This window comes from Stylophora pistillata, chromosome 13 (genome assembly GCF_964205215.1).
Source record: "Stylophora pistillata chromosome 13, jaStyPist1.2, whole genome shotgun sequence".
Lineage (NCBI taxonomy): Eukaryota > Metazoa > Cnidaria > Anthozoa > Scleractinia > Pocilloporidae > Stylophora > Stylophora pistillata.
The window spans coordinates 7,439,877-7,582,524 of record NC_142531.1 but is presented as its reverse complement, the minus strand read 5'-3'; the positions used below and the strand labels follow the sequence as shown (position 1 = coordinate 7,582,524).

Sequence of the window (142,648 nt, the reverse complement as noted above, 5' to 3'; positions counted from 1 at the left end):
CAGTCTTAACTGGATAGAAACTAAAGAAATCTGTGGAAATTGACCGCGTGACTGTGGGGACTCCCCCTATGTCAATTTGCATGTTAAACTTCCTCAAATGTTCGTATATAAGAAGAACTTATGCTGCAATTCGCTATTGGCGGCGAAAGAACCCAAGATTATCAGAGCAAGTCTAGAAGGAAAGCTTTAAAACGCAAACATGGTTCAGGTACGATAAGATTGTTGTAAATTTAATTGTACATCTTCCAAACAGTTCTCATCCTGCGCAGATTGCGTCAAGTAACGTACTGTTTTGTTTAGGTTAAAAAAAAAGCTTAATCAACAATCCTGATCTATGATTTTCTCTCGACAGGTAACTGAGATTCAGTCGTGCTATCGTATGATCAAACAGGAACACAATCCTGACAGAGGGGGAAACCTCATGATGGCAGTTTTGCCTCAGACCGAAACTCAACATGGTCTTCAAATCGCAATAAAGTTTATTGGAAGCCACAGGAGTGCTCAAACAGGTAAAAAAAAAAAGCGTTCGTACGGTCTGATCCCCACACAAGGCTCTCAGGAAGCTTTCTTTCATGTAAAAATGTGATGTAATTTATACAAAAATTCGAGACTAATTCGAGGTGTATATTGCAACACTAACGGAGCGGCGTTCATAAACTGACACGTGGAAGTTAATGCATTGCAAAATTAGCTTAAAATTGCAAATCATGGACGTAATCTATTTAAAAACCCACAACGGGGATTTTTTATGCTTTTTAATTCAATCGAGATTTAATTGTAAATAGGTAGTTACGAAAACGAAGACCCCGAAAACGAAGACCTAAGACCCTCTATGGAAACGATTAGACCCATTACGAAAACGAAGATCCAATTATGAAAACGAATACCCCCTACGAAAACGAAGACCCATCACGAACACGAAGACACATTACTAAAACACCATTACTTCCTGTGGTTTTCGCCGGCAAAGAATTCAGGTGTCTTGTTTCTGTATTGCTTTATTGTTTTTATTGTTTTTATTTTTTCCGTAATGGGTCTTCGTTTTCGTAGAGGGTCTTAGGTCTTCGTTTTCGGGGTCTTCGTTTTCGTAACTACCTTGCAAATAGGCCATTTTACAGTTGTGTACTTGGTTGCTAAACCTTTGATTTGGAGTGAGGCTGAAGGTGACGTTGTTATGATAGAGACGAGTATCTTAAGTTAGCATGATAACAAAGTAATTCACATTTGTAATGCACCAACATCAGTGTAACATATCCTTAGCCTCACTCCTATTCAAAGGCTTGGCAACCAACGAAGCAAATGTAAAATGGACTATAATCACTAGTCACTGATACTCGAGGTTTCATGACCATACACCAAAACCTTCTAGGTCACATTAATCTAACTACAATAACCACTGCTGAGGTAATAAAACTTTTCCTTTCTTCAATTGGTTCTTACTTATGGTCTATTGGAGGGCAGATACATAGATGACATCACCATCAGGAATTTTATGCTTCTTTACTATATGAAACAAATAGCTTCCATGTTGCCATGGGTCTGTACAGTAAGAGATCATAGGGGAAGTCAAAATGTGGTAACATCACCACTGCCACACTCAGCTGCCCCTCATGTGTCACTTTGTTGTTCTTACCAAATTTTGATGTCATCTGTGATCTGTTACTGAATAGACACAAATCTTTAGGAAATCTGCTTATTAAAGCAATTATGACCTGTTTAAAGCTTGAGAATGTTTCTTTGAGCATTTGTGCCAGATAGACTAGCACAAAGAAACTCTGTGTACCCTTGTTTATGTTATAGGCCTAGCTGACTTTAAAATCTTGCCTAGCCTAGACCATATTATTCAAACAAAATAATGATTTCCAGTCTATAAATATATTTTACTAAATTGTAGTGAGCTAATTACTAATTACTTACATATAATTTGACTTTCTATGTCTAGTAAATTGAGTTTTTTGTTTTTGTTTCTAGATTTTAAAATTGACCGGCCTAAACCTGGAGCAAATACCTTTAGTATTGAGTTACATGACAACCTTTATTACTTGTGTGCAGAAAGGGACAAAGTGTTTCTACAGGTAAGTTAAAACATGCTATATAATGTACTTGCAATGTACCTAGCTCTAACCTCCTGGGTTGAAGCTCACAAGTGGAAAGAACTTCCCTGCTAAAATGGCTGGGATACCATTGTTGGAAATTTTGAATTTTCAAAAACGACTTTTTTTAAGGCAGATCTGGGGCTTTTTTACACTTGTGTACTCCCATCCTGACTAATATTTTAATTCTGGAAAATTACTAGATTTGTGTACTTTTGCACTTCTGTACTCCCATCCTGACTAATATTTTAATTCTGGAAAATTACTAGATTTGTAGCTTTAAACCAGCGTTCAGATTAGTTTTTCAACTTTTTCCATTTTTCCCAAATATTTTGTTTCTAGAAACTGGTCGCCCAGCAACCCAATGATGAAAAGTACTTGTTTGAAGTTAAATATGTAAATGAAAGTAGTGGTTACATGTCTATTAAATCAAAAAATACTGGGAAGTACCTTGCTAGTGATGACAGAGGAAATGCATTTATGGAGGAAGTCAAGCATTCTTCACTGTTTGATGGCCAGCCAACAGACAGAAGAACATGGTTTAATCTGCTCTTTGTGGAAACAGTGAAAAGAGAAAGAGAAAGTACATTACATAGTTGTAACTTCGATGACACAAGTCTTGATTATTCAGTCAGGTATCAAACTCAAGTAGAAGCCTGTTAGGTATTACTAAGTAGCAATGTGAAAATTATTTACAAGAATAAGCTAGGAGAATTTTAAAATTTTTTCAATCTTGGAACGTTTTTGTACCAGGAGTTCAAAGATACTGATTTAGTTTTTTGAGCAGTGTATATTTGCTTATTTTGTGGTTTACACTTTTGATAAGTTTTTTACATTTAAGATGTAATGAAGAAAAAATTAGCTCAAGCTTTTTTTACTGTTAAAACAGTCCAGAATAACTGTTAAGACTAATTACAATAAAATAATACAGTATATTTCATAAAGTTTAATAGTTAAGAGGCCTATTCATACTTAAAAGTATTACATAATGTTTGCTAACAAATACAACTTAAAATGTTGTAACAAATTGTAACTGGTACTTTACCCAGAATATACGTTTTACTCTATGAGTATATTAATTTATATCAAAATCATTTTTGTACACCAAAATTTGTTGTGTACTCATTTAAATACACTCACTAGTGTGTATGTTGTTATTTACAATGATTTCAGAATAAAATAATTCCAAGCTGGGTTTTTTTAATAATTTGTTAAAAGACTTGAATGTATTTCAAACTTCACTTTGAACTGTAGAATCTTTACAAGCCCAAGTAGCATAGAATGCAGTCTTGGATGTTGTTTAATCAAAACAAAAGCATTGACCAGGCCATTAGACAGACAGTAATTCTGAATAAAAAAGGTAAAAGTTGTAAGGAGTCATTGGGAACTCAGAGTAAAGACTTGAAACTGGTTGCAAGTCAGGGAAACATAAGCAACCACGTGAGCTAAGTGTGTGCTAATCAATTTGAAGCTTCAACATCCTCCTCCCCCACAGGTATTCAACCATTGTCTGCACCTGGGGGTTGGGGAATTTTTTAACCTTGCTTGGGTGGGGTGAGGCATTTGAACTTGAAGTGTCAAGTCTTTCCTCCTGTGTAATACAAAGGTATTAATGGAGGAATTTAATGAGAAAGAGCGTTAACTTTCATAGATGGCTTAGAAAGACAATTTTCACATTGTAGAATGATGCTTACAAGTGAAAAACCCAACAGCTCTACCAAGAACTAATATGTGAGTTTCCTAAGTTCTACAGCATTCACACAAAGAATTGTTCAATATTGGGTGAGGTCTTTGAAAGCAATTTTGGCCGGGGGTGAGAGGGAGGTGGAAAATTGAAGGTGCCAATTTTCAAAAGCTCAAATGCCAATGGGGGTTGCTAGGTGGGGGAGGTGGATGTTGAAGCTTCAGACTGAATGCTGCATTACCAGCCACTCAAACAAGTAGCAGAAATCAGGGCTAATGATCAAATCAATATTGGCTTTAGTTCAATTTGAAGACTGATTGGTTAAGAGGAGAGGGTATTCTCTTCATGATCACTATGTATTGTAAAGCTAAACAAAATGAATGCAATGCCAAGTTAGTTTTGACATGTCGCTGAAAAATTGCTTCATAGTGAGACATCAAGGTCTGTTTTAAGCATTGCTTACAACCAAGCAAACATTTAAAACAGAAACCTCACAGAGGCTGATAAAACTTTTGCAAATGGCAACTGTGTGACCAACATAATTTCGAACTGGTGATTCGCTCAAGATGTTGACGTTGATTTCTGGTCATGTCCCAAGAATTACTTTTCAGGGAGGAGAGTGCCAAGGAGGAACATCTGGACAATCATGCTAAAGGGTTTGATTTCATCTTGTGTTGTATGAAATTCATGTTCATTCATACGTTGAAAGAATTTAAAAAAAAGTGAAGGAATCGATAGTACGGACCATTCGTTGTTGATATTAGGGGGGTGGGCAGGTTAATAATTAAGCAGTTCCAACTGATTTTGTAAGTGATTGGCAAAAAGATGTTCATAAAAAATGTAATCTGTATTTTTCTTTTTGTCATGTGGGGTTCGTGGGGGTTTGATTTCCGCACAACATGCGGTGAAGTCACAGACTTCCTTCGCTTTTCCTGCAAGGGGGTTTAAAAATTTTCGTTTCGCTTTGCAACAGTTTTCCAAGCTCCTCCCCCTGCCAGAAATAATGAGTAGTACCTTGGATGCACAGCCAAAACTTCATGTAGTAAAGTAAAACCAACAGCGCCCCCTTCTTCCTACCAAAACACCCTTCCGTCATCTTCATAAGTAAATGAATACAATTGAACGCTTGCTAAAAAAAGGGACACGAATGACAAGAAATTTCCAGGGTTGTGGCATATTGCACGACTGCACCTCGGACAAGGAAACCTTGTAACGAAAGAAAAAAAAGTGAAGAAAGTACCATATAAATGTTACAACAAACCTGTTAACCGGGTTGAGTATTAGATCTGCTAAGAAAATCATTAAACAGCCGTCAAAGACAGCCTCCCGAGCTAATCTTAAAAATTCTACACATGACTTCTGGCTATATCATATTATTCTCCTTCAAGTTTCAAAGTCTTCTTCCACTTCAGGTAGATTATCCTTCACTTGAGTTCTTTTTTCGCCGTCGCAAGATTTCATATCGGTCGAATATTTCTTTTAAATGTGAAGTGAAGCAACCTTTACTTCTCCGAAAATCGTCTTCGTTATCTTAGTTTCTATCTCCTGCATTCTCAGTGGCCGCTCAACACATCAAATACAAGCTCTTAGGTAAACTTCTCACAAAAGTAGAAAAAATTCCACGCGCCGCCATCTTTGTTTTGAATTTTCATCTTTTGATCTCGCGCTTCTTTCGCACGTTTCTCTCACGCGCGTCACGCAATAGTGACCTGTTCCCCGCGCGAGCAAACTGGTACGAGCCACCTAGAGGTAACTAAGATAACGAAGACGATTTTCGGAGAAGTAAAGGTTGCTTCACTTCACATTTAAAGGAAGGAAATTTGCGATGTGTGAAAATTGCCCTTTTTGTAGATTTTCTGAAATTCCGCTCCGTAGATTTTTTTAAAAATCTTTGTGCATTTTCCTTTTCAAGTGCCAAAAGCAATCACTGAAAAAAATCAGGGGGTCACCGGGTTAGTTTTTGAATTATTTAAGCCACAAGCTAAAAAATGCGTCTGAATAAGCCTATGAAAGCGTTGCCATGGAAACTGCTAGTAACGAAATGACACTTATTTTTGGATAACCAATGATTATGTAATTCAACCCCGTAAAAGTGTTCAACTGGCCTTGGTCAGTCTTTTTGTTGTATTCTTTCAAAATTACAAACCATCAAAACGATGAAAACCGGTACGAGCCACCTTAAGTAAGCATCGCGAGGTACGCCGCATGAATTTCCCGCGCGATCATCGAAATTAGTCTTTATGTAAAGCAAACTGAATTGTCTCGCTCAACTCAAAGAGCGAACTATATCCTGGTTCCTAGTTTTTACATAAATACAAGCATTTCTAAGCCCAAATCTCACTCTAATCTTGAAAATTGTAATATAAAACGAGGTAAAAAAAAGCCATGCATTAGCAAAGAACGGAATACCGATGTGAGGGAAAACGTACAGAAAACGGAAAAAGATGATGATGATGATGATGATGATGATGATGAAAATCTTGATGAAAATCTTTATCGATTAATCAGTTAAACCAAACACTTGCAGACAAACGTGTAAGTTTAGGCATAGGGTAAAATATCGACTGGACTGGACTATTTTTTGGACCATGTTTTGGACCATTTTTAGGACCCTTTTTTGGACCAATTTTTTGGACCATTTTATAAGGGGGTAAGCACACCATTAGTATTCAGAGAGGGGTGAATGCAGTCTATAAGTACAGAGGGAGGGGTGGGAGGCAGAGTGTTATTACTCGGGGAGGGTGGGAGGTGGTCGTAATTGTAAGTACTACTGGTTAATGGAGCTTTTACTCGTTCGCGCAAATAATTTTATTGGGTTTTTCGACTTTTTGTACATCCAAATTTTTGCGCTGGACCGCGGCGTTTCTTTACTTTTTTTGTCATGCGAAAGCGAAAATGCCACGTAAACACTGGACTTCAATTTTTATTGAAAATATTGCGTGTATGATCCTCTACTATTGAGTTGCCAGTATGGCATAGGTTAGACGTGTGCCTTTTGAGGCGACTTGTGCACTATCAGTTTTCCTTTGTGTATACAGTATGTAATTACCAGATTTATCTATCTTCCTTTGTCACTGCTGTTATCAGACGAGATCACGGAATTTCGGGTCCTTAGCCCTTGACTTATCCGCATATAGAAATCACAAGCGCTATCGCAACTTTAACGTTTATACGGTTACTATATAAAATAATTGTTGGTACAGTCGTACTGAGCAACCTTCTCTCGGGTGTCTCTAAAACACAGACCTCGAAAACGCATACCGCAATCCGCAGACCGCAAACATCGAAAACGCAGACTTCGAAAACGCAGACCTCAAAAACGCAGACCTCGAAAACGCAAACCTCGAAAACGCAAACCTCGAGAAATTTGTTTTCGAGATTTCGAAGAGAACATTGGTTCATGTGCAGACGTCCAACGTTGAGCGCGGGACAAACCATATGTGGCTACCGAAATAGACATTCCCTACTTTCAAGTCGCGGTGTACCACAGTCCTTGAATGCAAAAATTCAAGTCCCTCGGTGATATCAACCACTGCCTTGAGAAAAAGCGGTAAAAAATACTGAAAGGCTTCGTCTGCTTGTATTCTATCGAGGCAAAGCAATAATTCGAGGAGATCTAAACCTGAACATTAAGACCGAATGGCAGGAAATCAAAACACATCATTATGGCAACCGGTTTAAGACCGATTAAAATAATTTGTACGATCGAGTTAAAGCTCCATTAACCAGTAGTGTTTACAATTACAACCACCTCTCGCCCCTCCCTGAATGATAACAGTCTGTCTCCCAGCCCTCCCTCAGTACTTATAGACTGCGCCCACCCCTCCCTGAGTACTAATGGTGTGCTTCCCCCTTATAAAATGGTCCAAAAAATGGTCCAAAAATGGTCCAAAAAATGGTCCAAACAATGGTCCAAAAATGGTCCAAAAAATGGTCAAAAAATAGTCCAGTCTAGTCCATATTTTACCCCATGCCGTAAGTTTACAAAGCAGCGCTCAAAGCGCTCCGATGCAATACGTGGTACTATAGTCATGGCCACGTTCACGTCAAGATTGATATGTACGTTAGTTTGGTAGAAGATCTGTTAAACAATGTGTTTGAACTACATCACTGATGAATATGCGCCCCTTGGTGTAGGGGTGTCTACAAAACGAAGACCGAAGACCGAAGACCCGGAAATCAATTAAATAAAATATCTAAAGACCGAAATTCCTTTGTTTCGTCAGCCCGTGAAGATTCAAATGACGGCCAGGGCAGATCTTTCTGTTTGAAGACGTCATTTACCGAAAGCTTCTGAGTGCCGAGGACGTAATCTTTCCTCATCTCGGGTGTCCATTCAAACCACACGTAAGCTGGCACTTGTAGATATCTGGCGTGATCTGCAAGGGTGTACTCATCACTGACCCCTGCGATGGCAGAGTGCATCTCATCAATTTGCTTTGCATGAACAACCTCAAACACGTTTTGCGTAAACTGAATCTTGTTCAGCTGCAAGACACAAGAGTTTTGTTTCGAGAAAGTTTCTTTAGCAGATTTCATGACGTTGTTCATGGACTCTGAATTGTTAGTATACCTGACAACGTAGAAGCTTACCATCATCCCCAACCCCCATTCCCGCCTCCTTTCGAACTTTCTCTACCATGTGCCTCGCCATCATATCTGAACGTTCTTTCAGATAGGGCCAGAACTTAGGAGTATACGTCTCATCGAGTCTCTTCAACAACTCCCTCTCCCTATCTTCCATCTCACTCTTTGATGACTCCAAACGATCACGTAAATCATCCTGATCAATAGCATCCAGTATACCTTGCTGCCGTTCTTGGAATTTCAAACACTTGATGCAAGAAGAAACGCTGTTTCTTTTTATGCCGAATTCCGATTTTCTGGAGCTTTTCCTTGCAATTGTTTTCGAAATGCTTAAAGCAGCGTAAGCTCCTGGCGTTCTTTAGCTCGTCTTCAAAGGCCCATTGAAGGTTTTCTTCCCCATTAGTGATGAACCTTTCGCCTTTGACAACCCCTTGTATTTGGAGGCACATGCCGCGACAAGGGCTCTATAGGCATCATAGGTCTTCTTATGGTGAATCATAGTAGGGCCTAAAAACAAAGAGGGCTTTCGTTCCTCCTTCTGGACTTCAACAAAAGATGCTTGAAAACAACTGGAGTAACCTCAAATTTTCCCATTTGGAACGTTGGATCAACACTGAAAAGATGAGAAATTATGTCTGATGAGGTGAACTTTGCCAGGGCAGAGCACATGCTGTTTGTACCAAGCACCCACCGATCTTCAGAGAAGTCTGAGTGGTGAAGGATGAGATCTTCCTTATCTCAAGCATACCTTAAAAGGTATTCAACGTCATCTTTTGCAACAGAACTGCTTAACCTAGACTTGGCGTTGTATATCTGCTGCTTTCCACGTGGTAGGTCAGACACGGAAGAAGTCCCAAAAACACCACCTGCCTTCTTCCCGTCAGATTACTGTAAACTCCTTGGGATCCTTTCTTCTCTATGTTGCCTTTCATTGCTGTGAGCATGCTTTTCTTTAGAGGGTGGAATGGCTTGGGATTTGTGGACCATGAGTTACCGTGCTTCTGCACCTCTACATCATCAACTTGTCCCTCTTCGCTGCTGACGTGGTATTGCAAAAGAGAAACGTTCTTTTGTATAATTTGGATATATCAACAAAGTTGAAATGGTAAATTGGCCACCGTAATGATTACAAAAGCTGACGTTTCGAGCGTTAGCCCTTCGTCGGAGCGAATAGAGGAATTGTGGGTTGTGTGTGCTTTTAAAGGCAGAAAATGGAGCTACGTTATTGGTGGGTGCATGGCAACGAGAAAAACATGAATAAATTAGTGGAAGGAAAAGCGTTCATTGATCTCTGTGGGATTGAGACTGCCGGTTTGAAAGATGAGCTTTTGTTCAAGATTTTTCCGGCTTTCCGTGCCACCTAAGTGCAAGGAAAGACCGCAGATTGCGATATGTTGCTTAGAATGATTAGGTAAATTAAAATGTCTAGCGACTGGTTTAGATGTGTCCTTGTCATTCTTTTCCACGTCTCGAAGGTGTTCTCGGAATCGGTCACCTAGTCTTCTGCCTGTTTCGCCGATGTATATCTTTTTGCAATAAGTGCAAGTTATGCAATAGATTACATTAGCGGAGGTGTATGTGAAGTGATCGGTGATCTTAATGGATCGTTTAGGTCCCGATATTTTATCAGTGTTGTGAATGAAAGGACACGTTTTGCATCGTGCACGAGCGCATTTAAAAGTGCCTGGTTGCTCATTAGTCTGAAAAGAACTTCTGACCAGAAAATTGCCTAAGTTTTTGTCGCGTTTGAATGAAATGAGCGGAGGCTGCGAAAAGATAGTGCTTGTCTCTGGATCGTTTTGAAGTAATTTGAAGTTTTTAAGAATGATGGATTTAACTGAGTGGTTGTGAGGGTGAAACGTGAGAGTGAATGGAATGCGGTCGGAATCTTCCTTATGCGACGTTTGTAGTGCTGAATGTCGATCAATAAGTTGAGCGCGGTGGTAACCCGCTTGAACGACGGAAACAGGGTAACCACGTTTATCGAAGAACTGGCACATTGACTCTGATTTGTGGTGAAAATCAGAGTCATTACTACATAAACGACGAAGTCTTAGAAACTGAGAAAAAAGAATGGAATTCTTAACGTGAGATGGATGAGAAGACGAATATAACAAGTAATTATGCGAGTCTGTAGGTTTGTAATACACACTTGTGCATAAACCGTTACCTTCAATTGAAACTTTGACGTCTAAAAAGGATAAAGAATTGTCAGAAATTTCCCTACAGACTCGCATAATTACTTCATGAGTTTCCATCACTTCTCAACAATTCCTTTGAATATTTGCCTGTGGTCGTATTTGCTGTTAGATGGTGATAGTAACTGTTCAAGTCGCCCAAGAGTCATCTCGCCCGAAACCTGAGTCATGTTACCCGAAGTTTTAGCCATGTCACTCGAAGGGACAAACACCTAAAAGATCAGACTTACAGTCTGTACTTAGGCAATAAAGTCGAGAAATCTTTATCGCTAAAGGACTCTTTGTTTTCGACACCATCATAAAGATTCAAAAAGCGTTGTTCGTTTCTTATAACAACAAAATGAAGCGTTATTCGTTACCCGTTTCGTACTCACGTCACACGCTTAAAAACTTTATGTTGGCCTCTAATAATACCATGAAGACTTCGACCACGCGGTAATTGATCTTATTATCAAAATTGAAATATGTTTGAGCAACATGCTAAAAGTGTTGTTCGTTTCCAACAACAAAGGGAAGCCGGTTTTTTGCTTCTAACAGCAAAATGGACGTTGTTCGTTTGGTATGTACTCGTTTCCTTCTCAGGTATATAACTAAATTTATTTGAAGGTGTTAGTTTCATTCGTTTTTTCTTCTCCTCAAGGTACATTAGCACAGCAAGTCAATAAGAAGAGGTTGAGTAGCTTTCAACCTGTTACTCTCTCTCTCCTTCTGTCCTCTGCAATTGTTTCTCTTTCAATCAGTTGGAAACGAAAAATTCTAAAAACAACAGCAACAACAACAGAAGTCTTTACCGATAACATTTTTAATATAAAAATACTTGGTACTCATAGAGTAAGCGACATATACTGGTTACAGTTACAGTAACTTATATTACCTAGAACATCTTAAGTAAACTATCCTCACTTCAAGCCATGTTATTAAAACAACAACTTAACGTCAAATACCAATTAATTTACTAAGGAAGTTTCATTAACTGTAAAGCTACATGAAATATCTTGTATACATTTCAATGTCTACATTTCATTGTCACCTACATTTCAATGTATCACAAAGCAATTGAAAAATAATCATTTGAAAAGAAGTAAGTATACACCGTGCAAGAAATAAATCCAAACTCTTTACAAAATATGATATAGAACAAAACCGTACCATGAAAAAAACAATAGTTAAGTATCTCATACTTATTCCTGTACATTCTATTTTCACAGTGAAACATATTTACACCTAACAGGCTTCCACTTGAGCTTGACATGCGATTGAATAGTCAATACTTGTGTTATCAAAGTTACAACTGTATAATGTACTTTCTCTTTCTATTTTCACTGTTTCCACAAAGTGTAAAAGGAACCACGTTTGTCTGTTAGTTGGCTGGTCATCTTTCATTGAGGAAGGCTTGACTTCCTCCATAAATGCCTTGCCATCTTCGTCACTAGCAAGGAAGTTCCCAGTCTTTTTAGACTTAATAGACATGAAATCACTCTGGTTGTTGACATGTTTAACTTCAAACAGGTATTTCATCTCAATAGGCTGATGGGCGACCAACTGCAAATAAAAATATAGACTTAAATTAGCAACCTTAACTAGAAAGTAGTAACTTTACTGCTAGTAACACAAAAATTAAATGATTGGTCAGGGTGGAGAATGCTTTACTACAGAATAGTTCAGGGTTATTCCACAAATTATCATTTCCCATTTAGAAGGACTAGGTATGTACACCCAGGAAGGAGTTACAATCATTATTTTTTATTGCTCCCTGTGTTTGTTTAATTTCTACCAGAGTAATTTGTTTCTGGGAAGTTGCAGTTTGAAGACAACAGACTGAGATAATTATTTCAGAGCCATAACTCACCTGCAAAAACACCCTGTTTCCTTCTGCACACAGGTAGTAATGGCTGCCATCCAAGTTATACCTGATGGTATTTGCTCCATAATGATAGGCTTTTTCTATGTAAAATTCTAGAGACATGAATAAAAAAAAGAAAACAATCAAATTTACTATTTGAAGAAAGTCAGATTTTAGATGTGAACATAGCTTTATTTATTGCGATAAAATGAACTTTTCTCATTCAATTTACCTCTAGTGAAAATTAGATATTGATGTGATCAATCCAGTTGCAAGCTGAATAATGTTCTGAAGCTGGGTTTAAAACACAGGGAAGCTATGAGCCTCTTGCTTTTTTTTTTCCTGTTCTACATCTAACAGACACCCAACGAAAAACTATTTCTCGAACTTTTACGTAATCAAAATTTGCTTAAGTGAAAATGTTTTGCATTATTGTCTAAGATAATTTTATCACAAAAACTGGCAGTGTGGCTAGATTAATGAGGCCTTGTGAATGTTCATGGACACTTGAGCGTCATCTATAGAAGGTTTGCAATTAAACTCGCAGTCAGAATTGAAAATGATTGAAAAAATCCGCAAGTGTCTTTCCGTGTAGATTACATTCACGATAGAGCCAATCTGGAAACTCGTTTAAATCTACTTACACTCAAATGGGCACTAAGTCTGTTATATTTCTGCGGAAATCTCTCCTCTTTCGAAATATACTCGATTATTTTAGACTACTCTACCATTTTACATGCACAAAATCTTTATAATAGCTTTTTGTGAGGGTCCAGCCTAACCATACGCTTCTATTTACCTGTTGTATTGCCCCGATGGCTCCCGGTAAACTTTACAGGGATTTGAGGACCAGGTTCGCCTTCCGGCAAATCTGCTATGAGTAGATTTCCACTTCTGTCAAGTCTGTGGTCGGAGATGTCCATTCGATAGCACGCGCTAATTTTAATTAACTGTTCGATAAATTGAAAAAAAAACTTTTTTTAGGATTTAAATCCAACTAAACAACACGCGACTGGAAATGAACTTCGCGGACTTAATTCGAATTGAAAATTCAAGTACACCCTTTTTTAAACGAACGTCTACTCAGCCTGAACGTTCTTACAAAAAGGGTCTTATATATAACAATTGGATGGTTGCAATGTTAAATTTATAGTAAGTCTACCGTACCTTCTCCATATTTTTTTTATGGCGGGTTTTTCTCCAAGCTTGATCTGTAGTCTCTAGTTTCTCCTGATCTTGATCGTTGCTAGTTGCAAATGGTATGGAAACCTTTGGATTCCACGATCTATTTATACGGAAAGTTGAGGATGTCGAATATGTTAATTGACACCAGGGAGGTTCCCAAAGTCACGCGGTCTTGTCAGAAATTGAAAGCATCGAATATCTCAATCATTCGTACGAATTTCGAAATGAGCTGAGTAACACTAGTTTCTACGGTTGCCAATGGAGCATGCAGTTGGCAATGCTCGCTATTCCGTTGGAAGGAGAAGTGTATCTTTCAAATAATTAGAAAGAACAAGTCACGCAAATCAGGAATCCAAAAGGTTTCCAAAATAGATTCTTAAAAGATATTCTAAATTGGCTAGGAGATATATCTTTAAGAAACTGAAAAACTGAAGTTTCCTTTTAGTCAGTGATGTTAAAAATTAGCCGATATAATTGATTCTTGTTTAATAGATAATGTATTTTGGGATCGTCACGCAATGCAACTGGCTGCATAACATTCAGGCCCCCACGAAAGAGAGGAATGTTGTACAGGTGAAAAACAGAAACAAATAAATATTTAATTTTATTTGCTCTGAATAAAAAAAATAGAGATTAATGTTATATTTTAGCAGTAAATCCAGCCACAGAAGATGTGAAATAGAGGAAACTATGTAAGGAAGATTTCAAACACCTGAAAGATGCAAGTGTGAGTTCTGTTTGAAAATGAAAAGTATTCATTAATGTTTTTTATTTGCGGAAAGAAGTTGCATGATACGCCAATTTCGTTATCTTACGATTAATATTCTGTGATCCATAAGGTTATATGAGTTTAAAGAATTCTCGAATTGTAGTGAAAATGAAAAATAAATAAATAAAAGAAATTAAATTAAATAGAGAAGCCCATTAATTGGTCTTAACTTAGCAAACTTGTCAATTAGGAGTCTGTCACCATAAACTATCTTGATATTGATTATTTTCCATCCCCTTTTTTCTCTTGTTTCTCTTCTTTTCAAATATTTGTGAACAATTTCTTCTGGATTTTCGTAAACACTTAAAACGGGAATGCAAGGCTCTTGATTTATTGCTTGATTTTCATAATCAGTGAATTTCTTAAAGGAGATAATGCATTCACATTCCCTGACAATGACTGAGTTAAAAGAAATAATCATGTTATTGTTAAGTTTTGGACACTTAGCTTTAAGAGTTTTATTTGAGCCTGCGGGATTTCTTTTCAATTCGTGATTAATTGAGAGATTTTATGAACACGTTTAACCGAATGGCGAAAACTTACACTTTTTCTGCCAGAACTGGCTTACAAGCGTTCATGCACCATGAAGCATGATATATAAAACTATTCGACCTATGTGGGGATTTAAATCACAGAAGGCTGATTAAGAGGTGAACTTCGTCGTTCACCTTGTGAGCAAACCAGGATCTAAACTGCTTGATTTTAATTCGAGAACTGCGCATTTGATTGATGGAAAGCTGAGTGATGGTTTTGATTGTTGCCTTATCAGTCTCTGCGCTGAACATTCGTTGGAATCACGCGCGAAACAAATAACCTAAAGTTGGACCCATTTTTAACAATTGTTGTGAATTGGGACATAAACACCACAAGAGGACTGAGTGAGGGGTTTAAAACGTTTTTATAGAAAAAATCAAATAAAAATAAAGTATGATAGCAGAAGTTCAAGGTGCCATTTATTGTTTGCCCATTTTCACATTGAGAACCATAAGGCCAAACCCAAGGTAATCACAACTGCTAATCAGGAACAAAAGGGAAAACAGAAGAGCGTAAACCTCCATAAGAACTCAAAGTTAACCCGTGAAAAAAACTGTGTCAAATTTCAAATGGATTTGGTATTGCATTTGATTGGATAACAACATAGCTGAAGATTTCTAGACCTATTTCAGAGAGTAATTGAGCAAAACCAGTGAGAGTAATCTAATGTAATTTTCAATATTCAAAGAGATGTTGCTCTATTTATAAGGATTTGAACCTCTGGCTCAGTATAGACCTGGAGTTTGAACAAAGTCTTATGAAACTGATCACTTTTTTTGGCTGGCTGGTTTTGCGGTAGTGTTGTATTTGTTTTCTGTTGAAGAAAATAGAACAATGACAAATATGTACAGTACATTGAAAGGTTTACTGATGTAAAAAAGTGTCAGACTACAGCGTGTGTAGCAAAGGAATTATTACTGAATAATATCCTTATTTTCCGCCAGATTCTCATAACTGACATAACTGACATAAAAGCGAAATGAACAGCAGTGAATGGTGATAATGTATTCTCTTTGCTCTTTTCTCTCTGTATGTTTTCTTACTCGAAGAATTGAAACTAATGATCGCTTGGGTTTTAAAAGTCGAAAGTCTTTATCCAGAATGGCGATTAGTTTTCTTCTGGTTCGATGCGGAGAAAGGACCATCATATCTGACGTGTAAACAAAAGCCTGGTGTTCCGAGTAGAAAATAATGCCGACGAACTGATCGACCACAAATCGTATAATTTGATTGTTGTTTATTTAGACGATATTGCAATTATTCGATCTGGCAAAAGGACGATACAAAATCGTTTGTATCTATGTATAACTAATTTCTCATACAATTATTTCACTCCAAAATAGCTCAAGGTTAGCTTAAAGGCTTGTTTCGGGTTAGCAACTTACACTAGACCTTTCCTTTTGAATTGATTTACCAACTGAAATGTGATGTAACAAAGCTTAAATGTCAATCAATGTTCTAAATCACGTGATTCTCATTCATTTTTAACGAAACATTGGTGAATGGCTATGTGGTTCGCTCTGCAAAAATGAATTGGAAGCTTCACTTTTGAAGCTTTTCCCTCGGCTATTTCAGTGCACCTGTACCAGCATTTAACTTCGTTGCGAGTGATACCCCACTCCGGGGCAAGAAAATGTGGCTAACTCGTTGATGCTGTCGTATACGTCTACGAGCAAGTGATCTGTGTATAGATTTTCTACAAAAATACATGTTGTTAGCCTAAATCTAAATGTTAGCTGTTGGTGGCAAGCTAATTAAGGCGCAACGTTCGCTCGCTGTCGATGTCTTTGGGTGGCAGTCTTAGGGGTATCGAACGGTCCCATTCAATTTTACAAGTGCTCGCAAAATTTGGCCTTTGCTCGAATTGCACGCAAAAATTACACGGGTGCTCGCTTGGTCATGCTCGCAAAATTCTTGCAACTGTTCGCATGCTCGCATTCTCGTTAACATGTGCTCGAAATTTCGTTAATCCTGCTGTGTAGTTATTTTCTATTCATCTATAAACGATAAATCAGTTATGATATGGTTAAAACAAAAAACTGAGTTGAAACATCCCTACCTCCGGCTTCAGTCTTTCTTCAACAGTTCAGCCTTTAAATGTTTTGGAGGCGCTCTATGTATTAACGGAAAAACGCAAGAAGCTCCACGGCAAAAATTTTGTTCATTGATTTATTCTTTATCGTATTTCATTGTCGCAGGCTTTCTGCTTGAGAGGGGTACAGTTTTGCAGTTCAAATATGTGATCGTTCATCTATTCATAGTTAGTAACTATGATCTATTCACTTGTTTCTTAGGTTATTAACAAGTACCCAAAAGATTTCATTCTGTTAATAATGGTTTTGCTTTTTCTCTAGCCTTGCGAACCTTTGTTGATCTCAATTCCCATTTATTTGAGCAAATTATCAGGGTTTGTAGACATGACGGATTTTCCACTGTGCAATGGGAAATAAAATGGACGGAGTCATAATATTTTGAAACAGTGTACTCAGATCGCATTTTGTAGCGGTTTTTTTCAACCTTGGAAGCTTTCTGGCCACTAGTAATAATAACTATTAAAATCTGATGCCAAACGGTGGCATATGAAACGCGATTAAACAAAACAACATTAATAACAACCCTCGCTCGTTTGGGCTTTACCGGAAATTCTTTAATGAAATGTTGCTTTAATCATTTTGATTAAAAACTAAAGGCCTAGCCAAACGAGGAGACATGTCTACAAACTTAATGTCTCCATGTCGCGCGGAAACACGAAATATAAGAATTTTTCTCGAAAGGCACCCGCGAAGGTAGAAAGTAATCTAGAGAAATACTACTATTACCAGTACTATCTGACCTTGAGAGCAACCACTACAACTTGTAAGATCTGTTCGGCTCTAATTGGTTAGATTCTAGGAGCCTCCAAATAGATCAAACTTCATTGCATTGAATCTTTTTCAGTCGATCAGCGGGAAACCAGTTTGCCGATCATCGAAACCGAGGCCCAAAATGCTTGTTAGACCGAATATCACTTTATCTACACTTCATAAGAACTATATAACCAAAAAAAACATACCATCTATTTTAGCGTCGGGTTAAAAAGAGATGGAAAACTTTAGATCACTGGCTTTAGATCTAGTACGTCTCCTTGAGAGCTCTTGAAGTTCTTGAGCGTCCACCCTGACTGACTCACGTGAAGCTACGTGGCGTAATTTGGCATCAAGTAGGGCACAGTTGGCTGTAAGATGCTGGGACTGGTTGAACCGCCGTGTTTTTACAGGTGAGTTGTGACATACCGTGCTTCTGACTTTATTACCTCTGTTGTATTCCAAGTGCAAATTCCCAAAAACAAATTACTCTGGTAAACATCATTTAACAGAAACAGAGGGCAAAAATTATCCATTACAATCCCTTCCCTGGTGTACATTCCTAGTTCTTCTATTTGGGAAATGATAATTTGTGGAATAACCCTGAACCATTCTGTAGCAAAACATCCCCCACCCTGACCAATCATTTCATACTTGTGTTACTAGCAGTAAAGTTACTACTGTTAGGTTTAGGTCGTTAATTCAAACCTACATTTGTATTTGCAGTCGCTTGCCAATCAGCCCATTGAAATGAAATACCTATTTGAGGTTCAACATGTCAACAACCAGAGTGATTACATGTCTACTCAGTCTAAAAAGACTGGGAACTAGTGATGAAGATGGCAAGGCATGTATGGAGAAGTCAAGCACTCCTCCATGAAAGATGACCAGCCAACTGACAGACAAACATGGTTCCTTATACACTATGTCGTGGAAACAGTGAAAAGAGAAAGAGAAAGCACGTTACACGGTTGTAACTTTGATAGCACAAGTATTGACTGTTCAGTCACATGTCAGGCTCAAGTGGAAGCCTGTTAGGTGTAAATATGTTCCAATGTGAAAATACATGTACAGGAATAGAGTAGAAGAATTTTAAAATGCTTTTTTTTTCATGGTACTGTCTTGTTTCATATCTTTTTTTTTAAGAGTTTGGATTTATTTCTTGCACAGTGTATACTTACTTCCTTTCAGATTAATACGATTTTTTATTGGTTTGTGATACACTACATTGTACTTAATGTCTAAAAGATATTTCACGTAGCTTTGCAGTTAAAATACATCGTTAGTATATCATCAAGTATTACTAAGTATTTCACATTAATTTTTTGTTGTAATAAGAAGACTTCAAGTATGGAAATCTTACTTAAAATGTTCTAGGTGATATATGTTGTGTCTTACTGCAGAAAAGTGACGCCAATCCTTGGTTAAAACGGCCGACCGAACTTTAATAATCACTACCTAAACTACAGTTACACAATATATCACCACCTCAATATGCATGCAACTTAGCTATATATGTTTACTCTCTGGGAACTCTCATGTCATGTATCTTACACGTAGTGATGGTTCCTATTATTTAAATCCTAATTCATTAACACTATAACATTAATTAAACCCTAGTTCATTAACACTATAACATCTCCTCCCGCTTAAACTACAAATTAAATTAACAGAAAAATAAGCAAAGCGAAAGAAAACGAAGCGAAAACTATTCCGAAACGTATAATTGCCGTAATTGAGAGTGTTCTACTGAGAGTTCAATGTTCAACTACATCTCTTCAATTAAACGTTTAGGTTTCGTTCGAATTCTAGTTGAACGACGTCTGGGCTCTTCAGGAACAGTATTATCCGTAACATCTTCTTCTAGTGTAATACTCTGTCCAGGTGGTGCGACTTCAACCCAGGGCTTGGTAGACTTCTCATTCGGCATAGACTGTTGTTCGGGCGATAGGTCTTCATTTGTAACAGACACACTTGCATCTACTTTCTCAGGCAAATCGATCTCTGGTAATTCACAGCTATTCGGCTGAACATCGGCTATCTTTGAGCCAGCTAGTTCTCGCAACTGATCGACATGTCTTTTCCAGAGCAACTTTTCAACTTGCACTCGGTATGTGACCGGACCCAGTCGATCTTGAACAACCCCCATAGTCCAAGCGGATCCACGATTAGGATAATCCTTCACCATGACAGGTTCACCAATCTCAAAACCGCGTCGAACCATGGGATTTATCCTCCTCGACTTTTTTTCCATCCGTGCAGACAAGTCGGTTCTAAGCAACTCAAGCGTTGTTCTCAATCTGCGACCCATCAAGATTTCTGCTGGTGGACACCCAGTGGCAGTATGAGGCGTGGTTCGGTAGCTCAAAAGGAATCGAGCCAATTTCTGCGTTTGGGTACCCGGTTCATTCTTCATAACTCTCATGGCTTCCTTAAATGTCCGAACTGCACATTCAGCTTCACCATTGGATGCAGGATGATATGGTGACGACAAACACAGGCGAACACCATTGGAAGTTAAGAAATCTTTCATTTCCCCTGCGACAAACTGCGGACCATTGTCGGCCACTATCTCCTCCGGCAAGCCATGCGTAGCAAACAAGCCGCGTAGAGCTCCAATTGTGGCGCAGGCACTGGTGGAAGACATTTGACTCACTTCCATCCACTTAGACTTGGCATCAACCACTATAAGAAACATTCCTCCATTGAATGGTCCAGCGAAATCCACATGTAAACGCTGCCACGGGCGAGTAGGTCAGTTCCATGGGTTGACCACCTTAAAAGGCGCCCTACAACGGTTGGCTTGACAATCAATGCAATCTCTTACGGTCTGTTCGATGTCACTGTCCAGGTTTGGCCACCAGACATGCAATCGTGCCAAAGACTTCATTCGCACCATTCCTGGGTGGTTAAGATGTAATTCAGACAGCACCTCCTGTCGATATCTAGAGGGTATCACTACTCTTGTACCACGCAACAAACAACCATCCTCAACTGTAAACTTTTCACGTTTGGCGCGATAAAATCTGGGTTCATCTGGCGTATTCTCTTCTGCTGGCCAACCATGCAATACGTAATGTAAGACACGTGACATAACAGGATCACTTCTTGTAGCCTCTCTGATTCTGGTTGCTGTAGTGGGTGTACCTTCAATTCGAACTTTGTTGACTTGATCTCCCTCTATCGACCAGTCGTCAGCTTCTTCAATGGTTTTCCTAGGCAAGCGAGACAATGCGTCTGCATTTCCATGGTTCTTAGACGCACGATATTCAATGTCATAAGTGTAAGCTGCCAGTTGAATGGACCATCGCTGTAGGCGAGATGCGGCAAGGACTGAAATCCCACGTTTCGGACCAAGGATGTAGGTTAGGGGTTTGTGATCTGTCAGCAGAGTAAATCGTCGACCAAACAGGTACTGATGAAACTTTTTTACACCAAAGATAATTGCCAAAGCCTCCTTTTCAATCATTGAATAGTTCTGTTCACTCGAGGAAAGAGTACGGGAGGCAAAAGCTATCGGCTTCTCTTCGCCATCCTCAGAAATGTGTGACAACACAGCTCCTAATCCAAAAAACGACGAATCAACTGCCAGTCGCACCGGCTTCTTTGGATCGTAATGTGCCAGCAAAGGTGCAGATTGCAAAAAGCCTTTCAGCTTCTCAAATGCTTCTTTTGTATTGTATTGTATTGTAATCTTTATTTAGACACGATCAATTCATCAGCCTATAAAAATACATATCACATACGCTAAGATATTTAAAATTAAAACTACATACTATAACACTAAAGCTGTTTTCCGTGAATGCCGTGCGTTAGACTTAAAAAATGTCATTGATCTTACGTTTAAATAACCCCAGAGACTCTGTGTTCCTTATATCGCGTGGTAAACTGTTCCATAATGTGGCGCCATTGTAGCTAAAGCTTTTTCTGTAATAATTAGTGCGCGGTAGTGGAACATTAAGCTTATTTTCAGAGTCCCTGAGGTCATAAGCAGAGTCACGCCACGTAAACTTTGAATATAGATACCTTGGAGCTAGCCCGTGCAGACATCTAAACATCATGGTGGCTTTATGGATTTCCTGCTGGCGTGCAAGATTTTTCCACCCTAAAAACTCGAGTAGCTCAGTTGCATCAGCATCATAGTTAGAGAATGTCAACACACGGGCTGCTCTATTCTGCAATTTCTGCAGTTTATCTCGTAGCGTTTTCCCACAGCTACCCCAAACAATGTCACAGTAATCAAAGTGAGGTTTTACTAAAGCTTGGTAGATGAGATGTAAGGTTGATGCTGGGATCAGGTGCCTAATTCGCTTTAGGGCCCCGATACCAGAGGCGATCTTTTTCGTTAGTTTTTCGATGTGACTATGCCAATCGAGTTTATCGTCTATTATTACACCAAGCGATTTTGTAGCTGAAACCTGGCTCACTTGAGTATTGTTCATTCTAATTGTTGGTGAAGCTGTGAGAGTATTCAGTCTCTGCCTCGACCCTATTAGCATGAATTCGGTTTTAGTCATGTTCAACGTGAGTTTGTTCGCTTGTAGCCAGTTGAAGACGTTTTCTAGGTCTTCATTTAGACAAAACTGAACGTTCTCAAGATTGCTTCCCGCATATGTGAGGTGCGTGTCATCGGCATACATTCTCGGTTTACAATTTGATAAGCAATTTGGAAGATCGTTGATATATAATAAGAACAATAATGGACCGAGAATGGTCCCTTGAGGGACGCCGCAAGTCAACGAGTAGCTACTGGATAGCGACCCGTTGACAGAGCATTTTTTTGTTCGGTTTTCCAAATATGACTGAAACCATCTGAAAGATTTTCCATGTATACCATAATAGTTTAGTTTCGATAGAAGGATCTGATGATCAACAGTGTCAAAAGCTTTTTTCAAATCTAGAAAAATGACTCCATTGATTTTCTCGTTATCAATATTATATGCCCAAGAATCTGTCGCTTCCAACAAAGCTGTTACAGTTGAATGATTAGCACGAAACCCTGATTGGTTTTGACATAAAATATCGTGCTCTTCCAAATAGGCATATAACTGTTCATAAACTATCCTTTCAAACACCTTCGCCATTATTGGAATCACCGATATTGGGCGGTAATTGTTAGCATCACCGCGTTCACCTTGTTTATAAAGAGGGGTAATCCTTGCATATTTCCAGTCGTCTGGGAACGTCCCTTGGCTAATAGATTGATTGAAAATATCACATATCGGCACACAAATGAGATCAGCACATTCCCTGATAAGCCTAGCAGATATTTTGTCAAGGCCTGTTGCCTTTGACTTGTCTAGTTTATTTAAAAGTGAAAATACTTTAGTTGGATTGGTGGGTTGGAGCTTAAACCGTTTATCTGTTGCGGTAAGATATCTTTGATAGCTACCACTATCACAATTTATCTCACTGGCAAGTTTTGGACCAATATTAGCAAAGTGGTTATTGAATTCGTTTGATAGCTCCAACGGATTAGTTATCGTTAATCCGTTCACTTTTAGTGACGCCACTGGCGTTTTCCCAGATTTTCGAGAAGTTAGCTCGTTTATAGTCTGCCAGGTCTTTTGGGAGTCGCTGGTTTGCTTATTAAAACTATTTTGGTAATAAGCTTGCTTAGCTGAGCGTATTTGCTTATTGACTATATTTCTTTGTTTCTTAAATAATACCCAATCGTTAGGATCATTTGTCTTGCCAGCTTTGATTTTTAATATGTCTCTATTATGCATAAGGTCTTTCAATTCAGAGGTAATCCACGGAGAACTCCGTGAACGAACGCGCATCGTTTTCAATGGGGCATGTTTGTCAGCGATAGCCAGAAATGTACATTTCCATTGCTGCCACATCACGTTTGGGTTGGAAGACTCGTATACATTATCCCAACATTGAGATAGAATATCATAACGAAACTTTTGGCGATCGAAATTTCGGAAATTTCTGTATGTAATAGAATTATGTCCGTATATGAGAACGATCCTTCGCAGTAAAGCACTATTTGACCAATAGTGAAAATCAGACCTGAAAAAAATTTATGGGCTGTACGGGATTCGAACCACTGACCTCTGCGATACTAGTGCAGCGCTCTACCAATTGAGCTAACAAGCCAACTGGGAGCAGGCCATCAAATTAATTCGATATAAACCCGTAGATGATAAATCAAACAACAACAAACATATGAAACATATGTGTGAACTGCGGTTATTTGATGGCCTGCTCCCAGTTGGCTTGTTAGCTCAATTGGTAGAGCGCTGCACTAGTATCGCAGAGGTCAGTGGTTCGAATCCCGTACAGGCCTGAAATTTTTTTCAGGTCTGATTTTCACTATTGCTCAAATAGTGCTTTACTGCGAAGGATCGTTCTCATATACGTCTCATAACCGCAGTTCACACATATGTTTCATATGTTTGTTGTTGTTAGAATTATGTCCGTTAGACATCCCATTCAGGGAAAGTTTTCTATATACATACACCATGCTATGATCACTTATTCCGATATGACAAACTCCCGAACAAGCAATCTTATCCGAGCAGTTGGTATAGATTAAATCAATTAGAGTTGATGAGGTGGGTGTTATCCTCGTCGGTTCAGAGATAAGCTGCTCGAGTCCGTAGACATCAGCAATACTCCTTAATTTGGATGTGTTATTGTCATATCGAGTCGTGATCATGTCACAGTTCATGTCTCCCAGTACAAAAAATTCTACATTTTCACTATCCAATCTCCCAATTAGGGATTCAAAAGGTGAAAAAATGCCAATAGGAGAGTCAGGTGGTCTGTACCAAGTAACAATCACAAAAGATTTTGAATTTGGCTTATGGATTTCCAAGCAAAGATTTTCTAGTGTATCCATGTGTAGGTCATTTCGTACTGTAAAGTTGATTGAAGTTTTTACATAGAAGCATACCCCTCCGCCGCATTTTGTTAGTCTATCGCGGCGAACTATTTCGTATCCCGGAATATGAACTTCTTGATCTCGAATACTCTCGTTCAGTATCGTTTCATTTATGGAAACAATATCGATATCATTATTTGCTAATATGATTCTTAATTCGTCTATATGAGTAATTAATTGATTAATATTGAGTGATGCCATTCTAAAACCGCGCAAAGGAGGCAATATTGAGACAGATTTTTCGGCCTTTTGGTTGTTTAATTGATCCTGCACGGCATTGACGGACAGCACATTATCTCATTCTAGGTGCGATTTAAAATTATTATAAAACTGCTCATTACCTTTAAAATTTAAGTGCAGTCCACCTTTGCTGAGTCCACTATGAGATATGTTCTCATGATGGATTAATTTCCATCCATTTTGATGGCAGAACTTCTTTAGATGCTTGTTGGCTGTTTTCACTGCCTGGTCCAGCTTATCTTTTCTGCATACAAGCTCCGACAGCGTAACTGTAGTATCGCAGGTGCTCTCGATCTGTCTCGCGAGATCCACAATCGATTCCGCAACAGCCTTTGGTTCCCTGGTTTTAAGATCATTAGTCCCAATGTGTAAAATCACTTCATTGGGCGAAGATTCCAGATTTGGCTTGAGATAGTGATTCATGGCCATTGTCGTAGCGCCCGAGAAAGGCTTGACTATAACCCTGTGGCCAACTGCTTTTCCCAGATCTTTTCCAGGTATTCTTGAGATCATCGAATCTCCTATGAGCAGGGTTGTGCGCTCTTTTGGTTGTTTTTCGGGTTCGGATTCTTTTCCTGTCAGGGTGTTATTAGGACCTCCTTTACCTTTCGATTTCTTTCTTTTGTTCTTTGATTTCACAATGAAGCCTTGTTCTTTGTTGGCGCAAGGTGTTGACTCATCCATATTTTGGACAATGGTATGTTCATTAGAGGTGTTACTCATTGAACGGCATTGAGTAGCTGCTTCTCTCGATACGATTTGCAATGCAAAACTTAAAGAATCGCGTTCTTGGACTAACTTTTTATTCTCTTCCTTCAAAGACAGAATTATCTCCCTAAGTCGAGAATTTTCGGATCTCAGGTCTTCCTCATTAGGTTTCTCTTTTATATGAGCCCATATGTTCAGCACTTCAGATTTCAGACAGTCCAACTCCTCTTGTACTGATTTGGCATTCTTGTTAAACGCCGGAGTAGAAGCTTCTTCATTCACGAGAATAACTGAGTCGCCATCAGCCGGTATCTGGAGTAGCTTCTTCAGTTTGGCTTTCATTGCTTTTGTATCCGGACCTTGGACTTGAAGGGTACCGGTACTGTTAAATAAAACCAGCGTGATTGTCTTCGACTTCAAAGAATTAGACCTTTCAGAGGGACTCGCGGTTGCAGAAACTTCCAAATTTAGGACTTTCGAACAAAATTCCTGAAGTTGTGTTAGGCTCCCTTTCCACTTGAATAGACTTTGTTTGTCGTCCCAATGTAGATATTGGTTTAAGGGAGATGAAGAAGGTTCAGTGGCAACAAATTCGGCGGAATTCGTGGAGCCTTCAGATACACGTCCGCACATTGTTTTGACCATTTCCACGGAATGTTCTCCACTAATAAACGATTCAAGGGCTGAGCCAGGGTAGCCATGTCAGGAATAAATCTGCGATAGTAATTAATCAATCCCAGAAAGGATTTCAGTTCCGTTGGGTTCCCCGGTACTGGCACCTCTTGAATAGCTTGAACCTTACGAGGAGATGGGTGAATACCATCACGATCCACCACGAAAACGAAGTATTCTACTGATGGCTCCATAAACACACACTTTTCTTTCTTCAACTTTATTCCCATGCAGCTCATTCGCTCCAAAGCGCCTTCTAGATTGCGAAAATGTGCTTCATCATTTGAGCCAGTGATAATGAGATCATCGAGAATACCACCAACACCCTGAAGACCAGTGATGACTGAATCCATTATCTTCTGAAAAATTACAGGACTAGACGCTACACCAAAGGGGAGACGGGTGTATCGCAATAGGCCAAGGTGAGTATTGATTGTTACTTACTGTCTCGATTCCTCATCCAAAAGCACTTGCTGGTACGCTGAAGACAAGTCCAGCTTGGTAAACTTTTCCCCTCCATTTAACTGGGTTAACAGGTCATCAGCCGTAGGCATTGGGTGTTCTGGTACATCCAAAACAGGGTTAATCGTTACCTTGTAATCACCACAGATTCGAACACTGCCGTCAGGTTTCAGCACGGGGACGATGGGCGTGGCCCAATCCGAAAAATCCACTTTTTCCAGCACACCGATCTTTTCCAGTCTTTGAAGTTCGTCAGCAATCTTCTCTTTTCACGCGAACGGTACTGGTCTGGGTTTAAAGAACTGCGGCACTGCGTTTTCTTTAAGCTTCAAATGTGCAGTAACTCCTTTAATGGTTCCCAGATTACCATCAAATAACGATGAATACTTCGTTCGAAGCGAGTCCGACTTGTTAACCGATTCTAGGGAAATCTGCTTGATCTGTCCCCAGTCCAACTTCAACACGGACAGCCAATCGCGACCCATTAACACTGGACCATCATTTCCTGTGATAACAACCGGTAATACTGCTTCTTGATCGCGGTATGCTACTTGAACTCTAGCTTCTCCAATAACAGGAATTTCGTGACCAGAATAACTTCGTAGTTTCACGTCTGTGCGTTCCACAGGTTTTGACGCGAGAACATCAGTCCAAATACTCTTGGGAATAATAGTTACAGAAGCTCCAGTGTCAAGTTCCATGTCCACAGTTTTCCCATTGATTGCTACTGGTACAATAAACTCTTTACGTGTTCCACGGGAGTCTGAGACTGTAAAAATGGGCCAATCACTTCTTCCACTCACTGATTGCCTGACTGCCACATCTTCTTCGACGAAACGAACCTTCTGCTGCTTCTTCTTTTTTTTCCCAAATTTCGACTTTGCGTTCCACTTTTTCCTCCTATTTTCAGGTTTTTGCTCCCTCTCAGGACATTTCTTCACAATGTGACCCACCTTTTGACAACCATGACACTTGGAATTGCGAAAGAAACACATGTCCGACGAGTGATTGACTTTTCCACAACGAAAGCACTCAGGAAATGTAGCTGCCACTTTTTTTACTTCTTCCACACTTCCTCCATGCAATGCAGTGGTTTCTTTCTCGGTCAGTTCCGCAGCACACGCCCTCTCAACAGCCGTTTGTAAAGTTAAGTCCGCTACCACGAGTAACTTGCGTTGAATCGTTCACTCCTTTAAACCACATACGAATCGATCCCGAATCGCCTCTTCGCGATAACCGCCAAAGTCACAAGTCTCAGCCAACTTTTTCAATCTAGCAACGAAATCTCTTATTGCTTCCGACTCTTGCTGTTCCGCCTTGTGGAACTTGAAACGCTCGGCTATGACTATCGGCTTCGGATCCAGGTGCTTGGCCAAATTATCAAAAATTTCCGCAGAAGACAAATCTTTCGGCCTTCTTGGAGATACAATGCTTCTAAGTAACGCATACATCTTATTACCCATTAAGGTAAGTATTGTTGGTACCTTTTTTGCTTCCAACACATTGTTGACCTCGAAGAACATTTCCATTCGCTCGACATAATGCTTCCAGTCTGAGCCCGGTACAAACTCCCCAACTCGACCGATGAGCGAATTCACTACCACTGTATGTTGTGCCGTCGGATTCGTCGGTTCTTCTCCTTCAGCCATCCTCGTCGCCAGTTGTTGTGTCTTACTGCAGAAAAGTGACGCCAATCCTTGGTTAAAACGGCCGACCGAACTTTAATAATCACTACCTAAACTACAGTTACACAATATATCACCACCTCAATATGCATGCAACTTAGCTATATATGTTTACTCTCTGGGACCTCTCATGTCATGTATCTTACACCTAGTGATAGTTCCTATTGTTTAAATCCTAATTCATTAACACTATAACATTAATTAAACCCTAGTTCATTAACACTATAACAATATAAGTTGTAACTGGTACTGTAACCAGAATATGTCGCTTACCTATGAGTACCGGTGTATCTCTATTAAAAGGATTATCGGTAAAGACTTCTGTTGTTGTTGCTGCCGTTTTAAGACTTTTTTTGTTTCCGACTCATTGAAAGAGAAACAGAGGATAGACCGGAAGAGACGTGGAAAAAGGTTGAAAGCTACTCAATTTCTTACTCTGACTTGCTGTGGTAATGTACCTTGAGGAGAGGAAAAAACAAATGAAACGAACACCTTCAAATCAACTCAATTATAGCTTTGGTTAGGTTCAAATACAATAAAAGCCTAGAAGCGCAGTATGCATGTGTGACCAAGACTAAACCCATGACAATATTAATAATAATAATAATAAGAATGCTTTTATTGGATCACACAATCAGCGGTAAAACCAGTAGTTCTCATTGTGGTCCTCTAAAACTACAAATTCAAAGAGTAAAAATGCAAAGAAAAATACAATTATAAATTAATTGCAAATTTCTGCTTATGGAATTCCAATCACCATCTAACATCAATTAAGACCACAAGCAGATATTGGAAAGAGTTGTTGAGTAGAAAGGGAAACTCATTTCCCTCACTTGTTTCCAAGGCGACGAAAGATCACGGTCAATCAACAACAACAATTTAACAACAACAATTTATTTTTACGTAAAATAACAGTGGGATAGTTTGCCCCGAAAATAGCTAAAAAGCTAATCGTGGCGGGGCAAGACAAGTACCTGAATAACATAAATCGTCTCATGATGTCTTAGGACAAGGAGTCGTTATTTACAGTCCCACAGTCACAGAGTCATACAGAAAAAGATAAGAAGACATTTAAACTTAGAAGGTGTATCTATGTACCTACTTTTTTAATGATCATGGGGATTTGAATATAGTTATCTTCTTTTTCTAAGATATCAAATAGCAATTTGCGAAGGAATTTTTTAAAAGTTTTCTTTGGGAGATCCGTTATACAGCTTGGTATCTTATTCCACAGCTTTACTCCGATCCGAGAGAAGGGACTGTTTTGTATTTCTAGTCTCGAACTTTTGATATAAAACTTTCCAGACGTAAAAGATCGTGTACTGTATGAATGAATATTAGACGCTTTCTGAAATAGATTTAGTATGTTTGCTGGGGCTTTATCATTATTGTTGTAGAGCGTTTTCAAGGATTGATATTTCCAGTATTTTTAGGTTTGCCTTTTGTTTTATTAAGTCTACGTGCTATTTTGATGAATCTATAGTTTTGATCATTTATTTTTAGTGTGTGCTTGAACTTGGCTCAGCACTTACCGTGCTAGACATTTTAATCTCTTGTTATGGTTGAGGATAACTAGTTTGCTAGGTGGTCATGTTTGAGTTGGTAAAACTGACCTTGAGTCTTACCCACACTGAACATCCTGTTTTGGAAATTCCCACGGTTAGCTGACCCAAACATGTCTGTGATTTTTGTATTTAATACTGGAGCACTCCTTGCTGAAAGTAGTGAAAATAAGCAGTGGAACAAGAGAGAGAAAATAAGCTGTAGTAGAAGCAGCAGTATAGGAGAATAAAGAAGAAAATTACAGAGTCTCAGTACCTCTTGTTAATTCGCCAAGCGAGTGGTAAAACCCCCACAACAAATTTAAAGACTTCTGTTGTTGTTGCTGTCGTTTTAAGACTTTTTTGTTGCCGACTGATTGAAAGAGAAACAGAGGATAGACCGGAAGAGATATGGAAATAGGTTGAAAGCTACTCAATTTCTTCTTACTCCGCTGACTTGCTATGATAATGTACCTTGAGGAGAGGAAAAAACAAATGAAACAAACATCTTCAAATCAACTCAATTATATTTTTGTTTAGATTAAAACACAATAAAAGCCTAAATGCGTAGTACACATGTGTGGCCGGATAATGTAAAACCAACGCTAAACCAATCACCATCCAATATCAGTGAAGACCACAAGCAGATATTGGAAGGAGTTGTTGAGAAGCGAGGGAAACTCATGAAGTGAGCATGCGCGCTGAATGACCAGCCTCTCATTGTTCCATAGGGATGAAGCTTCAGAAAGTTCTGTTATCCTAGGCTGATTTTCACCCTTTTGTGCTGGATATGAAGTCTAAACTTTGCTTACAACCAAGTGAAAAACTAAAAGTAAAAGAAAGCTTCACCTGATGGAGGGTACCAGAGGTACAAGGTTTTGTTCCGACTGACTGAAAGAGAAACAGAAGATAGAAAGAAGAATTCAAGTATTTTAAATAATCGCAGCCTAGACATTTTTTTCCAAGCCGACGAAAGATCATGATGAATCACCTTCAAGTTGATCGTTGAATGCACACATTTGAGTATTTTATGAGAGACGCAACCTCTTTTGATACATTACGGGATCACCAAGTCCACAGTAAACAAAGAGCAACAGATAAAAAGGGACAAACCAGTTAGACAACGCCTCGGTAACGTTCCCTGGTTTTGCACCATGGACGGCGCCTTGTTGTAAGAAACTCCCATGCACTTCATCAACACATTTATCAGCTCATGTAACACATAATGAATTGTCCTTCTTTTTCAGTTGGGTTTTTCGTAATTGACGCCTTTTTCTTGGTTTTTCGCGTAGAGTGCGAGCAATTGAACGGTTTTATGTTACCTTAATCTTATAAGTTAGATAGGAAATGAAGTACGGAGGGGTGTTTTGATAAAATTTACTGTTCACTACGATATTTGAACAAGGAAGAATGGCACCCAAAGACATCGACAGAAAGCGAGCGCTGCGCCTTAGCTTGCCGCGAACGGCTAAAATTAAGATTTAGTGGAGCGACATTTGTTTTTGTACAAAAACTATACACAGAGCACTCGCTCGTAAAGTATAGGACAGCATCACTGAGTTAGCCAATTTTCTCGCCAGGAGTGAGGAATCACTAGCAACGAATTTTTTATGCACCGAAATAGCAGGGAAAGTTCCAAATTGAAGTGAAGCATCTACTTCATTTTTGCAGAACGAACCAAAGAGGCATTCACCAGGTTTTTGTTTACATGTCAGATATGATGGTCATTTCTCTGCACCAAACCGGAAGAAAACTAATAGCCATTCTGGATATAGACATTCGACCTTCAAAACCCAAGTGCTCATTGGTTATTGTGACGATAGATTTTCGCGCCCAAACTGGACTCTCGCGGAAGTTACGAGAATAAACTCAGCTGCCAACTACCATGAGAACCAATTTTGCCAGAAAGATCATTAACGCTTGTATTTACTAAAAGTTTCACCAGTAATGAACAGGAAAACTACCGACGGGCAGCTTCACAACAAAAAATACCGCGGCTTTTCTATACTTTTTAAAATATCACAATGAAAGAGTCTCGCATGAATTGAGAACAGCCAGAATACCGATAAAAACATATGCTCAACAACCACACCGAAACAGCATTAAATTTTCCCGGCCGTAGCATTTTCAATTCCTTGAGTAAAATGCTATACAAAGAGAAAAGAGCAAAAGATATTTCATTATCCTCATTCACTGCTGTTTATTTCCCTGTAATCTGTAATCTTTATTTATTTAAACACGATCAATTCATCAGCCCATAAAAATACACATCACATACGCTACGATATTTAAAATTAAAACTACATACTATAACACTAAAGCTGTTTTCCGTGAATGCCGTGCGTTAGACTTAAAGAATGTCATTGATCTTACGTTTAAATACCCCCAGAGACTCTGTGTTCCTTATATTGCGTGATAGACTGTTCCATAATGTGGCGCCATTGTAGCTAAAGCTTTTTCTGTAATAATTAGTGCGCGATAGTGGAACATTGAGCTTATTTTCAGAGTCCCTGAGGTCATAAGCAGAGTCACGCCACGTAAACTTTGAATATCACGATTGAAGGATCTGATGATCAACAGTGTCAAAAGCTTTTTTCAAATCTAAAAAAATGACTCCATTGATTTTCTCGTTATCAATATTATATGCCCAAGAATCTGTCGCTTCCAACAAACTGTTACAGTTGAATGATTAGCACGAAACCCTGATTGGTTTTGACATAGAATATCGTGCTCTTCCAAATAGGCATATAACTGTTCATGAACTATCCTTTCAAACACCTTCGCCACTATTGGAATCACCAATATAGGTCGTTTCGTACTGTAAAGTTGATTGAAGTTCTTACATAGAAGCATACCCTCCACCACATTTTGTTAGTCTATCGCGGCGAACTATTTCGTATCCCGGAATATGAACTTCATGCTCTCGAATACTCTCGTTCAGTTTCGTTTCATTTATGCAAACAATATCGATATCATTGTTTGCTAATAGGATTCTTAATTCGTCTATGTGAGTAGTTAATTGATTAATATTGAGTGATGCCATTCTAAAACCGCGCAAAGGAGGCAATATTGAGACAGATTTTTCGGCCCTTTGGTTGCTTAATTGATCCCCCTACGGCATTGACGGACAGCACATTATGTCATTCTAGGTGCGATTTAAAATTATTATAAAACTGCTTATTACCTTTAAAATTTAAGTGCAGTCCACCTTTGTTGAGTCCACTATGAGACATGTTCTCATGATGAATTAATTTCCATCCATTTTGATGGCAGAACTTCTTTAGATGTTTGTTGGCTGTTTTCACTGCCTGGTCCAGCTTATCTTTTCTGCCGGCATACAAGCTCCGACAGCGTAACTAGAGTATCGCAGGTGCCCTCGATCTGCCTCGCGAGATCCACAATCGATTCTTCAACAGCCTTTGGTTCCCTGGTTTTAAGATCATTAGTCCCAATGTGTAAAATCACTTCATTGGGCGAAGATTCCAGATTTGGCTTGAGATAGTGATTCATGGCCATTGTCGTAGCGCCCGAGAAAGGCTTGACTATAACCCTGTGGCCAACTGCTTTTCCCAGATCTTTTCCAGGTATTCTTGAGATCATCGAATCTCCTATGAGCAGGGTTGTGCGCTCTTTTGGTTAATTTTCGTGTTCGGATTCTTTTCCTGTCAGGGTGTTATTAGGACCTCCTTTGCCTTTCGATTTCTTTCTTTTGTTCTTTGATTTCACAATGAAGCTTTGTTCTTTGTTGGCGCGAAGTGTTTACTTACCCATATTTTGGACAATGGTATGTTCGTTAGAGGTGTTACTCATTGAACGGCATTGAGTAGCTGCTTCTCTTGATACGATTTGCAATGCAAAACTTAAAGAATCGCGTTCGTGGACTAACTTTTTATTTTCTTCCTTCAAACACAGAATTATCTCCCTAAGTCGAGAATTTTCAGATCTCAGGTCTTCCTCATTAGGTTTGTCTTTTATATGAGCCCATACGTTCAGCACTTCAGATTTCAGACAGTCCAACTCCTCTTGTACTGATTTGGCATTCTTGTTAAATGCCGGAGTAGAAGCTTCTTCTTCATTCACGAGAATAACCAAGTCGTCATCAACCGGTAACTGGAGTAGCTTCTTCAGTTTGGCTTTCATTACTTTTGCATCCGGACCTTGGACTTGAAGGGTGCCGGTACTGAAATAAAACCAACGTGATTGTCTTCAACTTCAAAGAGCTAGACCTTTCAGAGGGACTCGCGGTTGCAGAAACTTCCAAATTCAGGACTTTCGAACAAAATTCCTGAAGTTGTGTTACGCTCCTTTTCCACTTGAATAGCGGACTTTTTTTGTCGTCCCAATGTAGATATTGGTTCAAGAGAGACGAAGAAGGTTCAGTGGCAACAAATTCAGTGGAATTCGTGGAGCCTTCAGATACACGTCCGCACGCCATCATGCATCAGATCTTGGAGATCTCAGTTATGAGAATCTGGCGGGAAATGAAGACATCATTGATAATTCCTTTGCTACACACGCTGTAGTCTGACAGTTTTTACATCAGTAAACCTTTCAATGCGCTGTACATATTTGTCATTGTTTTTTTTTCCTTCGGCAGCAAACAAATAAACACTGCTGCAAAACCACCCAGCCAAAAACAAATCATCATTTTCATAAGATTTTGATCTCTCCAGGACTATACTCCTTATAAATCAGGGCAACATCTCTTTGAATGTTGAAAATTACATTAGATTACTCTCACCGGTTTTGCTCAATAACTCTCTGAAATAGGTCTAGAAATCTTCTGCTATGTTGTTATCCAATCAAATGCAATACCAAAACCATTTAAAACTTGACGCAGGTTGTTTTTGTAGGTTAGCTTTGTTAGCTATTCATATGGAGGTTTGTGTTCTTCTGTTTTCCCCTTTGTTCTGATTCAGTTAGTAGTTGCTATTACTTTGGGTTTTGCCTTACGGTTCTCAATGTGAAAATGGGCAAACAATAAATGACACATTAAACTTTTGCGGTCATATAAGAAAAAAAATGGGGATGGAAAATAATCAATATCGAGTGTGCGGCGACAGACTCCTGATTGACAAGTTTGCTAAGTTAATGGCTTGTCTATTTCATCTTTTTTAGACATACTTTCTTTTAATACCATCATCATTCGAGAATTCTTTTCGCTCACATAACGTTTTGCATCACAGAGTCTTAATCGTAATATGGCGCATATCATGTAACTTGTTTCCGCAAATAAAAAAGATTAATGAAATATTTTCATTTTCAAACAGAATTCACACTTGCATCTTTCAGTTGTTTGAAATCTCCTATAAATAGATTCCAATATTTCACATCTTCTGTGGCTGGAGTTACTGCCAAATTATAACATTCATCTCCATTTTTTTATTCAGAGAAAATAAAATTGAATATATGTTTCCGTTTTTGATCTGTGCAACAATGACGATCCCAAAATACATTATCTATTAAACAAGAATCAATTATATCAGCTAATTTCTAACATCTGTGACAAAAAAGAAATTTTAGTTTTTCACTTTCTTAAAGATAAAGCTCTTAACCAATTTAGAATATCTTTTAAGAGTCTATTTTGGAAACCTTTTGGATTCCTGATTTGCGTGACTTGTTCTTTCTAATTATTTGAAAAATACACTTCTCCTTTGAACAGAATCGCGAGCATTTCCAACTGCATGCTCCATCGGCACCCATAGAAACTAGTGTTACTCAGCTTATTTCGAAATCCCGCGTACGAATGACTGAGATATCCGATGCTTTCAATTTCTGACAAGACCGCGTGACTTTGGGGACCTCACTGGTGTCAATTAGCATATGAGTCTTCCTCAACTTTCCGTATAAATAGATCGTCGAATCCAAAGGTTTCCATACCATTTGCAACTAGCAACGATCAAGATCAGGAGAAACTAGAGACTACAGATCAAGCTTGGAGAAAAACTCGCTATAAAGAAAATATGGAGAAGGTACGGTAAACTTGCTATAAATTTAACATTGCAACCATCCAATCCTGGATTTATGTACACTCTTTTCTTTTATATATAAGACCCTATGTTATAAGAGCGTTCAGGCTCAGATAAATAAGACGTTTATATATATATATATATATAAAAGGGATGTGCTTAAATTTTTAAATTAGAGAATTAAGTCCCCGAAGTTCATTTCCAGTCGCGTGGTGTTTAGTTGGAGTTAAATCCTAAAAAAAGTTTTTTTTCCTATTTTATCTGACAGTTAATTAAAATTAGCGCGTGCTATCGTATGGACATCCCCGAGCGCAGACTTGACAAAAGTGGAAACCTACTCATAACAGATTTGCCGGAAAGCGAACCTGGTCCTCAAATCCCCGTTAAGTTTACCGGGAGCCATCGGGGCAATACAACAGGTAAATATAAGCGTGTGGTAGGGCGTGACCCTCACAAAAAGCTAATACTGTATATAGATTAGCCAAGCCTAAAAGCGGAGCTCCCAAGTTCGTAATATTAATGATAACATAAAAGATGTGCATTTGCCAAGACTCGCCTGAGTCCCCCCCTTCGTTTTGATAGTCTCCTCTACCCTACCTGTGCAATCTAAAGGCACGTACGTACGCTCGGTCAGTCACGTGACAACCAAACGAAAAGAGCTTGACCATATTCCATGGCTATGGGGCTCTGCCCCACGCGCATGGGAGCCCCGCTATTATGAAGATTTTGTGCATGTAAAATGATGGAATGGTCTAAAATAATCGAGGATGATTAATAAGAAAGAGGAGAGATTCCTGCGGAAATGTAACGGACTCAGCGCCCATTTGTATGCAAGTAGATTTAAACGAGTTTCCAGATTGAATGTAATCTCCACGGAAGTACACTTGCGGATTTTCTTCATTCATTTTCAATTCTGACGGCGAGTTTAATTGCAAACCTTGTATAGATGACACTCAAGTATCCGTGAGCATTCACGAGGCCTCATTAATCTTTAAAGATTAACCACATTGCCAGTTTTTGTGGTAAAATTATCTTCTACAGTAATGGAAAACTTTTTCACCTAAACAATTATTGATTACGTAATAATTCGAGGAATAGTTTTTCGTTAGCTTTGAGGTTATAGTTTTCCGTTGTTTTAAACCCAGCTTCAGAACATTATTCAGCATGCAACTGGATTGATCACATCAATATCTAATTTTCATTAGAAGTAAATTGAATGAGAAAAGTTTACCTTATCGCACTGCATAAAGCTATATTTACATCTCATATTTGACTTTCCGGACCCTCAGATAATAAACTTGATTGTTTTCTTTTTGTATTCATGTCTCTAGAATTTTACATAGAAAAAGGTTATGATTATGGAGCAAATACCATTAGGTATGACTTGGATGGCAGCCATTACTACATGTGTGCAGAAGGAAACAGGGTGTTTTTACAGGTGAGTTGTGGTTATCAAATTATCTCTGTTGTCTTCAAACTGCAACTTAATAATAACAATAATTACGTTGTATAGCCCTCATATCCTGAGCTCATGGCGCTTTACAACACTGTGCGCGGGACTTTACCAGACTGCTAGGCAGTTTACAATCAATTAAAGGCGAATCTAACAGATGCCCCCTCCCCCCAATTCCCAGTAAACAGGTCAGACCACATCATAGTAATCTCGTGAGTGGGTTCTTTAACGTCCCCTGCCTAACGAAATATATAATTAATAGATGCAGGAGACGGGACCTACAGTTTATTCGTCCTTATCCGAGAAGACTAGAATGTCTATCCATTTCTTGATTTTATAGAAAGGTAGCACATTCTCCCCAGTTATTTTAAGACCTTGAGTGTTGGTCCGGCTGGGGCTTGAACCCCCGACCTCCCGTACAACAGTCCGGCGCTCAACCAATTCAGCTAACCGGGGGACGGTTCCCGAAAAACTTCCCAAAAACAAATTACTAAATAAAGGTAGAAATTAAAAAAAAAAAAAAAAAAAACAGGGAGTAAAAAAATAACCATTATAATTCCTTCCCAGCTAAGTGTACATACTTAGTTCTTCTAAGTGGGAAATGATAATTTGTGGATTAACCCTGAGTCATTCTGTACTTAAACACCTCACACCCTGGCCAATAATTTAATTCTTGTGTTACTAGCAGTAGGGTTAAAACTGTCTAGTTAAGGTTGTTAATTTAAGTCTATATTTTTATTTGCAGCTGGTAGCCCATCAACCCGATGAGATAAAATACCTGTTTGAAGTTAAACATGTCAACAACCAGAGTGATTACATGTCTATTAAGTCTAAAAAGACTGGAAACTTCCTTGCTAGTGATGAAGATGGCAGGGCATTTATGGAGGAAGTCGAGCCTTCTTCAATGAAAGATGACCGGCCAACTGATAGACAAACATGGTTCCTTCTACACTTTATGGAAACAGTGAAAATGGAAAGAGAAAGTACATTACACAGTTGTAACTTTGATAGCACAAATATTGACTGTTCAGTCACATGTCAGGCTCAAGTGGAAGCCTGTTAGGTGTAAATATGTTCCATAGTGAAAATACATGTACAGTAATAGAGTAGAAGAATTTTAAAATGCTTTTATTTTCATGGTACTGTTACCCTTTTCTTTTGTAAAGAGTTTGGATTTATTTTATGCACAGTGTATATGTTGTAGTTCAATTTTATTCTTGGTTCAAATTTTATTTTCCTTTGTTCTCGGTCATGTTAATGATATGTATGATAATGATTCGTACAAAGGAAAATAAAATTTGAACCAAGGATAAAATTGAACTACAACATATACACTGACTTCTTTTCAGATTGATTTTTTTTTTTGGTTTGTGATACATTGAAATGTGGGTAGGATTGAAATGTATGCATTGAAATGTATACAAGATATTTCATGTAGCTTTACAGTTAAGGAAACTTCCGTAGTAAGTTATCGGGTATTGCCAAGTATTTGATTTTAATTCGTTGTTGTAATAACGTGACTTTAAGTAAGGAAATATTACTCAATATGTTCCAGGTAATGTAAATTGTAACGGGTAGCTAGAGTAACCAGAATATGTCGTTTACTCTATGTGTACCATTGTATTACTATTAAAAGCATTATCAGTAAAAACTTCTTTTGTCAGTTTTTGCTGGGGAAGAAAGGATTTTCCTTGCCATAAAAGGGTCAGGGAACCATTTCCCGCCAAATTCGGAGTGCGGTACTTCGTAAGTTTTTTCGGTTGAATTTGATTTTGAAAGGCCGACTTTAACTACGAATTGAAGTAAAATTACTCATGATGTGAACCATACTAGTTCATTATAAACCACGCGTCCTCTGAGTTTGAAACTTTTTATAAAGATCCTGATGTCTTAAGTTGTCGACGAAGTATACAGGTCTCGAGGGTATTACATCACACCATCACGCCTCGCATTACATCGCGCATATTTCATGCTCGTTGGCATCCTATACACTACATTCCCTCCTTTCCTAAATGTTCAACATACAAATCGAAGCCTTTAAATTAAACCAGTCGCTCGATAAAAGGACAAGAAGTTGAAGATATTCAGTTCATATCATATTCAGTTCATATGGCTTTATAACGATCGGGCGGTCTTACAGTCCGGGTCGACCTCCGAACAGGCCTTCCCACACCGGTATTTTCATTGTCTGGAAAATGCCTAGGTTGTTCTTGAGAATCTTCAGACGTTCCAGGAATCTCTTTTGGCATCGGTACGACTGTCGTCTCTGAAATTTTGCTTGCCCCTGGGTCATCCACTCGTACTGCAGAACCTGCCTGTACCACTTGATCTTCGTTGCCATTGGATACATCTCCGTGCTCGTTATACTTCTTTACAAACACAGTGTTTCTTTTCAGTTCGATGCCAGTCTCGTTCCTGAGCATTACCTCTGACCCCGTCTTATGAACAACCTTAAAGGGATCAGGGTTAAAGTTGGTAGACAGCTTGTTGGTTTTCTCTGCTTTCACAAGAACCGTGTCGCCAACACTTATGCTTTTGGGCGTGGCACCCCTCTTAAGGTCAGCGTAAGCTTTTCCCTTTAATTTACATGACCAATCTCGCTCTTGCACTTCCTCGCCTGGCACACCAACTGTCTCTCTCTTTAGCTCTGGCAGCTTGGATCTCATTTCGCGACCAAACATCATATAACAGGGTGTAGTCCCTGTCGTCGTTTGCGGAGTGGATCTGTACGCCGTCAACCATACCAGAAACTCAGTTCTCCAGTTCCTTCCTTCCAAATGTGCGATCTGTATGCATTTCAGTAACGAGCGATTCTGGCGTTCCACCTCTCCATTGGCTTGTGGCCACAATGAAGTCGTTTTCCGGTGTTCGATACCATTCGTACGTAAAAAGGTTTCAAACTCTTCAGACACGAATTGGTGGCCATTATCTGTCCTTAGCGAGAATGGAAAACCGAATCTTGCAAACATGGGTGCAAGTGCTTCGATGACCTTGGAACTTGTCGTAGACTTCATTATAGCAACCTCTAGGAATCGACTATAGTAATCGACCACCACCAAAATACTCTCTCCTGTGGGTAGGGGTCCTAGTAGATCTGCTCCACAGTCCTGCCAAGGGGCACTTGGAGGAAAAACGCGAGATATCGGCTCTGGGGGGTCAAATCCAGAAGTGACCTGTCAGCCATGACAAATTCTACAAAACTTCTCAACGTCTTTGTCCATTCTTGGCCACCAAACTTTACTGCGGAGACGATACTTCGTTTTGACTAAACCCTGGTGCCCTTCGTGTGCTAACCGCACCATCCTGTCGCGCAAGAGCCTGGGAACCACAATCCTTGTACCTCGAAGCAAGAGTTCACCATACAGACATAATTCGTCCTTGACCTGTGCATACGAGGGAAGTATACACTGGTCCCAGTTCCCTGTCTTAACACATTTCTTCACCTGGGTCAATTTCTCGTCATCATAGGAAGCTTCCTCAATCTCTCTAGGTGATAGAGCAACGGGTACACAGTCCTCAACAATTGCTCTAACATAGTCATACTCCTCTCCATGGTCCACGTGATCCGAATTCAAGCGGGACAACGCGTCTGCTATATTAGTCTTTCCTGGGCGGTACACTACTTTAAAATCGTACCCTTGTAGCCTTAAGACCCATCTCTCTATCCTGGCGCAAGGTCTCGAAGTACTGGAGTAGATACGCTCCAGAGGCTTGTGGTCGGTCTCCAACTCGAAGTCCTGTCCAGAAACATACATGTTAAACCGTTCACATGCCCAAACCAAGGCCAGCGCTTCCTTCTCCGTTTGGCTGTAGCGCCGTTCGACGTCAGTTAAACTCCTTGATGCGTACGAGACAACTCTCCACATGCCTCTCTGCTGCTGGGTGAGAACTGCCCCTAAGCCAACTGGGGATGCATCAGCAATGATTCGCGTTCTGCAGCCAACCTTAAAATAAGCCAGTGTCTCCGCCTGGGTGATTAGACGCTTTAGTTCCTCAAAAGCTGCTTGTTGCTCATTTCCCCAGTGAAACACTACGCCCTTCCTGGTCAACTCTTGAATAGGTTTCGCTACGGACGCTACGTCTGGCATGAACTTCGAAGAATACTGGACAATACCCATAAACGATCGTACTTCGCTTGCGTCTTTGGGAGGTCTTGCATCTCTAATAGCGGCTATTTTCTCTTCGCATGGATTTATACCGTCACTAGTCAACTCATGGCCAAAGAACGTAAGCTTCGACAACCTAAACTGGCACTTGTCTCCGTTCACCGTCAACCCCACTTCACTCAGCCTATCCAACACAGCAAAAAGACGCTTGTCGTGTTCCTCCACGTCACCTCCATGAACAATAAGATCGTCTGCAATGTTGGCAACCCCAGCACAACCCCTTAACACGTCTCTGATGATTTGCTGATACTTTTCTGGTGCCGATGTCACCCCAAACATCAACCGCTTGTACCGATACAGCCCTCGGTGCGTGACGAAAGTAGTAATGTGACGACTTTCCTCGCTGAGCAGGATCTGGTGAAAACCCCACTTGAGATCAATGTTGCTAAACATAGTACTTCCATTCAAGTCATGTAACAGCTCCTCGACGGTTGGAATTGGATGCCGCTCCCTGACGATTGCTTCATTCGCTCGGCGCATGTCAACACAGACCCTCACGTCACCGTCACCTTTGGGAACAACCACCAATGGCGATATCCATCCTGACGGCCCTTCCGGCACTTCCTCTATGATATCCAGCCTCAAAAGTTCATCAAGCTTTGCATCAACCTTCTCTCGCAACCCAAAAGGAATCCTACGTACATGCTGCGCTACAGGCTTCACTGACTCATCAACATGCAGTTTTAATTCGTAACCCTTCAAAAGACCAACACCACTAAATAACTCCTTGTGTTTTCCTCTAACGCTGCCGTCTGGTCGTCCTCCGTCAACGCTGTTTGCCTGAAAGGACCAACACGTAGCAGGTTTAGCACCTCGGCAGTTTCGCGCCCCAACAGCGTACGACCATCGCCTTCAACCACTATAAATTCAGCCTTACTTCCGTCTTTAAACTCACACCCAGCGTGCGTGACATCTGCTGTAAAAGTTCCTATGGTCGATAAAGGTTCTACGCCACCATAAGCAAAAATTTCTTTCGCAGACTTCCGAGATTCACACTTGATCCCCTTCTGCTTTAGTAATTCCCAGGTCCGCTGTCCCGTAACATTACATGAAGCTCCCGAATCAATAAGAACATCTGGTACGTACACACCACCGATGATCAGCGTTACCAACGCACTTCTTTCTTCCCTGTGGTCATCCAACTGTTCCACTGAAAAGGCATAATCGGGTCTTGACTGACGAGCTGGTGTTGCAAAATCTTTTTTGTCTTCTTCTCGGGAGGCAGGTCCGCGAGTCACTAGATTTGCCTCTAGCCCCAGTTTTCCGCGTCCACGTCCACCCCGACCAAATCCACCTCTGCTATTCCTCGTTCCTTTGGATCCCGACTGGGCGCCGCCTCGCTGATGAAATTGGGGGCATTTGACTTTGAAATGGCCTATCGTACCGCACTTCCCGCAAGTCTGACCTCGCGCCGGGCACCTCCAATCCTGACTAAAGTGTCCTTCCCGTCCGCAACTAAAGCACGTCTTCAATTTTCTGGGATTCTTGTTTCCATCCACTTTTCCTCTCACTGCATTGACCCGGTCTACCTGGTCCGTGTTGTATTGTTTCAGTTGTCTATCAACTGCTTCTTGGGATCTCGCAACCCGCAACAAATCACCCAAAGTAACAGTCCCTTCCTTTTCCAGGAACTTCCGGCGCAAGTGGCTGGAGTAACACTTGTCTATGAGTTGATCCCGAATGTAGTCGTCCTCGTTGACGCCAAACTCACAAGTCGCTGCTCGCTGACGCAATCTGCACACAAACTGGTCCACAGTTTCTCCACTCTCCTGCGAAATTTGTCTAAACAAATGTCTCTCAAAAGGAACGTTTGACTTGGGAACAAATAATTGTCAAGTACCTGAAGTGTTGCCTGAAAACTCACATCCTCGCCATCACCGGCTAATGTGAAATATATTTCTTGAACGTCCATACCAGCAACGTGCAACAGAAGAGCTCGTTTTTTAGCGTCGTTCGAAACACCTTTTCCCGTCACGTACAACTCAAACGCTCGCTCCATCTCTTCCACCGCTGACTTAAATTGTGTGCCTCTCCCTTCGGATTAAATGGTTCCAATCCACTGACATCTAAAGCAACTGTAGCCATTCCAGAACCATTAACAGAACTGCCAACAGCACCGCTTGTCGTTTCGTCTGATCCACCGTGTCCCGGCATCTCTGAAATAAATCCCTGCCGAAATCACTTACGAATTCCCGGACGAAACTCCTGAAACCTTGGACAAAACCTCGAAATCCTTGAAGTCCTCTAAATCTTCACCATTCTCGAAATCCTCGTCGCCAATGTAGTACACAGCGGTTAAAATGAAATCGGTTTCATTCACGTACCTAAGAGAACTAACTAAATAATTAAACACATGCTGTATATATGCAGGTCTCGAGGGTATTACATCACACCATCACGCCTCGCATTACATCGCGCATATTTCATGCTCGTTGGCATCCTATACACTACAGTAATCGATCTTATTATCAAAATTGAAATATGTTTGAGCAACATGCTAAAAGTGTTGTTCGTTTCCAACAACAAAGGGAAGCCGGTTGTTTGCTTCTAACAGCAAAATGAACGTTGTTCGTTTGGTATGTACTCGTTTCCTTCTCAGGTATATAATTGAATTTATTTGAAGGTGTTAGTTTCATTGGTTTTTTCTTCTCCTCAAGGTACATTAGCACAGCAAGTCAATAAGAAGAAGTCGAGTAGCTTTCAACCTGTTACTCTCTCTCTCTCCTTCTGTCCTCTGCAATTGTTTCTCTTTCAATCAGTTGGAAACGAAAAATTCTAAAAACAACAGCAACAACAACAGAAGTCTTTACCGATAACATTTTTAATATAAAAATACTTGGTACTCATAGAGTAAGCGACATATTCTGGTTACAGTTACAGTAACCTATATTACCTAGAACATCTTAAGTAATCTATCCTCACTTCAAGCCATGTTATTAAAAGAACAACTTAACGTCAAATACTAATTAATTTACTGAGGAAATTTCATTAACTGTAAAGCTACATGAAATATCTTGTATACATTTCAATGTACATTTCATTGTCACCTACATTTCAATGTATCACAAAGCAATTGAAAAATAATAATTTGAAAAGAAGTAAGTATACACTGTGCAAGAAATAAATCCAAACTCTTTACAAAAAAAATAGAACAAAACAGTACCATGAAAAAAACAATAGTTAAGTATCTCATACTTATTCCTGTACATTCTATTTTCACAGTGAAACATATTTACACCTAACAGGCTTCCACTTGAGCTTGACATGCGATTGAATAGTCAATACTTGTGTTATCAAAGTTACAACTGTATAATGTACTTTCTCTTTCTATTTTCACTGTTTCCACAAAGTGTAAAAGGAACCACGTTTGTCTGTTAGTTGGCTGGTCATCTTTCATTGAGGAAGGCTTGACTTCCTCCATAAATGCCTTGCCATCTTCATCACTAGCAAGGAAGTTCCCAGTCTTTTTAGACTTAATAGACATGTAATCACTCTGGTTGTTGACATGTTTAACTTCAAACAGGTATTTCATCTCAATAGGCTGATGGGCGACCAACTGCAAATAAAAATATAGACTTAAATTAGCAACCTTAACTAGACAGTAGTAACTTTACTGGTAGTAACACAAAAATTAAATGATTGGTCAGGGTGGAGAATGTTTTACTACAGAATAGTTCAGGATTATTCCACAAATTATCATTTCCCATTTAGAAGGACTAGGTATGTACACCCAGGAAGGAGTTACAATCATTATTTTTTATTGCTCCCTGTGTTTGTTTAATTTCTATCAGAGTAATTTGTTTCTGGGAAGTTGCAGTTTGAAGACAACAGACTGAGATAATTATTTCAGAGCCATAACTCACCTGCAAAAACACCCTGTTTCCTTCTGCACACAGGTAGTAATGGCTGCCATCCAAGTTATACCTGATGGTATTTGCTCCATAATGATAGGCTTTTTCTATGTAAAATTCTAGAGACATGAATAAAAAAAAAGAAAACAATCAAATTTACTATTTGAACAAAGTCAGATTTTAGACGTGAATATAGCTTTATTTATTGCGATAAAGTGAACTTTTCTCATTCAATTTACCTGTAGTGAAAATTACATATTGATGTGATCAATCCAGTTGCAAGCTGAATAATGTTCTGAAGCTGGGTTTGAAACACAGGGAAGCTATGAGCCTCTTGGTTTTTTGTTTCTGTTCTACATCTAACAGACACCCAACGAAAAACCATTTCTCGAATTTTTACGCAATCAAAAACTGCTTAAGCGAAAAAGTTTTGCATTATTGTCTAAGTTAATTTTATCACAAAAACTGGCAGTGCGGCTAGATTAATGAGGCCTTGTGAATGTTCATGCATACTTGAGCGTCATCTATAGAAGGTTTGCATTTAAACTCGCAGTCAGAATTGAAAATGGTTGAAAAAATCCGCAAGTGACTTTCCGTGTAGATTACATTCACGATAGAGCCAATCTGGAAACTCGTTTAAATCTACTTACACTCAAATGGGCACTAAGTCTGTTATATTTCTGCGGAAATCTCTCCACTTTCGAATTATACTCGATTATTTTAGACTACTCTACCATTTTACATGCACAAAATCTTTACAATAGCTTTTTGTGAGGGTCCAGCCTAACCATACGCTTATATTTACCTGTTGTATTGCCCCGATGGCTCCCGGTAAACTTTACAGGGATTTGAGGACCAGGTTCGCCTTCCGGCAAATCTGCTATGAGTAGATTTCCACTTCTGTCAAGTCTGTGGTCGGAGATGTCCATTCGATAGCACGCGCTAATTTTAATTAACTGTTCGATAAATTGAAAAAAAAAACTTTTTTTCAGGATTTAAATCCAACTAAACAACACGCGACTGGAAATGAACTTCGCGGACTTAATTCGAATTGAAAATTCAAGTACACCCTTTTTTATACGAACGTCTACTCAGCCTGAACGTTCTTACAAAAGGGTCTTATATATAACAATTGGATGGTTGTAATGTTAAATTTATAGTAAGTCTACCGTACCTTCTCCATATTTTTTTTATAGCGGCTTTTTCTCCAAGCTTGATCTGTAGTCTCTGGTTTCTCGTGATCTTGATCGTTGCTAGTTGCAAATGGTATGGAAACCTTTGGATTCCACGATCTATTTATACGGAAAGTTGAGGATGTCGAATATGTTAATTGACACCAGGGAGGTTCCCAAAGTCACGCGGTCTTGTCAGAAATTGAAAGCATCGAATATCTCAATCATTCGTACGAATTTCGAAATAAGCTGAGTAACACTAGTTTCTACGGTTGCCAATGGAGCATGCAGTTGGCAATGCTCGCTATTCCGTTGGAAGGAGAAGTGTATCTTTCAAATAATTAGAAGGAACAAGTCACGCAAATCAGGAATCCAAAAGGTTTCCAAAAGAGATTCTTAAAAGATATTCTAAATTGGTTAGGAGATATATCTTTAAGAAACTGAAAAACTGAAGTTTCCTTTTAGTCAGTGATGTTAAAAATTAGCCGATAAAATTGATTCTTGTTTAATTGATAATGTATTTTGGGATCGTCACGCAATGCAACTGGCTGCATAACATTCAGGCCCCCACGAAAGAGAGGAATGTTGTACAGGTCAAAAACAGAAACAAATTAATATTTAATTTTATTTTGCTCTGAAAAAAAAAATAGAGATTAATGTTATATTTTAGCAGTAAATCCAGCCACAGAAGATGTGAAATAGAGGAAACTATGTATGGGAGATTTCAAACACCTGAAAGATGCAAGTGTGAGTTCTGTTTGAAAATGAAAATTATTCATTAATGTTTTTTATTTGCGGAAAGAAGTTGCATGATTCGCCAATTTCGTTATCTTACGATTAATATTCTGTGATCCATAAGGTTATATGAGTTTAAAGAATTCTCGAATTGTAGTGAAAATGAAAAATAAATAAATAAAAGAAATTAAATTAAATAGAGAAGCCCATTAATTGGTCTTAACTTAGCAAACTTGTCAATTAGGAGTCTGTCACCGTAAACTATCTCGATATTGATTATTTTCCATCCCCTTTTTTCTCTTGTTTCTCTTCTTTTCAAATAATTGTGAACAATTTCTTCTGGATTTTCGTAAACACTTAAAACGGGAATGCAAGGCTCTTGATTTATTGCTTGATTTTCAAAATCAGTAAATTTCTTAAAGGAGATAATGCATTCACATTCCCTGACAATTACTGAGTTAAAAGAAATAATCATGTTATTGTTAAGTTTTGGACACTTAGCTTTAGGAGTTTTATTGGAGCCTGCGGGATTTCTTTTCAATTCGTGATTAATTGAGAGATTTTATGAACACGTTTAACCGAATGGCGAAAACTTACACTTTTTCTGCCAGAACTGGCCTACAAGCGTTCATACACCATGAAGCATGATATATAAAACTATTCGACCTACGTGGGGATTTAAATCACAGAGGGCTGATTAAGAGGTGAACTTCGTCGTTCACCTTGTGAGCAAACCAGGATCTAAACTGCTTGATTTTAATTCGAGAACTGCGCATTTCATTGATGGAAAGCTGAGTGATGGTTTTGATTGTTGCCTTATCAGTCTCTGCGCTGAACATTCGTTGGAATCACGCGCCAAACAAATAACCTAAAGTTGGACCCATTTTTAACAATTGTTGTGAATTGGGACATAAACACCACAAGAGGACTGAGTGAGGGGTTTAAAACGTTTTTATAGAAAAAATCAAATAAAAATAAAGTATGATAGCAGAAGTTCAAGGTGCCATTTATTGTTTGCCCATTTTCACATTGAGAACCGTAAGGCCAAACCCAAGGTAATCACAACTGCTAATCAGGAACAAAAGGGAAAACAGAAGAGCGTAAACCTCCATAAGTGAGAGTAATCTAATGTAATTTTCAATATTCAAAGAGATGTTGCTCTATTTATAAGGATTTGAACCTCTGGCTCAGTATAGACCTGGAGTTTGAACAAAGTCTTATGAAACTGATCACTTTTTTCGGCTGGCTGGTTTTGCGGTAGTGTTGTATTTGTTTTCTGTTGAAGAAAATAGAACAATGACAAATATGTACAGTGCATTGAAAGGTTTACTGATGTAAAAAAGTGTCAGACTACAGCTTGTGTAGCAAAGGAATTATTACTGAATAATATCCTTATTTTCCGCCAGATTCTCATAACTGACATAACTGACATAAAAGCGAAATGAACAGCAGTGAATGGTGATAATGTATTCTCTTTTGCTCTTTTCTCTCTGTATGTCCTTTTACTCGAAGAATTGAAACTAATGATCGCTTGGGTTTTAAAAGTCGAAAGTCTTTATCCAGAATGGCGATTAGTTTTCTTCTGGTTCGATGCGGAGAAAGGAACATCATATCTGACATGTAAACAAAAGCCTGGTGTTCCGAGTAGAAAATAATGCCGACGAACTGATCGACCACAAATCGTATAATTTGATTGTTGTTTATTTAGACGATATTGCAATTATTCGATTTGGCAAAAGGACGATACAAAATCGTTTGTATCTATGTATAACTAATTTCTCATACAATGATTTCACTCCAAAATAGCTCAAGGTTAGCTTAAAGGCTTGTTTCGGGTTAGCAACTTACACTAGACCTTTCCTTTTGAATTGATTTACCAACTGAAATGTGATGTAACAAAGCTTAAATTTCAATCAATGTTCTAAATCACGTGATTCTCATTCATTTTTAACGAAACATTGGTGAATGGCTATGTGGTTCGCTCTGCAAAAATGAATTGGAAGCTTCACTTTTGAAGCTTTCCCCTCGGCTATTTCAGTGCACCTGTACCAGCATTTAACTTCGTTGCGAGTGATACCCCACTCCGGGGCAAGAAAATGTGGCTAACTCGTTGATGCTGTCGTATACGTCTACGAGCAAGTGATCTGTGTATAGATTTTCTACAAAAATACATGTTGTTAGCCTAAATCTAAATGTTAGCTTTTGGTGGCAAGCTAATTAAGGCGCAACGTTCGCTCGCTGTCGATGTCTTTGGGTGGCAGTCTTAGGGGTATCGAATGGTCCTATTCAATTTTACAAGTGCTCGCAAAATTTGGCCTTTGCTCGAATTGCTCGCAAAAATTACACGGGTGCTCGCTTGCTCGTGCTCGCAAAATTTTTGCAACTGTTCGCATGCTCGCATTCTCGTTAACATGTGCTCGATTGATCGAAATTTCATTAATCCTGCTGTGTAGTTATTTTCTATTCATCTATAAACGATAAATCAGTTATGATATGGTTAAAACAAAAAACTGAGTTGAAACATCCCTACCTCCGGCTTCAGTCTTTCTTCAAAAGTTCAGCCTTTAAATGTTTTGGAGGCGCTGCATGTATTAACGGAAAAACGCAAGAAGCTCCATGGCAAAAATTGTGTTTATTGATTTATTCTTTATCGTATTTCATTGTCGCAGGCTTTCTGCTTGAGAGGGGTACAGTTTCGCAGTTCAAATATGTGATCGTTCATCTATTCATAGTTAGTAACTATGATCTGTTCACTTGTTTCTTAGGTTATTAACAAGTACCCGAAAGATTTCATTCTGTTAATACTGGTTTTGCTTTTTCTCTAGCTTTGCGAACCTTTGTTGATCTCAATTCCCATTTATTTGAGCAAATTATCAGGGTTTGTAGACATGACGGATTTCCCACTGTGCAATGGGAAATAAAATGGACGGAGTCATAATAATTTGAAACAGTGTACTCGGATCGCATTTTATAGCGGTTTTTTCAACCTTGGAAGCTTTCTGGCCACTAGTAATAAATATATCTTATTAACCAAGCGCGAGGGCCATACTGGGAGAATATCGGCCCGAGGTCTTGACAGCATGGACCGTGCGCAGCGAGGTCCGTACAAAAAAGACCGAGGGCCGATATTCCTCCAGTACGGTCCCGAGCAAGCTTGGTTAATAAGAGATTTATTATACGACTGAAGTTCATAGGGACACAAGTGCGGTATCATCCCGGACCATTCGGGATAGTGCCCGGTCAATTACTTAGAGAATATTGGACCGGTAATAGAGCATTTTGATTGGTTGATTTTAGTTATTGGCCCTCTGACTGCTCGAGTCGTGTAATAATAACTATTAAAATCTGATGCCAAACGGTGGCATATGAAACGCGATTAAACAAAACAACATCAATAACAACCCTCGCTCGTTTGGGCTTTACCGGAAATTCTTTAATGAAATGTTGCTTTAATCATTTTGATTTAAAAACTAAAGGCCTAGCCAAACGAGGAGACATGTCTACAAACTTAATGTCTCCATGTCGCGTGGAAACACGAAATATAAGAATTTTTCTCGAAAGGCACCCGCGTAGGTAGAAAGTAATCTAGAGAAATACTACTATTACCAGTACTATCTGACCTTGAGAGCAACCGCTACAGCTTGTAAGATCTGTTCGGCTCTAATTGGTTAGATTCTAGGAGCCTCCAAATAGATCAAAATTCATTGCATTGAATCTTTCTCAGTCGATCAGCGGGAAACCAGTTTGCCGATCATCGAAACCGAGGCCCAAAATGCTCGTTAGACCGAATATCACGTTATTTACACTTCATAAAAAACATACCATCTATTTTAGCGTCGGGTTAAAAAGAGATGGAAAACTTTAGATCACTGGCTTTAGATCTAGTACGTCTCCTTGAGAGCTCTTGAAGTTCTAGAGACGTGGAAAAAGGTTGAAAGCTACTCAATTTCTTCTTACTCTCAGGACTTGCTATGGTAATGTACCTTGAGGAGAGGAATACGCAAATGAAACAAACACCTTCAAATAGCTTTGATAGGACAAGTACTGACAGTTCAGTCACATGTCAGGCTCAAGTGGAAGCCTGTTAGGTGCAAATATGTTCCAAAGTGAAAATACATGTACAGGAATAGAGTAGGATAATTTTGAAATACTTTTATTTCATGGTACTGTTTTGTTCCACTTTTTTCTTTTTTTTTTTTTTTTTTGCAAAAGAGTTTGGATTTATTTCTTCCACAGTGTATACTTACTTATTTTCAGATAAATATTTTTTATTGGTTTGTAATACACTGAAATGTAGATAAGATTGAAATGTAGACATTGCCAAGACTTTTTTTTCCGACTGATTGGAAGAGAAACAGAGGATAGACCGGAAGAGACCTGGAAACAGGTTGAAAGCTACTCAATTTCTTCTTACTCCGCTGACTTGCTATGATAATGTACCTTGAGGAGAGGAAAAAACAAATGAAACAAACATCTTCAAATCAACTCAATTATATCTTTGTTTAGATTAAAACACAATAAAAGCCTAAATGCGTAGTACGCATGTGTGGCCGGATAATGTAAAACCAACGCTAGACCAATCACCATCCAATATCAGTGAAGACCACAAGCAGATATTGGAAGGAGTTGTTGAGAAGCGAAGGAAACTCATGAAGTGAGCATGCGCGCTGAATGACCAGCCTCTCATTGTTCCATAGGGATGAAGCTTCAGAAAGTCCTGTTATCCTAGGCTGATTTTCACCCTTTTGTGCTGGATATGAAGTCTAAACTTTGCTTACAACCAAGTGAAAAACTAAAAGTAAAAGAAAGCTTCACCTGATGGAGGGTACCAGAGGTACAAGGTTTTGTTCCGACTGACTGAAAGAGAAACAGAAGATAGAAAGAAGAATTAAAGTATTTTAAATAATCGCAGCCTAGACATTTTTTTCCAAGCCGACGAAAGATCATGATGAATCACCTTCAAGTTGATCGTTGAATGCACACATTTGAGTATTTTATGAGAGACGCAACCTCTTTTGATACATTACGGGATCACCAAGTCCACAGTAAACAAAGAGCAACAGATAAAAAGGGACAAACCAGTTAGACAACGCCTCGGTAACGTTCCCTGGTTTTGCACCATGGACGGCGCCTTGTTGTAAGAAACTCCCATGCACTTCATCAACACATTTATCAGCTCATGTAACACATAATGAATTGTCCTTCTTTTTCAGTTGGGTTTTTCGTAATTGATGCCTTTTTCTTGGTTTTTCGCGTAGAGTGCGAGCAATTGAACGGTTTTATGTTACCTTAATCTTATAAGTTAGATAGGAAATGAAGTACGGAGGGGTGTTTTGATAAAATTTACTGTTCACTACGATATTTGAACAAGGAAGAATGGCACCCAAAGACATCGACAGAAAGCGAGCGCTGCGCCTTAGCTTGCCGCGAACGGCTAAAATTAAGATTTAGTGGAGCGACATTTGTTTTTGTACAAAAACTATACACAGAGCACTCGCTCGTAAAGTATAGGACAGCATCACTGAGTTAGCCAATTTTCTCGCCAGGAGTGAGGAATCACTAGCAACGAATTTTTTATGCACCGAAATAGCAGGGAAAGTTCCAAATTGAAGTGAAGCATCTACTTCATTTTTGCAGAACGAACCAAAGAGGCATTCACCAGGTTTTTGTTTACATGTCAGATATGATGGTCATTTCTCTGCACCAAACCGGAAGAAAACTAATAGCCATTCTGGATATAGACATTCGACCTTCAAAACCCAAGTGCTCATTGGTTATTGTGACGATAGATTTTCGCGCCCAAACTGGACTCTCGCGGAAGTTACGAGAATAAACTCAGCTGCCAACTACCATGAGAACCAATTTTGCCAGAAAGATCATTAACGCTTGTATTTACTAAAAGTTTCACCAGTAATGAACAGGAAAACTACCGACGGGCAGCTTCACAACAAAAAATACCGCGGCTTTTCTATACTTTTTAAAATATCACAATGAAAGAGTCTCGCATGAATTGAGAACAGCCAGAATACCGATAAAAACATATGCTCAACAACCACACCGAAACAGCATTAAATTTTCCCGGCCGTAACATTTTCAATTACTTGAGTAAAATGCTATACAAAGAGAAAAGAGCAAAAGATATTTCATTATCCTCATTCACTGCTGTTTATTTCCCTGTAATCTGTAATCTTTATTTATTTAAACACGATCAATTCATCAGCCCATAAAAATACACATCACATACGCTACGATATTTAAAATTAAAACTACATACTATAACACTAAAGCTGTTTTCCGTGAATGCCGTGCGTTAGACTTAAAGAATGTCATTGATCTTACGTTTAAATATCCCCAGAGACTCTGTGTTCCTTATATTGCGTGATAGACTGTTCCATAATGTGGCGCCATTGTAGCTAAAGCTTTTTCTGTAATAATTAGTGCGCGATAGTGGAACATTGAGCTTATTTTCAGAGTCCCTGAGGTCATAAGCAGAGTCACGCCACGTAAACTTTGAATATCATGATACCCTGGAGCTAGCCCGTGCAGACATCTAAGAGTGCAAGATTTTTCCACCCTAAAAACTCTAGTAGCTCAGTTGCATCAGCATCATAGTTAGAGAATGTCAACCAACACACGGGCTGCTCTATTCTGCAAATTCTTCAGTTTGTCTCGTAGCGTTTTCCCACAGCTACCCCAAACAATGTCAAAGTTATCAAAGTGAGGTTTTACTAAAGCTTGGTAAATGAGATGTAAGGTTGATGTTGGGATCAGGTGCTTAATTCGCTTTAGGGCCCCGATACCAGTGGCGATCTTTTTCGTTAGTTTTTCGATGTGAATATGCCAATCGAGTTTATCGTCTATTATTACACCAAGCGATTTTGTAGCTGTAACCTGGCTCACTTGAGTATTGTTCATTCTAATTGTTGGTGAAGCTGTGAGAGTATTCAGTCTCTGCCTCGACCTTATTAGCATGAATTCGGTTATGGTCATGTTCATTGTGAGTTTGTTCGCTTGTAGCCAGTTGAAGACGTTTTCTAGGTCTTCATTTAGACAAAACTGGACGTTCTCAAGATTGCTTCCCGCATATGTGAGGTGCGTGTCATCGGCATACATTCTCGGTTTACAATTTGATAAGCAATTTGGAAGATCGTTGATATATAATAAGAAAAATAATGGACCGAGGATGGTCCCTTGAAGGACGCCGCAAGTCAATTAGTGGCTATTGGCATAGTTGGATAGCGACCCGTTCACAGAGCATTTTTGTGTTCGGTTTTCCAAATATGACTGAAACCATCTGAAAGATTTGTCATGTATACCATAATGGTTTAGTTTCGATTGAAGGATCTGATGATCAACAGTGTCAAAAGCTTTTTTCAAATCTAGAAAAATGACTCCATTGATTTTCTCGTTATCAATATTATATGCCCAAGAATCTGTCGCTTCCAACAAAGCTGTTACAGTTGAATGATTAGCACGAAACCCTGATTGGTTTTGACATAGAATATCGTGCTCTTCCAAATAGGCATATAACTGTTCATGAACTATCCTTTTAAACACCTTCGCCACTATTGGAATCACCAATATAGGTCGTTTCGTACTGTAAAGTTGATTGAAGTTTTTACATAGAAGCATACCCTCCACCACATTTTGTTAGTCTATCGCGGCGAACTATTTCGTATCCCGGAATATGAACTTCATGCTCTCGAATACTCTCGTTCAGTTTCGTTTTATTTATGCAAACAATATCGATATCATTGTTTGCTAATAGGATTCTTAATTCGTCTATGTGAGTAGTTAATTGATTAATATTGAGTGATGCCTTTCTAAAACCGCGCAAAGGAGGCAATATTGAGACAGATTTTTCGGCCCTTTGGTTGCTTAATTGATCCCCCTACGGCATTGACGGACAGCACATTATGTCATTCTAGGTGCGATTTAAAATTATTATAAAACTGCTTATTACCTTTAAAATTTAAGTGCAGTCCACCTTTGTTGAGTCCACTATGAGACATGTTCTCATGATGAATTAATTTCCATCCATTTTGATGGCAGAACTTCTTTAGATGTTTGTTGGCTGTTTTCACTGCCTGGTCCAGCTTATCTTTTCTGCATACAAGCTCCGACAGCGTAACTAGAGTATCGCTGGTGCCCTCGATCTGCCTCGCGAGATCCACAATCGATTCTTCAACAGCCTTTGGTTCCCTGGTTTTAAGATCATTAGTCCCAATGTGTAAAATCACTTCATTGGGCGAAGATTCCAGATTTGGCTTGAGATAGTGATTCATGGCCATTGTCGTAGCGCCCGAGAAAGGCTTGACTATAACCCTGTGGCCAACTGCTTTTCCCAGATCTTTTCCAGGTATTCTTGAGATCATCGAATCTCCTATGAGCAGGGTTGTGCGCTCTTTTGGTTAATTTTCGTGTTCGGATTCTTTTCCTGTCAGGGTGTTATTAGGACCTCCTTTGCCTTTCGATTTCTTTCTTTTGTTCTTTGATTTCACAATGAAGCTTTGTTCTTTGTTGGTGCGAAGTGTTTACTTACCCATATTTTGGACAATGGTATGTTCGTTAGAGGTGTTACTCATTGAACGGCATTGAGTAGCTGCTTCTCTTGATACGATTTGCAATGCAAAACTTAAAGAATCGCGTTCGTGGACTAACTTTTTATTTTCTTCCTTCAAACACAGAATTATCTCCCTAAGTCGAGAATTTTCAGATCTCAGGTCTTCCTCATTAGGTTTGTCTTTTATATGAGCCCATACGTTCAGCACTTCAGATTTCAGACAGTCCAACTCTTCTTGTACTGATTTGGCATTCTTGTTAAATGCCGGAGTAGAAGCTTCTTCTTCATTCACGAGAATAACCAAGTCGTCATCAACCGGTAACTGGAGTAGCTTCTTCAGTTTGGCTTTCATTGCTTTTGCATCCGGACCTTGGACTTGAAGGGTGCCGGTACTGAAATAAAACCAACGTGATTGTCTTCAACTTCAAAGAGCTAGACCTTTCAGAGGGACTCGCGGTTGCAGAAACTTCCAAATTCAGGACTTTCGAACAAAATTCCTGAAGTTGTGTTACGCTCCTTTTCCACTTGAATAGCGGACTTTTTTTGTCGTCCCAATGTAGATATTGGTTTAAGGGAGATGAAGAAGGTTCAGTGGCAACAAATTCAGTGGAATTCGTGGAGCCTTCAGATACACGTCCGCACGCCATCATGCATCAGATCTTGGAGATCTCAGTTATGAGAATCTGGCGGGAAATGAAGACATCATTGATAATTCCTTTGCTACACACGCTGTAGTCTGACAGTTTTTACATCAGTAAACCTTTCAATGCGCTGTACATAATTGTCATTGTTTTTTTTCCTTCGGCAGCAAACAAATAAACACTGCTGCAAAACCACCCAGCCAAAAACAAATCATCATTTTCATAAGATTTTGATCTCTCCAGGACTATACTCCTTATAAATCAGGGCAACATCTCTTTGAATGTTGAAAATTACATTAGATTACTCTCACCGGTTTTGCTCAATAACTCTCTGAAATAGGTCTAGAAATCTTCTGCTATGTTGTTATCCAATCAAATGCAATACCAAAACCATTTAAAACTTGACGCAGGTTGTTTTTGTAGGTTAGCTTTGTTAGCTATTCGTATGGAGGTTTGTGTTCTTCTGTTTTCCCCTTTGTTCTGATTCAGTTAGTAGTTGCTATTACTTTGGGTTTTGCCTTACGGTTCTCAATGTGAAAATGGGCAAACAATAAATGACACATTAAACTTTTGCGGTCATATAAGAAAAAAATGGGGATGGAAAATAATCAATATCGAGTGTGCGGCGACAGACTCCTGATTGACAAGTTTGCTAAGTTAATGGCTTGTCTATTTCATCTTTTTTAGACATACTTTCTTTTAATACCATCATCATTCGAGAATTCTTTTCGCTCACATAACGTTTTGCATCACAGAGTCTTAATCGTAATATGGCGCATATCATGTAACTTGTTTCAGCAAATAAAAAAGATTAATGAAATATTTTCATTTTCAAACAGAATTCACACTTGCATCTTTCAGTTGTTTGAAATCTCCTATAAATAGATTCCAATATTTCACATCTTCTGTGGCTCGAGTTACTGCCAAATTATAACATTCATCTCCATTTTTTTATTCAGAGAAAATAAAATTGAATATATGTTTCCGTTTTTGATCTGTGCAACAATGACGATCCCAAAATACATTATCTATTAAACAAGAATCAATTATATCAGCTAATTTCTAACATCTGTGACAAAAAAGAAATTTTAGTTTTTCACTTTCTTAAAGATAAAGCTCTTAACCAATTTAGAATATCTTTTAAGAGTCTATTTTGGAAACCTTTTGGATTCCTGATTTGCGTGACTTGTTCTTTCTAATTATTTGAAAAATACACTTCTCCTTTGAACAGAATCGCGAGCATTTCCAACTGCATGCTCCATCGGCACCCATAGAAACTAGTGTTGCTCAGCTTATTTCGAAATCCCGCGTACGAATGACTGAGATATCCGATGCTTTCAATTTCTGACAAGACCGCGTGACTTTGGGGACCTCACTGGTGTCAATTAGCATATGAGTCTTCCTCAACTTTCCGTATAAATAGATCGTCGAATCCAAAGGTTTCCATACCATTTGCAACTAGCAACGATCAAGATCAGGAGAAACTAGAGACTACAGATCAAGCTTGGAGAAAAACCCGCTATAAAGAAAATATGGAGAAGGTACGGTAAAGTTGCTATAAATTTAACATTGCAACCATCCAATCGTGGATTTATGTACACTCTTTTCTTTTATATATAAGACCCTTTGTTATAAGAGCGTTCAGGCTCAGATAAATAAGACGTTTATATATATATATATATAAAAGGGATGTACTTAAATTTTTAAATTAGAGAATTAAGTCCCCGAAGTTCATTTCCAGTCGCGTGGTGTTTAGTTGGAGTTAAATCCTAAAAAAAGTTTTTTTTCCTATTTTATCTGACAGTTAATTAAAATTAGCGCGTGCTATCGTATGGACATCCCCGAGCGCAGACTTGACAAAAGTGGAAACCTACTCATAACAGATTTGCCGGAAAGCGAACCTGGTCCTCAAATCCCCGTTAAGTTTACCGGGAGCCATCGGGGCAATACAACAGGTAAATATAAGCGTGTGGTAGGGCGTGACCCTCACAAAAAGCTAATACTGTATATAGATTAGCCAAGCCTAAAAGCGGAGCTCCCAAGTTCGTAATATTAATGATAACATAAAAGATGTGCATTTGCCAAGACTCGCCTGAGTCCCCCCCTTCGTTTTGATAGTCTCCTCTACCCTACCTGTGCAATCTAAAGGCACGTACGTACGCTTGGTCAGTCACGTGACAACCAAACGAAAAGAGCTTGACCATATTCCATGGCTATGGGGCTCTGCCCCACGCGCATGGGAGCCCCGCTATTATGAAGATTTTGTGCATGTAAAATGATGGAATGGTCTAAAATAATCGAGGATGATTAATAAGAAAGAGGAGAGATTCCTGCGGAAATGTAACGGACTCAGCGCCCATTTGTATGCAAGTAGATTTAAACGAGTTTCCAGATTGAATGTAATCTCCACGGAAGTACACTTGCGGATTTTCTTCATTCATTTTCAATTCTGACGGCGAGTTTAATTGCAAACCTTGTATAGATGACACTCAAGTATCCGTGAGCATTCACGAGGCCTCATTAATCATTAAAGATTAACCACATTGCCAGTTTTTGTGGTAAAATTATCCTCTACAGTAATGGAAAACTTTTTCACCTAAACAATTATTGATTACGTAATAATTCGAGGAATAGTTTTTCGTTAGCTTTGAGGTTATAGTTTTCCGTTGTTTTAAACCCAGCTTCAGAACATTATTCAGCATGCAACTGGATTGATCACATCAATATCTAATTTTCATTAGAAGTAAATTGAATGAGAAAAGTTTACCTTATCGCACTGCATAAAGCTATATTTACATCTCATATTTGACTTTCCGGACCCTCAGATAATAAACTTGATTGTTTTCTTTTTGTATTCATGTCTCTAGAATTTTACATAGAAAAAGGTTATGATTATGGAGCAAATACCATTAGGTATGACTTGGATGGCAGCCATTACTACATGTGTGCAGAAGGAAACAGGGTGTTTTTACAGGTGAGTTGTGGTTATCAAATTATCTCTGTTGTCTTCAAACTGCAACTTAATAATAACAATAATTACGTTGTATAGCCCTCATATCCTGAGCTCATGGCGCTTTACAACACTGTGCGCGGGACTTTACCAGACTGCTAGGCAGTTTACAATCAATTAAAGGCGAATCTAACAGATGCCCCCTCCCCCCAATTCCCAGTAAACAGGTCAGACCACATCATAGTAATCTCGTGAGTGGGTTCTTTAACGTCCCCTGCCTAACGAAATATATAATTAATAGATGCAGGAGACGGGACCTACAGTTTATTCGTCCTTATCCGAGAAGACTAGAATGTCTATCCATTTCTTGATTTTATAGAAAGGTAGCACATTCTCCCCAGTTATTTTAAGACCTTGAGTGTTGGTCCGGCTGGGGCTTGAACCCCCGACCTCCCGTACAACAGTCCGGCGCTCAACCAATTCAGCTAACCGGGGACGGTTCCCGAAAAACTTCCCAAAAACAAATTACTAAATAAAGGTAGAAATTAAAAAAAAAAAAAAAAAACAGGGAGTAAAAAAATAACCATTATAATTCCTTCCCAGCTAAGTGTACATACTTAGTTCTTCTAAGTGGGAAATGATAATTTGTGGAATAACCCTGAGTCATTCTGTACTTAAACACCTCACACCCTGGCCAATAATTTAATTCTTGTGTTACTAGCAGTAGGGTTAAAACTGTCTAGTTAAGGTTGTTAATTTAAGTCTATATTTTTATTTGCAGCTGGTAGCCCATCAACCCGATGAGATAAAATACCTGTTTGAAGTTAAACATGTCAACAACCAGAGTGATTACATGTCTATTAAGTCTAAAAAGACTGGGAACTTCCTTGCTAGTGATGAAGATGGCAGGGCATTTATGGAGGAAGTCGAGCCTTCTTCAATGAAAGATGACCGGCCAACTGATAGACAAACATGGTTCCTTCTACACTTTATGGAAACAGTGAAAATGGAAAGAGAAAGTACATTACACAGTTGTAACTTTGATAGCACAAATATTGACTGTTCAGTCACATGTCAGGCTCAAGTGGAAGCCTGTTAGGTGTAAATATGTTCCATAGTGAAAATACATGTACAGTAATAGAGTAGAAGAATTTTAAAATGCTTTTATTTTCATGGTACTGTTACCCTTTTCTTTTGTAAAGAGTTTGGATTTATTTTATGCACAGTGTATATGTTGTAGTTCAATTTTATTCTTGGTTCAAATTTTATTTTCCTTTGTTCTCGGTCATGTTAATGATATGTATGATAATGATTTGTACAAAGGAAAATAAAATTTGAACCAAGGATAAAATTGAACTACAACATATACACTGACTTCTTTTCAGATTGATTTTTCTTTTTTGGTTTGTGATACATTGAAATGTAGGTAGGATTGAAATGTATGCATTGAAATGTATACAAGATATTTCATGTAGCTTTACAGTTAAGGAAACTTCCGTAGTAAGTTATCGGGTATTGCCAAGTATTTGATTTTAATTCGTTGTTGTAATAACGTGACTTTAAGTAAGGAAATATTACTCAATATGTTCCAGGTAATGTAAATTGTAACGGGTAGCTAGAGTAACCAGAATATGTCGTTTACTCTATGTGTACCATTGTATTACTATTAAAAGCATTATCAGTAAAAACTTCTTTTGTCAGTTTTTGCTGGGGAAGAAAGGATTTTCCTTGCCATAAAAGGGTCAGGGAACCATTTCCCGCCAAATTCGGAGTGCGGTACTTCGTAAGTTTTTTCGGTTGAATTTGATTTTGAAAGGCCGACTTTAACTACGAATTGAAGTAAAATTACTCATGATGTGAACCATACTAGTTCATTATAAACCACGCGTCCTCTGAGTTTGAAAGTTTTTATTAAGATCCTGATGTCTTAAGTTGTCGACGAAGTATACAGGTCTCGAGGGTATTACATCACACCATCACGCCTCGCATTACATCGCGCATATTTCATGCTCGTTGGCATCCTATACACTACATTCCCTCCTTTCCTAAATGTTCAACATACAAATCGAAGCCTTTAAATTAAACCAGTCGCTCGATAAAAGGACAAGAAGTTGAAGATATTCAGTTCATATCATATTCAGTTCATATGGCTTTCTAACGATCGGGCGGTCTTACAGTCCGGGTCGACCTCCGAACAGGCCTTCCCACTCCGGTATTTTCATTGTCTGGGAAATGCCTAGGTTGTTCTTGAGAATCTTCAGACGTTCCAGGAATCTCTTTTGGCATCGGTACGACTGTCGTCTCTGAAATTTTGCTTGCCCCTGGGTCATCCACTCGTACTGCAGAACCTGCCTGTACCACTTGATCTTCGTTGCCATTGGATACATCTCCGTGCTCGTTATACTTCTTTACAAACACAGTGTTTCTTTTCAGTTCGATGCCAGTCTCGTTCCTGAGCGTTACCTCTGACCCCGTCTTATGAACAACCTTAAAGGGATCAGGGTTAAAGTTGGTAGACAGCTTGTTGGTTTTCTCTGCTTTCACAAGAACCGTGTCGCCAACACTTATGCTTTTGGGCGTGGCACCCCTCTTAAGGTCAGCGTAAGCTTTTCCCTTTAATTTACATGACCAATCTCGCTCTTGCACTTCCTCGCCTGGCACACCAACTGTCTCTCTCTTTAGTTCTGGCAGCTTGGATCTCATTTCGCGACCAAACATCATATAACAGGGTGTAGTCCCTGTCGTCGTTTGCGGAGTGGATCTGTACGCCGTCAACCATACCAGAAACTCAGTTCTCCAGTTCCTTCCTTCCAAATGTGCGATCTGTATGCATTTCAGTAACGAGCGATTCTGGCGTTCCACCTCTCCATTGGCTTGTGGCCACAATGGAGTCGTTTTCCGGTGTTCGATACCATTCGTACGTAAAAAGGCTTCAAACTCTTCAGACACGAATTGGTGGCCATTATCTGTCCTTAGCGAGAATGGAAAACCGAATCTTGCAAACATGGGTGCAAGTGCTTCGATGACCTTGGAACTTGTCGTAGACTTCATTATAGCAACCTCTAGGAATCGACTATAGTAATCGACCACCACCAAAATACTCTCTCCTGTGGGTAGGGGTCCTAGTAGATCTGCTCCACAGTCCTGCCAAGGGGCACTTGGAGGAAAAACGCGAGATATCGGCTCTGGGGGGTCAAATCCAGAAGTGACCTGTCAGCCATGACAAATTCTACAAAACTTCTCAACGTCTTTGTCCATTCTTGGCCACCAAACTTTACTGCGGAGACGATACTTCGTTTTGACTATACCCTGGTGCCCTTCGTGTGCTAACCGCACCATCCTGTCGCGCAAGAGCCTGGGAACCACAATCCTTGTACCTCGAAGCAAGAGTTCACCATACAGACATAATTCGTCCTTGACCTGTGCATACGAGGGAAGTATACACTGGTCCCAGTTCCCTGTCTTAACACATTTCTTCACCTGGGTCAATTCCTCGTCATCATAGGAAGCTTCCTCAATCTCTCTAGGTGATAGAGCAACGGGTACACAGTCCTCAATAATTGCTCTAACATAGTCATACTCCTCTCCATGGTCCACGTGATCCGAATTCAAGCGGGACAACGCGTCTGCTATATTAGTCTTTCCTGGGCGGTACACTACTTTAAAATCGTACCCTTGTAGCCTTAAGACCCATCTCTCTATCCTGGCGCAAGGTCTCGAAGTACTGGAGTAGATACGCTCCAGAGGCTTGTGGTCGGTCTCCAACTCGAAGTCCTGTCCAGAAACATACATGTTAAACCGTTCACATGCCCAAACCAAGGCCAGCGCTTCCTTCTCCGTTTGGCTGTAGCGCCGTTCGACGTCAGTTAAACTCCTTGATGCGTACGAGACAACTCTCCACATGCCTCTCTGCTGCTGGGTGAGAACTGCCCCTAAGCCAACTGGGGATGCATCAGCAATGATTCGCGTTCTGCAGCCAACCTTAAAATAAGCCAGTGTCTCCGCCTGGGTGATTAGACGCTTTAGTTCCTCAAAAGCTGCTTGTTGCTCATTTCCCCAGTGAAACACTACGCCCTTCCTGGTCAACTCTTGAATAGGTTTCGCTACGGACGCTACGTCTGGCATGAACTTCGAAGAATACTGGACAATACCCATAAACGATCGTACTTCGCTTGCGTCTTTGGGAGGTCTTGCATCTCTAATAGCGGCTATTTTCTCTTCGCATGGATTTATACCGTCACTAGTCAACTCATGGCCAAAGAACGTAAGCTTCGACAACCTAAACTGGCACTTGTCTCCGTTCACCGTCAACCCCACTTCACTCAGCCTATCCAACACAGCAAAAAGACGCTTGTCGTGTTCCTCCACGTCACCTCCATGAACAATAAGATCGTCTGCAATGTTGGCAACCCCAGCACAACCCCTTAACACGTCTCTGATGATTTGCTGATACTTTTCTGGTGCCCATGTCACCCCAAACATCAACCGCTTGTACCGATACAGCCCTCGGTGCGTGACGAAAGTAGTAATGTGACGACTTTCCTCGCTGAGCAGGATCTGGTGAAAACCCCACTTGAGATCAATGTTGCTAAACATAGTACTTCCATTCAAGTCATGTAACAGCTCCTCGACGGTTGGAATTGGATGCCGCTCCCTGACGATTGCTTCATTCGCTCGGCGCATGTCAACACAGACCCTCACGTCACCGTCACCTTTGGGAACAACCACCAATGGCGATATCCATCCTGACGGCCCTTCCGGCACTTCCTCTATGATATCCAGCCTCAAAAGTTCATCAAGCTTTGCATCAACCTTCTCTCGCAACCCAAAAGGAATCCTACGTACATGCTGCGCTACAGGCTTCACTGACTCATCAACATGCAGTTTTAATTCGTAACCCTTCAAAAGACCAACACCACTAAATAACTCCTTGTGTTTTCCTCTAACGCTGCCGTCTGGTCGTCCTCCGTCAACGCTGTTTGCCTGAAAGGACCAACACGTAGTAGGTTTAGCACCTCGGCAGTTTCGCGCCCCAACAGCGTACGACCATTGCCTTCAACCACTATAAATTCAGCCTTACTTCCGTCTTTAAACTCACACCCAGCGTGCGTGACATCTGCTGTAAAAGTTCCTATAGTCGATAAAGGTTCTACGCCACCATAAGCAAAAATTTCTTTCGCAGACTTCCGAGATTCACACTTGATCCCCTTCTGCTTTAGTAATTCCCAGGTCCGCTGTCCCATAACATTACATGAAGCTCCCGAATCAATAAGAACATCTGGTACGTACACACCACCGATGATCAGCGTTACCAACGCACTTCTTTCTTCCCTGTGGTCATCCAACTGTTCCACTCAAAAGGCATAATCGGGTCTTGACTGACGAGCTGGTGTTGCAAAATCTTTTTTGTCTTCTTCTCGGGAGGCAGGTCCGCGAGTCACTAGATTTGCCTCTTGCCCCAGTCTTCCGCGTCCACGTCCACCCCGACCAAATCCACCTCTGCTATTCCTCGTTCCTTTGGATCCCGACTGGGCGCCGCCTCGCTGATGGAATTGGGGGCATTTGACTTTGAAATGGCCTATCGTACCGCACTTCCCGCAAGTCTGACCTCGCGCCGGGCACCTCCAATCCTGACTAAAGTGTCCTTCCCGTCCGCAACTAAAGCACGTCTTCAATTTTCTGGGATTCTTGTTTCCATCCACTTTTCCTCTCACTGCATTGACCCGGTCTACCTGGTCCGTGTTGTATTGTTTCAGTTGTCTATCAACTGCTTCTTGGGATCTCGCAACCCGCAACAAATCACCCAAAGTGACAGTCCCTTCCTTTTCCAGGAACTTCCGGCGCAAGTGGCTGGAGTAACACTTGTCTATGAGTTGATCCCGAATGTAGTCGTCCTCGTTGACGCCAAACTCACAAGTCGCTGCTCGCTGACGCAATCTGCACACAAACTGGTCCACAGTTTCTCCACTCTCCTGCCAAATTTGTCTAAACAAATGTCTCTCTAAAGGAACGTTTGACTTGGGAACAAAATAATTGTCAAGTACCTGAAGTGTTGCCTGAAAACTCACATCCTCGCCATCACCGGCTAATGTGAAATATATTTCTTGAACGTCCATACCAGCAACGTGCAACAGAAGAGCTCGTTTTTTAGCGTCGTTCGAAACACCTTTTCCCGTCACGTACAACTCAAACGCTCGCTTCCATCTCTTCCACCGCTGACTTAAATTGTGTGCCTCTCCCTTCGGATTAAATGGTTCCAATCCACTGACATCTAAAGCAACTGTAGCCATTCCAGAACCATTAACAGAACTGCCAACAGCACCGCTTGTCGTTTCGTCTGATCCACCGTGTCCCGGCATCTCTGAAATAAATCCCTGGCGAAATCACTTACGAATTCCCGGACGAAACTCCTGAAACCTTGGACAAAACCTCGAAATCCTTGAAGTCCTCTAAATCTTCACCATTCTCGAAATCCTCGTCGCCAATGTAGTACGCAGCGGTTAAAATGAAATCGGTTTTATTCACGTACCTAAGAGAACTAACTAAATAATTAAACACATGCTGTATATATGCAGGTCTCGAGGGTATTACATCACACCATCACGCCTCGCATTACATCGCGCATATTTCATGCTCGTTGGCATCCTATACACTACAGTAATCGATCCTATTATCAAAATTGAAATATGTTTGAGCAACATGCTAAAAGTGTTGTTCGTTTCCAACAACAAAGGGAAGCCGGTTGTTTGCTTCTAACAGCAAAATGAACGTTGTTCGTTTGGTATGTACTCGTTTCCTTCTCAGGTATATAATTGAATTTATTTGAAGGTGTTAGTTTCATTGGTTTTTTCTTCTCCTGAAGGTACATTAGCACAGCAAGTCAATAAGAAGAAGTTGAGTAGCTTTGAACCTGTTACTCTCTCTCTCTCTCCTTCTGTCCTCTGCAATTGTTTCTCTTTCAATCAGTTGGAAACGAAAAATTCTAAAAACAACAGCAACAACAACAGAAGTCTTTACCGATAACATTTTTAATATAAAAATACTTGGTACTCATAGAGTAAGCGACATATTCTGGTTACAGTTACAGTAACTTATATTACCTAGAACATCTTAAGTAATCTATCCTCACTTCAAGCCATGTTATTAAAACAACAACTTAACGTCAAATACTAATTAATTTACTGAGGAAGTTTCATTAACTGTAAAGCTACATGAAATATCTTGTATACATTTCAATGTCTACATTTCATTGTCACCTACATTTCAATGTATCACAAAGCAATTGAAAAATAATAATTTGAAAAGAAGTAAGTATACACTGTGCAAGAAATAAATCCAAACTCTTTACAAAAAAAATAGAACAAAACAGTACCATGAAAAAACCCAATAGTTAAGTATCTCATACTTATTCCTGTACATTCTATTTTCACAGTGAAACATATTTACACCTAACAGGCTTCCACTTGAGCTTGACATGCGATTGAAAAGTCAATGCTTGTGTTATCAAAGTTACAACTGTATAATGTACTTTCTCTTTCTATTTTCACTGTTTCCACAAAGTGTAAAAGGAACCACGTTTGTCTGTTAGTTGGCTGGTCATCTTTCATTGAGGAAGGCTTGACTTCCTCCATAAATGCCTTGCCATCTTCATCACTAGCAAGGAAGTTCCCAGTCTTTTTAGACTTAATAGACATGTAATCACTCTGGTTGTTGACATGTTTAGCTTCAAACAGGTATTTCATCTCAATAGGCTGATGGGCGACCAACTGCAAGTAAAAATATAGACTTAAATTAGCAACCTTAACTAGAAAGTAGTAACTTTACTGCTAGTAACACAAAAATTAAATGATTGGTCAGGGTGGAGAATGTTTTACTACAGAATAGTTCAGGATTATTCCACAAATTATCATTTCCCATTTAGAAGGACTAGGTATGTACACCCAGGAAGGAGTTACAATCATTACTTTTTATTGCTCCCTGTGTTTGTTTAATTTCTACCAGAGTAATTTGTTTCTGGGAAGTTGCAGTTTGAAGACAACAGACTGAGATAATTATTTCATAGCCATAACTCACCTGCAAAAACACCCTGTTTCCTTCTGCACACAGGTAGTAATGGCTGCCATCCAAGTTGTACCTAATGGTATTTGCTCCATAATGATAAGCTTTTTCTATGTAAAATTCTAGAGACATGAATAAAAAAAGAAAACAATCAAATTTACTATTTGAAGAAAGTCAGATTTTAGATGTGAATATAGCTTTATTTATTGCGATAAAGTGAACTTTTCTCATTCAATTTACCTCTAGTGAAAATTAGATATTGATGTGATCAATCCAGTTGCAAGCTGAATAATGTTCTGAAGCTGGGTTTGAAACACAGGGAAGCTATGAGCCTCTTGGTTTTTTTTTTTTTTTTCTGTTCTACATCTAACAGACACCCAACGAAAAACTATTTCTCGAATTTTTACGTAATCAAAATTTGCTTAAGTGAAAAAGTTTTGCATTATTGTCTAAGATAATTTTATCACAAAAACTGGCAGTGTGGCTAGATTAATGAGGCCTTGTGAATATTCATGGATAATTGCGCGTCATCTATAGAAGGTTTGCAATTAAACTCGCAGTCAGAATTGAAAATGATTGAAAAAATCCGCAAGTGTCTTTCCGTGTAGATTACATTCACGATAGAGCCAATCTGGAAACTCGTTTAAATCTACTTACACTCAAATGGGCACTAAGTCTGTTATATTTCTGCGGAAATCTCTCCTCTTTCGAAATATACTCGATTATTTTAGACTACTCTACCATTTTACATACACAAAATCTTTATAATAGCTTTTTGTGAGGGTCCAGCCTAACCATACGCTTATATTTACCTGTTGTATTGCCCCGATGGCTCCCGGTAAACTTTACAGGGATTTGAGGACCAGGTTCGCCTTCGGGCAAATCTGCTATCAGTAGATTTCCACTTCTGTCAAGTCTGTGGTCGGAGATGTCCATTCGATAGCACGCGCTAATTTTAATTAACTGTTCGATAAATTGAAAAAAAAAAACTTTTTTTTAGGATTTAAATCCAACTTAACAACACGCGACTGGAAATGAACTTCGCGGACTTAATTCAAATTGAAAATTCAAGTACACCCTTTTTTAAACGAACGCCTACTCAGCCTGAACGTTCTTACAAAAAGGGTCTTATATATAACAATTGGATGGTTGCAATGTTAAATTTATAGTAAGTCTACCGTACCTTCTCCATATTTCTTTTATAGCGGGTTTTTCTCCGAGCTTGATCTGTAGTCTCTGGTTTCTCGTGATCTTGATCGTTGCTAGTTGCAAATGGTATGGAAACCTTTGGATTCCACGATCTATTTATACGGAAAGTTGAGGATGTCGAATATGTTAATTGACACCAGGGAGGTTCCCAAAGTCACGCGGTCTTGTCAGAAATTGAAAGCATAGAATATCTCAATCATTCGTGCGAATTTCGAAATAAGCTGAGTAACACTAGTTTCTACGGTTGCCAATGGAGCATGCAGTTGGCAATGCTCGCTATTCCGTTGGAAGGAGAAGTGTATCTTTCAAATAATTAGAAAGAACAAGTCACGCAAATCAGGAATCCAAAAGGTTTCCAAAAGAGATTCTTAAAAGATATTCTAAATTGGTTAGGAGATATATCTTTAAGAAACTGAAAAACTGAAGTTTCCTTTTAGTCAGTGATGTTAAAAATTAGCCGATATAATTGATTCTTGTTTAATAGATAATGTATTTTGGGATCGTCACGCAATGAAACTGGCTGCATAACATTCAGGCCCCCACGAAAGAGAGGAATGTTGTACAGGTCAAAAAACAGAAACAAATTAATATTTAATTTTATTTGCTCTGAATAAAAAAAATAGAGATTAATGTTATATTTTAGCAGTAAATCCAGCCACAGAAGATGTGAAATAGAGGAAACTATGTATGGGAGATTTCAAACACCTGAAAGATGCAAGTGAGTTCTGTTTGAAAATGAAAATTATTCATTAATGTTTTTTATTTGCGGAAAGAAGTTGCATGATATGCCAATTTCGTTATCTTACGATTAATATTCTGTGATCCATAACGTTATATGAGTTTAAAGAATTCTCGAATTGTAGTGAAAATGAAAAATAAATAAATAAAAGAAATTAAATTAAATAGAGAAGCCCATTAATTGGTCATAACTTAGCAAACTTGTCAATTAGGAGTCTGTCACCGTAAACTATCTCGATATTGATTATTTTCCATCCCCTTTTTTCTCTTGTTTCTCTTCTTTTCAAATAATTGTGAACAATTTCTTCTGGATTTTCGTAAACACTTAAAACGGGAATGCGAGGCTCTTGATTTATTGCTTGATTTTCATAATCAGTGAATTTCTTAAAGGAGATAATGCATTCACATTCCCTGACAATGACTGAGTTAAAAGAAATAATCATGTTATTGTTAAGTTTTGGACACTTAGCTTTGAGAGTTTTATTTGAGCCTGCGGGATTTCATTTCAATTCGTGATTAATTGAGAGATTTTATGAACACGTTTAACCGAATGGCGAAAACTTACACTTTTTCTGCCAGAGCTGGCTTACAAGCGTTCATGCAACATGAAGCATGATATATAAAACTATTGGACCTATGTGGGGATTTAAATCACAGAAGGCTGATTAAGAGGTGAACTTCGTCGTTCACCTTGTGAGCAAACCAGGATCTAAACCGCTTGATTTTAATTCGAAAACTGCGCATTTGATTGATGGAAAGCTGAGTGATGGTTTTGATTGTTGCCTTATCAGTCTCTGCGCCGAACATTCGTTGGAATCACGCACCAAACAAATAACCTACAGTTGGACCGATTTTTAACAATTGTTGTGAATTGTGACATACACACCATAACAGGACTGAGTGAGTGGTTTAAAACGGTTTTATAGAAAAATCAAATAAAAATAAAGTATGATAGCAGAAGTTCAAGGTGCCATTTATTGTTTGCCCATTTTCACATTGAGAACCGTAAGGTAAAACCGAAGGTAATCACAACTGCTAATCAGGAACAAAGGGGAAAACAGAAGATAGATAGATAGATATGAGATATATAGTTTATTAATAACCGATTTGCAACCAAAAGTTGAATTATGCGATTATTTACAAGTTTCAAGCATTGATAATTACATTAGACTAAATGTATTAAAACAGCAATAAGAACACTAAATATATGTGTTCTAAAAAAAAAAAACGGTTGTATAAAACCGTTCAAGCCTTAAGGGCATTGAAGGTAATAAAACTATTACGAAACCTGTTCGTCTTAAAAACTGGCTTAAACTTCCGCATATTTCTTAGGTTAAAGGTACATGTGTTGCGAGTAGGAAGAAGTTCGTGGAGCTTGTTCTGTTGATTCTGTAAAACATTCTTGAATAGTTTATCAACTAGTTTCTGGCGGCGATCTGAAAGTTTAGTCAGGCCTGATTCAGCCAAGGCCTCATTATATGAGTAAAGAGGAAAAATAATGCGCGTAGCACGCGTTTGTATTTCTTCAAGTTCGTTGGAGAGGTACACGGGAAGGCTGTCATGGAAGACAGGACATACATACTCCGTAATCGGACGAATACAAGTGCAGAAAAACTGGACTAACTCACGGGTACCAAGAACAGAGCGTTTAAGCTGAGATAAGCAATACAAGCGCTTTTTAGCTTTCTTAATAATGGAGTTAATGTGACAATTCCATTTCAAATCATTAGAGATGTTAAGGCCTAGTATTTTGGCACTAGTAGTTAGGTCAATGGGCTTGCCACTAACAACAACTGGATCGAAAGAATTAGGGATGTTAGTGTTAAAGTTTATGAGCAGTTCTTTGCATTTCGTCTCGTTTAACTGAAACTTATCCTCGGTCGCACGGCTTGCTAGGATGTCAACAGCAGCTTGAATGTGACTGTCTTGGTTCTTGCTTATCGTCTCCGAGATAGTGGTATCGTCAACATACTTCCAGAGAGCGATGCCAGGAACAGAAGAGCGTAAACCTCCATTAGAACTCAAAATTAACCTGTGAAAAAAACTGTGTCAAATTTCAAATGGATTTGGTATTGCATTTGACTGGATAACAACATAGCTGAAGATTTCTAGACCTATTTCAGAGAGTAATTTAGCAAAACCAGTGAGAGTAATCTAATGTAATTTTCAACATTCAAAGAGATGTTGCTCTATTCATAAGGAGTTGAACCTCTGTTCAGTATAGAACTGGAGTTTGAACAAAGTCTTATGAAACTGATCACTTTTTTTGGCTGGCTGGTTTTTGCGGTAGTGTTGTATTTGTTTTCTGTTGAAGAAAAAAGAACAATGACAAATGTGTACAGTGCATTGAAAGGTTTACTGATGTAAAAAAATTCCAGACTACAGCGTGTGTAGCAAAGGAATTATTACTGAATAATATCCTTATTTTCCGCCAAATTCTCATAACTGACATAACTGACATAAAAGCGAAATAAACAGCACTGAATGGTGATAATGTATTCTCTTTTGCTCTTTTCTCTCTGTATGTCCTTTTACTCGAAGAATTGAAACTAATGATCGCTTGGGTTTTAAAAGTCGAAAGTCTTTATCCAGAATGGCGATTAGTTTTCTTCTGGTTCGATGCGGAGAAAGGACCATCATATCTGACTTGTAAACAAAAGCCTGGTGTTCCAAGTAGAAAGTAATGCCGACGAACTGATCGACCACAAATCGTATACTTTGACTGTTGTTTATTTAGACCATATTGCAAGTATTCGATCTGGCAAAAGGACGATACAAAATCGTTTGTATCTATGTATAACTAATTTCTCATACAATGATTTCACTCCAAAATAGCTCAAGGTTAGCTTAAAGGCTTGTTTCGGGTTAGCAACTTACACTAGACCTTTCCTTTTGAATTGATTTACCAACTGAAATGTGATGTAACAAAGCTTAAATTTCAATCAGTGTTCTAAATCACGTGATTCTCATTCATTTTTAACGAAACATTGGTGAATGGCTATGTGGTTCGCTCTGCAAAAATGAATTGGAAGCTTCACTTTTGAAGCTTTCCCCTCGGCTATTTCAGTGCACCTGTACCAGCATTTAACTTCGTTGCGAGTGATACCCCACTCCGGGGCAAGAAAATGTGGCTAACTCGTCGATGCTGTCGTATACGTTTACGAGCAAGTAGTCTGTGTATAAATTTTCTACAAAAATACATGTCGTTAGCCTAAATCTAAATGTTAGCTGTTGGTAGCAAGCTAATTAAGGCGCAAAGTTCGCTCGCTGTCGATGTCTTTGGGTGGCAGTCTTAGGGGTATCGAATGGTCCTATTCAATTTACAAGTGCTCGCATTATTTGGCCTTTGCTCGAATTGCTCGCAAAAATTACACGGGTGCTCGCTTGGTCGTGCTCGTAAAAGTTTTGCAACTGTTCGCATGCTCGCATTCTCGTTAACATGTGCTCGATTGCTCGAAATTTCGTTAATTCTGCTCTGTAGTTATTTTCTATTCATCTATAAACGATAAATCAGTTATGATATGGTTAAAACAAAAAAGTTGAAACATCCCTACCTCCGGCTTCAGTCTTTCTTCAACAGTTCAGCCTTTAAATGTTTTGGAGGCGCTGCATGTATTAACGGAAAAACGCAAGAAGCTCCATGGCAAAAATTTTGTTTATTGATTTATTCTTTATCGTATTTCATTGTCGCAGGCTTTCTGCTCGAGGGGTACAGTTTCGTAGTTCAAATATGTGATCGTTCATCTATTCATAGTTAGTAACTATGATCTATTCACTTGTTTCTTAGGTTATTAACAAGTACCCAAAAGATTTCATTCTGTTAATACTGGTTTTGCTTTTTCCCTAGCTTTGCGAACCTTTGTTGATCTCAATTCCCATTTATTTGAGCAAATTATCAGGGTTTGTAGACGTGACGGATTTTCCACTGTGCAATGGGAAATAAAATGGACGGAGTCATAATAATTTGAAACAGTGTACTCGGATCGCCTTTTGTAGCGGTTTTTTCAACCTTGGAAACTTTCTGGCCACTAGTAATTATAACTATTAAAATCTGATGCCAAACGGTGGCATATGAAACGCGATTAAACAAAACAACATTAATAACAACCCTCGCTCGTTTAGGCTTTACCGGAAATTCTTTAATGAAATGTTGCTTTAATCATTTTGATTTAAAAACTAAAGGCCTAGCCAAACGAGGAGACATGTCTACAAACTTAATGTCTCCATGTCGCGCGGAAACACGAAATGTAAGAATTTTTCTCGAAAGGCACCCGCGAAGGTAGAAAGTAATCTAGAGAAATACTACTATTACCAGTACTATCTGACCTTGAGAGCAACCGCTACAGCTTGTAAGATCTGTTCGGCTCTAATTGGTTAGATTCTAGGAGCCTCCAAATAGATCAAAATTCATTGCATTGAATCTTTTTCAGTCGATCAGCGGGAAACCAGTTTGCCGATCATCGAAACCTAGGCCCAAAATGCTCGTTAGACCGAATATCACGTTATTTACACTTCATAAGAACTATATAACCAAAAAAAACATACCATCTATTTTAGCGTCGGGTTAAAAAGAGATGGAAAACTTTAGATCACTGGCTTTAGATCTAGTACGTCTCCTTGAGAGCTCTTGAAGTTCTTGAGCGTCCACCCTGACTGACTCACGTGAAGCTACGTGGCGTAATTTGGCATCAAGTAGGGCACAGTTGGCTGTAGGATGCTGGGACTGGTTGAACCGCCGTGTTTTTACAGGTGAGTTGTGACATACCGTGGTTCTGACTTTATTACCTCTGTTGTCTTCCCAGTGCAAATTCCCAGAAACAAATTACTCTGGTAAAGATTGAACAAAAACAGAGGGCAAAAATTATCCATTGTAATCCCTTCCCAGGTGTACATTCCTAGTTCTTCTATATGGATAATGATAATTTGTGGAATAACCCTGAACCATTCTGTAGCAAAACATCCCCCACCCTGACCAATCATTTCATTCTTGTGCTACTAGCAGTAAAGTTACAACTGTTAGGTTTAGTTCGTTAATTCAAACCTACATTTGTATTTGCAGTCGGTTGCCAATCAGCCCATTGAAATGAAATACCTGTGTGAGGTTCAACTTGTCAACAACTAGAGTGATTACATGCCTATTCAGTCTAAAAGACTGGGAACTTCCTTGCTAGTGATGAAGATGGCAAGGTATATATGGAGAAGTCAAGCACTCCTCCATGAAAGATGACCAGCCAACTGACAGACAAACATGGTTCCTTATACACTATGCTGTGGAAACAGTGAAAATAGAAAGAGAAAGCACGTTACACAGTTGTAACTTTGATAGCACAAGTATTGACTGTTCAGTCACATGTCAGGCTCAAGTGGAAGCCTGTTAGGTGTAAATATGTTCCAATGTGAAAATACATGTACAGGAATAGAGTAGAAGAATTTTAAAACGCTTTTTTTTTCATGATACTGTTTTGTTTCATATCTTTTTTTTTTAAGAGTTTGGATTTATTTCTTGCACATGTATACTTACTTCTTTTCAGATTAATATGATTTTTTATTGGTTTGTGATACACTACATTGTACTTAATGTCTAAAAGATATTTCACGTAGCTTTACAGTTAAAATACATCGTTCGTATATCATCAAGTATTACTAAGTATTTCACATTAATTTTTTGTTGTAATAAGAAGACTTCAAGTAAGGAAACATTACTTAAAATGTTCTAGGTGATATAAGTTGTAACTGGTAGTGTAACCAGAATATTTCGCTTACCCTATGAGTACCGGTGTATCTCTATTAAAAGGATTATCGGTAAAGACTTCTGTTGTTGTTGCTGCCGTTTTAAGACTTTTTTTGCTTCCGACTCATTGAAAGAGAAACAGAGGATAGACCGGAAGAGACGTGGAAAAAGGTTGAAAGCTACTCAATTTCTTACTCTGACTTGCTATCGTAATGTACCTTGAGGAGAAGCAAAAACAAATGAAACGAACACCTTCAAATCAACTCAATCATAGCTTTGTTTAGGTTCAAATACAATAAAAGCCTAGAAGCGCAGTATGCATGTGTGACCAAGACTAAACCTATGATAATATTAATTATAATAATAATAATGCCTTTATTGGATCACACAATCAGTTGTAAAACCAGTAGTTCTCATTGTGGTCCTCTAAAACTACAAATTCAAAGAGTAAAAATGCAAAGAAAAATACAATTATAAATTAATTGCAAATTTCTGCTTATGGAGTTCCAATCACCATCTAACATCAATTAAGACCACAAGCAGATATTGGAAAGAGTTGTTGAGTGGTGAGGGAAACTCATTCCCCTCACTTGTTTCGAAGGCGACGAAAAATCACGATCAATCAACAACAACAATTTAACAACAACAATTTACTTTTACGTAAAATAACAGTGGGATAGTTTGCCCCGCAAATAGCTAGAAAGCTAATCGTGGCGGGGCAAGACAAGTACCTGAATAACATAAATCGTCTCATGATGTCTTAGGACAAGGAGTCGTTATTTACAGTCCCACAGTCAGAGAGTCATACAGAAAAAGATAAGAAGACATTTAAACTTAGGAGGTGTATCTATGTACCTACTTTTTTAATGATCATGGGGATTTGAATATAGTTATCCTCTTTTTCTAAGATATCAAATAGCAATTTGCGAAGGAATTTTTTCAAAGCTTTCTTTGGGAGGTCCGTTATACAGCTTGGTATCTTATTCCACAGCTTTACTCCGATCCGAGAGAAGGGACTGTTTTGTATTTCTAGTCTCGAACTTTTGACATAAAACTTTCCAGACGTAAAAGATTGTGTACTGTATGAATGAATATTAGACGCTTTCTGAAATAGATTTAGTATGTTTGCTGGGGCTTTGTCATTATTGATATGGTGTATTAAAGTTGATACGGACTCGTAATAAAGAAAAGCTATCGGAAGTACGTTTGCTTTAAGAAATAAAGGAATTGCATGGTCATGCCAGTCTGCGAAGTACAGCAGACGAAGGGCTCTTTTCTGAAGAATAAGAATTTTATTAAGATAACTCTTGCATGCCTGATCCCCAGGCAGCAAGATCATAGGTTAAATAAGGATGGATTAGAGACTGTTAGCTTTTCAATAGTATTTGTCGACGTACAGAGTGGCGTAGCTTTGCAAGTAGCCCAACATTTTTTACTAATTACAATCACCTTCAAGTCCATCGATTGAATGCACACATTTGAGTATTTCATGAGCGACGCAACCTCTTTACTTACATTGCGGCAACACCAACACCACAATAAACAGTGAGAAAAAGACTAAAAAAAAAAAACTTAAGAGAGGACCTTGGTAACCCTCCCTGGTATTGCGTCATAGACGGCGCCATGTTTTAAGAAATTCCCACTTCATCAACATATTTACCCGATCATGTAATACACAATCAATTGTCTCGTTCTTCTTCAACGTGGTTTTGCGTAATTGATGCCTTTTTCTTAGTTTTTCGCAGAGGGTGCTCTGATAAAATTTGTGTTGCGATAGAAAGAGGAGACTGGAGAGCGTCTACTGTTTACTACGATATTTGAACAAGGAAGACTGGAAGCCAAAGAGATCGACAGCGAGCGAGCGTTGACCCGTAGCTTGCCACCAACGGCTAAAATTTAGATTTAGGCGAACGAAATGTGTTTTTGTGGAAATTAAAATCTATACACAGATCACTTGCTCGTAAAGTATACGAAAGCATCAACGAGTTAGCCACATTTTCTTACCCGGAACGAGGAATCAGTAGCAACGAAATAAAAATGTTGGTACATGTATGTCGAAAAAACGTATTTTTTTCTGCAAAGTATACGACTGCATCACTGCGTTAGCCAAATTTTCTTGCTCGGAGTGAGGAATCACTAGCAACCAAATTAAAATGTTGGTACATGTGCAATGAAATAGCAGGGGAAAGCTTCAAAAGTGAAGCTTACACTTCATTTTTACAGAGCGAACCACAGAGCCATTCACCAGGTTTTTCTTCAACGGAAAACAAAGGGAACACTACTGCAAAACCAGCCAGCCAAAACAATGATCAGTTTCATAAGATTTTGTTCAAACTCCAGGACTATACTGAGCCAGAGAGGTTCAACCCCTTATAAATAGAGCAACATCTCTTTGAATGTTGAAAATTACATTAGATTGCTCTCGCTGGTTTTGCTCAATTACTCTCTGAAATAGGTATAGAAATCTTCTGCCAGGTTGTTATCCAATCAAATGCAATACCAAATCCATTTTAAATTTGGCACAGTTTTTTTTTTGGCAGGTTAGCTTTGAGTTTTTAGGGAGGTTTGCGTTCTTCTGCTTTCACCTTTGTTCTGATTAGCAATTGCGATTACCTTGGGTTTTGCCTTACGGATCTCATGGAAAATGAGCAAGCAATAAATGGCATTTTGAACTTCTGCTATCATACTTTATTTTTATTTGATTTTTTTCTATAAAACTGCAGTAAATTAAACCAATCACTCGGTCCTGTTTTGGTGTGTATGTCACAATTTACAACAACTGTTAAAAATCGGTCCAACTGTAGTTTACTTCACTGTTTGGTGCGTGATTCCGACGAAGGTTCCGCGCAGAGCCTGATAAGGCAACAATCAAAACCATCTTTCAGCTTTCCATTAATCAAATGCGGAGTTCTCGAACAAAAATCCGGCAAGCAGTTTAGATCCTGGTTTGCTCACAATGTGAGCGACGAAGTTCACCTCTGACTTAGCCTTTTGTGATTTAAATTCACACAGAGATCCAATAGTTCTATAAAACTACATTTTATGTATCATGCTTCATGTTGCGTGAACGCTTGTAAGCCAGTTCTGGTAGAAAAAGTATAAGTTTTCGTCATTCGTTTGAACGTTTTCATAAAATCTCTCCAATTATTCACGAATTGAAAAGAAAATCCACATGCCGGTTCGAATAAAGCTCTTAAAGCTAAGTGTCCAAAACTTAACGATAACATGATTATTTCTTTGAATTCAATCTTTTGTCAAAGAGAATGTGAATGCATTCTCTCCTTTAAGAAATTCGCTGATGATGAAAATCAAGCCATAAATCAAGAGTCTTGCACTCCCGTTTTGAGTGTTCACAAAAATCCAGAAGAAATTGTTCACAATTATTTGAAAAGAGGAGAAACAAGAAATAAAAGGGGATGGAAAATAATCAATATCGAGACAGTTTGCGGTGACAGACTCTTCATTGGCAAGTTTGCTGAGTTAATGGCCTTGTCTATTTTATTTCATTCTAATTTTTTATTTCTTTTTTTATATTTTCACTAGAATTCGATAATTCTTAGCGCTCACAAAATTCAACGTTATGCATCACAGATACTTAATTGGAAGATAGCGGAATTGGAAAATCATTCGACTTGTTTCCGCAAATAAAAAAGATTAATAAAATATTTTCATTTTCAAACAGAATTCACACTTGCATCTTTCCGATGTTTGAAATCTTCCATAGATAGATTCTAATATTTCACATCTTCTGTGGCTGATATTACTACTTAAATATAACATTCATCTCCATTTCTTTATTCAGAGCAAATAAAACTGAATCTATGTTTTTGACCTGTTAAACATTCCCCTCTTTGATGGAGGACTGAATTTTATGCAGCCAGTTGCGTGACAACCCCAAAATACATTATCTATTTAACAAGAATCAATTATGTCGGCTTATTTCGAACAGCAGTGACAAAAAGGAAGTTTCAGTTTTTCAGTTTTTCAGTTTCTTAAAGATATATCTTCAAACCAATTTAGAATATCTTTTAAGAGTCTATTTTGGAAATTTTTTAGACTCCTGATTTGCGTGACTTGTTCCTTCTAATTATTTCAAAAATACTTTTCTCCTTCGAACAGAATCACGAGCATTTCCAACTGCATGCTCGATTGGCACCCATATAAACTAGTTTTACTCGATAAAAGCTGAGTTTATTCCGAAATCTGTGCGAGTGACTGAAGTATTTGACCCTTTCATTTTCTAAGAAGACCGCGTGACTTTAGGGACCCCCCCTGGTGGCCATTTACATATTCGACATACTTAACTTTCCGTATAAATAGATCGTCGAATCCAAAGGTATCCATACCATTTGCAACCAGCAACGATCAAGATCAGGAGGAACTAGAGACTACAGATCAAGCTTGGAGAAAAACCCGCTATAAAGAAAATATGGAGAAGGTATGGTAAACTTACTATAAATTTAACATTGCAACCATCCAATCGTGGATTTTATGTAAAGTATTGTATATATATACTGAAATAAATGAAAAACGAAAGTCCTCTTTTTCTTTTTCTTTCTTTTTGCTTTTGCGGTACGCGTTTCACCGCTGTTGTGGCTCTGCAGGCATAGCACTTTGCTGTGCCTGAAGAGCCGCAACGGCGATGAAACGCGTAGCGCAAAAGCAAAGAGAAAGAAAAAGAAAAAGGACTTTCGTTTTTCATTTATTTCAGTATCTTTATTCGACACAGAAGTTTACAGTTTGTTTACATTATATATATATATAATATTAAAGTATACCCTTTTTTATAAAAACGTCTAGATAATCTATATGTATAGATATATATATTTATTAAAAACTGGATCATTGGATAATGCAATTCAAGACTTTTTATTGGCTTAGCCATTATGATATATGAGCCAATACACCATAATCTACAAATATGGTTAGCGTACGCGTCAGCTTAAAATTAAAAGGGAGCTAAAAATTTAGTAAAATTGAATAATTTAATTTAACGTTTTTAATAAAACAATTATTCCACTCGTTCTTGTTGGATATGAGATGATTATATCCAACGCGCGCTCGTGGAATAATTGTTCAATAGATTAACTAGACGTTTTTATAAAAAAAAAGGGTGTACTTTAATTTTTCAACTGGAGAAGTAAGCCCGCGAAGTTCATTTCCAGTCGCGTGGCGTTTAGTTGGAGTTGAATCTTAAAAAACCTTCTTTTTTCAATTTTATCGACAGTTAATTAAAATTAGCGCGTGCTATCGAATGGACATCCCCAACCACAGACTCGACAAAAGTGGAAACCTTCTGATGGCAGATTTGCCGGAAAGCGAACCTGGTCCTCAAATCCCTGTAAAGTTTTCTGGGAGCCATCGGGGCAATACAACAGGTAAATATAAGCGTGTGGTACGGCGTGACCCTCACAAAAAGCTATTATGAAGCTTTTGTGCAGGTAAAATGGCGGAATAGTCTAAAATAATCCATCATAATCCGAAAGAAGAGAGGTTTCTACAGATATGTAACGGACTCAGTGCCCATTTGAATGCAAGTAGATTAAAACCAGTTTCCAGATTGGCGCTATCGTGCATGTAATGTACACGGAAAGACACTTGGGGAGTTTTTCATTCATTTTCAATTCTGACGACGAGTTTAATTGCAAACCTTCTATAGATGTCGCTCAAGTATCCATGACCATTAACAGGGCATCACTAATCTAACCACATTGCCAGTTTTTGTAGTAAAATTACCTTATACAGTAATGCAAAACTTTTTCACTTAAGCAATTATTGATTACGTAAAAAATTCGAGAATAGTTTTTCGTTAGCTTTGAGCTTATAGTTTCCCGTTGTTTTAAACCCAGCTACAGAACATTATTCAGCATGCAACTGCATTGATCACATCAATATCTAATTTTTATTAAAGGTAAATTGACTAAGAAAAGTTCACCCAGTTATTCGCCGCACTGCATAAAGCTATATTTACATCTTATATTTGACTTTCCTCAAATAATATTTTTGACTGTTTACCTTTTTTATCCATGTCTCTAGAATTTTACATAGAAAAAGCTTATCATTATGGAGCAAATACCATTAGGTATGACTTGGATGGCAGCCATTACTACCTGTGTGCAGAGGGGAACAGGGTGTTTTTACAGGTGAGTTGTGACATACCGTGGCGTTCACTTTATTATCTATGCTGTCTTGAAAGTGCAACTTCCCAAAATCAAATTACTCTGGTAAAGATTTAATAAAAACAGAGGGCAAAAATTAATCATTATAATCTCTTCCCAAGTGTACATTCTTAGTTCTTCTATAAGGATAATGATAATTTTGTGAATAACCCTGAACCATTCTGTAGTAAAACATCCCCCACCCTGACCAATCATTTCATTCTTGTGTTACTAGCAATAAAGTTACAACTGTTTAGTTTCGGTCGTTAATTTAAACCTACATTTTCATTTGCAGTTGGTTGCCTATCAACCTATCGAGATGAAATATCTGTTTGAGGTTCAACATGTCAACAACCAGAGTGATTACATGTCTATTGAGTCTAAAAAGACTGGGAACTTTCTTGCTAGTGATGAAGACGGCAGGGCATTTATGGAGGAAGTCAAGCACTCCTCCATGAAAGATGACCAGCCAACTGACAGACAAACATGGTTCCTTCTACACTTTATGGAAACAATAAAAATAGAAAGAGAAAGTACATTATCCAGTTGTAACTTTGATAGCAAGAGTATTGACCGTTCAGTCACATGCCAGGCTCAAGTGGAAGCCTGTTAGGTGTAAATATGTTTCAAAGTGGAAATTCATGTACAGTAATAGAGTAGGAGAATTTTGAAATGCTTTTTTTTCATGGTACTGTTTTGTTCCATTTTTTTTTTTTTTTTTTGTAAAGAGTTTGGATTTATCTCTTGCACAGTGTATACTTACTTCTTTTCAGATTGATATTTTTTATTGGTTTGTGATACAATGAAATGTAAGTAAGATTGACTGTATACATTGAAGTGTATAAAAGATATTTCATGTAGCTTTACGGTTAAAAAACTTCCATAGTATATCATCAAGTATTACTAAGTATTTAACGTTAATTTGTTGTTGTACTGACATGACTTCAATTCAAGTAAGGAAATATTGCTTAAAATGTTCTAGGTAATATAAGTTGTAACTGGTATTGGAACCAGAATATGTCGTTTACTTTGTGGGTACCGAGTATTTCTATTAAACTCATTATTGGTAAAGACTTCTGTTGTTGTTGCTGTCGTTTTAAGACTTTTTTGTTGCCGACTGATTGAAAGAGAAACAGAGGATAGACCGGAAGAGATATGGAAATAGGTTGAAAGCTACTCAACTTCTTCTTACTCTGACTTGCTATGGTAATGTACCTTAAGGAGAGAAAAAAACAGATGAAACGAACACCTTCAAATACGATGAATATATGAAGTTCATATATTTTGAACTGCGGTTATAGATACGTATGATGCACGATCCTCGCAGTAGAGAGCGCTATTTATGCAATAGCGAAAATCAGACCTGAAAAAAATCAGGCCTGTACGGGATTCGAACCACTGACCTCAGCGATATTAGTGCAGCGCTCTACCAATTGAGCTAACAAGCCAACACGATCCTCTCTACTGCGAGGATCGTGCATCATACGAACACCTTCAAATCAACTCAATTATAGCTTTGTCTAGGTTAAAACACAATAAAAGTCTAAAAGTGCACTCTGCATGTGTGGCCAAGACTAAACCAATAATAATAATAATAATAATAATAATAATAATTATAATAATAATGACTTAATTGGATTACACAATTACTGGTAAAACGAATAGTTCTCATTGTGGTCCTCTAAAACTAGAAATTCAAAAAGCAAAAATAGAAAGAAAAAATACAGTTAGAAATTAATGAAAAATTTCTGCTTAAAGTAAAATTATCAATTCTGGAATTCCAATCGCCATCTAACATCAATTACGACCACAAGCAGATATATGGAAGGAGTTGTTGAGTAGTGAGAGAAATTCATGAGGTGAGCACCCTCTCAGTGTTCCATAGGGATGAAGCTTGAGAAAGTCTTGTCATCTTAGGCTGATTTTCAGCCTCTTGTGCCGGAAATGAAGTCTTAACTTTGCTTACAATCAAATGAAAAACTAAAATTAAAAGAAAGCTTCACCAGACGGAGGGTATCAGAGCTACAAGTTTTTGTTTTCGACTGATTGAAAGAGAAACAGAAGCTAGAAAGAAAGACAAGAAGAAGTAAGGCATTCTAAATAATCGCTGCCTAGACATTAGTTTCCAAGGCGACGAAAGATCACGATTAAGCACCTTCAAGTTGATCGATTGAATGCACTCATTTGAGTATTTCATGGCAGACGAACATCTTTCTTCACAAAAAAAAAAAAAATGACCTAAAAACTGTTCCCTGGAGTTCTGCTTACATTTATGACGACGTTGATGATCTATGGCACCATTGGGCTCAATTGTACACTGAAGTGTTGGACAAACACGCACCAATAAAGAAAAAACGGGTCAGAGGTGATCAATTGCCATGGATAACTCCATTAATTCAACGCGAAATCTCTCGTCGTAATCGACTGTTTAAGAAACATGCAAAGAGCCCAACAACAACCTCTTGGGAGGAATTCAAGAAACAGAGAAACAAGGTCACATCCCTGAAACGAAAAGGGTTGAAGGCGTTCTGCATGGAGGCATCGTCAAACACTAAACATCATGGTGAGTTTTGGAATAAGTTGAGACTTTTTTTCAGGTCTGATTTTCACTATTGCTCAAATAGTGCTTTACTGCGAAGGATCGTTCTCATATACGTCTCATAACCGCAGTTCACACATATGTTTCATATGTTTGTTGTTGTTTGATTTATCATCTACGGGTTTATATCGAATTAATTTGATGGCCTGCTCCCAGTTGGCTTGTTAGCTCAATTGGTAGAGCGCTGCACTAGTATCGCAGAGGTCAGTGGTTCGAATCCCGTACAGGCCTGAAATTTTTTTCAGGTCTGATTTTCACTATTGCTCAAATAGTGCTTTACTGCGAAGGATCGTTCTCATATACGTCTCATAACCGCAGTTCACACATATGTTTCATATGTTTGTTGTTGTTTGATTGTTAATATTGTAACTTTTTATTAATAGCTCTTGTCCATGATCTTCGATCCTGTTTTCAGTTATTTAATAGATCTACTTATTATTTGTATTCTTACAGAAATTATGTTTTATTTCTAATTGTACATACACGTACACGTTTTAACGAGAGCTTCTGTACTCCTAGGTGTCACGTGTTTAAATAAAGGATTGATTGATTGATGATTGATTGCGGGAACACCAACACCACAATAATCAGTGAGAAAAAGAGAAAAAAGGACAAGCCTGTTAGAGAGGGCCTTTGTTTACCCTTGCTGGTATATATATCTTATTAACCAAGCGCGAGGGCCGTACTGGGAGAATATTGGCCCGAGGTCTTGACTGTACGGACCGAGCGCAGCGAGGTCCGTACAAAAAAGACCTAGGGCCGATATTCTTCTAGTACGGTCCCGAACAAGCTTGGTTAATAAGAGATTTATTATACGACTGAAGTTCAAAGGGACACAAGTGCAATATCATTCGGGACCATTCGGGACAGTGCCCGGTCCAATACTGAGAGAATATTGACCGGCAATAGAGCATTTTGATTGGTTGATTTTAGTTATTGGCCCTCTGACTGCCCGAGTCGTGTAATAATGTGTCATAGACAGCGCCATGTTTTACGAAACTCCCACTTCATCAACATATTTACCCGATCATATAACACACAATGAATTGTCTCGTTCTTCTTTAACGCAGTTTTGCGTAATTGATGCCCTTTTCTTGGTTTTTCGCATAGGGTGCTTTGATAAAATTTGCGATAGAAAGAGAAGGGGGAGCGTTTAGTGTTCACTACGATATTTGCACGAGGAAGACTGGCACCCAAAAACATCGACAGCGAGCGAGCGTTGCGTCTTAGCTTGCCATCAAAGGGTAAAATTTAGATTTAAGTGAACGACATGTGTTTTTGTATAACAACTATACACAGACCACTTCGTTAAATATACGACAGCATCACTAAGTCAGCCACATTTTCTTACCCGGAGTGAGGAATCACTAGCAACGAAATTAAAATGTTGGATAATATATAGATAATATATAAATTAGATAATATATAGCTTTTCAATATTTTTATCTCACCTTTTGATATTAGTTCTTATTAGCTCATTATTTGTAATTAGTTTCACGTTCATGTTTTAAACGAGCTATTAGTTCTTAGGTGATACGTGGGTAAATAAAGTATTATTATTATTATTGGTACATGGATGCAGAAAAAATCGTATTTTTTGTGCAAAGTATATGACTGCATCACTGAGTTAGCCGCATTTTCTTGCCTCGGAGTGAGGAATCACTAGTAACGAAGTTAAAATGTTGGTACATGTGCACTGAAATAGCAGGAGAAAGCTTTACTTTCTAATTCATTTTTGTAGAGCGAACCACATAGCCATTCACCAGGTTTTTGTTTACATGTCAGATATGATGCTCTTTTCTCCGCACCGAACCGGAAGAAAACTAATCGCCATTCTGGCTCAAGACATTCGACTTTTTAAACCAAGTAATCATTAGTTTCAGCTCTTCGACTAAAAGGATATACAGAGAGAAAAGAGCAAACTGAGGAGAATACATTACCACCATTCACTGTTATTCATTTCCCTTTTATGTCAGCTAAGATGATCTGGCGGAAAATGAGGATAATATTAATAATTCCTTACTATACACGCTGTAGTCTGACATTTTTCACATCAGTAAACCTTTCAATGCACCGTACATATTTGTCAATGTTTTTTTTTCTTCAAAAGAAAACAAATGCGACACTACTGCAAAACTAGCCAGCCAAAAAACAAAATGATCAGTTTCATGAGATTTTGTTCAAACTCCAGGACCATACTGAGCCAGAGAAATTCAACTACCCATAAACGGAGCAACATCTCTTTGAATGTTGAAAATTACATTAGATTGCTCTCATTGGTTTTGCTCAATTACCCTCTGAAATAAGTCTAGAAATCTGCTATGTTGTTATCCAATTAAATGCAATACCAAAACCATTTGAAATTTGAGAAAGTTTTTTTCGCAGGTTAGCTTCAGAGTTCTTATGGAGGCTTGCGCTCTTCTGTTTTCCCCTTTGTTCTGATTAGTAATTGCGATTACCTTGGGTTTTGCCTTACGGTTCTCGATGTGAAAATGGGCAAACAATAAATGGCACCATGAACTTCTGCTATGATACTTTCATTTTATTTTATTTCTTCTACATAACTTCAGTGAATTAAACCAATCGCTCAGTTCTGTTATAGTGCGTCAGTGTCACAATTAACAACATCTGTTAAAAATCGGTTCAACTGTAGGTTATTTGTTTGGTGCGTGATTCCAACGAATATTCCGCGCGTAGCCTGATAAGGTAACAATCAAAACCATCACTAAGCTCTCCATCAATCAAATGCGCAGTTCTCGAATTAAAATCAAGCAGTTTAGATCCTGGTTTGTTCACAATGTGAGCGACGAAGTTCACCTCTGACTTAGCCTTTCGTGATTTAAATTCACACAGAGATCCAATAGTTCTATAAAACTACATTTTATGTATCATGCTTCATGTTGCGTGAACGCTTGTAAGCCAGTTCTGGTAGAAAAAGTATAAGTTTTCGTCATTCGTTTGAACGTTTTCATTAAATCTCTCCAATTATTCACGAATTGAAAAGAAAATCCACATGCCGGTTCGAATAAAGCTCTTAAAGCTAAGTGTCCAAAACTTAACAATAACATGATTATTTCTTTGAATTCAATCTTTTGTCAAAGAGAATGTGAATGCATTCTCTGCTTTAAGAAATTCGCTGATGATGAAATTCAAGCCCTAAAACAAGAGTCTAGCACTCCCGTTTTAAGTGTTCACAAAAATCCAGAAGAAATTGTTCACAATTATTTGAAAAGAGGAGAAACAAGAAATAAAAGGGAATGGAAAATAATCAATATCGAGACAGTTTGCGGTGACAGACTCTTCATTGGCAAGTTTGCTGAGTTAATGGCCTTGTCTATTTTATTTCATTCTAATTTTTTATTATCTTTTTATATTTTCACTAGAATTCGATAATTCTTAGCGCTCACAAAATTCAACGTTATGCATCACAGAGACTTAATCGTAAGATAGCGGAATTGGAAAATCATTCGACTTGTTTCCGCAAATAAAAAAGATTAATAAAATATTTTCATTTTCAAACAGAATTGACACTTGCATCTTTCAGATGGATCTTTCAGATAGATATCTTTCAGATATCTTTCAGATATCTTTCAGATATCTTTCAGATATCTTTCAGATATCTTTCAGATATCTTTCAGATATCTTTCAGATATCTTTCAGATGGATCTTTCAGATAGATTCTAATATTTCACATCTTCTGTGGCTGATATTACTACTTAAATATAACATTCATCTCCATTTCTTTAATCAGAGCAAATAAAACTGAATCTATGTTTTTGACCTGTTAAACATTCCCCTCTTTGATGGAGGAGTGAATGTTATGCAGCCAGTTGCGTGACAACCCCAAAATACATTATCTATTTAACAAGAATCAATTATGTCGGCTTATTTCGAACAGCAGTGACAAAAAGGAAGTTTCAGTTTTTCAGTTTTTCAGTTTCTTAAAGATATATCTTCCAACCAATTAAGAATATCTTTTAAGAGTCTATTTTGGAAATTTTTTAGATTCCTGATTTGCGTGACTTGTTCCTTCTAATTATTTCAAAGATACTCTTCTCCTTCTAACAGAATCACGAGCATTTCCAACTGCATGCTCGATTGGCAGCCATATAAACTAGTTTTACTCGATAAAGGGTCAGTTTACATCGAAATCTGTGCGAGTGACTGAAGTATTTGACCCTTTCATTTTCTAAGAAGACCGCGTGACTTTAGGGACCCCCCATGGTGCCATTTACATATTCGACATACTTAACTTTCCGTATAAATAGATCGTCGAATCCAAAGGTATCCATACCATTTGCAACCAGCAACGATCAAGATCAGGAGAAACTAGAGACTACAGATCAAGCTTGGAGAAAAACCCGCTATAAAGAAAATATGGAGAAGGTATGGTAAACTTACTCTAAATTTAACATTGCAACCATCCAATCGTGGATTTTATGTAAACTATTATATATTTATTTCAGTATATATATATATATATACTGAAATAAATGAAAAACGAAAGTCCTCTTTTTCTTTTTCTTTTTTTTTTACTTTTGCGCTACGCGTTTCACCGCTGTTGTGGCTCTGCAGGCATAGCACTTTGCTGTGCCTGAAGAGCCGCAACGGCGATGAAACGCGTAGCGCAAAAGCAAAGAGAAAGAAAAAGAAAAAGAGGACTTTCGCTTTTCATTTATTTCAGTATCTTTAATCGACACAGAGGTTTACAGTTTGTTTACCTTATATCTATATATATATAATATTAAAGTATACCCTTTTTTATAAAAACGTCTAGATAATCTATATGTATAGATATATCTATTTATTAAAAACTGGATCATTGGATAATGCAATTCAAGACTTTTTATTGGCTTAGCCATTATGATATATGAGCCAATACACCATAATCTACAAATATGGTAAGCGTACGCGTCAGCTTAAAATTAAAAAGGAGCTAAAAATTTAGTAAAATTTAAAAATTTAATTTAACGTTTTTAATAAAACAATTATCCCACTCGTTCTTGTTGGATATGAGATGATTATATCCAACGCGCGCTCGTGGAATAATTGTTCAATAGATTAACTAGACGGTTTTTATAAAAAAAAAAAAAAAAAGGGTGTACTTTAATTTTTCAACTGGAGAAGTAAGCCCGCGAAGTTCATTTCCAGTCGCGTGGTGTTTAGTTGGAGTTGAATCTTAAAAAACCTTCTTTTTTCAATTTTATCGATAGTTAATTAAAATTAGCGCGTGCTATCGAATGGACATCCCCAACCACAGACTCGACAAAAGTGGAAACCTTCTGATGGCAGATTTGCCGGAAAGCGAACCTGGTCCTCAAATCCCTGTAAAGTTTTCTGGGAGCCATCGGGGCAATACAACAGGTAAATATAAGCCTGTGGTACGGCGTGACCCTCACAAAAAGCTATTATGAAGCTTTTGTGCAGGTAAAATGGTGGAATAGTCTAAAATAATTCAGCATAATCCGAAAGAAGAGAGGTTTCTACAGAAATGTAACGGACTCAGTGCCCATTTCAATGCAAGTAGATTTAAACCAGTTTCCAGATTGGCGCTATCGTGGATGTAATGTACCCGGAAAGACACTTGGGGAGTTTTTCATTCATTTTCAATTCTGACGACGAGTTTAATTGCAAACCTTCTATAGATGTAGCTCAAGTATCCATGACCATTAATAGGGCATCACTAATCTAACCGCATTACCAGTTTTTGTAGTAAAATTACCTTATACAGTAATGCAAAACTTTTTCACTTAAGCAATTATTGATTACGTAAAAAATTCGAGAATAGTTTTTCGTTAGCTTTGAGCTTATAGTTTCCCGTTGTTTTAAACCCAGCTTTAGAACATTATTCAGCATGCAACTGCATTGATCACATCAATATATAATTTTTATTAAAGGTAAATTGACTAAGAAAAGTTCACTCAGTTATTCGCCGCACTGCTTAACAAATGGTAAACACCACAGCGTACACTATTGAGTTATGGATGCACGCGGGAGGTTGCTAAGCACGAAAGAAGCCTAAGAGTCGCTCGAGGCGATAGCCGAGAGCGACTCTAGCTTCTTGAGTGCTTAGCAAACCTCCCAAGTGCATCCATAACTCAATAGTGTACGCTGTGGTGTTTACCATTTGTTTTATAACATAACATTGATACACTGTAGCAAAGAGTTCCCTTTTATTTAACAAATCTTACGTGACCAGAAAAAACAAGCGCGAGCGTAAAAATATAGTCTTTGCATTTGCTCACGTCAGCAGCGTACACCCATGGGCAAATGGGGGATGCTAAATTGACCAATCAGAGCGCGCGCTTTACTTTGGTTATGTTATAAATAAAGCTATATTTACATCTCATATTTGACTTTCCTCACATAATAAATTTGACTGTTTTCCTTTTTTATCCATGTCTCTAGAATTTTACATAGAAAAAGCTTATCATTATGGAGCAAATACCATTAGATGTGACTTGGATGGCAGCCATTACTACCTGTGTGCAGAAGGGAACAGGGTGTTTTTACAGGTGACTTGTGACATACCGTGGCGTTGACTTTATTATCTCTGTTGTCTTCAAAGTGCAACTTCCCAAAATCAAATTACTCTGGTAAAGATTTAATAAAAACAGAGGACAAAAATTAATAGTTATAATCCCTTTCCAAGTGTGCATTCTTAGTTCTTCTATATGGATAATGATAATTTGGTGAATAACCCTGAACCATTCTGTAGTAAAACATCCCCCACCCTGACCAATCATTTCATTCTTGTGTTACTAGCAATAAAGTTACAACTGTTTAGTTTCGGTCGTTAATTTAAACCTACATTTTCATTTGCAGTTGGTTGCCTATCAACCCATTGAGATGAAATACCTGTTTGAGGTTCAACATGTCAACAACCAGAGTGATTACATGTCTATTGAGTCTAAAAAGACTGGGAACTTTCTTGCTAGTGATGAAGACGGCAGGGCATTTATGGAGGAAGTCAAGCCTTCCTCCATGAAAGATGACCAGCCAACTGACAGACAAACATGGTTCCTTCTACACTTTATGGAAACAATAAAAATAGAAAGAGAAAGTACATTATCCAGTTGTAACTTTGATAGCAAGAGTATTGACCGTTCAGTCACATGCCAGGCTCAAGTGGAAGCCTGTTAGGTGTAAATATGTTCCAAAGTGAAAATACATGTACAGGAATAGAGTAGAAGAATTTTAAAATACTTTTATTTTCATGGTACTGTTTTGTTCCATTTTCATTTTTGTAAAGAGTTTGGATTTATTTCTTGCACAGTGTATACTTTTCAGATAAATATTTTTGTTGCTTTGTAATACACTGAAATGTTGGTAAGATTGAAATGTATACATTAAAATGTATACAACATATTCCATGTAGCTTTACGGTTAAAAAACTTCCATAGTATATTACCAAATATTACTAAGTATTTGACATTAATTTGTTGTCGTGATAACATGACTTTAGTGAGGAAATATTACTTAAAATGTTCTATGTAATATTGAGAGAATATTGACCGGCAATAGAGCATTTTGATTGGTTGATTTTAGTTATTGGCCCTCTGACTTCCCGAGTCGTGTAATAAAAGTTGTAACTGGTACTGTAACCAGAATATGTCTCTTACTCTATGGATACCGAGTATTTCTATTAAACTCATTATCGGTAAAGACTTCTGCTGTCGTTGCTGTCGTTTTAAGACTTTTTTTGTTTCCGACTCATTGAAAGAGAAACAGAAGATAAACCGGAAGAGACGTGGAAAAAGGTTGAAAGCTACTCAATTTCTTCTTACTCTCAGGACTTGCTATGGTAATGTACCTTGAGGAGAGGAATACGCAAATGAAACAAACACCTTCAAATAGCTTTGATAGGACAAGTACTGACAGTTCAGTCACATGTCAGGCTCAAGTGGAAGCCTGTTAGGTGCAAATATGTTCCAAAGTGAAAATACATGTACAGGAATAGAGTAGGATAATTTTGAAATACTTTTATTTCATGGTACTGTTTTGTTCCACTTTTTTCTTTTTTTTTTTTTTTTTTGCAAAAGAGTTTGGATTTATTTCTTCCACAGTGTATACTTACTTATTTTCAGATAAATATTTTTTATTGGTTTGTAATACACTGAAATGTAGATAAGATTGAAATGTAGACATTGCCAAGACTTTTTTTTCCGACTGATTGGAAGAGAAACAGAGGATAGACCGGAAGAGACCTGGAAACAGGTTGAAAGCTACTCAATTTCTTCTTACTCCGCTGACTTGCTATGATAATGTACCTTGAGGAGAGGAAAAAACAAATGAAACAAACATCTTCAAATCAACTCAATTATATCTTTGTTTAGATTAAAACACAATAAAAGCCTAAATGCGTAGTACGCATGTGTGGCCGGATAATGTAAAACCAACGCTAAACCAATCACCATCCAATATCAGTGAAGACCACAAGCAGATATTGGAAGGAGTTGTTGAGAAGCGAGGGAAACTCATGAAGTGAGCATGCGCGCTGAATGACCAGCCTCTCATTGTTCCATAGGGATGAAGCTTCAGAAAGTCCTGTTATCCTAGGCTGATTTTCACCCTTTTGTGCTGGATATGAAGTCTAAACTTTGCTTACAACCAAGTGAAAAACTAAAAGTAAAAGAAAGCTTCACCTGATGGAGGGTACCAAGATAGAAAGAAGAATTAAAGTATTTTAAATAATCGCAGCCTAGACATTTTTTTCCAAGCCGACGAAAGATCATGATGAATCACCTTCAAGTTGATCGTTGAATGCACACATTTGAGTATTTTATGAGAGACGCAACCTCTTTTGATACATTACGGGATCACCAAGTCCACAGTAAACGAAGAGCAACAGATAAAAAGGGACAAACCAGTTAGACAACGCCTCGGTAACGTTCCCTGGTTTTGCACCATGGACGGCGCCTTGTTGTAAGAAACTCCCATGCACTTCATCAACACATTTATCAGCTCATGTAACACATAATGAATTGTCCTTCTTTTTCAGTTGGGTTTTTCGTAATTGATGCCTTTTTCTTGGTTTTTCGCGTAGAGTGCGAGCAATTGAACGGTTTTATGTTACCTTAATCTTATAAGTTAGATAGGAAATGAAGTACGGAGGGGTGTTTTGATAAAATTTACTGTTCACTACGATATTTGAACAAGGAAGAATGGCACCCAAAGACATCGACAGAAAGCGAGCGCTGCGCCTTAGCTTGCCGCGAACGGCTAAAATTAAGATTTAGTGGAGCGACATTTGTTTTTGTACAAAAACTATACACAGAGCACTCGCTCGTAAAGTATAGGACAGCATCACTGAGTTAGCCAATTTTCTCGCCAGGAGTGAGGAATCACTAGCAACGAATTTTTTATGCACCGAAATAGCAGGGAAAGTTCCAAATTGAAGTGAAGCATCTACTTCATTTTAGCAGAACGAACCAAAGAGGCATTCACCAGGTTTTTGTTTACATGTCAGATATGATGGTCATTTCTCTGCACCAAACCGGAAGAAAACTAATAGCCATTCTGGATATAGACATTCGACCTTCAAAACCCAAGTGCTCATTGGTTATTGTGACGATAGATTTTCGCGCCCAAACTGGACTCTCGCGGAAGTTACGAGAATAAACTCAGCTGCCAACTACCATGAGAACCAATTTTGCCAGAAAGATCATTAACGCTTGTATTTACTAAAAGTTTCACCAGTAATGAACAGGAAAACTACCGACGGGCAGCTTCACAACAAAAAATACCGCGGCTTTTCTATACTTTTTAAAATATCACAATGAAAGAGTCTCGCATGAATTGAGAACAGCCAGAATACCGATAAAAACATATGCTCAACAACCACACCGAAACAGCATTAAATTTTCCCGGCCGTAGCATTTTCAATTCCTTGAGTAAAATGCTATACAAAGAGAAAAGAGCAAAAGATATTTCATTATCCTCATTCACTGCTGTTTATTTCCCTGTAATCTGTAATCTTTATTTATTTAAACACGATCAATTCATCAGCCCATAAAAATACACATCACATACGCTACGATATTTAAAATTAAAACTACATACTATAACACTAAAGCTGTTTTCCGTGAATGCCGTGCGTTAGACTTAAAGAATGTCATTGATCTTACGTTTAAATACCCCCAGAGACTCTGTGTTCCTTATATTGCGTGATAGACTGTTCCATAATGTGGCGCCATTGTAGCTAAAGCTTTTTCTGTAATAATTAGTGCGCGATAGTGGAACATTGAGCTTATTTTCAGAGTCCCTGAGGTCATAAGCAGAGTCACGCCACGTAAACTTTGAATATCATGATACCCTGGAGCTAGCCCGTGCAGACATCTAAGAGTGCAAGATTTTTCCACCCTAAAAACTCTAGTAGCTCAGTTGCATCAGCATCATAGTTAGAGAATGTCAACCAACACACGGGCTGCTCTATTCTGCAAATTCTTCAGTTTGTCTCGTAGCGTTTTCCCACAGCTACCCCAAACAATGTCAAAGTTATCAAAGTGAGGTTTTACTAAAGCTTGGTAAATGAGATGTAAGGTTGATGTTGGGATCAGGTGCTTAATTCGCTTTAGGGCCCCGATACCAGTGGCGATCTTTTTCGTTAGTTTTTCGATGTGAATATGCCAATCGAGTTTATCGTCTATTATTACACCAAGCGATTTTGTAGCTGTAACCTGGCTCACTTGAGTATTGTTCATTCTAATTGTTGGTGAAGCTGTGAGAGTATTCAGTCTCTGCCTCGACCTTATTAGCATGAATTCGGTTATGGTCATGTTCATTGTGAGTTTGTTCGCTTGTAGCCAGTTGAAGACGTTTTCTAGGTCTTCATTTAGACAAAACTGGACGTTCTCAAGATTGCTTCTCGCATATGTGAGGTGCGTGTCATCGGCATACATTCTCGGTTTACAATTTGATAAGCATTTGGAAGATCGTTGATATATAATAAGAAAAATAATGGACCGAGGATGGTCCCTTGAAGGACGCCGCAAGTCAATTAGTGGCTATTGGCATAGTTGGATAGCGACCCGTTCACAGAGCATTTTTGTGTTCGGTTTTCCAAATATGACTGAAACCATCTGAAAGATTTGTCATGTATACCAAAATAGTTTAGTTTCGATTGAAGGATCTGATGATCAACAGTGTCAAAAGCTTTTTTCAAATCTAGAAAAATGACTCCATTGATTTTCTCGTTATCAATATTATATGCCCAAGAATCTGTCGCTTCCAACAAAGCTGTTACAGTTGAATGATTAGCACGAAACCCTGATTGGTTTTGACATAGAATATCGTGCTCTTCCAAATAGGCATATAACTGTTCATGAACTATCCTTTTAAACACCTTCGCCACTATTGGAATCACCAATATAGGTCGTTTCGTACTGTAAAGTTGATTGAAGTTTTTACATAGAAGCATACCCTCCACCACATTTTGTTAGTCTATCGCGGCGAACTATTTCGTATCCCGGAATATGAACTTCAGGCTCTCGAATACTCTCGTTCAGTTTCGTTTCATTTATGCAAACAATATCGATATCATTGTTTGCTAATAGGATTCTTAATTCGTCTATGTGAGTAGTTAATTGATTAATATTGAGTGATGCCATTCTAAAACCGCGCAAAGGAGGCAATATTGAGACAGATTTTTCGGCCCTTTGGTTGCTTAATTGATCCCCCTACGGCATTGACGGACAGCACATTATGTCATTCTAGGTGCGATTTAAAATTATTATAAAACTGCTTATTACCTTTAAAATTTAAGTGCAGTCCACCTTTGTTGAGTCCACTATGAGACATGTTCTCATGATGAATTAATTTCCATCCATTTTGATGGCAGAACTTCTTTAGATGTTTGTTGGCTGTTTTCACTGCCTGGTCCAGCTTATCTTTTCTGCATACAAGCTCCGACAGCGTAACTAGAGTATCGCAGGTGCCCTCGATCTGCCTCGCGAGATCCACAATCGATTCTTCAACAGCCTTTGGTTCCCTGGTTTTAAGATCATTAGTCCCAATGTGTAAAATCACTTCATTGGGCGAAGATTCCAGATTTGGCTTGAGATAGTGATTCATGGCCATTGTCGTAGCGCCCGAGAAAGGCTTGACTATAACCCTGTGGCCAACTGCTTTTCCCAGATCTTTTCCAGGTATTCTTGAGATCATCGAATCTCCTATGAGCAGGGTTGTGCGCTCTTTTGGTTAATTTTCGTGTTCGGATTCTTTTCCTGTCAGGGTGTTATTAGGACCTCCTTTGCCTTTCGATTTCTTTCTTTTGTTCTTTGATTTCACAATGAAGCTTTGTTCTTTGTTGGTGCGAAGTGTTTACTTACCCATATTTTGGACAATGGTATGTTCGTTAGAGGTGTTACTCATTGAACGGCATTGAGTAGCTGCTTCTCTTGATACGATTTGCAATGCAAAACTTAAAGAATCGCGTTCGTGGACTAACTCTTTATTTTCTTCCTTCAAACACAGAATTATCTCCCTAAGTCGAGAATGTTCAGATCTCAGGTCTTCCTCATTAGGTTTGTCTTTTATATGAGCCCATACGTTCAGCACTTCAGATTTCAGACAGTCCAACTCTTCTTGTACTGATTTGGCATTCTTGTTAAATGCCGGAGTAGAAGCTTCTTCTTCATTCACGAGAATAACCAAGTCGTCATCAACCGGTAACTGGAGTAGCTTCTTCAGTTTGGCTTTCATTACTTTTGCATCCGGACCTTGGACTTGAAGGGTGCCGGTACTGAAATAAAACCAACGTGATTGTCTTCAACTTCAAAGAGCTAGACCTTTCAGAGGGACTCGCGGTTGCAGAAACTTCCAAATTCAGGACTTTCGAACAAAATTCCTGAAGTTGTGTTACGCTCCTTTTCCACTTGAATAGCGGACTTTTTTTGTCGTCCCAATGTAGATATTGGTTTAAGGGAGATGAAGAAGGTTCAGTGGCAACAAATTCAGTGGAATTCGTGGAGCCTTCAGATACACGTCCGCACGCCATCATGCATCAGATCTTGGAGATCTCAGTTATGAGAATCTGGCGGGAAATGAAGACATCATTGATAATTCCTTTGCTACACACGCTGTAGTCTGACAGTTTTTACATCAGTAAACCTTTCAATGCGCTGTACATAATTGTCATTGTTTTTTTTCCTTCGGCAGCAAACAAATAAACACTGCTGCAAAACCACCCAGCCAAAAACAAATCATCATTTTCATAAGATTTTGATCTCTCCAGGACTATACTCCTTATAAATCAGGGCAACATCTCTTTGAATGTTGAAAATTACATTAGATTACTCTCACCGGTTTTGCTCAATAACTCTCTGAAATAGGTCTAGAAATCTTCTGCTATGTTGTTATCCAATCAAATGCAATACCAAAACCATTTAAAACTTGACGCAGGTTGTTTTTGTAGGTTAGCTTTGTTAGCTATTCGTATGGAGGTTTGTGTTCTTCTGTTTTCCCCTTTGTTCTGATTCAGTTAGTAGTTGCTATTACTTTGGGTTTTGCCTTACGGTTCTCAATGTGAAAATGGGCAAACAATAAATGACACATTAAACTTTTGCGGTCATATAAGAAAAAAAATGGGGATGGAAAATAATCAATATCGAGTGTGCGGCGACAGACTCCTGATTGACAAGTTTGCTAAGTTAATGGCTTGTCTATTTCATCTTTTTTAGACATACTTTCTTTTAATACCATCATCATTCGAGAATTCTTTTCGCTCACATAACGTTTTGCATCACAGAGTCTTAATCGTAATATGGCGCATATCATGTAACTTGTTTCCGCAAATAAAAAAGATTAATGAAATATTTTCATTTTCAAACAGAATTCACACTTGCATCTTTCAGTTGTTTGAAATCTCCTATAAATAGATTCCAATATTTCACATCTTCTGTGGCTGGAGTTACTGCCAAATTATAACATTCATCTCCATTTTTTTATTCAGAGAAAATAAAATTGAATATATGTTTCCGTTTTTGATCTGTGCAACAATGACGATCCCAAAATACATTATCTATTAAACAAGAATCAATTATATCAGCTAATTTCTAACATCTGTGACAAAAAAGAAATTTTAGTTTTTCACTTTCTTAAAGATAAAGCTCTTAACCAATTTAGAATATCTTTTAAGAGTCTATTTTGGAAACCTTTTGGATTCCTGATTTGCGTGACTTGTTCTTTCTAATTATTTGAAAAATACACTTCTCCTTTGAACAGAATCGCGAGCATTTCCAACTGCATGCTCCATCGGCACCCATAGAAACTAGTGTTACTCAGCTTATTTCGAAATCCCGCGTACGAATGACTGAGATATCCGATGCTTTCAATTTCTGACAAGACCGCGTGACTTTGGGGACCTCACTGGTGTCAATTAGCATATGAGTCTTCCTCAACTTTCCGTATAAATAGATCGTCGAATCCAAAGGTTTCCATACCATTTGCAACTAGCAACGATCAAGATCAGGAGAAACTAGAGACTACAGATCAAGCTTGGAGAAAAACCCGCTATAAAGAAAATATGGAGAAGGTACGGTAAAGTTGCTATAAATTTAACATTGCAACCATCCAATCGTGGATTTATGTACACTCTTTTCTTTTATATATAAGACCCTTTGTTATAAGAGCGTTCAGGCTCAGATAAATAAGACGTTTATATATATATATATATAAAAGGGATGTACTTAAATTTTTAAATTAGAGAATTAAGTCCCCGAAGTTCATTTCCAGTCGCGTGGTGTTTAGTTGGAGTTAAATCCTAAAAAAATTTTTTTTTCCTATTTTATCTGACAGTTAATTAAAATTAGCGCGTGCTATCGTATGGACATCCCCGAGCGCAGACTTGACAAAAGTGGAAACCTACTCATAACAGATTTGCCGGAAAGCGAACCTGGTCCTCAAATCCCCGTTAAGTTTACCGGGAGCCATCGGGGCAATACAACAGGTAAATATAAGCGTGTGGTAGGGCGTGACCCTCACAAAAAGCTAATACTGTATATAGATTAGCCAAGCCTAAAAGCGGAGCTCCCAAGTTCGTAATATTAATGATAACATAAAAGATGTGCATTTGCCAAGACTCGCCTGAGTCCCCCCCTTCGTTTTGATAGTCTCCTCTACCCTACCTGTGCAATCTAAAGGCACGTACGTACGCTCGGTCAGTCACGTGACAACCAAACGAAAAGAGCTTGACCATATTCCATGGCTATGGAGCTCTGCCCCACGCGCATGGGAGCCCCGCTATTATGAAGATTTTGTGCATGTAAAATGATGGAATGGTCTAAAATAATCGAGGATGATTAATAAGAAAGAGGAGAGATTCCTGCGGAAATGTAACGGACTCAGCGCCCATCTGTATGCAAGTAGATTTAAACGAGTTTCCAGATTGAATGTAATCTCCACGGAAGTACACTTGCGGATTTTCTTCATTCATTTTCAATTCTGACGGCGAGTTTAATTGCAAACTTTGTATAGATGACACTCAAGTATCCGTGAGCATTCACGAGGCCTCATTAATCATTAAAGATTAACCACATTGCCAGTTTTTGTGGTAAAATTATCTTCTACAGTAATGGAAAACTTTTTCACCTAAACAATTATTGATTACGTAATAATTCGAGGAATAGTTTTTCGTTAGCTTTGAGGTTATAGTTTTCCGTTGTTTTAAACCCAGCTTCAGAACATTATTCAGCATGCAACTGGATTGATCACATCAATATCTAATTTTCATTAGAAGTAAATTGAATGAGAAAAGTTTACCTTATCGCACTGCATAAAGCTATATTTACATCTCATATTTGACTTTCCGGACCCTCAGATAATAAACTTGATTGTTTTCTTTTTGTATTCATGTCTCTAGAATTTTACATAGAAAAAGGTTATGATTATGGAGCAAATACCATTAGGTATGACTTGGATGGCAGCCATTACTACATGTGTGCAGAAGGAAACAGGGTGTTTTTACAGGTGAGTTGTGGTTATCAAATTATCTCTGTTGTCTTCAAACTGCAACTTAATAATAACAATAATTACGTTGTATAGCCCTCATATCCTGAGCTCATGGCGCTTTACAACACTGTGCGCGGGACTTTACCAGACTGCTAGGCAGTTTACAATCAATTAAAGGCGAATCTAACAGATGCCCCCTCCCCCCAATTCCCAGTAAACAGGTCAGACCACATCATAGTAATCTCGTGAGTGGGTTCTTTAACGTCCCCTGCCTAACGAAATATATAATTAATAGATGCAGGAGACGGGACCTACAGTTTATTCGTCCTTATCCGAGAAGACTAGAATGTCTATCCATTTCTTGATTTTATAGAAAGGTAGCACATTCTCCCCAGTTATTTTAAGACCTTGAGTGTTGGTCCGGCTGGGGCTTGAACCCCCGACCTCCCGTACAACAGTCCGGCGCTCAACCAATTCAGCTAACCGGGGGGCGGTTCCCGAAAAACTTCCCAAAAACAAATTACTAAATAAAGGTAGAAATTAAAAAAAAAAAAAAAAAACAGGGAGTAAAAAAATAACCATTATAATTCCTTCCCAGCTAAGTATACATACTTAGTTCTTCTAAGTGGGAAATGATAATTTGTGGAATAACCCTGAGTCATTCTGTACTTAAACACCTCACACCCTGGCCAATAATTTAATTCTTGTGTTACTAGCAGTAGGGTTAAAACTGTCTAGTTAAGGTTGTTAATTTAAGTCTATATTTTTATTTGCAGCTGGTAGCCCATCAACCCGATGAGATAAAATACCTGTTTGAAGTTAAACATGTCAACAACCAGAGTGATTACATGTCTATTAAGTCTAAAAAGACTGGGAACTTCCTTGCTAGTGATGAAGATGGCAGGGCATTTATGGAGGAAGTCGAGCCTTCTTCAATGAAAGATGACCGGCCAACTGATAGACAAACATGGTTCCTTCTACACTTTATGGAAACAGTGAAAATGGAAAGAGAAAGTACATTACACAGTTGTAACTTTGATAGCACAAATATTGACTGTTCAGTCACATGTCAGGCTCAAGTGGAAGCCTGTTAGGTGTAAATATGTTCCATAGTGAAAATACATGTACAGTAATAGAGTAAAAGAATTTTAAAATGCTTTTATTTTCATGGTACTGTTACCCTTTTCTTTTGTAAAGAGTTTGGATTTATTTTATGCACAGTGTATATGTTGTAGTTCAATTTTATTCTTGGTTCAAATTTTATTTTCCTTTGTTCTCGGTCATGTTAATGATATGTATGATAATGATTTGTACAAAGGAAAATAAAATTTGAACCAAGGATAAAATTGAACTACAACATATACACTGACTTCTTTTCAGATTGATTTTTTTTTTTTGGTTTGTGATACATTGAAATGTAGGTAGGATTGAAATGTATGCATTGAAATGTATACAAGATATTTCATGTAGCTTTACAGTTAAGGAAACTTCCGTAGTAAGTTATCGGGTATTGCCAAGTATTTGATTTTAATTCGTTGTTGTAATAACGTGACTTTAAGTAAGGAAATATTACTCAATATGTTCCAGGTAATGTAAATTGTAACGGGTAGCTAGAGTAACCAGAATATGTCGTTTACTCTATGTGTACCATTGTATTACTATTAAAAGCATTATCAGTAAAAACTTCTTTTGTCAGTTTTTGCTGGGGAAGAAAGGATTTTCCTTGCCATAAAAGGGTCAGGGAACCATTTCCCGCCAAATTCGGAGTGCGGTACTTCGTAAGTTTTTTCGGTTGAATTTGATTTTGAAAGGCCGACTTTAACTACGAATTGAAGTAAAATTACTCATGATGTGAACCATACTAGTTCATTATAAACCACGCGTCCTCTGAGTTTGAAACTTTTTATAAAGATCCTGATGTCTTAAGTTGTCGACGAAGTATACAGGTCTCGAGGGTATTACATCACACCATCACGCCTCGCATTACATCGCGCATATTTCATGCTCGTTGGCATCCTATACACTACATTCCCTCCTTTCCTAAATGTTCAACATACAAATCGAAGCCTTTAAATTAAACCAGTCGCTCGATAAAAGGACAAGAAGTTGAAGATATTCAGTTCATATCATATTCAGTTCATATGGCTTTATAACGATCGGGCGGTCTTACAGTCCGGGTCGACCTCCGAACAGGCCTTCCCACTCCGGTATTTTATTTAGGTTGTTCTTGAGAATCTTCAGACGTTCCAGGAATCTCTTTTGGCATCGGTACGACTGTCGTCTCTGAAATTTTGCTTGCCCCTGGGTCATCCACTCGTACTGCAGTACCTGCCTGTACCACTTGATCTTCGTTGCCATTGGATACATCTCCGTGCTCGTTATACTTCTTTACAAACACAGTGTTTCTTTTCAGTTCGATGCCAGTCTCGTTCCTGAGCGTTACCTCTGACCCCGTCTTATGAACAACCTTAAAGGGATCAGGGTTAAAGTTGGTAGACAGCTTGTTGGTTTTCTCTGCTTTCACAAGAACCGTGTCGCCAACACTTATGCTTTTGGGCGTGGCACCCCTCTTAAGGTCAGCGTAAGCTTTTCCCTTTAATTTACATGACCAATCTCGCTCTTGCACTTCCTCGCCTGGCACACCAACTGTCTCTCTCTTTAGCTCTGGCAGCTTGGATCTCATTTCGCGACCAAACATCATATAACAGGGTGTAGTCCCTGTCGTCGTTTGCGGAGTGGATCTGTACACCGTCAACCATACCAGAAACTCAGTTCTCCAGTTCCTTCCTTCCAAATGTGCGATCTGTATGCATTTCAGTAACGAGCGATTCTGGCGTTCCACCTCTCCATTGGCTTGTGGCCACAATGGAGTCGTTTTCCGGTGTTCGATACCATTCGTACGTAAAAAGGCTTCAAACTCTTCAGACACGAATTGGGGGCCATTATCTGTCCTTAGCGAGAATGGAAAACCGAATCTTGCAAACATGGGTGCAAGTGCTTCGATGACCTTGGAACTTGTCGTAGACTTCATTATAGCAACCTCTAGGAATCGACTATAGTAATCGACCACCACCAAAATACTCTCTCCTGTGGGTAGGGGTCCTAGTAGATCTGCTCCACAGTCCTGCCAAGGGGCACTTGGAGGAAAAACGCGAGATATCGGCTCTGGGGGGTCAAATCCAGAAGTGACCTGTCAGCCATGACAAATTCTACAAAACTTCTCAACGTCTTTGTCCATTCTTGGCCACCAAACTTTACTGCGGAGACGATACTTCGTTTTGACTATACCCTGGTGCCCTTCGTGTGCTAACCGCACCATCCTGTCGCGCAAGAGCCTGGGAACCACAATCCTTGTACCTCGAAGCAAGAGTTCACCATACAGACATAATTCGTCCTTGACCTGTGCATACGAGGGAAGTATACACTGGTCCCAGTTCCCTGTCTTAACACATTTCTTCACCTGGGTCAATTCCTCGTCATCATAGGAAGCTTCCTCAATCTCTCTAGGTGATAGAGCAACGGGTACAGAGTCCTCAACAATTGCTCTAACATAGTCATACTCCTCTCCATGGTCCACGTGATCCGAATTCAAGCGGGACAACGCGTCTGCTATATTAGTCTTTCCTGGGCGGTACACTACTTTAAAATCGTACCCTTGTAGCCTTAAGACCCATCTCTCTATCCTGGCGCAAGGTCTCGAAGTACTGGAGTAGATACGCTCCAGAGGCTTGTGGTCGGTCTCCAACTCGAAGTCCTGTCCAGAAACATACATGTTAAACCGTTCACATGCCCAAACCAAGGCCAGCGCTTCCTTCTCCGTTTGGCTGTAGCGCCGTTCGACGTCAGTTAAACTCCTTGATGCGTACGAGACAACTCTCCACATGCCTCTCTGCTGCTGGGTGAGAACTGCCCCTAAGCCAACTGGGGATGCATCAGCAATGATTCGCGTTCTGCAGCCAACCTTAAAATAAGCCAGTGTCTCCGCCTGGGTGATTAGACGCTTTAGTTCCTCAAAAGCTGCTTGTTGCTCATTTCCCCAGTGAAACACTACGCCCTTCCTGGTCAACTCTTGAATAGGTTTCGCTACGGACGCTACGTCTGGCATGAACTTCGAAGAATACTGGACAATACCCATAAACGATCGTACTTCGCTTGCGTCTTTGGGAGGTCTTGCATCTCTAATAGCGGCTATTTTCTCTTCGCATAGATTTATACCGTCACTAGTCAACTCATGGCCAAAGAACGTAAGCTTCGACAACCTAAACTGGCACTTGTCTCCGTTCACCGTCAACCCCACTTCACTCAGCCTATCCAACACAGCAAAAAGACGCTTGTCGTGTTCCTCCACGTCACCTCCATGAACAATAAGATCGTCTGCAATGTTGGCAACCCCAGCACAACCCCTTAACACGTCTCTGATGATTTGCTGATACTTTTCTGGTGCCGATGTCACCCCAAACATCAACCGCTTGTACCGATACAGCCCTCGGTGCGTGACGAAAGTAGTAATGTGACGACTTTCCTCGCTGAGCAGGATCTGGTGAAAACCCCACTTGAGATCAATCTTGCTAAACATAGTACTTCCATTCAAGTCATGTAACAGCTCCTCGACGGTTGGAATTGGATGCCGCTCCCTGACGATTGCTTCATTCGCTCGGCGCATGTCAACACAGACCCTCACGTCACCGTCACCTTTGCGAACAACCACCAATGGCGATATCCATCCTGACGGCCCTTCCGGCACTTCCTCTATGATATCCAGCCTCAAAAGTTCATCAAGCTTTGCATCAACCTTCTCTCGCAACCCAAAAGGAATCCTACGTACATGCTGCGCTACAGGCTTCACTGACTCATCAACATGCAGTTTTAATTCGTAACCCTTCAAAAGACCAACACCAATAAATAACTCCTTGTGTTTTCCTCTAACGCGGCCGTCTGGTCGTCCTCCGTCAACGCTGTTTGCCTGAAAGGACCAACACGTAGCAGGTTTAGCACCTCGGCAGTTTCGCGCCCCAACAGCGTACGACCATCGCCTTCAACCACTATAAATTCAGCCTTACTTCCGTCTTTAAACTCACACCCAGCGTGCGTGACATCTACTGTAAAAGTTCCTATAGTCGATAAAGGTTCTACGCCACCATAAGCAAAAATTTCTTTCGCAGACTTCCGAGATTCACACTTGATCCCCTTCTGCTTTAGTAATTCCCAGGTCCGCTGTCCCATAACATTACATGAAGCTCCCGAATCAATAAGAACATCTGGTACGTACACACCACCGATGATCAGCGTTACCAACGCACTTCTTTCTTCCCTGTGGTCATCCAACTGTTCCACTGAAAAGGCATAATCGGGTCTTGACTGACGAGCTGGTGTTGCAAAATCTTTTTTGTCTTCTTCTCGGGAGGCAGGTCCGCGAGTCACTAGATTTGCCTCTTGCCCCAGTCTTCCGCGTCCACGTCCACCCCGACCAAATCCACCTCTGCTATTCCTCGTTCCTTTGGATCCCGACTGGGCGCCGCCTCGCTGATGGAATTGGGGGCATTTGACTTTGAAATGGCCTATCGTACCGCACTTCCCGCAAGTCTGACCTCGCGCCGGGCACCTCCAATCCTGACTAAAGTGTCCTTCCCGTCCGCAACTAAAGCACGTCTTCAATTTTCTGGGATTCTTGTTTCCATCCACTTTTCCTCTCACTGCATTGACCCGGTCTACCTGGTCCGTGTTGTATTGTTTCAGTTGTCTATCAACTACTTCTTGGGATCTCGCAACCCGCAACAAATCACCCAAAGTAACAGTCCCTTCCTTTTCCAGGAACTTCCGGCGCAAGTGGCTGGAGTAACACTTGTCTATGAGTTGATCCCGAATGTAGTCGTCCTCGTTGACGCCAAACTCACAAGTCGCTGCTCGCTGACGCAATCTGCACACAAACTGGTCCACAGTTTCTCCACTCTCCTGCCAAATTTGTCTAAACAAATGTCTCTCAAAAGGAACGTTTGACTTGGGAACAAAATAATTGTCAAGTACCTGAAGTGTTGCCTGAAAACTCACATCCTCGCCATCACCGGCTAATGTGAAATATATTTCTTGAACGTCCATACCAGCAACGTGCAACAGAAGAGCTCGTTTTTTAGCGTCGTTCGAAACACCTTTTCCCGTCACGTACAACTCAAACGCTCGCTTCCATCTCTTCCACCGCTGACTTAAATTGTGTGCCTCTCCCTTCGGATTAAATGGTTCCAATCCACTGACATCTAAAGCAACTGTAGCCATTCCAGAACCATTAACAGAACTGCCAACAGCACCGCTTGTCGTTTCGTCTGATCCACCGTGTCCCGGCATCTCTGAAATAAATCCCTGGCGAAATCACTTACGAATTCCCGGACGAAACTCCTGAAACCTTGGACAAAACCTCGAAATCCTTGAAGTCCTCTAAATCTTCACCATTCTCGAAATCCTCGTCGCCAATGTAGTACACAGCGGTTAAAATGAAATCGGTTTTATTCACGTACCTAAGAGAACTAACTAAATAATTAAACACATGCTGTATATATGCAGGTCTCGAGGGTATTACATCACACCATCACGCCTCGCATTACATCGCGCATATTTCATGCTCGTTGGCATCCTATACACTACAGTAATCGATCCTATTATCAAAATTGAAATATGTTTGAGCAACATGCTAAAAGTGTTGTTCGTTTCCAACAACAAAGGGAAGCCGGTTGTTTGCTTCTAACAGCAAAATGAACGTTGTTCGTTTGGTATGTACTCGTTTCCTTCTCAGGTATATAATTGAATTTATTTGAAGGTGTTAGTTTCACTGGTTTTTTCTTCTCCTGAAGGTACATTAGCACAGCAAGTCAATAAGAAGAAGTTGAGTAGCTTTCAACCTATTACTCTCTCTCTCTCTCTCTCCTTCTGTCCTCTGCAATTGTTTCTCTTTCAATCAGTTGGAAACGAAAAATTCTAAAAACAACAGCAACAACAACAGAAGTCTTTACCGATAACATTTTTAATATAAAAATACTTGGTACTCATAGAGTAAGCGACATATTCTGGTTACAGTTACAGTAACTTATATTACCTAGAACATCTTAAGTAATCTATCCTCACTTCAAGCCATGTTATTAAAACAACAACTTAACGTCAAATACTAATTAATTTACTGAGGAAGTTTCATTAACTGTAAAGCTACATGAAATATCTTGTATACATTTCAATGTCTACATTTCATTGTCACCTACATTTCAATGTATCACAAAGCAATTGAAAAATAATCATTTGAAAAGAAGTAAGTATACACTGTGCAAGAAATAAATCCAAACCCTTTACAAAAAAAATAGAACAAAACAGTACCATGAAAAAAACCAATAGTTAAGTATCTCATACTTATTCCTGTACATTCTATTTTCACAGTGAAACATATTTACACCTAACAGGCTTCCACTTGAGCTTGACATGCGATTGAAAAGTCAATACTTGTGTTATCAAAGTTACAACTGTATAATGTACTTTCTCTTTCTATTTTCACTGTTTCCACAAAGTGTAAAAGGAACCACGTTTGTCTGTTAGTTGGCTGGTCATCTTTCATTGAGGAAGGCTTGACTTCCTCCATAAATGCCTTGCCATCTTCATCACTAGCAAGGAAGTTCCCAGTCTTTTTAGACTTAATAGACATGTAATCACTCTGGTTGTTGACATGTTTAACTTCAAACAGGTATTTCATCTCAATAGGCTGATGGGCGACCAACTGCAAATAAAAATATAGACTTAAATTAGCAACCTTAACTAGAAAGTAGTAACTTTACTGCTAGTAACACAAAAATTAAATGATTGCTCAGGGTGGAGAATGTTTTACTACAGAATAGTTCAGGATTATTCCACAAATTATCATTTCCCATTTAGAAGGACTAGGTATGTACACCCAGGAAGGAGTTACAATCATTACTTTTTATTGCTCCCTGTGTTTGTTTAATTTCTACCAGAGTAATTTGTTTCTGGGAAGTTGCAGTTTGAAGACAACAGACTGATATAATTATTTCATAGCCATAACTCACCTGAAAAACACCCTGTTTCCTTCTGCACACAGGTAGTAATGGCTGCCATCCAAGTTATACCTAATGGTATTTGCTCCATAATGATAGGCTTTTTCTATGTAAAATTCTAGAGACATGAATAAAAAAAGAAAACAATCAAATTTACTATTTGAAGAAAGTCAGATTTTAGATGTGAATATAGCTTTATTCATTGCGATAAAGTGAACTTTTCTCATTCAATTTACCTCTAGTGAAAATTAGATATTGATGTGATCAATCCAGTTGCAAGCTGAATAATGTTCTGAAGCTGGGTTTGAAACACAGGGAAGCTATGAGCCTCTTGGTTTTTTTTTTTTTTTCTGTTCTACATCTAACAGACACCCAACGAAAAACTATTTCTCGAATTTTTACGTAATCAAAATTTGCTTAAGTGAAAAAGTTTTGCATTATTGTCTAAGATAATTTTATCACAAAAACTGGCAGTGTGGCTAGATTAATGAGGCCTTGTGAATATTCATGGATAATTGCGCGTCATCTATAGAAGGTTTGCAATTAAACTCGCAGTCAGAATTGAAAATGATTGAAAAAATCCGCAAGTGTCTTTCCGTGTAGATTACATTCACGATAGAGCCAATCTGGAAACTCGTTTAAATCTACTTACACTCAAATGGGCACTAAGTCTGTTATATTTCTGCGGAAATCTCTCCTCTTTCGAAATATACTCGATTATTTTAGACTACTCTACCATTTTACATACACAAAATCTTTATAATAGCTTTTTGTGAGGGTCCAGCCTAACCATACGCTTATATTTACCTGTTGTATTGCCCCGATGGCTCCCGGTAAACTTTACAGGGATTTGAGGACCAGGTTCGCCTTCCGGCAAATCTGCTATCAGTAGATTTCCACTTCTGTCAAGTCTGTGGTCGGAGATGTCCATTCGATAGCACGCGCTAATTTTAATTAACTGTTCGATAAATTGAAAAAAAAAACTTTTTTTTAGGATTTAAATCCAACTTAACAACACGCGACTGGAAATGAACTTCGCGGACTTAATTCGAATTGAAAATTCAAGTACACCCTTTTTTAAACGAACGCCTACTCAGCCTGAACGTTCTTACAAAAAGGGTCTTATATATAACAATTGGATGGTTGCAATGTTAAATTTATAGTAAGTCTACCGTGCCTTCTCCATATTTCTTTTATAGCTGGTTTTTCTCCGAGCTTGATCTGTAGTCTCTGGTTTCTCGTGATCTTGATCGTTGCTAGTTGCAAATGGTATGGAAACCTTTGGATTCCACGATCTATTTATACGGAAAGTTGAGGATGTCGAATATGTTAATTGACACCAGGGAGGTTCCCAAAGTCACGCGGTCTTGTCAGAAATTGAAAGCATAGAATATCTCAATCATTCGTGCGAATTTCGAAATAAGCTGAGTAACACTAGTTTCTACGGTTGCCAATGGAGCATGCAGTTGGCAATGCTCGCTATTCCGTTGGAAGGAGAAGTGTATCTTTCAAATAATTAGAAAGAACAAGTCACGCAAATCAGGAATCCAAAAGGTTTCCAAAAGAGATTCTTAAAAGATATTCTAAATTGGTTAGGAGATATATCTTTAAGAAACTGAAAAACTGAAGTTTCCTTTTAGTCAGTGATGTTAAAAATTAGCCGATATAATTGATTCTTGTTTAATAGATAATGTATTTTGGGATCGTCACGCAATGCAACTGGCTGCATAACATTCAGGCCCCCACGAAAGAGAGGAATGTTGTACAGGTCAAAAAACAGAAACAAATTAATATTTAATTTTATTTGCTCTGAATAAAAAAAATAGAGATTAATGTTATATTTTAGCAGTAAATCCAGCCACAGAAGATGTGAAATAGAGGAAACTATGTATGGGAGATTTCAAACACCTGAAAGATGCAAGTGAGTTCTGTTTGAAAATGAAAATTATTCATTAATGTTTTTTATTTGCGGAAAGAAGTTGCATGATATGCCAATTTCGTTATCTTACGATTAATATTCTGTGATCCATAACGTTATATGAGTTTAAAGAATTCTCGAATTGTAGTGAAAATGAAAAATAAATAAATAAAAGAAATTAAATTAAATAGAGAAGCCCATTAATTGGTCATAACTTAGCAAACTTGTCAATTAGGAGTCTGTCACCGTAAACTATCTCGATATTGATTATTTTCCATCCCCTTTTTTCTCTTGTTTCTCTTCTTTTCAAATAATTGTGAACAATTTCTTCTGGATTTTCGTAAACACTTAAAACGGGAATGCGAGGCTCTTGATTTATTGCTTGATTTTCATAATCAGTGAATTTCTTAAAGGAGATAATGCATTCACATTCCCTGACAATGACTGAGTTAAAAGAAATAATCATGTTATTGTTAAGTTTTGGACACTTAGCTTTGAGAGTTTTATTTGAGCCTGCGGGATTTCATTTCAATTCGTGATTAATTGAGAGATTTTATGAACACGTTTAACCGAATGGCGAAAACTTACACTTTTTCTGCCAGAGCTGGCTTACAAGCGTTCATGCAACATGAAGCATGATATTGGACCTATGTGGGGATTTAAATATTGGACCTATGTGGGGATTTAAATCACAGAAGGCTGATTAAGAGGTGAACTTCGTCGTTCACCTTGTGAGCAAACCAGGATCTAAACCGCTTGATTTTAATTCGAAAACTGCGCATTTGATTGATGGAAAGCTGAGTGATGGTTTTGATTGTTGCCTTATCAGTCTCTGCGCCGAACATTCGTTGGAATCACGCACCAAACAAATAACCTACAGTTGGACCGATTTTTAACAATTGTTGTGAATTGTGACATACACACCATAACAGCACTGAGTGAGTGGTTTAAAACGGTTTTATAGAAAAATCAAATAAGAATAAAGTATGATAGCAGAAGTTCAAGGTGCCATTTATTGTTTGCCCATTTTCACATTGAGAACCGTAAGGTAAAACCGAAGGTAATCACAACTGCTAATCAGGAACAAAGGGGAAAACAGAAGATAGATAGATAGATATGAGATATATAGTTTATTAATAACCGATTTGCAACCAAAAGTTGAATTATGCGATTATTTACAAGTTTCAAGCATTGATAATTACATTAGACTAAATGTATTAAAACAGCATTAAGAACACTAAATATATGTGTTCTAAAAAAAAAAACGGTTGTATAAAACCGTTCAAGCCTTAAGGGTATTGAAGGTAATAAAACTATTACGAAACCTGTTCGTCTTAAAAACTGGCTTAAACTTCCGCATATTTCTTAGGTTAAAGGTACATGTGTTGCGAGTAGGAAGAAGTTCATTGAGCTTGTTCTGTTGATTCTGTAAAACATTCTTGAATAGTTTATCAACTAGTTTCTGGCGGCGATCTGAAAGTTTAGTCAGGCCTGATTCAGCCAAGGCCTCATTATATGAGTAAAGAGGAAAAATAATGCGCGTACCACGCGTTTGTATTTCTTCAAGTTCGTTGGAGAGGTACACGGGAAGGCTGTCATGGAAGACAGGACATACATACTCCGTAATCGGACGAATACAAGTGCAGAAAAACTGGACTAACTCACGGGTACCAAGAACAGAGCGTTTAAGCTGAGATAAGCAATACAAGCGCTTTTTAGCTTTCTTAATAATGGAGTTCATGATGTGACAATTCCATTTCAAATCATTAGAGATGTTAAGGCCTAGTATTTTGGCACTAGTAGTTAGGTCAATGGGCTTGCCACTAACAACAACTGGATCGAAAGAATTAGGGATGTTAGTGTTAAAGTTTATGAGCAGTTCTTTGCATTTCGTCTCGTTTAACTGAAACTTATCCTCGGTCGCACGGCTTGCTAGGATGTCAACAGCAGCTTGAATGTGACTGTCTTGGTTCTTGCTTATCGTCTCCGAGATAGTGGTATCGTCAACATACTTCCAGAGAGCGATGCCAGGAACAGAAGAGCGTAAACCTCCATTAGAACTCAAAATTAACCTGTGAAAAAAACTGTGTCAAATTTCAAATGGATTTGGTATTGCATTTGATTGGATAACAACATAGCTGAAGATTTCTAGACCTATTTCAGAGAGTAATTTAGCAAAACCAGTGAGAGTAATCTAATGTAATTTTCAACATTCAAAGAGATGTTGCTCTATTCATAAGGAGTTGAACCTCTGTTCAGTATAGAACTGGAGTTTGAACAAAGTCTTATGAAACTGATCACTTTTTTTGGCTGGCTGGTTTTTGCGGTAGTGTTGTATTTGTTTTCTGTTGAAGAAAAAAGAACAATGACAAATGTGTACAGTGCATTGAAAGGTTTACTGATGTAAAAAAATTCCAGACTACAGCGTGTGTAGCAAAGGAATTATTACTGAATAATATCCTTATTTTCCGCCAAATTCTCATAACTGACATAACTGACATAAAAGCGAAATAAACAGCACTGAATGGTGATAATGTATTCTCTTTTGCTCTTTTCTCTCTGTATGTCCTTTTACTCGAAGAATTGAAACTAATGATCGCTTGGGTTTTAAAAGTTGAAAGTCTTTATCCAGAATGGCGATTAGTTTTCTTCTGGTTCGATGCGGAGAAAGGACCATCATATCTGACTTGTAAACAAAAGCCTGGTGTTCCAAGTAGAAAGTAATGCCGACGAACTGATCGACCACAAATCGTATACTTTGACTGTTGTTTATTTAGACCATATTGCAAGTATTCGATCTGGCAAAAGGACGATACAAAATCGTTTGTATCTATGTATAACTAATTTCTCATGCAATGATTTCACTCCAAAATAGCTCAAGGTTAGCTTAAAGGCTTGTTTCGGGTTAGCAACTTACACTTGACCTTTCCTTTTGAATTGATTTACCAACTGAAATGTGATGTAACAAAGCTTAAATTTCAATCAGTGTTCTAAATCACGTGATTCTCATTCATTTTTAACGAAACATTGGTGAATGGCTATGTGGTTCGCTCTGCAAAAATGAATTGGAAGCTTCACTTTTGAAGCTTTCCCCTCGGCTATTTCAGTGCACCTGTACCAGCATTTAACTTCGTTGCGAGTGATACCCCACTCCGGGGCAAGAAAATGTGGCTAACTCGTTGATGCTGTCGTATACGTTTACGAGCAAGTAGTCTGTGTATAAATTTTCTACAAAAATACATGTCGTTAGCCTAAATCTAAATGTTAGCTGTTGGTAGCAAGCTAATTAAGGCGCAAAGTTCGCTCGCTGTCGATGTCTTTGAGTGGCAGTCTTAGGGGTATCGAATGGTCCTATTCAATTTACAAGTGCTCGCATTATTTGGCCTTTGCTCGAATTGCTCGCAAAAATTACACGGGTGCTCGCTTGGTCGTGCTCGTAAAATTTTTGCAACTGTTCGCATGCTCGCATTCTCGTTAACATGTGCTCGATTGCTCGAAATTTCGTTAATTCTGCTCTGTAGTTATTTTCTATTCATCTATAAACGATAAATCAGTTATGATATGGTTAAAACAAAAAAGTTGAAACATCCCTACCTCCGGCTTCAGTCTTTCTTCAACAGTTCAGCCTTTAAATGTTTTGGAGGCGCTGCATGTATTAACGGAAAAACGCAAGAAGCTCCATGGCAAAAATTTTGTTTATTGATTAATTCTTTATCGTATTTCATGGTCGCAGGCTTTCTGCTCGAGGGGTACAGTTTCGTAGTTCAAATATGTGATCGTTCATCTATTCATAGTTAGTAACTATGATCTATTCACTTGTTTCTTAGGTTATTAACAAGTACCCAAAAGATTTCATTCTGTTAATACTGGTTTTGCTTTTTCCCTAGCTTTGCGAACCTTTGTTGATCTCAATTCCCATTTATTTGAGCAAATTATCAGGGTTTGTAGACGTGACGGATTTTCCACTGTGCAATGGGAAATAAAATGGACGGAGTCATAATAATTTGAAACAGTGTACTCGGATCGCCTTTTGTAGCGGTTTTTTCAACCTTGGAAACTTTCTGGCCACTAGTAATTATAACTATTAAAATCTGATGCCAAACGGTGGCATATGAAACGCGATTAAACAAAACAACATTAATAACAACCCTCGCTCGTTTGGGCTTTACCGGAAATTCTTTAATGAAATGTTGCTTTAATCATTTTGATTTAAAAACTAAAGGCCTAGCCAAACGAGGAGACATGTCTGCAAACTTAATGTCTCCATGTCGCGCGGAAACACGAAATATAAGAATTTTTCTCGAAAGGCACCCGCGAAGGTAGAAAGTAATCTAGAGAAATACTACTATTACCAGTACTATCTGACCTTGAGAGCAACCGCTACGGCTTGTAAGATCTGTTCGGCTCTAATTGGTTAGATTCTAGGAGCCTCCAAATAGATCAAAATTCATTGCATTGAATCTTTTTCAGTCGATCAGCGGGAAACCAGTTTGCCGATCATCGAAACCTAGGCCCAAAATGCTCGTTAGACCGAATATCACGTTATTTACACTTCATAAGAACTATATAACCCAAAAAACATACCATCTATTTTAGCGTCGGGTTAAAAAGAGATGGAAAACTTTAGATCACTGGCTTTAGATCTAGTACGTCTCCTTGAGAGCTCTTGAAGTTCTTGAGCGTCCACCCTGACTGACTCACGTGAAGCTACGTGGCGTAATTTGGCATCAAGTAGGGCACAGTTGGCTGTAGGATGCTGGGACTGGTTGAACCGCCGTGTTTTTACAGGTGAGTTGTGACATACCGTGGTTCTGACTTTATTACCTCTGTTGTCTTCCAAGTGCAAATTCCCAGAAACAAATTACTCTGGTAAAGATTTAACAAAAACAGAGGGCAAAAATTATCCATTGTAATCCCTTCCCAGGTGTACATTCCTAGTTCTTCTATATGGATAATGATAATTTGTGGAATAACCCTGAACCATTCTGTAGCAAAACATCCCCCACCCTGACCAATCATTTCATTCTTGTGCTACTAGCAGTAAAGTTACAACTGTTAGGTTTAGTTCGTTAATTCAAACCTACATTTGTATTTGCAGTCGGTTGCCAATCAGCCCATTGAAATGAAATACGTGTTTGAGGTTCAACATGTCAACAACCAGAGTGATTACATGCCTATTCAGTCTAAAAGACTGGGAACTTCCTTGCTAGTGATGAAGATGGCAAGGTATATATGGAGAAGTCAAGCACTCCTCCATGAAAGATGACCAGCCAACTGACAGACAAACATGGTTCCTTATACACTATGCTGTGGAAACAGTGAAAATAGAAAGAGAAAGCACGTTACACAGTTGTAACTTTGATAGCACAAGTATTGACTGTTCAGTCACATGTCAGGCTCAAGTGGAAGCCTGTTAGGTGTAAATATGTTCCAATGTGAAAATACATGTACAGGAATAGAGTAGAAGAATTTTAAAACGCTTTTTTTTCATGATACTGTTTTGTTTCATATCTTTTTTTTTTTAAGAGTTTGGATTTATTTCTTGCACATGTATACTTACTTCTTTTCAGATTAATATGATTTTTTATTGGTTTGTGATACACTACATTGTACTTAATGTCTAAAAGATATTTCACGTAGCTTTACAGTTAAAATACATCGTTCGTATATCATCAAGTATTACTAAGTATTTCACATTAATTTTTTGTTGTAATAAGAAGACTTCAAGTAAGGAAACATTACTTAAAATGTTCTAGGTGATATAAGTTGTAACTGGTAGTGTAACCAGAATATTTCGCTTACCCTATGAGTACCGGTGTATCTCTATTAAAAGGATTATCGGTAAAGACTTCTGTTGTTGTTGCTGCCGTTTTAAGACTTTTTTTGCTTCCGACTCATTGAAAGAGAAACAGAGGATAGACCGGAAGAGACGTGGAAAAAGGTTGAAAGCTACTCAATTTCTTACTCTGACTTGCTATCGTAATGTACCTTGAGGAGAAGCAAAAACAAATGAAACGAACACCTTCAAATCAACTCAATCATAGCTTTGTTTAGGTTCAAATACAATAAAAGCCTAGAAGCGCAGTATGCATGTGTGACCAAGACTAAACCTATGATAATATTAATTATAATAATAATAATGCCTTTATTGGATCACACAATCAGTTGTAAAACCAGTAGTTCTCATTGTGGTCCTCTAAAACTACAAATTCAAAGAGTAAAAATGCAAAGAAAAATACAATTATAAATTAATTGCAAATTTCTGCTTATGGAGTTCCAATCACCATCTAACATCAATTAAGACCACAAGCAGATATTGGAAAGAGCTGTTGAGTGGTGAGGGAAACTCATTCCCCTCACTTGTTTCGAAGGCGACGAAAAATCACGATCAATCAACAACAACAATTTAACAACAACAATTTACTTTTACGTAAAATAACAGTGGGATAGTTTGCCCCGCAAATAGCTAGAAAGCTAATCGTGGCGGGGCAAGACAAGTACCTGAATAACATAAATCGTCTCATGATGTCTTAGGACAAGGAGTCGTTATTTACAGTCCCACAGTCAGAGAGTCATACAGAAAAAGATAAGAAGACATTTAAACTTAGGAGGTGTATCTATGTACCTACTTTTTTAATGATCATGGGGATTTGAATATAGTTATCCTCTTTTTCTAAGATATCAAATAGCAATTTGCGAAGGAATTTTTTCAAAGCTTTCTTTGGGAGGTCCGTTATACAGCTTGGTATCTTATTCCACAGCTTTACTCCGATCCGAGAGAAGGGACTGTTTTGTATTTCTAGTCTCGAACTTTTGACATAAAACTTTCCAGACGTAAAAGATTGTGTACTGTATGAATGAATATTAGACGCTTTCTGAAATAGATTTAGTATGTTTGCTGGGGCTTTGTCATTATTGATATGGTGTATTAAAGTTGATACGGACTCGTAATAAAGAAAAGCTATCGGAAGTACGTTTGCTTTAAGAAATAAAGGAATTGCATGGTCATGCCAGTCTGCGAAGTACAGCAGACGAAGGGCTCTTTTCTGAAGAATAAGAATTTTATTAAGATAACTCTTGCATGCCTGATCCCCAGGCAGCAAGATCATAGGTTAAATAAGGATGGATTAGAGACTGTTAGCTTTTCAATAGTATTTGTCGACGTACAGAGTGGCGTAGCTTTGCAAGTAGCCCAACATTTTTTACTAATTACAATCACCTTCAAGTCCATCGATTGAATGCACACATTTGAGTATTTCATGAGCGACGCAACCTCTTTACTTACATTGCGGCAACACCAACACCACAATAAACAGTGAGAAAAAGACTAAAAAAAAAAACTTAAGAGAGGACCTTGGTAACCCTCCCTGGTATTGCGTCATAGACGGCGCCATGTTTTAAGAAATTCCCACTTCATCAACATATTTACCCGATCATGTAATACACAATCAATTGTCTCGTTCTTCTTCAACGTGGTTTTGCGTAATTGATGCCTTTTTCTTAGTTTTTCGCAGAGGGTGCTCTGATAAAATTTGTGTTGCGATAGAAAGAGGAGACTGGAGAGCGTCTACTGTTTACTACGATATTTGAACAAGGAAGACTGGAAGCCAAAGAGATCGACAGCGAGCGAGCGTTGACCCGTAGCTTGCCACCAACGGCTAAAATTTAGATTTAGGCGAACGAAATGTGTTTTTGTGGAAATTAAAATCTATACACAGAATACTTGCTCGTAAAGTATACGAAAGCATCAACGAGTTAGCCACATTTTCTTACCCGGAACGAGGAATCAGTAGCAACGAAATAAAAATGTTGGTACATGTATGTCGAAAAAACGTATTTTTTTCTGCAAAGTATACGACTGCATCACTGCGTTAGCCAAATTTTCTTGCTCGGAGTGAGGAATCACTAGCAACCAAATTAAAATGTTGGTACATGTGCAATGAAATAGCAGGGGAAAGCTTCAAAAGTGAAGCTTACACTTCATTTTTACAGAGCGAACCACAGAGCCATTCACCAGGTTTTTCTTCAACGGAAAACAAAGGGAACACTACTGCAAAACCAGCCAGCCAAAACAATGATCAGTTTCATAAGATTTTGTTCAAACTCCAGGACTATACTGAGCCAGAGAGGTTCAACCCCTTATAAATAGAGCAACATCTCTTTGAATGTTGAAAATTACATTAGATTGCTCTCGCTGGTTTTGCTCAATTACTCTCTGAAATAGGTATAGAAATCTTCTGCCAGGTTGTTATCCAATCAAATGCAATACCAAATCCATTTTAAATTTGGCACAGTTTTTTTTTTGGCAGGTTAGCTTTGAGTTTTTAGGGAGGTTTGCGTTCTTCTGCTTTCACCTTTGTTCTGATTAGCAATTGCGATTACCTTGGGTTTTGCCTTACGGATCTCATGGAAAATGAGCAAGCAATAAATGGCATTTTGAACTTCTGCTATCATACTTTATTTTTATTTGATTTTTTTCTATAAAACTGCAGTAAATTAAACCAATCACTCGGTCCTGTTTTGGTGTGTATGTCACAATTTACAACAACTGTTAAAAATCGGTCCAACTGTAGTTTACTTCACTGTTTGGTGCGTGATTCCGACGAAGGTTCCGCGCAGAGCCTGATAAGGCAACAATCAAAACCATCTTTCAGCTTTCCACTAATCAAATGCGGAGTTCTCGAACAAAAATCCGGCAAGCAGTTTAGATCCTGGTTTGCTCACAATGTGAGCGACGAAGTTCACCTCTGACTTAGCCTTTTGTGATTTAAATTCACACAGAGATCCAATAGTTCTATAAAACTACATTTTATGTATCATGCTTCATGTTGCGTGAACGCTTGTAAGCCAGTTCTGGTAGAAAAAGTATAAGTTTTCGTCATTCGTTTGAACGTTTTCATAAAATCTCTCCAATTATTCACGAATTGAAAAGAAAATCCACATGCCGGTTCGAATAAAGCTCTTAAAGCTAAGTGTCCAAAACTTAACGATAACATGATTATTTCTTTGAATTCAATCTTTTGTCAAAGAGAATGTGAATGCATTCTCTCCTTTAAGAAATTCGCTGATGATGAAATTCAAGCCATAAATCAAGAGTCTTGCACTCCCGTTTTGAGTGTTCACAAAAATCCAGAAGAAATTGTTCACAATTATTTGAAAAGAGGAGAAACAAGAAATAAAAGGGGATGGAAAATAATCAATATCGAGACAGTTTGCGGTGACAGACTCTTCATTGGCAAGTTTGCTGAGTTAATGGCCTTGTCTATTTTATTTCATTCTAATTTTTTATTTCTTTTTTTATATTTTCACTAGAATTCGATAATTCTTAGCGCTCACAAAATTCAACGTTATGCATCACAGATACTTAATTGGAAGATAGCGGAATTGGAAAATCATTCGACTTGTTTCCGCAAATAAAAAAGATTAATAAAATATTTTCATTTTCAAACAGAATTGACACTTGCATCTTTCCGATGTTTGAAATCTTTCATAGATAGATTCTAATATTTCACATCTTCCGTGGCTGATATTACTACTTAAATATAACATTCATCTCCATTTCTTTATTCAGAGCAAATAAAACTGAATCTATGTTTTTGACCTGTTAAACATTCCCCTCTTTGATGGAGGACTGAGTTTTATGCAGCCAGTTGCGTGACAACCCCAAAATACATTATCTATTTAACAAGAATCAATTATGTCGGCTTATTTCGAACAGCAGTGACAAAAAGGAAGTTTCAGTTTTTCAGTTTCTTAAAGATATATCTTCAAACCAATTTAGAATATCTTTTAAGAGTCTATTTTGGAAATTTTTTAGATTCCTGATTTGCGTGACTTGTTCCTTCTAATTATTTCAAAAATACTTTTCTCCTTCGAACAGAATCACGAGCATTTCCAACTGCATGCTCGATTGGCACCCATATAAACTAGTTTTACTCGATAAAAGCTCAGTTTATTCCGAAATCTGTGCGAGTGACTGAAGTATTTGACCCTTTCATTTTCTAAGAAGACCGCGTGACTTTAGGGACCCCCCCTGGTGGCCATTTACATATTCGACATACTTAACTTTCCGTATAAATAGATCGTCGAATCCAAAGGTATCCATACCATTTGCAACCAGCAACGATCAAGATCAGGAGGAACTAGAGACTACAGATCAAGCTTGGAGAAAAACCCGCTATAAAGAAAATATGGAGAAGGTATGGTAAACTTACTATAAATTTAACATTGCAACCATCCAATCGTGGATTTTATGTAAAGTATTGTATATATATACTGAAATAAATGAAAAACGAAAGTCCTCTTTTTCTTTTTCTTTCTTTTTGCTTTTGCGGTACGCGTTTCACCGCTGTTGTGGCTCTGCAGGCATAGCACTTTGCTGTGCCTGAAGAGCCGCAACGGCGATGAAACGCGTAGCGCAAAAGCAAAGAGAAAGAAAAAGAAAAAGGACTTTCGTTTTTCATTTATTTCAGTATCTTTATTCGACACAGAAGTTTACAGTTTGTTTACATTATATATATATATAATATTAAAGTATACCCTTTTTTATAAAAACGTCTAGATAATCTATATGTATAGATATATATATTTATTAAAAACTGGATCATTGGATAATGCAATTCAAGACTTTTTATTGGCTTAGCCATTATGATATATAAGCCAATACACCATAATCTACAAATATGGTTAGCGTACGCGTAAGCTTAAAATTAAAAGGGAGCTAAAAATTTAGTAAAATTTAATAATTTAATTTAACGTTTTTAATAAAACAATTATTCCACTCGTTCTTGTTGGATATGAGATGATTATATCCAACGCGCGCTCGTGGAATAATTGTTCAATAGATTAACTAGACGTTTTTATAAAAAAAAAAGGGTGTACTTTAATTTTTCAACTGGAGAAGTAAGCCCGCGAAGTTCATTTCCAGTCGCGTGGCGTTTAGTTGGAGTTGAATCTTAAACCTTCTTTTTTCAATTTTATCGACAGTTAATTAAAATTAGCGCGTGCTATCGAATGGACATCCCCAACCACAGACTCGACAAAAGTGGAAACCTTCTGATGGCAGATTTGCCGGAAAGCGAACCTGGTCCTCAAATCCCTGTAAAGTTTTCTGGGAGCCATCGGGGCAATACAACAGGTAAATATAAGCCTGTGGTACGGCGTGACCCTCACAAAAAGCTATTATGAAGCTTTTGTGCAGGTAAAATGGCGGAATAGTCTAAAATAATCCATCATAATCCGAAAGAAGAGAGGTTTCTACAGATATGTAACGGACTCAGTGCCCATTTGAATGCAAGTAGATTTAAACCAGTTTCCAGATTGGCGCTATCGTGCATGTAATGTACACGGAAAGACACTTGGGGAGTTTTTCATTCATTTTCAATTCTGACGACGAGTTTAATTGCAAACCTTCTATAGATGTCGCTCAAGTATCCATGACCATTAACAGGGCATCACTAATCTAACCACATTGCCAGTTTTTGTAGTAAAATTACCTTATACAGTAATGCAAAACTTTTTCACTTAAGCAATTATTGATTACGTAAAAAATTCGAGAATAGTTTTTCGTTAGCTTTGAGCTTATAGTTTCCCGTTGTTTTAAACCCAGCTACAGAACATTATTCAGCATGCAACTGCATTGATCACATCAATATCTAATTTTTATTAAAAGTAAATTGACTAAGAAAAGTTCACCCAGTTATTCGCCGCACTGCATAAAGCTATATTTACATCTTATATTTGACTTTCCTCAAATAATATTTTTGACTGTTTACCTTTTTTATCCATGTCTCTAGAATTTTACATAGAAAAAGCTTATCATTATGGAGCAAATACCATTAGGTATGACTTGGATAGCAGCCATTACTACCTGTGTGCAGAAGGGAACAGGGTGTTTTTACAGGTGAGTTGTGACATACCGTGGCGTTCACTTTATTATCTATGCTGTCTTGAAAGTGCAACTTCCCAAAATCAAATTACTCTGGTAAAGATTTAATAAAAACAGAGGGCAAAAATTAATCATTATAATCTCTTCCCAAGTGTACATTCTTAGTTCTTCTATAAGGATAATGATAATTTTGTGAATAACCCTGAACCATTCTGTAGTAAAACATCCCCCACCCTGACCAATCATTTCATTCTTGTGTTACTAGCAATAAAGTTACAACTGTTTAGTTTCGGTCGTTAATTTAAACCTACATTTTCATTTGCAGTTGGTTGCCTATCAACCTATCGAGATGAAATATCTGTTTGAGGTTCAACATGTCAACAACCAGAGTGATTACATGTCTATTGAGTCTAAAAAGACTGGGAACTTTCTTGCTAGTGATGAAGACGGCAGGGCATTTATGGAGGAAGTCAAGCACTCCTCCATGAAAGATGACCAGCCAACTGACAGACAAACATGGTTCCTTCTACACTTTATGGAAACAATAAAAATAGAAAGAGAAAGTACATTATCCAGTTGTAACTTTGATAGCAAGAGTATTGACCGTTCAGTCACATGCCAGGCTCAAGTGGAAGCCTGTTAGGTGTAAATATGTTTCAAAGTGGAAATTTATGTACAGTAATAGAGTAGGAGAATTTTGAAATGCTTTTTTTTCATGGTACTGTTTTGTTCCATTTTTTTTTTTTTTTTTGTAAAGAGTTTGGATTTATCTCTTGCACAGTGTATACTTACTTCTTTTCAGATTGATATTTTTTATTGGTTTGTGATACAATGAAATGTAAGTAAGATTGACTGTATACATTGAAGTGTATAAAAGATATTTCATGTAGCTTTACGGTTAAAAAACTTCCATAGTATATCATCAAGTATTACTAAGTATTTAACGTTAATTTGTTGTTGTACTGACATGACTTCAATTCAAGTAAGGAAATATTGCTTAAAATGTTCTAGGTAATATAAGTTGTAACTGGTATTGGAACCAGAATATGTCGTTTACTTTGTGGGTACCGAGTATTTCTATTAAACTCATTATTGGTAAAGACTTCTGTTGTTGTTGCTGTCGTTTTAAGACTTTTTTGTTGCCGACTGATTGAAAGAGAAACAGAAGATAGACCGGAAGAGATATGGAAATAGGTTGAAAGCTACTCAACTTCTTCTTACTCTGACTTGCTATGGTAATGTACCTTAAGGAGAGAAAAAAACAGATGAAACGAACACCTTCAAATACGATGAATATATGAAGTTCATATATTTTGAACTGCGGTTATAGATACGTATGATGCACGATCCTCGCAGTAGAGAGCGCTATTTATGCAATAGCGAAAATCAGACCTGAAAAAAATCAGGCCTGTACGGGATTCGAACCACTGACCTCAGCGATACTAGTGCAGCGCTCTACCAATTGAGCTAACAAGCCAACACGATCCTCTCTACTGCGAGGATCGTGCATCATACGAACACCTTCAAATCAACTCAATTATAGCTTTGTCTAGGTTAAAACACAATAAAAGTCTAAAAGTGCACTCTGCATGTGTGGCCAAGACTAAACCAATAATAATAATAATAATAATAATTATAATAATAATGACTTAATTGGATTACACAATTACTGGTAAAACGAATAGTTCTCATTGTGGTCCTCTAAAACTAGAAATTCAAAAAGCAAAAATAGAAAGAAAAAATACAGTTAGAAATTAATGAAACATTTCTGCTTAAAGTAAAATTATCAATTCTGGAATTCCAATCGCCATCTAACATCAATTACGACCACAAGCAGATATATGGAAGGAGTTGTTGAGTAGTGAGAGAAATTCATGAGGTGAGCACCCTCTCAGTGTTCCATAGGGATGAAGCTTGAGAAAGTCTTGTCATCTTAGGCTGATTTTCAGCCTCTTGTGCCGGAAATGAAGTCTTAACTTTGCTTACAATCAAATGAAAAACTAAAATTAAAAGAAAGCTTCACCAGACGGAGGGTATCAGAGCTACAAGTTTTTGTTTTCGACTGATTGAAAGAGAAACAGAAGCTAGAAAGAAAGACAAGAAGAAGTAAGGCATTCTAAATAATTGCTGCCTAGACATTAGTTTCCAAGGCGACGAAAGATCACGATTAAGCACCTTCAAGTTGATCGATTGAATGCACTCATTTGAGTATTTCATGGCAGACGAACATCTTTCTTCACAAAAAAAAAAAAATGACCTAAAAACTGTTCCCTGGAGTTCTGCTTACATTTATGACGACGTTGGTGATCTATGGCACCATTGGGCTCAATTGTACACTGAAGTGTTGGACAAACACGCACCAATAAAGAAAAAACGGGTCAGAGGTGATCAATTGCCATGGATAACTCCATTAATTCAACGCGAAATCTCTCGTCGTAATCGACTGTTTAAGAAACATGCAAAGAGCCCAACAACAACCTCTTGGGAGGAATTCAAGAAACAGAGAAACAAGGTCACATCCCTGAAACGAAAAGGGTTGAAGGCGTTCTGCATGGAGGCATCGTCAAACACTAAACATCATGGTGAGTTTTGGAATAAGTTGAGACCTTTGTTGCCAAGCAAAGAAAAGAAGCAATCAAAGATAATTCTGATTGAGAATGAGCGTGTAATTACCGATTCATTAATGGTGGCTGAAATGTTCAACAACTACTTTTGCGAGGTGTCCAGGAGTTATGGTGACAGTAAGGAAATGGTTGAGTTTGTTGATCATCCTAGTGTTAAAGTCATTGCTGAGAAAACTTGTGATGATGTTTTTGACCTCGTCCCAGTTGATGTTGGCTACATAAGGAAAATTTTGGATACTCTTGACCCTCGCAAGGCTGTTGGTTGCGATACGATATCTCAGAGGCTACTTCGTTTATCCTCACCTGTTATTGCCGAGCCGGTTACCCGTTTAATCAATTATTTTATTACCAATCGTCAATGGCCAATAGTTTGGAAAAGCAGTGACGTTGTTCCTGTTTTCAAGAAGGAAAGTATGACGGATAAGACCTGCTATCGTCCAGTTTCTGTTCTGACTTCCTTATCGAAATTATATGAGAAGGTATTGTTCGATCAAATTTATGAAGCCTTTCATTGGCGACTCTCACCGAACCTGTCTGGCTTTCTCAAGGGTCACTCGTGTTGCACGGCCTTATTGAAATTGACTGAAGATTGGAGAGCCTGTCTCGACAGAAGAGAAGCTGTTGCAGCGGTGGCTATCGACCTAAGTAAAGCTTTTGACTCTGTTTGTCACCCGCTTCTCCTAGCTAAATTAAAGGCATATGGTTTTACGCATGATGCGCTGGAAACTGTGACCGCTTACCTTACTGGACGGAGACAGAGAGTCAAACTTGATGGTGTATGTTCTTCGTGGAGAACCGTTAAAACTGGTGTACCACAGGGGTCCCTGTTGGGTCCACTCTTATTTAATTTGTATGTTAATGATCTTAATTATTTTATTACTAATACGTCCTTGAGGCTATACGCTGACGACACTACTCATTACGCCTCTGATGTCTCACCAACAGTATTGCAGTATATAATTAACTCTGATCTGAGCGTTCTATCGAGATGGTTCTCAATGAATTTTTTACAGATTAATACCGCCAAAACGCAAGCTATCGCCATTGGCCCGTCTTCATACCAGTATGATTTCCATCTTAATGATTCTAATGTCCATACAAAGGACACACTCAAAATCCTTGGGGTGGTCCTAGATAGCAAATTAACATTTAAAGCGCACATAAAGCAACAGCTGAATAAGGGATGCGCAAAGGCTTCGGCTTTGCGGAGAATACGTAAGTTTATTTCAAAGGACGTGTTAGTTCGATTATATAAGGCCTATGTTCTCCCTCATCTTGAGTACTGCAGTCCCCTTTTACTGGGAGTAGGTAACGCGGAGACTACTAAAATAGAGACAACTAATTACTTTATATTAAGAACTATATTAGGCTTCTCGAAGTCTGTGTCATACGACTTCCTCCTCAAGTTGGGCGACATTAAGTCTTTGGAGAATCGTGGGCAATTCCAATCGTTAGTTGTGTTATATAAGTGCTTGTATGATAAGGGGGCTCCTTATATAAGTGATTTTTTTCATTTTAGAAATGTACCGTATAGTTTACGCGGGCTCAGTACAAGGCTAGACCTACCTCCTTTTAATCTTGAGTTTTTACATCGGTCTTTTTCATTTTTAGCTAGTAAACTTTGGAATGCGCTACCCCCTAGACTCAGAGAACCTCAAGATATTGTTTCATTCAAGCGTTCTCTTAAAGCCCACATGGCTTAGTGGTAGTGATTGTAAATATCGTTATTGTTAATATTGTTAATATTGTAACTTTTTATTGATAGCTCTTGTCCATGATCTTCGATCCTGTTTTCAGTTATTTAATAGATCTACTTATTATTTGTATTCTTACAGAAATTATGTTTTATTTCTAATTGTACATACACGTATACGTTTTAACGAGAACTTCTGTACTCCTAGGTGTCACGTGTTTAAATAAAGGATTGATTGATTGATGATTGATTGCGGGAACACCAACACCACAACAATCAGTGAGAAAAAGAGAAAAAAGGACAAGCCTGTTAGAGAGGGCCTTTGTTTACCCTTCCTGGTATATATATCTTATTAACCAAGCGCGAGGGCCGTACTGCGAGAATATTGGCCCGAGGTCTTGACAGTACGGACCGAGCGCAGCGAGGTCCGTACAAAAAAGACCTAGGGCCGATATTCTTCTAGTACGGTCCCGAACAAGCTTGGTTAATAAGAGATTTATTATACGACTGAAGTTCAAAGGGACACAAGTGCGATATCATTCGGGACCATTCGGGACAGTGTCCGGTCCAATACTGAGAGAATATTGACCGGCAATAGAGCATTTTGATTGGTTGATTTTAGTTATTGGCCCTCTGACTTCCCGAGTCGTGTAATAAAAGTTGTAACTGGTACTGTAACCAGAATATGTCTCTTACTCTATGGATACCGAGTATTTCTATTAAACTCATTATCGGTAAAGACTTCTGCTGTCGTTGCTGTCGTTTTAAGACTTTTTTTGTTTCCGACTCATTGAAAGAGAAACAGAAGATAAACCGGAAGAGACGTGGAAAAAGGTTGAAAGCTACTCAATTTCTTCTTACTCTCAGGACTTGCTATGGTAATGTACCTTGAGGAGAGGAATACGCAAATGAAACAAACACCTTCAAATAGCTTTGATAGGACAAGTACTGACAGTTCAGTCACATGTCAGGCTCAAGTGGAAGCCTGTTAGGTGCAAATATGTTCCAAAGTGAAAATACATGTACAGGAATAGAGTAGGATAATTTTGAAATACTTTTATTTCATGGTACTGTTTTGTTCCACTTTTTTCTTTTTTTTTTTTTTTTTGCAAAAGAGTTTGGATTTATTTCTTCCACAGTGTATACTTACTTATTTTCAGATAAATATTTTTTATTGGTTTGTAATACACTGAAATGTAGATAAGATTGAAATGTAGACATTGCCAAGACTTTTTTTTCCGACTGATTGGAAGAGAAACAGAGGATAGACCGGAAGAGACCTGGAAACAGGTTGAAAGCTACTCAATTTCTTCTTACTCCGCTGACTTGCTATGATAATGTACCTTGAGGAGAGGAAAAAACAAATGAAACAAACATCTTCAAATCAACTCAATTATATCTTTGTTTAGATTAAAACACAATAAAAGCCTAAATGCGTAGTACGCATGTGTGGCCGGATAATGTAAAACCAACGCTAAACCAATCACCATCCAATATCAGTGAAGACCACAAGCAGATATTGGAAGGAGTTGTTGAGAAGCGAGGGAAACTCATGAAGTGAGCATGCGCGCTGAATGACCAGCCTCTCGTTGTTCCATAGGGATGAAGCTTCAGAAAGTCCTGTTATCCTAGGCTGATTTTCACCCTTTTGTGCTGGATATGAAGTCTAAACTTTGCTTACAACCAAGTGAAAAACTAAAAGTAAAAGAAAGCTTCACCTGATGGAGGGTACCAGAGGTACAAGGTTTTGTTCCGACTGACTGAAAGAGAAACAGAAGATAGAAAGAAGAATTAAAGTATTTTAAATAATCGCAGCCTAGACATTTTTTTTCCAAGCCGACGAAAGATCATGATTAATCACCTTCAAGTTGATCGTTGAATGCACACATTTGAGTATTTTATGAGAGACGCAACCTCTTTTGATACATTACGGGATCACCAAGTCCACAGTAAACAAAGAGCAACAGATAAAAAGGGACAAACCAGTTAGACAACGCCTCGGTAACGTTCCCTGGTTTTGCACCATGGACGGCGCCTTGTTGTAAGAAACTCCCATGCACTTCATCAACACATTTATCAGCTCATGTAACACATAATGAATTGTCCTTCTTTTTCAGTTGGGTTTTTCGTAATTGATGCCTTTTTCTTGGTTTTTCGCGTAGAGTGCGAGCAATTGAACGGTTTTATGTTACCTTAATCTTATAAGTTAGATAGGAAATGAAGTACGGAGGGGTGCTTTGATAAAATTTACTGTTCACTACGATATTTGAACAAGGAAGAATGGCACCCAAAGACATCGACAGAAAGCGAGCGCTGCGCCTTAGCTTGCCGCGAACGGCTAAAATTAAGATTTAGTGGAGCGACATTTGTTTTTGTACAAAAACTATACACAGAGCACTCGCTCGTAAAGTATAGGACAGCATCACTGAGTTAGCCAATTTTCTCGCCAGGAGTGAGGAATCACTAGCAACGAATTTTTTATGCACCGAAATAGCAGGGGAAAGTTCCAAATTGAAGTGAAGCATCTACTTCATTTTTGCAGAACGAACCAAAGAGGCATTCACCAGGTTTTTGTTTACATGTCAGATATGATGGTCATTTCTCTGCACCAAACCGGAAGAAAACTAATCGCCATTCTGGATAAAGACATTCGACCTTCAAAACCCAAGTGCTCATTGGTTATTGTGACGATAGATTTTCGCGCCCAAACAGGACTCTCGCGGAAGTTACGAGAATAAACTCAGCTGCCAACTACCATGAGAACCAATTTTGCCAGAAAGATCATTAACGCTTGTATTTACCAAAAATTTCACCAGTAATGAACAGGAAAAGTACCGACGGGCAGCTTCACAACAAAAAATATCGCAGCTTTTCTATACTTTTTAAAATATCACAATGAAAGAGTCTCGCATGAATTGAGAACAGCCAGAATACCGATAAAAACATATGCTCAACAACCACACCGAAACATCATTAAATTTTCCCGGCCGTAGCATTTTCAATTCCTTGAGTAAAATGCTATACAAAGAGAAAAGAGCAAAAGATATTTCATTGTCCCCATTCACTGCTGTTTATTTCCCTGTAATCTGTAATCTTTATTTATTTAAACACGATCAATTCATCAGCCCATAAAAATACACATCACATACGCTACGATGTTTAAAATTAAAACTACCTACTATAACACTAAAGCTGTTTTCCGTGAATGCCGTGCGTTAGACTTAAAGAATGTCATTGATCTTACGTTTAAATACCCCCAGAGACTCTGTGTTCCTTATATCGCGTGGTAGACTGTTCCATAATGTGGTGCCATTGTAGCTAAAGCTTTTTCTGTAATAATTAGTGCGCGGAAGTAGAACATTGAGCTTATTTTCAGAGTCCCTGAGGTCATAAGCACAGTCACGCCACGTAAACTTTGAATATAGATACCCTGGAGCTAGCCCGTGCAGACATCTAACCGTGCAAGATTTTTCCACCCTAAAAACTCGAGTAGCTCAGTTGCATCAGCATCATAGTTAGAGAATGTCAACCAACACACGGGCTGCTCTATTCTGCAAATTCTTCAGTTTGTCTCGTAGCGTTTTCCCACAGCTACCCTAAACAATGTCAAAGTAATCAAAGTGAGGTTTTACTAAAGCTTGGTAAATGAGATGTAAGGTTGATGTTGGGATCAGGTGCTTAATTCGCTTTAGGGCCCCAATACCAGAGGCGATCTTTTTCGTTAGTTTTTCGATGTGAATATGCCAATCGAGTTTATCGTCTATTATTACACCAAGCGATTTTGTAGCTGTAACCTGGCTCACTTGAGTATTGTTCATTCTAATTGTTGGTGAAGCTGTGAGAGTATTCAGTCTCTGCCTCGACCTTATTAGCATGAATTCGGTTTTGGTCATGTTCAATGTGAGTTTGTTCGCTTGTAGCCAGTTGAAGACGTTTCTAGGTCTTCATTTAGACAAAACTGGACGTTCTCAAGATTGCTTCCCGCATATGTGAGGTGCGTGTCATCGGCATACATTCTCGGTTTACAATTTGATAAGCAATTTGGAAGATCGTTGATATAGAATAAGAACAATAGTGGACCGAGGATGGTCCTTTGAGGGACGCCGCAAGTCAATTAGTAGCTATTGGCATAGTTGGATAGCGACCCGTTCACAGAGCATTTTTGTGTTCGGTTTTCCAAATATGACTGAAACCATCTGAAAGATTTGTCATGTATACCATAATGGTTTAGTTTCGATTGAAGGATCTGATGATCAACAGTGTCAAAAGCTTTTTTCAAATCTAGAAAAATGACTCCATTGATTTTCTCGTTATCAATATTATATGCCCAAGAATCTGTCGCTTCCAACAAAGCTGTTACAGTTGAATGATTAGCACGAAACCCTGATTGGTTTTGACATAGAATATCGTGCTCTTCCAAATAGGCATATAACTGTTCCTTTCAAACACCTTCGCCACTATTGGAATCACCAATATAGGTCGTTTCGTACTGTAAAGTTGATTGAAGTTTTTACATAGAAGCATACCCTCCACCACATTTTGTTAGTCTATCGCGGCGAACTATTTCGTATCCCGGAATATGAACTTCATGCTCTCGAATACTCTCGTTCAGTTTCGTTTCATTTATGCAAACAATATCGATATCATTGTTTGCTAATAGGATTCTTAATTCGTCTATGTGAGTAGTTAATTGATTAATATTGAGTGATGCCATTCTAAAACCGCGCAAAGGAGGCAATATTGAGACAGATTTTTCGGCCCTTTGGTTGCTTAATTGATCCCCCTACGGCATTGACGGACAGCACATTATGTCATTCTAGGTGCGATTTAAAATTATTATAAAACTGCTTATTACCTTTAAAATTTAAGTGCAGTCCACCTTTGTTGAGTCCACTATGAGATATGTTCTCATGATGAATTAATTTCCATCCATTTTGATGGCAGAACTTCTTTAGATGTTTGTTGGCTGTTTTCACTGCCTGGTCCAACTTATCTTTTCTGCATACAAGCTCCGACAGCGTAACTAGAGTATCGCAGGTGCCCTCGATCTGTCTCGCGAGATCCACAATCGATTCTGCAACAGCCTTTGGTTCCCTGGTTTTAAGATCATTAGTCCCAATGTGTAAAATCACTTCATTGGGCGAAGATTCCAGATTTGGCTTGAGATAGTGATTCATGGCCATTGTCGTAGCGTCCGAGAACGGCTTGACTATAACCCTGTGGCCAACTGCTTTTCCCAGATCTTTTCCAGGTATTCTTGAGATCATCGAATCTCCTATGAGCAGGGTTGTGCGCTCTTTTGGTTAATTTTCGTGTTCGGATTCTTTTCCTGTCAGGGTGTTATTAGGACCTCCTTTGCCTTTCGATTTCTTTCTTTTGTTCTTTGATTTCACAATGAAGCTTTCTTCTTTGTTGGCGCGAAGTGTTTACTTACCCATATTTTGGACAATGGTATGTTCGTTAGAGGTGTTACTCATGGAACGGCATTGTGTAGCTGCTTCTCTTGATACGATTTGCAATGCAAAACTTAAAGAATCGCGTTCGTGGACTAACTTTTTATTTTCTTCCTTCAAACACAGAATTATCTCCCTAAGTCGAGAATTTTCGGATCTCAGGTCTTCCTCATTGGGTTTGTCTTTTATATGAGCCCATACGTTCAGCACTTCAGATTTCAGACAGTCCAACTCCTCTTGTACTGATTTGGCATTCTTGTTAAATGCCGGAGTAGAAGCTTCTTCTTCATTCACGAGAATAACCGAGTCGTCATCAACCGGTAACTGGAGTAGCTTCTTCAGTTTGGCTTTCATTGCTTTTGCATCCGGACCTTGGACTTGAAGGGTGCCGGTACTGAAATAAAACCAACGTGATTGTCTTCAACTTCAAAGAGCTAGACCTTTCAGAGGGACTCGCGGTTGCAGAAACTTCCAAATTCAGGACTTTCGAACAAAATTCCTGAAGTTGTGTTACGCTCCTTTTCCACTTGAATAGCGGACTTTTTTTGTCGTCCCAATGTAGATATTGGTTTAAGGGAGATGAAGAAGGTTCAGTGGCAACAAATTCAGTGGAATTCGTGGAGCCTTCAGATACACGTCCGCACGCCATCATGCATCAGATCTTGGAGATCTCAGTTATGAGAATCTGGGGGAAAATGAAGACATCATTGATAATTCCTTTGCTACACACGCTGTAGTCTGACAGATTTTACATCAGTAAACCTTTCAATGCGCTGTATATATTTGTCATTGTTTTTTTTTTCCTTCGGCAGCAAACAAATAAACACTGCTGTAAAACCACCCAGCCAAAAACAAATCATCATTTTCATAAGATTTTGATCTCTCCAGGACTATACTCCTTATAAATCAGGGCAACATCTCTTTCAATGTTGAAAATTACATTAGATTACTCTCACTGGTTTTGCTCAATAACTCTCTGAAATAGGTCTAGAAATCTTCTGCTATGTTGTTATCCAATCAAATGCAATACCAAAACCATTTAACACTTGACGCAGGTTGTTTTTGTAGGTTAGCTTTGTTAGCTATTCGTATGGAGGTTTGTGTTCTTCTGTGTTCCCCTTTGTTCTGATTCAGTTAGTAGTTGCTATTACTTTGAGTTTTGCCTTACGGTTCTCAATGTGAAAATGGGCAAACAATAAATGACACATTAAACTTTTGCGGTCATATAAGAAAAAAAATGGGGATGGAAAATAATCAATATCGAGTGTGCGGCGACAGACTCCTGATTGACAAGTTTGCTAAGTTAATGGCTTGTCTATTTCATCTTTTTTAGACATACTTTCTTTTAATACCATCATCATTCGAGAATTCTTTTCGCTCACATAACGTTTTGCATCACAGAGTCTTAATCGTAATATGGCGCATATCATGTAACTTGTTTCCGCAAATAAAAAAGATTAATGAAATATTTTCATTTTCAAACAGAATTCACACTTGCATCTTTCAGTTGTTTGAGATCTCCTATAAATAGATTCCAATATTTCACATCTTCTGTGGCTGGAGTTACTGCCAAATTATAACATTCATCTCCATTTTTTTATTCAGAGAAAATAAAATTGAATATATGTTTCCGTTTTTGATCTGTGCAACAATGACGATCCCAAAATACATTATCTATTAAACAAGAATCAATTATATCAGCTAATTTCTAACATCTGTGACAAAAAAGAAATTTTAGTTTTTCACTTTCTTAAAGATAAAGCTCTTAACCAATTTAGAATATCTTTTAAGAGTCTATTTTGGAAACCTTTTGGATTCCTGATTTGCGTGACTTGTTCTTTCTAATTATTTGAAAAATACACTTCTCCTTTGAACAGAATCGCGAGCATTTCCAACTGCATGCTCCATCGGCACCCATAGAAACTAGTGTTACTCAGCTTATTTCGAAATCCCGCGTACGAATGACTGAGATATCCGATGCTTTCAATTTCTGACAAGACCGCGTGACTTTGGGGACCTCACTGGTGTCAATTAGCATATGAGTCTTCCTCAACTTTCCGTATAAATAGATCGTCGAATCCAAAGGTTTTCATACCATTTGCAACTAGCAACGATCAAGATCAGGAGAAACTAGAGACTACAGATCAAGCTTGGAGAAAAACCCGCTATAAAGAAAATATGGAGAAGGTACGGTAAACTTGCTATAAATTTAACATTGCAACCATCCAATCGTGGATTTATGTACACTCTTTTCTTTTATATATAAGACCCTTTGTTATAAGAGCGTTCAGGCTCAGATAAATAAGACGTTTATATATATATATATATATAAAAGGGATGTACTTAAATTTTTAAATTAGAGAATTAAGTCCCCGAAGTTCATTTCCAGTCGCGTGGTGTTTAGTTGGAGTTAAATCCTAAAAAAAGTTTTTTTTCCTATTTTATCTGACAGTTAATTAAAATTAGCGCGTGCTATCGTATGGACATCCCCGAGCGCAGACTTGACAAAAGTGGAAACCTACTCATAACAGATTTGCCGGAAAGCGAACCTGGTCCTCAAATCCCCGTTAAGTTTACCGGGAGCCATCGGGGCAATACAACAGGTAAATATAAGCGTGTGGTAGGGCGTGACCCTCACAAAATCTAATACTGTATATAGATTAGCCAAGCCTAAAAGCGGAGCTCCCAAGTTCGTAATATTAATGATAACATAAAAGATGTGCATTTGCCAAGACTCGCCTGAGTCCCCCCCTTCGTTTTGATAGTCTCCTCTACCCTACCTGTGCAATCTAAAGGCACGTACGTACGCTCGGTCAGTCACGTGACAACCAAACGAAAAGAGCTTGACCATATTCCATGGCTATGGGGCTCTGCCCCACGCGCATGGGAGCCCCGCTATTATGAAGATTTTGTGCATGTAAAATGATGGAATGGTCTAAAATAATCGAGGATGATTAATAAGAAAGAGGAGAGATTCCTGCGGAAATGTAACGGACTCAGCGCCCATTTGTATGCAAGTAGATTTAAACGAGTTTCCAGATTGAATGTAATCTCCACGGAAGTACACTTGCGGATTTTCTTCATTCATTTTCAATTCTGACGGCGAGTTTAATTGCAAACCTTGTATAGATGACACTCAAGTATCCGTGAGCATTCACGAGGCCTCATTAATCATTAAAGATTAACCACATTGCCAGTTTTTGTGGTAAAATTATCTTCTACAGTAATGGAAAACTTTTTCACCTAAACAATTATTGATTACGTAATAATTCGAGGAATAGTTTTTCGTTAGGTTTGAGGTTATAGTTTTCCGTTGTTTGAAACCCAGCTTCAGAATATTATTCAGCATGCAACTGGATTGATCACATCAATATCTAATTTTCATTAGAAGTAAATTGAATGAGAAAAGTTTACCTTATCGCACTGCATAAAGCTATATTTACATCTCATATTTGACTTTCCGGACCCTCAGATAATAAACTTGATTGTTTTCTTTTTGTATTCGTGTCTCTAGAATTTTACATAGAAAAAGGTTATGATTATGGAGCAAATACCATTAGGTATGACTTGGATGGCAGCCATTACTACATGTGTGCAGAGGGAAACAGGGTGTTTTTACAGGTGAGTTGTGGTTATCAAATTATCTCTGTTGTCTTCAAACTGCAACTTAATAATAACAATAATTACGTTGTATAGCCCTCATATCCTGAGCTCATGGCGCTTTACAACACTGTGCGCGGGACTTTACCAGACTGCTAGGCAGTTTACAATCAATTAAAGGCGAATCTAACAGATGCCCCCTCCCCCCAATTCCCAGTAAACAGGTCAGACCACATCATAGTAATCTCGTGAGTGGGTTCTTTAACGTCCCCTGCCTAACGAAATATATAATTAATAGATGCAGGAGACGGGACCTACAGTTTATTCGTCCTTATCCGAGAAGACTAGAATGTCTATCCATTTCTTGATTTTATAGAAAGGTAGCACAATCTCCCCAGTTATTTTAAGACCTTGAGTGTTGGTCCGGCTGGGGCTTGAACCCCCGACCTCCCGTACAACAGTCCGGCGCTCAACCAATTCAGCTAACCGGGGGACGGTTCCCGAAAAACTTCCCAAAAACAAATTACTAAATAAAGGTAGAAATTAAAAAAAAAAAAAAAAAAACAGGGAGTAAAAAAATAACCATTATAATTCCTTCCCAGCTAAGTGTACATACTTAGTTCTTCTAAGTGGGAAATGATAATTTGTGGATTAACCCTGAGTCATTCTGTACTTAAACACCTCACACCCTGGCCAATGATTTAATTCTTGTGTTACTAGCAGTAGGGTTAAAACTGTCTAGTTAAGGTTGTTAATTTAAGTCTATATTTTTATTTGCAGCTGGTAGCCCATCAACCCGATGAGATAAAATACCTGTTTGAAGTTAAACATGTCAACAACCAGAGTGATTACATGTCTATTAAGTCTAAAAAGACTGGGAACTTCCTTGCTAGTGATGAAGATGGCAGGGCATTTATGGAGGAAGTCGAGCCTTCTTCAATGAAAGATGACCGGCCAACTGATAGACAAACATGGTTCCTTCTACACTTTATGGAAACAGTGAAAATGGAAAGAGAAAGTACATTACACAGTTGTAACTTTGATAACACAAATATTGACTGTTCAGTCACATGTCAGGCTCAAGTGGAAGCCTGTTAGGTGTAAATATGTTCCATAGTGAAAATACATGTACAGTAATAGAGTAGAAGAATTTTAAAATGCTTTTATTTTCATGGTACTGTTACCCTTTTCTTTTGTAAAGAGTTTGGATTTATTTTATGCACAGTGTATATGTTGTAGTTCAATTTTATTCTTGGTTCAAATTTTATTTTTCTTTGTTCTCGGTCATGTTAATGATATGTATGATAATGATTTGTACAAAGGAAAATAAAATTTGAACCAAGGATAAAATTGAACTACAACATATACACTGACTTCTTTTCAGATTGATTTTTTTTTTTTTGGTTTGTGATACATTGAAATGTGGGTAGGATTGAAATGTATGCATTGAAATGTATACAAGATATTTCATGTAGCTTTACAGTTAAGGAAACTTCCGTAGTAAGTTATCGGGTATTGCCAAGTATTTGATTTTAATTCGTTGTTGTAATAACGTGACTTTAAGTAAGGAAATATTACTCAATATGTTCCAGGTAATGTAAATTGTAACGGGTAGCTAGAGTAACCAGAATATGTCGTTTACTTTATGTGTACCATTGTATTACTATTAAAAGCATTATCAGTAAAAACTTCTTTTGTCAGTTTTTGCTGGGGAAGAAAGGATTTTCCTTGCCATAAAAGGGTCAGGGAACCATTTCCCGCCAAATTCGGAGTGCGGTACTTCGTAAGTTTTTTCGGTTGAATTTGATTTTGAAAGGCCGACTTTAACTACGAATTGAAGTAAAATTACTCATGATGTGAACCATACTAGTTCATTATAAACCACGCGTCCTCTGAGTTTGAAACTTTTTATAAAGATTCTGATGTCTTAAGTTGTCGACGAAGTATACAGGTCTCGAGGGTATTACATCACACCATCACGCCTCGCATTACATCGCGCATATTTCATGCTCGTTGGCATCCTATACACTACATTCCCTCCTTTCCTAAATGTTCAACATACAAATCGAAGCCTTTAAATTAAACCAGTCGCTCGATAAAAGGACAAGAAGTTGAAGATATTCAGTTCATATCATATTCAGTTCATATGGCTTTATAACGATCGGGCGGTCTTACAGTCCGGGTCGACCTCCGAACAGGCCTTCCCACTCCGGTATTTTCATTGTCTGGGAAATGCCTAGGTTGTTCTTGAGAATCTTCAGACGTTCCAGGAATCTCTTTTGGCATCGGTACGACTGTCGTCTCTGAAATTTTGCTTGCCCCTGGGTCATCCACTCGTACTGCAGAACCTGCCTGTACCACTTGATCTTCGTTGCCATTGGATACATCTCCGTGCTCGTTATACTTCTTTACAAACACAGTGTTTCTTTTCAGTTCGATGCCAGTCTCGTTCCTGAGCGTTACCTCTGACCCCGTCTTATGAACAACCTTAAAGGGATCAGGGTTAAAGTTGGTAGACAGCTTGTTGGTTTTCTCTGCTTTCACAAGAACCGTGTCGCCAACACTTATGCTTTTGGGCGTGGCACCCCTCTTAAGGTCAGCGTAAGCTTTTCCCTTTAATTTACATGACCAATCTCGCTCTTGCACTTCCTCGCCTGGCACACCAACTGTCTCTCTCTTTAGCTCTGGCAGCTTGGATCTCATTTCGCGACCAAACATCATATAACAGGGTGTAGTCCCTGTCGTCGTTTGCGGAGTGGATCTGTACGCCGTCAACCATACCAGAAACTCAGTTCTCCAGTTCCTTCCTTCCAAATGTGCGATCTGTATGCATTTCAGTAACGAGCGATTCTGGCGTTCCACCTCTCCATTGGCTTGTGGCCACAATGGAGTCGTTTTCCGGTGTTCGATACCATTCGTACGTAAAAAGGCTTCAAACTCTTCAGACACGAATTGGTGGCCATTATCTGTCCTTAGCGAGAATGGAAAACCGAATCTTGCAAACATGGGTGCAAGTGCTTCGATGACCTTGGAACTTGTCGTAGACTTCATTATAGCAACCTCTAGGAATCGACTATAGTAATCGACCACCACCAAAATACTCTCTCCTGTGGGTAGGGGTCCTAGTAGATCTGCTCCACAGTCCTGCCAAGGGGCACTTGGAGGAAAAACGCGAGATATCGGCTCTGGGGGGTCAAATCCAGAAGTGACCTGTCAGCCATGACAAATTCTACAAAACTTCTCAACGTCTTTGTCCATTCTTGGCCACCAAACTTTACTGCGGAGACGATACTTCGTTTTGACTATACCCTGGTGCCCTTCGTGTGCTAACCGCACCATCCTGTCGCGCAAGAGCCTGGGAACCACAATCCTTGTACCTCGAAGCAAGAGTTCACCATACAGACATAATTCGTCCTTGACCTGTGCATACGAGGGAAGTATACACTGGTCCCAGTTCCCTGTCTTAACACATTTCTTCACCTGGGTCAATTCCTCGTCATCATAGGAAGCTTCCTCAATCTCTCTAGGTGATAGAGCAACGGGTACACAGTCCTCAACAATTGCTCTAACATAGTCATACTCCTCTCCATGGTCCACGTGATCCGAATTCAAGCGGGACAACGCGTCTGCTATATTAGTCTTTCCTGGGCGATACACTACTTTAAAATCGTACCCTTGTAGCCTTAAGACCCATCTCTCTATCCTGGCGCAAGGTCTCGAAGTACTGGAGTAGATACGCTCCAGAGGCTTGTGGTCGGTCTCCAACTCGAAGTCCTGTCCAGAAACATACATGTTAAACCGTTCACATGCCCAAACCAAGGCCAGCGCTTCCTTCTCCGTTTGGCTGTAGCGCCGTTCGACGTCAGTTAAACTCCTTGATGCGTACGAGACAACTCTCCACATGCCTCTCTGCTGCTGGGTGAGAACTGCCCCTAAGCCAACTGGGGATGCATCAGCAATGATTCGCGTTCTGCAGCCAACCTTAAAATAAGCCAGTGTCTCCGCCTGGGTGATTAGACGCTTTAGTTCCTCAAAAGCTGCTTGTTGCTCATTTCCCCAGTGAAACACTACGCCCTTCCTGGTCAACTCTTGAATATGTTTCGCTACGGACGCTACGTCTGGCATGAACTTCGAAGAATACTGGACAATACCCATAAACAATCGTACTTCGCTTGCGTCTTTGGGAGGTCTTGCATCTCTAATAGCGGCTATTTTCTCTTCGCATAGATTTATACCGTCACTAGTCAACTCATGGCCAAAGAACGTAAGCTTCGACAACCTAAACTGGCACTTGTCTCCGTTCACCGTCAACCCCACTTTACTCAGCCTATCCAACACAGCAAAAAGACGCTTGTCGTGTTCCTCCACGTCACCTCCATGAACAATAAGATCGTCTGCAATGTTGGCAACCCCAGCACAACCCCTTAACACGTCTCTGACGATTTGCTGATACTTTTCTGGTGCCGATGTCACCCCAAACATCAACCGCTTGTTCCGATACAGCCCTCGGTGCGTGACGAAAGTAGTAATGTGACGACTTTCCTCGCTGAGCAGGATCTGGTGAAAACCCCACTTGAGATCAATCTTGCCAAACATAGTACTTCCATTCAAGTCATGTAACAGCTCCTCGACGGTTGGAATTGGATGCCGCTCCCTGACGATTGCTTCATTCGCTCGGCGCATGTCAACACAGACCCTCACGTCACCGTCACCTTTGGGAACAACCACCAATGGCGATATCCATCCTGACGGCTCTTCCGGCACTTCCTCTATGATATCCAGCCTCAAAAGTTCATCAAGCTTTGCATCAACCTTCTCTCGCAACCCAAAAGGAATCCTACGTACATGCTGCGCTACAAGCTTCACTGACTCATCAACATGCAGTTTTAATTCGTAACCCTTCAAAAGACCAACACCACTAAATAACTCCTTGTATTTTCCTCTAACGCTGCCGTCTGGTCGTCCTCCGTCAACGCTGTTTGCCTGAAAGGACCAACACGTAGCAGGTTTAGCACCTCGGCAGTTTCGCGCCCCAACAGCGTACGACCATCGCCTTCAACCACTATAAATTCAGCCTTACTTCCGTCTTTAAACTCACACCCAGCGTGCGTGATATCTGCTGTAAAAGTTCCTATGGTCGATAAAGGTTCTACGCCACCATAAGCAAAAATTTCTTTCGCAGACTTCCGAGATTCACACTTGATCCCCTTCTGCTTTAGTAATTCCCAGGTCCGCTGTCCAATAACATTACATGAAGCTCCCGAATCAATAAGAACATCTGGTACGTACACACCACCGATGATCAGCGTTACCAACGCACTTCTTTCTTCCCTGTGGTCATCCAACTGTTCAACTGAAAAGGCATAATCGGGTCTTGACTGACGAGCTGGTGTTGCAAAATCTTTTTTGTCTTCTTCTCGGGAGGCAGATCCGCGAGTCACTAGATTTGCCTCTTGCCCCAGTCTTCCGCGTCCACGTCCACCCCGACCAAATCCACCTCTGCTATTCCTCGTTCCTTTGGATCCCGACTGGGCGCCGCCTCGCTGATGGAATTGGGGGCATTTGACTTTGAAATGGCCTATCGTACCGCACTTCCCGCAAGTCTGACCTCGCGCCGGGCACCTCCAATCCTGACTAAAGTGTCCTTCCCGTCCGCAACTAAAGCACGTCTTCAATTTTCTGGGATTCTTGTTTCCATCCACTTTTCCTCTCACTGCATTGACCCGGTCTACCTGGTCCGTGTTGTATTGTTTCAGTTGTCTATCAACTGCTTCTTGGGATCTCGCAACCCGCAACAAATCACCCAAAGTAACAGTCCCTTCCTTTTCCAGGAACTTCCGGCGCAAGTGGCTGGAGTAACACTTGTCTATGAGTTGATCCCGAATGTAGTCGTCCTCGTTGACGCCAAACTCACAAGTCGCTGCTCGCTGACGCAATCTGCACACAAACTGGTCCACAGTTTCTCCACTCTCCTGCCAAATTTGTCTAAACAAATGTCTCTCAAAAGGAACGTTTGACTTGGGAACAAAATAATTGTCAAGTACCTGAAGTGTTGCCTGAAAACTCACATCCTCGCCATCACCGGCTAATGTGAAATATATTTCTTGAACGTCCATACCAGCAACGTGCAACAGAAGAGCTCGTTTTTTAGCGTCGTTCGAAACACCTTTTCCCGTCACGTACAACTCAAACGCTCGCTTCCATCTCTTCCACCGCTGACTTAAATTGTGTGCCTCTCCCTTCGGATTAAATGGTTCCAATCCACTGACATCTAAAGCAGCTGTAGCCATTCCAGAACCATTAACAGAACTGCCAACAGCACCGCTTGTCGTTTCGTCTGATCCACCGTGTCCCGGCATCTCTGAAATAAATCCCTGGCGAAATCACTTACGAATTCCCGGACGAAACTCCTGAAACCTTGGACAAAACCTCGAAATCCTTGTAGTCCTCTAAATCTTCACCATTCTCGAAATCCTCGTCGCCAATGTAGTACACAGCGGTTAAAATGAAATCGGTTTTATTCACGTACCTAAGAGAACTAACTAAATAATTAAACACATGCTGTATATATGCAGGTCTCGAGGGTATTACATCACACCATCACGCCTCGCATTACATCACGCATATTTTATGCTCGTTGGCATCCTATACACTACAGTAATCGATCTTATTATCAAAATTGAAATATGTTTGAGCAACATGCTAAAAGTGTTGTTCGTTTCCAACAACAAAGGGAAGCCGGTTGTTTGCTTCTAACAGCAAAATGAACGTTGTTCGTTTGGTATGTACTCGTTTCCTTCTCAGGTATATAATTGAATTTATTTGAAGGTGTTAGTTTCATTGGTTTTTTCTTCTCCTGAAGGTACATTAGCACAGCAAGTCAATAAGAAGAAGTTGAGTAGCTTTGAACCTGTTACTCTCTCTCTCTCCTTCTGTCCTCTGCAATTGTTTCTCTTTCAATCAGTTGGAAACGAAAAATTCTAAAAACAACAGCAACAACAACAGAAGTCTTTACCGATAACATTTTTAATATAAAAATACTTGGTACTCATAGAGTAAGCGACATATTCTGGTTACAGTTACAGTAACCTATATTACCTAGAACATCTTAAGTAATCTATCCTCACTTCAAGCCATGTTATTAAAAGAACAACTTAACGTCAAATACTAATTAATTTACTGAGGAAGTTTCATTAACTGTAAAGCTACATGAAATATCTTGTATACATTTCAATGTCTACATTTCATTGTCACCTACATTTCAATGTATCACAAAGCAATTGAAAAATAATCATTTGAAAAGAAGTAAGTATACACTGTGCAAGAAATAAATCCAAACTCTTTACAAAAAAAATAGAACAAAACAGTACCATGAAAAAAACAATAGTTAAGTATCTCATACTTATTCCTGTACATTCTATTTTCACAGTGAAACATATTTACACCTAACAGGCTTCCACTTGAGCTTGACATGCGATTGAAAAGTCAATACTTGTGTTATCAAAGTTACAACTGTATAATGTACTTTCTCTTTCTATTTTCACTGTTTCC

At 38.7% G+C, this 142,648-nt stretch overlaps 14 protein-coding genes and 1 long non-coding RNA gene across 16 annotated transcripts in view; 7 read left to right on the top strand and 8 right to left on the bottom strand.

Annotated features, from left to right (window-relative positions):
• LOC111339899 (uncharacterized) overlaps positions 1-3,287 on the top strand; it is a 5,966-nt gene extending 2,679 nt beyond the window's left edge. Inside the window, exons 1-4 of one of the 2 annotated variants that reach the window (XM_022946626.2) lie at positions 1-208; positions 353-509; positions 1,972-2,075; positions 2,436-3,287. The exon at positions 1-208 is cut by the window's left edge and continues 209 nt beyond it. In XM_022946626.2, the coding sequence (XP_022802361.1) occupies positions 200-208; positions 353-509; positions 1,972-2,075; positions 2,436-2,756 (591 nt within the window). In that variant the 5' untranslated portion in view covers positions 1-199 and the 3' untranslated portion in view covers positions 2,757-3,287. The remainder of the gene's footprint in view (positions 209-352; positions 510-1,971; positions 2,076-2,435) is intronic. The other variant, XM_088742258.1, reaches the window with a different exon arrangement.
• LOC148717457 (uncharacterized) lies at positions 2,510-5,514 on the bottom strand. Its single transcript, XR_015994406.1, has 3 exons — positions 5,039-5,514; positions 4,792-4,906; positions 2,510-2,639 (listed from the first exon to the last, which is right to left on the bottom strand). It is a non-coding gene; the product is annotated as an uncharacterized LOC148717457 (long non-coding RNA).
• A 5,840-nt stretch (positions 5,515-11,354) lies between these two features.
• Positions 11,355-13,668, bottom strand: LOC148717456 (uncharacterized). Its single transcript, XM_088743633.1, has 4 exons — positions 13,573-13,668; positions 13,205-13,355; positions 12,412-12,518; positions 11,355-12,104 (listed from the first exon to the last, which is right to left on the bottom strand). The coding sequence occupies exons 1-4, from the start codon at positions 13,579-13,581 to the stop codon at positions 11,787-11,789; spliced, it is 585 nt and encodes a 194-aa protein (XP_088599759.1). The 5' UTR covers positions 13,582-13,668; the 3' UTR covers positions 11,355-11,786.
• A 10,488-nt stretch (positions 13,669-24,156) lies between these two features.
• LOC148717455 (uncharacterized) lies at positions 24,157-26,036 on the bottom strand. The gene has a single exon (XM_088744041.1). It carries the CDS (start codon positions 25,916-25,918, stop codon positions 24,926-24,928), a length of 993 nt encoding a protein of 330 aa, XP_088600167.1. The 5' UTR covers positions 25,919-26,036; the 3' UTR covers positions 24,157-24,925.
• A 1,858-nt stretch (positions 26,037-27,894) lies between these two features.
• On the bottom strand, positions 27,895-28,359 carry LOC148717454 (uncharacterized). The gene has a single exon (XM_088743709.1). The coding sequence runs from the start codon at positions 28,357-28,359 to the stop codon at positions 27,895-27,897; it is 465 nt and encodes a 154-aa protein (XP_088599835.1).
• Positions 28,360-36,177: 7,818 nt separating this feature from the next.
• LOC148717453 (uncharacterized) lies at positions 36,178-38,646 on the top strand. Its single transcript, XM_088743616.1, has 3 exons — positions 36,178-36,324; positions 37,237-37,343; positions 38,104-38,646. Exons 1-3 carry the CDS (start codon positions 36,201-36,203, stop codon positions 38,419-38,421), a joined length of 549 nt encoding a protein of 182 aa, XP_088599742.1. The 5' UTR covers positions 36,178-36,200; the 3' UTR covers positions 38,422-38,646.
• A 5,680-nt stretch (positions 38,647-44,326) lies between these two features.
• LOC148717452 (uncharacterized) lies at positions 44,327-46,658 on the bottom strand. The gene is made up of 4 exons (XM_088743711.1): positions 46,550-46,658; positions 46,181-46,331; positions 45,388-45,494; positions 44,327-45,080 (listed from the first exon to the last, which is right to left on the bottom strand). The coding sequence occupies exons 1-4, from the start codon at positions 46,556-46,558 to the stop codon at positions 44,763-44,765; spliced, it is 585 nt and encodes a 194-aa protein (XP_088599837.1). The 5' UTR covers positions 46,559-46,658; the 3' UTR covers positions 44,327-44,762.
• An 11,260-nt stretch (positions 46,659-57,918) lies between these two features.
• Positions 57,919-61,124, top strand: LOC148717451 (uncharacterized). Its single transcript, XM_088743552.1, has 4 exons — positions 57,919-58,027; positions 58,291-58,441; positions 59,354-59,460; positions 60,218-61,124. The coding sequence occupies exons 1-4, from the start codon at positions 58,019-58,021 to the stop codon at positions 60,533-60,535; spliced, it is 585 nt and encodes a 194-aa protein (XP_088599678.1). The 5' UTR covers positions 57,919-58,018; the 3' UTR covers positions 60,536-61,124.
• A 5,321-nt stretch (positions 61,125-66,445) lies between these two features.
• On the bottom strand, positions 66,446-68,758 carry LOC148717450 (uncharacterized). The gene is made up of 4 exons (XM_088743808.1): positions 68,678-68,758; positions 68,307-68,457; positions 67,510-67,616; positions 66,446-67,202 (listed from the first exon to the last, which is right to left on the bottom strand). Exons 1-4 carry the CDS (start codon positions 68,684-68,686, stop codon positions 66,885-66,887), a joined length of 585 nt encoding a protein of 194 aa, XP_088599934.1. The 5' UTR covers positions 68,687-68,758; the 3' UTR covers positions 66,446-66,884.
• A 10,616-nt stretch (positions 68,759-79,374) lies between these two features.
• On the top strand, positions 79,375-82,401 carry LOC148717449 (uncharacterized). Its single transcript, XM_088743665.1, has 4 exons — positions 79,375-79,610; positions 80,400-80,550; positions 81,209-81,315; positions 81,626-82,401. The coding sequence occupies exons 1-4, from the start codon at positions 79,602-79,604 to the stop codon at positions 81,941-81,943; spliced, it is 585 nt and encodes a 194-aa protein (XP_088599791.1). The 5' UTR covers positions 79,375-79,601; the 3' UTR covers positions 81,944-82,401.
• A 5,749-nt stretch (positions 82,402-88,150) lies between these two features.
• Positions 88,151-91,588, top strand: LOC148717448 (uncharacterized). The gene is made up of 4 exons (XM_088743708.1): positions 88,151-88,315; positions 89,143-89,293; positions 90,338-90,444; positions 90,755-91,588. The coding sequence occupies exons 1-4, from the start codon at positions 88,151-88,153 to the stop codon at positions 91,070-91,072; spliced, it is 741 nt and encodes a 246-aa protein (XP_088599834.1). The 3' UTR covers positions 91,073-91,588.
• A 6,789-nt stretch (positions 91,589-98,377) lies between these two features.
• On the top strand, positions 98,378-101,560 carry LOC148717447 (uncharacterized). The gene is made up of 4 exons (XM_088743567.1): positions 98,378-98,462; positions 98,726-98,876; positions 99,789-99,895; positions 100,654-101,560. The coding sequence occupies exons 1-4, from the start codon at positions 98,454-98,456 to the stop codon at positions 100,969-100,971; spliced, it is 585 nt and encodes a 194-aa protein (XP_088599693.1). The 5' UTR covers positions 98,378-98,453; the 3' UTR covers positions 100,972-101,560.
• Positions 101,561-106,870: 5,310 nt separating this feature from the next.
• LOC148717446 (uncharacterized) lies at positions 106,871-109,108 on the bottom strand. The gene is made up of 4 exons (XM_088743701.1): positions 109,095-109,108; positions 108,730-108,905; positions 107,935-108,040; positions 106,871-107,646 (listed from the first exon to the last, which is right to left on the bottom strand). The coding sequence occupies exons 1-4, from the start codon at positions 109,106-109,108 to the stop codon at positions 107,310-107,312; spliced, it is 633 nt and encodes a 210-aa protein (XP_088599827.1). The 3' UTR covers positions 106,871-107,309.
• Positions 109,109-123,942: 14,834 nt separating this feature from the next.
• LOC148717445 (uncharacterized) lies at positions 123,943-136,758 on the top strand. The gene is made up of 5 exons (XM_088743700.1): positions 123,943-124,612; positions 133,533-133,684; positions 133,950-134,100; positions 135,012-135,118; positions 135,878-136,758. The coding sequence occupies exons 1-5, from the start codon at positions 123,943-123,945 to the stop codon at positions 136,193-136,195; spliced, it is 1,398 nt and encodes a 465-aa protein (XP_088599826.1). The 3' UTR covers positions 136,196-136,758.
• Positions 136,759-142,104: 5,346 nt separating this feature from the next.
• LOC148717444 (uncharacterized) overlaps positions 142,105-142,648 on the bottom strand; it is a 2,299-nt gene continuing 1,755 nt past the window's right edge. The window contains exon 4 of the mRNA XM_088743596.1: positions 142,105-142,648. This exon is cut by the window's right edge and continues 212 nt beyond it. Coding sequence (XP_088599722.1) covers positions 142,543-142,648 — 106 coding nt within the window. The 3' untranslated portion in view covers positions 142,105-142,542.

Excerpts from the sequence above, each read along its gene's own strand:
- LOC148717449 (XM_088743665.1), top strand. Across the intron at positions 80,551-81,208 it reads CCATCGGGGCAATACAACAG|AATTTTACATAGAAAAAGCT; the intron begins GTAAATATAAGC and ends CCATGTCTCTAG. Across the intron at positions 81,316-81,625 it reads GGAACAGGGTGTTTTTACAG|TTGGTTGCCTATCAACCTAT; the intron begins GTGAGTTGTGAC and ends TTTCATTTGCAG.
- LOC148717452 (XM_088743711.1), bottom strand. Across the intron at positions 45,495-46,180 it reads CCATCGGGGCAATACAACAG|AATTTTACATAGAAAAAGCC; the intron begins GTAAATATAAGC and ends TCATGTCTCTAG. Across the intron at positions 45,081-45,387 it reads GAAACAGGGTGTTTTTGCAG|TTGGTCGCCCATCAGCCTAT; the intron begins GTGAGTTATGGC and ends TTTTATTTGCAG.
- LOC148717453 (XM_088743616.1), top strand. The coding sequence starts at position 36,201 with ATGGACATCCCCGAGCGCAGACTTGACAAAAGTGGAAACCTACTCATA. Across the intron at positions 36,325-37,236 it reads CCATCGGGGCAATACAACAG|AATTTTACATAGAAAAAGGT; the intron begins GTAAATATAAGC and ends TCATGTCTCTAG. Across the intron at positions 37,344-38,103 it reads GAAACAGGGTGTTTTTACAG|CTGGTAGCCCATCAACCCGA; the intron begins GTGAGTTGTGGT and ends TTTTATTTGCAG.
- LOC148717450 (XM_088743808.1), bottom strand. Across the intron at positions 67,617-68,306 it reads CCATCGGGGCAATACAACAG|AATTTTACATAGAAAAAGCT; the intron begins GTAAATATAAGC and ends TCATGTCTCTAG. Across the intron at positions 67,203-67,509 it reads GAAACAGGGTGTTTTTGCAG|TTGGTCGCCCATCAGCCTAT; the intron begins GTGAGTTATGGC and ends TTTTACTTGCAG.
- LOC148717455 (XM_088744041.1), bottom strand. The coding sequence starts at position 25,918 with ATGAAAGCCAAACTGAAGAAGCTACTCCAGATACCGGCTGATGGCGAC.
- LOC148717448 (XM_088743708.1), top strand. The coding sequence starts at position 88,151 with ATGGTGCCATTTACATATTCGACATACTTAACTTTCCGTATAAATAGA. Across the intron at positions 89,294-90,337 it reads CCATCGGGGCAATACAACAG|AATTTTACATAGAAAAAGCT; the intron begins GTAAATATAAGC and ends CCATGTCTCTAG. Across the intron at positions 90,445-90,754 it reads GGAACAGGGTGTTTTTACAG|TTGGTTGCCTATCAACCCAT; the intron begins GTGACTTGTGAC and ends TTTCATTTGCAG.
- LOC148717445 (XM_088743700.1), top strand. The coding sequence starts at position 123,943 with ATGGCAGACGAACATCTTTCTTCACAAAAAAAAAAAAATGACCTAAAA. Across the intron at positions 133,685-133,949 it reads ATAAAGAAAATATGGAGAAG|TTAATTAAAATTAGCGCGTG; the intron begins GTACGGTAAACT and ends TTTATCTGACAG. Across the intron at positions 135,119-135,877 it reads GAAACAGGGTGTTTTTACAG|CTGGTAGCCCATCAACCCGA; the intron begins GTGAGTTGTGGT and ends TTTTATTTGCAG.
- LOC148717456 (XM_088743633.1), bottom strand. Across the intron at positions 12,519-13,204 it reads CCATCGGGGCAATACAACAG|AATTTTACATAGAAAAAGCC; the intron begins GTAAATAGAAGC and ends TCATGTCTCTAG. Across the intron at positions 12,105-12,411 it reads GAAACAGGGTGTTTTTGCAG|TTGGTCGCCCATCAGCCTAT; the intron begins GTGAGTTATGGC and ends TTTTATTTGCAG.
- LOC148717447 (XM_088743567.1), top strand. Across the intron at positions 98,877-99,788 it reads CCATCGGGGCAATACAACAG|AATTTTACATAGAAAAAGGT; the intron begins GTAAATATAAGC and ends TCATGTCTCTAG. Across the intron at positions 99,896-100,653 it reads GAAACAGGGTGTTTTTACAG|CTGGTAGCCCATCAACCCGA; the intron begins GTGAGTTGTGGT and ends TTTTATTTGCAG.
- LOC148717451 (XM_088743552.1), top strand. Across the intron at positions 58,442-59,353 it reads CCATCGGGGCAATACAACAG|AATTTTACATAGAAAAAGGT; the intron begins GTAAATATAAGC and ends TCATGTCTCTAG. Across the intron at positions 59,461-60,217 it reads GAAACAGGGTGTTTTTACAG|CTGGTAGCCCATCAACCCGA; the intron begins GTGAGTTGTGGT and ends TTTTATTTGCAG.
- LOC148717446 (XM_088743701.1), bottom strand. Across the intron at positions 108,041-108,729 it reads CCATCGGGGCAATACAACAG|AATTTTACATAGAAAAAGCC; the intron begins GTAAATATAAGC and ends TCATGTCTCTAG. Across the intron at positions 107,647-107,934 it reads GGAAACAGGGTGTTTTTCAG|TCTATATTTTTATTTGCAGT; the intron begins GTGAGTTATGGC and ends TGCTAATTTAAG.
- LOC148717454 (XM_088743709.1), bottom strand. The coding sequence starts at position 28,359 with ATGGCTGAAGGAGAAGAACCGACGAATCCGACGGCACAACATACAGTG.